The following is a 125,807-nucleotide window of genomic DNA, read 5'->3' as shown; positions in this document are numbered from 1 at the left end:
GCTCTCTGGCTCACCACCGCCCAGGGGTTATCTCCCATCGCCCACACGCTCAAATCACACCACCACACCGGTCAATCAGTGGGTCGCGTGTGGCCACACACACCTCTACCCCCTCCTCTTGGAAGACATCAGTGTGGCCATCGTGGAACAGTAGATCAAAGCACCCTCCGGAGGGGTTTTCTTGAGCTCCGTCTCGTGAAGGCCCTTCCGCCTGTAGTGGCAAGAGATTTAATGTAAGGCTAACGCCAACCTTGAGGGCTAGCCACGGTGGTGAGATGTTAACGACCGGTTTGCAGTAGCCGTGGGTTCAATCCCGAACCCTGACGCTGATTTTTCCCTTCACAATTCAAATCAACGTGCTTTTAGAGCATTTGGCTAACTTAAACTTCCACTTGATAAGCCACTTCGTTGAGCTATCATTTGTGGCCATATCGCTTCTGAAAAAGAGCTATACAGCTCAGTGGGCCTTACCTGGTAAAATACAAAGTTTCGTTTTAGTTGGTTTAGAACCATCTGTATGTTCATTATCCAGCTGGCACAGCGGCAGATATGTTAATTGTAACCATAGCCGGGACCTATCCGGGTGATTTTCCAGCATGGACTGGAAATCCGATAACCGAAACCCATCCACATACCTGCAGCAATGCCCCGAGCACCCAATGCTTTGACAGCGCCCCAATGTAGCGGAAGTAATTGACTCGAGTCGAGTTTGCCTTGGGCTGTTTGCACCCTGCAGAGAGAGAGAGAGACTGCCAAGCGAAATGCCACTTTCTTCAGCCCAAACACGATGTTGTTGCTTCAGGGGATTGTTTTTTTCCCTTCCAAAATCACTGGCCACTGATAAAACAGTAGAGATCCAGTTCCAGCCTTGTATCTGAACTTTGTCCATTAATTATACATTCGAAATAGCCTTCCTGTCAAGGATTTGTTGTCCACAAATCGCCGTGTGTTATCATCAATCAACTGGTCTACCTACGACTTGTACAGACGACTCCTCCGCAGATTTCGAAGTTGTGCTGTTTAACTCTGTGATGTATTTTCGGGTAGTTCTGCATGCTGCCCGACGTTTTGCTCCAGGTCCGAGGAGCTTCAGGAATTGAATAGGTTTAGCTTAATAATGCGTTTTTCCCCTTTTTTCTGGCAACAAAACTGAAACCTTTTTACAAGGAACCATGTCTGCATTAACCACAATACTTGTGGTCATAATGTAAACAAAAACATACTCAGATAATATATGCATTGTCCTTGAAACTGATTGGTCCATACCAGAGACAATGCATATATTATCAGAGTGTGTTTTTTGTTTGCATTCTGACCACAAGTATTGTGGTTAATGCAGACACGATTCCTTGTAAAAAGGTTTCGGTTTTGTTGCCAGAAAAAAGGGGAAAAACCTATTATTATATTTTGGTACTGGCAAAGGAGGTCCCATGATGATTGTTTTAGCTTCTCAAGGAATTATTCAGTCGCCGAACAAGTACCCATCACGTGGAGCGAAACGTCAGACATGCCAAACAATGTGCGGTAGAACCCAAACACACATCGGAAGGGTCTTAATGTGTTTAGACGAGGGTAACCATCCATATTCGATTAATGAAATGACGCACACATACACACACTTTTGGTTGTGAGATGATTTCATCGCATGAGTCTCATCTCTCCTGACCCTCCGTGTGTCGGTCGTGGCGATGGCGACACACGTCCCGTTGAGGTTCGACAGAGTGCCAGGTATTTGCCAGCATATCGGCTGCGATTGTTTCGAATACTTCCGTTAGTGTTGTTACAGATCACTGAAGATTTTTGGTGTTCATAAAAACCCTAAGAATTAAAGGAATATGTTAACATGTCAGCAGTTCAAACGGCTGTCTTGTTCTAATTCTCTAATAAAGGATGTGGACGCCCCTGTTGACTTTTTTTTAACCCAGCGTGTTTATTAACAGGCACAAAGAACAGCTGGACGGGTAAAATTAAACGCGCCACATCAGCACATCCTATGGAAAATCAAACACTTGGCTACATCCTTCACTGCGCACTAATGTGGACAACCCAGTTGTGATCGGGAGAGGGACTCCAGCCCTGAGAGCGGTGGTGGAGCTCTCGATTCGTGCGCCGGCGGTGAAACTGCACCGGGGCACACAGACCAGAGGGGCGCGGGCGCCGGGCTTCGAAGATGGGAAATAATTGATCAGGGGGCCCCATTTATGAACGAAATGATTACAACAATTATTTGTTTTTATTTTACCAGGTAATGCCCACTCAGTTGTGTAGCTCTTTTTCAGAAGCGATCTGACCACAGATGATAGCTCAACAAAGTGGCTTATCTTCTTGGTTCTTTCAGTAAAGTCACGTAGAAGAGAAATAATAAAATAATAAAAATGACACATAAGCCGGACGGCTGCTTGCGTTGTGGCCGAAACGTCGTGAGAATTATTTTATTATGTTTTATTTTTATTATTTTATTATTTCCCTTCTACGTGACTTTCACCGAAAGAACCAAGAAGATGAATCCCTGCAGTCACGAAAGCTTTAAATCGAAAGTGGCGTATGTGGCCATTAATAGCAGCTAAATACTCTGAACGCGTGATGTTGATTCTAAATGTGGAGGGAAAACCCGATTGACCCCGAGAAAAATCCACGCGACCACGGGGAGAGAGAGACGCAAACTCCAAGTATACAGCAGGCGCCAGCCAGGGTCGGGATGAACCCATGACCTCCTGCATGCCAGGCGAGGGAGATAACGTCTCGCCACCGCAGCGAGCGTGCAGGCTGTTGGCACCTGAACCTTATTGAGAAATGTTCTTTAAAATGAATTGTGAAGTGCTTTCAGACGCAAGAAGTCGTGACTTAGAATCGAGTCGTTTGATGTTCTAACAATTAGCGCACGCGACAGGAGGCGACCATTTATCTTTTGTTCGTCAAAATGATAACGCAATTATATTTAAATCCGTTTAATGATTCTCTAATCATCTTCATGTTAAACGTGCTGCTCGATCATTATATTTAAATTCTGAAGACTGCACATCGGGACACTAAAACATAAATCAGGCCACTTCAAACACGTTTTTTCACTGGCTATGAAAACACATTACAGTCTGATGGCTACATCCCAACCATATCTCATACCACAATCAGCGAAGCTGTTTATTTCGGCAAATGTCGCACAACTCAACTTCGTTTAAAAACTCGTATTCCCCCCCCCCCTAACCTTGCAAAACAATTTATTTTAACGGCGTTCTCCGAGCACGGGGGTCGATCCGAGACTGATCTGGGGCCTGCACCTGGGCATGACGTCACGCTCAAGGAGACGCCATCGTTAAAGGCGTCTGCATGGTGCGTGACGTCATCACGTTGGCCGAAAAGGCTTTTCGGTTTAACGCGCCGTGGGCTTTCACGACCAATATTATCCATAATAGAGGTGTTTTTTGGGGTGGGGGTTAGATCACGTAAATGTGTCGTTCAATCCGCCACCACCCGACATAGAAAAATAGTAAGGTTTGTCACGTCATACAAACATACCAATTCGTTACTAGTACACTACACCGGTGTGTTGGAGAGTAAACCCACATCATTTACAATTCGAGTACCGTGTCTTTTCGCCAGTAATTACAACTAGCATCATCAGGCGACAGCAAAATGTGGCTGTCGCCTGATGATGCTAGTTGTAGTTACTGGCGAAACGTCTTACTCAAATTGGAAATGTTGTGGGTATACTCTCTAACACACCGGTGTGCTGTACGAGTGTAACGACTCTGACGACGATGTAATGAGAACGACTTTGTTGGAACACAGCCACAAAATGGGGCCTGAGGCTTCGTTTTGTCTTCAGCTCGTAACTTCCTTCGAACATCCCCACTCCTCGTGCTTTCTCCCCTTTGTACTCCTCGGGGCACCCTTTCTAGAACCTTCTTGATCTTGTTTGGCCTCTTTCTACCAGTCGCAGACCTTTGTTTATTTTTTAATAGCCGTTAGGCTACATATTGGCTTCTGTCATTAAACTAGTAACGAATTGGCGTGTTTTGTTTACATGACCCATTTATATTTACGCGGTTCAGACGCAATGACGTCATCGCGGAGCACGGGCTCCTCCTGTTCTTCATTCGGCGAGCCTTCGACACTTCACGTGGCGGGTATTGGTGTTGGTAGCCAAGAATGAGTAGTCTGCCCCTGGTTCTGATTCACACATTGTGTAAGTTACATAAGGCAGAGGCAGGAACATTCGGTTTGGTTTTTGTCACTAGCCAAAGCAAGCCATGGTAAAGCGTGGCCAAAATGCCTTAATTATCTACATCGTTCGTTACATCTATTTCACTCATGTTCCAATGCTCGAGCAGTGTTAAAGAAGGTTTAGTACATTCAAAATGGACTTTGTCCTTGGATGTTCCCTACCGCCCTATGCCCAACGATCATCCCTTCCGAGCTGCTGTGTGATGTTTTAATTAACGTACGTGAAGTCGTGGTTGTCCGATCACCGTGCGTATTGTGAACTTGGTGCAGGTGGCATTGCCAGCTATTGCACAGGCGGTGCAACTGCACCATGCCCCACGGGCCGGAGGAGCGCAGGTACTGGGTACCGATGATGAGGGGCGAATGGGGGAGGGGGTTGGATCGTACAGGGGGTGGCCCCGTTTCATTCCTCTCACCAGGGCTCAATGACAACCACGTGTGTGTGTTGAACTTCTTTCGAACCGTATGTAGCCAACCGTGCTAATCGGAGGTGCGGGGGAAGGACAAGAAACTAAACACAAAATGTGTTACGCTCCTCGCTCGGTGCGCCTCTTAAATCCCAGCATCCAGTCCTCCGACCTGCCTGCCCCCCTCTCATCTTAGAACTTGCTCTCACTCGCGAGTCGTGTGTGTGTGTGCAGTGGTGTTGTGCAGCACCAGGCAGCAGCAACAGCAGCAGCCGGTGTGACGCACACAAGGGATGAGCGCAAGTCCTCAGGAGGGAGCGGGGAGCCAGCCAAGGGCGTGAGTGTTTGAGTTCAGACCCAGAAGTTCGAGGACGTCGCGATGCATTCATCTGCAGCACGACCAAGAGGCCTTCTCCTCGTCGTTCAGCTGAACATTGTCCTGCTCCAAGCTCTGCGAGGAGTTCTTGGCCACCCATCCCATCATCGCCTCCACCAGACACCTGCCGGCACAGAGACGGTGGATGGGCATTGTAATAACGAGGTAGTACGAAAAAGAATCATGCATACGCGTGCATTGTGTCACGCTTGCAATCATGCATTTGTCTTTAGAGGAGTATTCAATTGGTATAGTATGCAATCCGACAGGTCGCTGTCAGGGAAACATGCCTTTGTATCCATAACAGTTTTTTTGGGTTAGATCGCGTTAATATGTGTCGTTAAACCCACCACCTAACACCGCTAATTAGTAAGGTTTGTCACATAAATAGAACATGCTAATTCGTTACTAGTACAGCACACCGGTGTGTTGGAGAGCAAAGGCACAACATTTACAATCTGAGTACAACGTTTAAAAAAAAAAAGATTTACGAGCCCTCGTTGCTCTAATTTTTTGCCGGCGCTGCTTTGTTGCCATTGGTGCAAAAAGTACAAATAAACCAAAACTCAAGAGATTGTATGGAGGGATGTTCGACTTCTTTCGCACCGTAAGTAGCCAGCCAATCGTTCTAATCGGAGGTTCGGGGGAAGGATGACAAACCAAACAGAATGCATCGGAATTCCACGCAGCTCCATTCACCCGCCTGCAGTGAAGCTTGGTCTCTATGGGGCCAGTATTGCACCTAAACATTTTTAAATCATATGCTATCATGAAGGGCAATTGCCCAAAAGTCGCCTATTATATTCAATACTTTTCCTGCAGACTTCCGCCAACGGTAATCAATATGGCCAGTTTTTAATGGCATTGGCCCCTAACAGCATCACAACTTTATACATTTTTGTTATTTATTTAGCGAATACGATTTGCACGCAACTTCCCACAGTCAAAACACCAGACAGAAGTTAAGTGGCTTTTAACGCTTTCGATCCGAGTTGGAAAGCGTTATGTGACAATAGCGGCGGCAAAGTTGTCGGGCGCCACGGTGGCGAGATGTTCACTACCTCGCCTGGTAGACAAGAGGTCGTGGGTTCGATTCCGACTCTGAGGCCTGCATGTTTGGAGTTTGCATGTTCTCCCCGTGGTCGCGTGGATTTTTCTCCAGATCCTCCGGTTTTTCCCTCCGCATTTAGACACATCCGTTTAGAGTATTTGGCTGCTATGAATTTCCACGTAATCCCACTTCGTTGAGCTATAATTTGTGCTCGCCAGGTCGCTTTTGAAAACGAGCTGCATATCTCAGTGAGCCTTACCCGGTAAAATATTAAATTTGTATCTTAAAGTGAGAGTGAGGTTCGCAGCTAGCATTGTCTGCCTATGACGTTTCCCAGAGGGTCCGGGGGGGTGTGGGAAGGAGTTGGGAAGGAGTTGGGAAGGAGTTGGGAAGGAGTTGGGAAGGAGGTGGGAAGGAGGTGGGAAGGAGGTGGGGGGGGGCACGCGTCCGCACCTCATTGCGTCACCAATGTTCTTGTTCTTCTTCACGGAGATCTCCTTGCACGCGAGGAACTTGTGTTCACGGCTCGCACGCTCCATGTCCGCGGCGCTCACCTCCCGCTCCGACAGGTCACTCTGATCGTCGGACACAAAGGTAACCCCCCCCCCCCCCCCCAACGTGGAACCTTAACAGACTGATGAGGGGAACGCTGTAAGCGAGCACCTATGAAGGCCGAAACGGGACATGAGGGGGGTGCGTGGCCAGAACCACGCCCGGCCGCCTTTGTCTGCCAAGTGGCGATGTTTACCACACACCGCACCAGGTACTCATTTGAGGCTGAATAATAGGGCAACAGTCAATTTGAAACAAGGTGAGGAATTAAATTGCGAGGATTCGAGTCGTCTGGCAATACAAAGAGCTGCATAATGTATGATATACTGCGTGTGCATTGTAAACATTACAAAGCAACTAAGCTTAGGATGAGCAATGCTTGATAACTTCGTGATATATCATGAAAGAATATGTAATATATGAATAAAAGAATTGGGGTTTTGAAAAAATGCGTTTAAAGTGATGTATAATAAATTACAATCGTGGCCTACGAATGACCACATACACACTATCAATCAGATTCTTGAAACTACAAATCAATATCAAATACCGCTATGCCTGGCCTTTGTAGGTTATGAAAAGGCGTTTGATTCATTGGAGGCTGAAAATAAAGTAATTCCCGCCCTTGTGGCCCAAGGGCTTCTTAAAAGATGTATGGAAGTTATCAAACCCATTAATAAAGACGGAACATCAACGCTGAGGTTTTACATCAAGAAGCGTACCAATCGGAAGAGGAATAGGCAAAATGAGATGGACGACTGCAGAAATACAGGCATTAGGTCACAACTGGAGATTACATTCTCCCTCTCAGATTTTCTGAAGGCAAAGGTCTCGTTGGGATGGATTGGTGGAGCGGTGCGTGGAGGATCGCGCTAAACCCGGCAAGTTCAGTTCGATTCCCGGACACGGCTAGCATCGGTGTCCAGTGATATTTGAGCCGGTCCTGGGCCCCTTTCCTTCAGCAACCTGTATCGCGACCGACACGGCTTGGCGAGGCCTTCATCCAGCAGTGGATTGACAAAAGGGCAGGTCAGAGTATTTTCAGAAATCCATAATGCAGGTTTTATGGATTTCTGACTAACCTACTTTCAGAAAGTTCGATTTTATATTAAGAAAAACAATGTAACAATTTGCCTACAAGTAACACTGACAAATAAAATGGAACAAAAGCTGAAATTGCTCACACAAAAATACACAAATCACAGAGAAATGCATGCTGGAAATTACACCGAGAAAAAAAAAAACACGCGGATCACAGCACAAAACGCCGGCCGAGGTGCACACGCGGTTAAATTGCACAACGCCACAAGTTTTCTGTTTGTCCCCCCCCCCATTCCCTCGTGTACGGCCAAACGAAGTGAGCCCACCTATTGGGAGGGATTGGGTTCTGAGCGATGGTAGCCGTTCGTTTCGCGAGCTCCGCGTGCGTCGGCACAGCGGGCTGCCTAGACGTGGTGGCGGCGTGCGCGCCGTTACCTTGTTCGCCAGGAGCAGGCACGGCACGGGGCTGCCGTCGGGCAGGCTGGCGTGCGCGTCGATGCTCTCCTTCCAGAGGAGCGCCCTGTCGAACGAATGCCGCGACGTGAGGTCGTAGATGACCACGCAGCCCGAGGCCCCGCGGTAGAACTGCTTCGTGGCGCTCATGTACCGCTCCTGGCCTGCCGTGCGAAGGGGGGTGGGTGGGCACGGTGTGAGGTGTGGGGACCGGTAGCTGCGTCTCTCTGTCGCTCTCTCGTTCGTGCGGCACGACAGGTCCAGGCGATTGGCGAGCAGGCGGACAATAGCTCATACGACCATCGCTCGCTCGCTCGCTCACTCATCCACTCGAGTGCTCACTCACTCATCCAGCCACTCATTCACCCAGCCTCTACGTTCATCAACTCACTCATTTTCTTGCTTGCCCACTCGCTCGCTCACGCTCTCACATGCCAAGTGTCTCACTTATCCACTCGTCCATTCGGTCACTCGCTTGCTTGCTCACTCACTCACTCACCAATCAGCCATCCACTCAATCACCCAGCCTCTACATCCATCCACTCGCTGCTCGCCCATTCACTCGCTCACACACTAACACGCCAAGTGTCTCACTTATCCACTCATCCATTCGATAATTTCCTTACTCGTCCACTCGCTCACTCATTCACTCATAGACCCACTGTCTCACTCATCGACTCGCTCAAATAGACTCTCACTCATCCACTCGATCACCCGGGCTCACTTCAATAACTTGCTCGCACGCTCGCTCGCTCACTCACTCAGCCATCCACTCGCGCTCCGTCGGGCACTCACTCGCTCGCTCGGCTTCTCACCTGTCTACTCTGACAGCTACCTAACCTCTCATCCACTCAAACACTCACTCGATAGCGTTGCCGTTTGTGTTCCAGCTGGCTTGAAATTCCCAAACACGCCATACCATTCTAATCACAGGCGGAGTTTGACCTCTATATTTGGGGGGGGGGGGGGCAGGGGTTAACTTTGTCCCTCACATTAGAAATCGCGGATGCATATAATTAATTAGTATATTATCTTAATTTTGATTTGAAGTTTTCGTGACTGCAGGAATCCATACTCTTTGGTTATTTCGGTAAAGCGGTGGTGCGATCGAAACGTCGTGATTTGTTTTAGTTTATTTCTAACTACGTGACTTTACCGAAAGAACCAAAGAGTATTATCTTAATTGTAAAACACTGTATAAATAAAATAACAATTATAGTTCGCCCATGATGCTAATCTTAAAATAGCACACGTATGCAATCACAGCTGACAGACGCATTTGGTTGTGCACAACGGTAGCTCGGCATACACACGGAGCGCTACCTGCCACGTCCCAGAGGTGCAGCTTAATCGTCTGCGTGTCTGTCCACTTGAGGACTTTGTAGGCGAAGTCCACTGCGAGGCACACAGACGGACAAGACAGACAGACGCAACCACAAATGATACCCCGTGCAGCCGACACCGGCTCTTGGGGCAATTTCTGTAAGGCGAGCAGAGTGCAGAGTTGTGGGTAGTAGATGTTAAAATTTTTACCAGGTATGGTCTAACTGAGCTATGTAGCTCTTTTTCAGAAGCGAATTGGCCACAAATGATGGCTCAACGAAGTGGCTTTCACGTGGAAACGTATTGCAGCCAAATTATCTAAATGCATGTTTCAAAATGTGGAGGGGAAAACCGGTGGACCCGGAGAAAAATACGTCCACGCGACCACGGGGAGAACACGCAAACTCCAAATATATAATCTAGAGTATGGATCCAAATATACAACAGCAGGCTTGGGATCGAACCCACGGCCTCCTGTATGCCAGGCGAGATCGATAACATCTCACCACCGAGGCTGTTGGGGCAATTGCTGTCAAGCCAGCAGGGTGCACAGGTGAGGGCAGTATTTACAACAACAACCGCCATTCGCCACGAAGTGGCGGTGACGTCACCACGGCGCTTGTGCCAGGCTATGTGCACTTTGAGGCAACGTGAAGTGTTGAAGGTTCGCTGCTGGCAGGAGGGCACGGAATATACCCAGGTGCCATGTGTTGACTGAGATGACTGGCAGATGCAATCGATATACAGACACACAAACATAGACACACATAAGAACATGTACAGCCCTTTTCTGTTAATCCACTGCTGGATGAGGACCTGTTGATACCATTTGGATCAGGAGGGCAAAATGCAAATGTCCCGGGAACAACGGCTTGTGATTGGTTGAGGCGTCCCTGAGATCGCCCCTAGACCACGCCTCTCCCTATGGTTTCTCTGTGGGCGGAGTTAGAAGCGGCCAATGAGAAGCCGACAAAACTTTGCTTAGATTAACGTCCTGCATGAATCGCTGCAAAATTATCGTTTTTCTTTCAATCGAATATATCCGAATTGATACCAAATGCATGATTAACTATTGTTTTAGGTTATTAGAACACACACACACACTTTAATAACTTAAATATGACGTCACAAAGCTCTGCCTCCCCGAAATAAAACATGCTTCAAATCGCTTTAAACTATTGTCATTGTAGTGCGTATTTAATGTGGCGCTGCACTCTGATGTTGTAGGAGAAAACATTTATTAAAACGTCTATTTAATTAAGTAGAACGTGTTGTCTATATTTAATTAAAGTTGCACATTTTGATGTGACGTCACATTTCTCAACCCCCCCTCCCCCATCGTCACACATCGTCACAAATGTCTGACTCCCCCCCCCCCCAGGTGCGTGACGTCATTTATGGACGGCCCCTTAGTAATTTGGTGTCTTTTCCCTCCCGCACCTCCGATTAGCACGGTTGGCCACGTACGATGCGAACGAATCTCAGCATGCGTACACACCATACACACGACGATAGCGGAACGGGGAATTTGCAGGTGCGAGTCATGGCTATTGTGAAATGAGAGGAAGCGAGACGGGGGGAGGGATGCGGGTTTTGGGGTTCAAATGGCCTTGAGAGAGAGAGAGAGGCCACCGCTCTGCTCTATTAAACACGCCATCCCCGCCCGCTCGGCCGGCCGGCCCGGGTGGTGGCCACGTGGGTGGCCGCGTTGGCCTCGTGCGCGCACGTGCGACACGAATGATTGACAGACGGGCAGGCCCACGTGGCTGGCTGGAAACTCGAGACGTCAGACTGCAACATCATCTCGCCTCTCCAGCTAGGGTTGAGTCGTCGTTATTTTTTGTTTGTCTGTTTAAGTTGGAAACTAAACTCTCGTGTACTCTACCAGATAAGGCTCACTGAGATGTAGAGCTATTTTTCAGAAGCGACCTAGACCACGAATGAGATCCCATTGAAGTGGCTTTTCACTTGAGCATTTAAATCAGCAAAATACTTCAAAACGTGGAACAAAAAGGGGAAAACACAAAGATCCCCCATATAGCCTTGTAACAGACTGTTGTGGCAAGTGCTGTTAGCGAGCACCTATGGAGGCCGGCACGGCGCACGAGGGGGTGGATGGCCAGCACCACGCTGGGCCGCATTCGTATCCTTAGTAGCGATGTTGACACATCAGTAGGTACTCATTAGAGGCTGAGCCGACCTAGGGCACGCCCAGGACCAATTCAGATCATCGTCACCGGTGTTGGCCGTGAGCGAGAATCGAACTCGAGTCGCCGGGTTCCTAGCACAGTGGCGCTAACCGCTCCCCACTATAAAATGTAAATAAACCACACACACATACATCACGTATATAGCCAAGAGCGTAGCTAGGATTCATAGACGACGGGTAGGAGATATGCGATGACGCAGCACTGCGAAACGAGGTTATATGCGGTATTCAGTCGTTAAAATGCAATATATAGAGACATGGATGGCTGAAATCTGGGTGGCTCTTTGGCTCGATGCCTCGGTAGCTGAGTGGCTAGGTGACTGGTTCGATGGGTAGCTCAGTGGCGTATTGGCTAGTTGTAAGGGTAGCTGGGTGGCTGGTTAGGTGGGTAGCTCAGTGGCGTATTGACTAGTTGAAAGGGTAGTTGGGTGGCTGGTTAGGTGGGTAGCTCAGTGGCTTATCGACTAGTTGTAAGGGTAGCTGTGCGGCTAGTTAGTTGGGTAGCTCAGTGGCTTATTGGCTAGTTGTAAGGGTAGCTGGGTGGCTGGTTAGGTGGGTAGCTCAGTGGCTTATCGATTAGTCGTAAGGGTAGCTGTGCGGCTAGTTAGTTGGGTAGCTCAGTGGCGTATTGGCAAGTTGGAAGGGTAGCTGTGCGGCTAGTTAGTTGGGTAGCTCAGTGGCGTATTGGCAAGTTGGAAGGGTAGCTGGTTAGCTGGGGGGCTCTTCTGTTCAGTGAACGAATGTACCGTCTAAATTCTAATTGGGTAAAAGCACAAAGCAACATTAAACTTTAACCGTATGTGACTAACACGTTGCACCCTCGCTGTAGCCTTGGGCTACAGCAAGAAGGCGAATACCAAAATACACCGATGATTATCACCAGGTCGGTGAGCTGTCGCTGCGTTTCGGTCTGAATCGAGCAAAGCCACGCACGATCAGTCAGCGCTGTGCTCCACTGACCCTCGCGTGAGGCCATCTGCTCGTCTACACGGAGCCCGAGTGTCTGAGTTTTAATTGAGATGAACAGGGCACAATGAACACCACACAGACGTCACTGTGGATAATGCACGCACCACTAACCCACTGGGCAAATGCGTGCACGTTTTTTTCCCCCATCGCTCCGACGAACCCCGAACTCGTGCCCGGTGCCAATGAAGTTATACAAATCTGGTGGCACACATTCACCTACCGGATGATAAGACGCACACCCCTCCCACTTCCCACTTGGGGAAGGAAATAATCCGATAATCCGTAGAATAGGTAATAGCCCGCAAATATGAATGATGATAATCGTAATATTTTATAGGGCTTCATTTCTCAATGTATATGTTCCGGGTCGTTGGTAGATTGGAGTAAGCAGGTGCCGTGCAGCTAAGTCAACGTGAGAGCAATACTGGACGTGGTGTGCCGGGTGTGTATATATTTTCCGGCTTTATGACCAGAAGTGACATACTCGGCTAAAATTAATAGAAAAGTCTCACAGAGTCTCAAGAAACATAATCAGAAGGGTCCTACAGTAAATAATGATCTATTTACAGGTTAAGTAGCCTTCGTCTGGCAGTGGGAGCGATAAAGGAAGTGCCGTACATGTACTTGTCTGTAACAGTGATGGATTTAGCTAATGCGGGGCCTGTAGAATATGCTATAACGGGTCAATCTTAATTTTAGAACTTTCGTGACTGCAGGATTTATTAATTGGTTCTTTCGGTTAAGTCACGTCTAAAGATAAAATAATAAATTAAATTAAATAATAGAATACGACGTTTCGATTGCAACACAAGCAATCATCATCAGGTATAATGAAATAGCGACATAAAATCTAACCAGAAAACTATAGACAGACATATTAGCAGACAGATATTACCAAGATACATAGCGAGAGTAACACAGGAAACAGAGAGGGGTGATCGTCTCTGTGTGGTGGCCTTAAATAGACAGGGGGGGGAGGCAGAGAGAGGGAGGGGGTAGAGAGTTAATAATAATAATGTTATAAAGGGGCCCCAAATAAAAAAAAAACACATAAATATTAAAACACAACGTTTTAACTTGCACAGTAAAGTAATTCCATTTTTTCACTTGCTATACGGCCAGATTATACTACAAATCGCTAACCTTAAACACCCAGTCATTCATAAAAGTTGAAGGCAGTATAGTACTATAGTAATAGAGCAAGTGCAGAATAACTGAACCGGAATTGATAGCTTGAAAGTATTTAGCGCGGGGCCCTTGAAAGTGCGGGGCCCGTAGCTACGTGTGTAGTAGCTACTACTACATATGTAGTAGCTACTACACATGTAGTAGTAGCGGCTACATGTATGTAGCTACTTTTGCTTCTACAATAATCCGCCACTGGTCTGTAGGACAGAGCGGTGGCGCAGTGGTTCGCGCGTTGCGTTCAGAATCCGCCCAACTCAACTCGATTCCCGACCACGGCGCCGCCAATCAGCAAGGAGCCCTACTGACCAGCGTGGTGAAGTATGGTCAAACAACCTCCATGACCGACGGAGCGTGGGGAGGGGGGGCTTCATCCAGCAGTGAGTGCATTGACAAAGGACTGAATAATAACAATTGTATTGTTATTCCTGGAACGTTCCGCACTCACGTGGGGGTCTGTCATGTGTAATTAATGATACATTCTACTGTAAGCAATGTCTACACGCAATCAGCAAACAGCATACATAATAATTAACAAGACTACTAAAGATAATTAGAAGCTGGTGATGGTGATGATGAGAATAAGAAGAGATGATGAGAAAGAGATGCTGATTGTGATGCAGGACAGGAGCGGATGTCAATACGAACACCGTGATGATGATGATGTCTACGATGGCGATGCTGCTGATGACGATGCTAATGCTGATGATGATGCTGCTGCTGATGATGATGATGTTGCTGCTGATGTGACGGAAAAGGGATGATGATGATGTATACGGTGATGACGATGCTGCTGCTAATGATGTCGATTATGATGTCTACGATGATGACGATATTGCTGCTGATGATGCTGTCGACGATGATGATGTCTACGATGACGATGCTGATGATGATGATGCTCCACTCACCTCCCATGGTCATGCGGTAATTCTCCGTGAAGGCGTTGCGGCTGTACCTCTGCACAAACGAGGTCTTCCCCACCTGTACCTCTCCCACCACCACCACCTTGAAGAGCTCCTCCATGACCACAACGCGGTTGTACTGCACCGCCTATGCTCCCACGTCTCTGTATTGCCCGCCTGCTACCAACGTCACCAACTGGAGCCGACCAGCCGTGATGAAGAATGGTCAAATAATAATAACCCCCAGGACCGCACAGCATGGGCAACTCCTCATCCAGAAATGCCAGTCTTAATTGCTTTAATTGTCTTAATTGGTCGTCGGGAGCAGCTCGCGGTAGCCTACAGCTCTTCAGCCACCCGCACCAAAAAAAAATGTGCGCCTATTATCCCGAGTGAATGAGAATGGGCTGACGTATTCTCCTCCAGTCTATCTCAACGATCAACAATTAACACAGAACAACAGTAATTACAAATGGATGTAAGACGCGCACACACACACAGGCAGTGTGTTCGAGCCTGGTGATGATGATCAGACTCGAGTGCGCATCGCTTGCCAGGTCATTGCCTACAGTGCACTGGGGCTCACCTGCACGCGCCCACCTGGCTATCACGTGTTCAAGTTCACCTCGGTTTATATATTAATACAGAGACAAAGATCCACCCAGTATAGCCTTAGCGGATTGCTGTGGGGCAAGTGCTGTTCATAAGAACCCTGTGAAATCCAGCACGATGCGCAAGAGGGTGGTGTGGCCAGCACCACACCCGGCCGCCTTTGTCTCCCCAGCGCTGATGTTAACAAACCGCACCAGGTATACTCATTTAAGGCGGAGTGGACCTAGCGAAGTTCTCAGGACCGGTTCGGATAATCGTCACTGATGTTGGTAATGAGCGGGAATCGAAGTCGGATCGCAAGGTTCGTAAGTGCAGCGTGCTAACCACTGCACTACCGCTCCCCATACATACACATGCAGTATATACTTACACTCATACACGCACTCATTCAAATTAGCCCCCGCCCTCCCCATGTGAACAAAGGATGAAATGTGATGCGCCTCATTTCGTGTTTCGTATGCCGATAAAGATGATCGAGAAATGATTTGCAAGTCGATTTCCCAGTCTTCCCCCCAACTCGTTTAGTGACCCATTAAACGCGCAATTACTCATTACCGACAACAGATGACTGCAGCAATTCTCGTGCCCTTAAAATGCCACAGTGTCGGTGGAGCTCTTCCGCTCTTGTGAGATCTAGATTCATTTTATAGGCACGTTCTGCTCAAGCTTTGCTTTGTGAGCTGTTGGATGGCTGCATCTGTCATGAAAGAGGGCCTTTGTCCGAAACGTCACCTATGTTTTATTTTATTTTAAGGCCACACACTGTCATTGGGGAGTGTGTGGCATTTCCACCGAGTCGAATACATGTTTTTATAGTCAACGAAGAGCTAGGCGTAGATTAATGGAATTTAATATTCATTAGTTTTTTCCAGAATGTGCTCGTGGAAATGTGATGCTGGGTGGTGGAGACACCTTCATCGAATTCGGCGTTCTCAAAATACTCTAACAAATTTTTGACTTAAAACCTTCGTGACTGCAGGAATTCATATTCTTTGGTTCTTCCGGTAAAGTCACGTAGATATAAAAAAAGTGAATAAAAAAATCATAAAAATAAAATTTATAAAAAACGAAAAGCACAAATGTTTTTTCTTATTTTCATTATTTTTTTTTATTTTATTCACTTTTTTATTGCTATTATTATGTTTCTATCTACGTGACTTTAGCGAAATAACCAAAGAATGCTCTAACATAATATTGCCTATTCTTGGTTCTTTCGGTAATGTCACGTAGAAGGGAAATAATACAGTAATACAAATAAAACAATTAAATTCTCACGACGTTTCGATTGCAACACAAGCAATAATCAGGTGTGAAAACCACAGCAAGAAAATTTGAAAAAAGTGGCGGTTAAAAAAATTAAATATTGCTGTGGTTTTCACACCTGATGACGATTGCTTGTGTTGCAATGGGAACGTCGTGAGAATTTTATTGTTTTATTTTTATTATTGTATTATTTCCCTTCTACGTGACTTTACCGAAAGAACCAAGAATATGAATACCTGCAGTCACGAAATCTTTAAATCGAAATATAATATTGCCTGTTCAGAAAATGAAGGACACGTCGTTATGAGGGTTACATACAGCAAGTCGCAATCACTACAATCATCATCATCATCACAGAACCATGAGCATCACCTTCATCAGCAGCATCATAAACGTCACCACCATAAACAGCATTATTTTTTGAAACACTAGATATTTTAGAAAAATGTTTATTTTGTACATCTGAATCATCAAGCAGCAGCACCATCATCAGAATCATCACCATCATCATCACCGCCATCATCAAAATCATCACCAATCATCACAACCAACAGCAGCACGATCATCATCAGAATCATCATCATCATCACTGGAGCAAGCTTCCCCTGCACATGAAGCTGCGAGCGCCTTCCCTGTAGAGTTTCCGCTTTTCCCTCGGGACCCCCGTCTCTTCTCACTGGCCCATCCCCTTCCCTCCATCCTGAGGCACCCACCGTCATTCCGGTACTCACTAAACCGCCCTCACTATACCCCATCCCTATTCACCGTATCGCTTTTAGTTCCCCTAATTGTACCACTCATAAACCCTTGCAAAGCGCCTTGGATAAAAGCGCTCTATAAATAGAAGATATCATCATCATCACCACCGCCATTATCAGCACCATCATCATCAAAAGCATCACCATCACTACCATCAGCAGCAGCACCATCACTATTATCAGCATCAGCAGCATCAGCAGCAGCAGGCGGACAGACGCGTGCCTTGCCACACGCGTCGTGAAGCGTGCGGCGATGCGATGCCACGTCACGGCAGGCCAGGTGTACTTTGCACATCACCTGCCGTCTACAAGAATCCCCTCCATGCACCGCGATTAGGCATTGAAGGCTGTGACGTGAGCGATTAGCAGGTGCCTGACTGCGATCGATCTTCGGAAGCTAAGCGGGCGTTGAGCCTGGGATTTGTCCTCGGTTGTGTTCCCAGCACGTGTGAGTAGGGGGGGGGGGGTAATGAGCCCATAGGCTGTGTTGGGCATTACGGGGCAGTGCAGCCACATCAGTTGTTGTACTGCACAAACAGGCCCCCCGCCTTCGTCAACCCGCGCTCACCAGGGTGGTGAAGTATGGTCAGTTAACCTCCCACGACCTGCACGGCGCGGGATGGAGGGCCTCATTCCGCAGGTTGTTGCATGGCAAGATTCTGAATTGCCACAGTTTGGAATGTAAGGCAAATTTAAGTGAAGCGATACATGTCATTTGATGTTTGTGTGTATGTGTGGGGAGCGGTAGTGTAGCGGTTAGCGCTCTGCGCTATTGACCCGGCGACTCGAGTTACATTCCTGGTCAAGACCAACACCAGATGCCTCCCCAGGTCGACTCAGCTTCATATGAGTACTTGGCGCGGTGTAAACATCGCCACTGGGGAGACAAAGGCGGCCGGGGGAGGTGCTGTCCACCCACCCCCTCGTGTGCCGTGCCGGCCTTCATACGTGCTCTTGCCCCAGCACTTGCTCCAACAATCTGTCGAGGGTATATTGGTGGGGGGGGTGTCTTTGTCTTCATAGTTGTGTGTGTGTGTGCAGTCACTGGTGACCAGGCTCATGCCATCAACTGGCTCCGCTTGAGAAGCCCGTGCAATCACGAGCGGCCTGAAACCCAGAGTCAGAACCCGAGATCCCATCTGTCCTGCCTCACTGCTCTGACCGCCAGCCACCCCAAATGTGTGATTCATCTTTTAAAATATGTTATCACGTTCAGTGGTCAGAGCTATGGAGCGTACAGGTGGTGAAGCATAATCAAGGTCTTTGGTTTAAATAAAATAATAAAAACCGAAGCATATGAGCAATACGTTATCAACATTTCAGCAGTTCAAACAGCTGTATAATTACAATTATTCAATAAAGGATGATACAATATGGACACCCTGTGGGGTCTTTTTAAACCCAACGTGTTATATTGACAGCCACGAATAACAGCCCGAACGGGTGAAAATAAACGCTGCCACACAGCACATGTTCTGTAAAATTAAACGCTGCCACTACTACAACATCCTTTACACTGCACGCGAGTGAGATGGTTACGATCACGGGACAGGATGTTTAGGACTTGAGTCCTAAAAGCAGCGGAGTAGCGATCGAGGAGTGTGTCTGCTGTAAAACTACAAACGTGTATTTATTTAACCAGGCAACGCCCACTGAGCTGTGTAGCTCTTTTTCAGGAGCGAGCTGGCCACCACAAGTTACAGCTCAACGAAGTGGCTTCGGCACGTGGACATTTATCGCAGCCACATACTCTAAACGCACCTTTCTAAATGTGGAAGGGGAAAAACCGGAAGACCCCGAGACAAATCCACGCGACCACGTGGAGAGAGACATGCAAACTCCAAATATACAAGCGTCAGGGTCGGGATCGACCCCACGGACCTCCTGAATACCAGGCGAGGTAGTTAACATCTCATAGCCACCGTGGCGCGCTGTGAAACTGCACCGCCCATATAAGCTCGGGAGGCCGGGAGGCCAAGAGGCCGGCCTATGAGGAGGGGTGCCCGGAAACTGGACAGAGCCCCCCCCCCATCCCTTGCAACGGGGCCCATGCTGGGCACGCTGCGCCACTGATCCCAACAGCAAGAGTTTGTGAGCGTACTGACCCCGTGAAACCAATGCATTGCCTGCAAAAAATACAATTCGTACATAAGATACATTATTAAGATACAGTAAATTCAGTTGTGACGGTCCCACCTGATGACGAAGACTTGTGTTGCCTCCGAAACGTCGTGATTTATTATTTTATTTATATTATTATTTCTATTATTTGTGTTATTTATTATTTATTTTTACCTACGTGACTTTACCGAAAAAATCATAAGAGTACAGACGAATCCAGTCCACGTTTTTTTCCGCTTGGAAAATATTCGTCCAGAAGGCTGATGGATTAAGGAGTTGTATTTATTTATGTCATATTTGGTGGTGGAACAGGCGAATGCCTATTTATTATGACTTATTCTTTCTTCGGCTGCGGAGAATAGAGATTTACAGCAGCACAGCATCATCCTGCACGCGGGTGGGATGCGAGCCCAGCCCTTGAGCGGAAGCATCGGCCGCACCGTGGGCAAGCGGGATGACTGACCAGGTGACAGACGGGGACACCGAATAGATTCGTACTTGGGTTGAGCTATTTTTCCCCTGCGGGGTCAAATTAAGAACACCGCATTGCGTCGCACACCAAACGCCACAAGCGCACGTGCGATGCGGAAGACCGCGACGTGGAGATAAATCCTCGGCAAGGGGCCCTCGCCCGGTGAAATAAACGGCGACGAAGCGAGCCCACGGCCTGCGATGGAGACTCCGTCACCTTGCTCGCTGTTTACCGTCGCTGGGTTAATCTGACAGGGCCACGCATCTCCACACGACATAATCTGACATCTGCATGAGTGAGCACCTTTTTGCCACAAAGAGCCCCCCCCCCACCCTCTATCACTCACTCTGCATTATTTTTTCTGGAATTACATAAACTGCGACTAACACGCCACTCGGCGCGGCCGTTAGAGTGACAAATCTCGCAGTTTGAGAGGCACAGAGCAATTTCGATTTATCTCGCGTTTAAAATGCGCCCGTGACTCGAGGTGTGTTTGCCGGCGTGCGATAAAGGCGAGACAGCTCGCCGCTTCCACGGGATTTGTATAAAAAAAATTATTTTAACAACAAAAATGTTTCCTCTCTTGCACCAATTGTGTCCCGTGCGTAGCCTGTCCGTGCGATGTCATTCGCCGAACAAACATTCGCGCGAATTTCTAGATTTGAAGCTTTCATGACTGCAAGGATTCATATCCTTGAGTTTTTTCGGTAAAGTCACGTAGGTAAAAAATGTAAATTAATTAAAGTAAAATTTATTTTATTTTTTATTTTACTTTGATTAATTTAAATTTACATTTTTCACCTACGTGACTTTACCGGAAAAAACCTAAGAATATTCGCGCGGAACGCCAGCAGAAGGCGGCGTAACGTCACCCCGTGTCAGAGCAAAAACGGCCTGCGGAAGGTGACAACATTGAACTACTTCCGAGGCTCCCTTCAATTGCCTCTCTGCCAATGAGGTGCTCGTTGCGTAGGAGTCACACTGAAGTGCCTTTCTTTTTGGTGGTCAGAGATGGAATTTTACCCAAATTAAGTGAAAACCATAATTTGCACGCTGGATTTGTTCGCGGTACAATGGTTAACCGGTCTAAGGTCATCGACTCTGCCACACTTGAGAACCAATTTGAAATCAGCGACGAAACATCAGCTCACTTGCAGGGACCTAAGACGCATTTGTTGACATCGCGAGATGGCTCTGCCTGGGGATGGGGGGGGCAGCCTTCGTCCTGCAGCGGATAGATCGCGGCTGACGAAGACGACGCGCTCTGCAGTGACATCCCTTCCCTTGGTTGAACAGCTTGACATTGCCTCTCTGAGCATGCGGTGGCGACATTGCATCACGCAGCTCGGCGGATCGCCGTGGGCTGTGGCGAGTGCTGTGGGTGTTGTAGAACCGAAAGCGGTGAGTGGGTCGTTGCTGTAACTTTGCCTCTCGTGCGGATGTGAATCCCATGCCCACGGTCATAAAAAAACAAACTAAACCCGGTCTAAAATTCCGTGCTACGTCCTTCCGCGTAGGTTTTCGGGGTTTCGGGGGTTGTTTCCGCTTGAAAAACGGGCACGATGTCCGACGTTTTGCGCCTCGTGCTGGAAGCTCTTTCAGTTCCGTCGTGCCGGACAACACGTGGTGCGTCCTGCACAGAGCACGCCGCGGAGTTTCCGCTCCGCGCGGTGGTAACGCCGGGCATATGAACAACCCAAGATGACGCTTAGAGCCAGCCCCAAGTAGCCCAAGCGGTCTCGGACTCTTGAAAAAAGTATTGTGGTGCATCAAATATCAGCTCGAATTAAACCCCCGATAAACATTTAAAAGCGAATTAATAAAAAAGCTACTTAATCTCTCTCTTTCATGCATGTCTTAGACAGTCTGTATTTATTTATCTCTCATCGAACCCAATGTTTGTCTCTTGATTACATCTCTCAACTCACGACAGCCAAACGAACCTGGGTTCGATTCTGGACTCGGGCCCCTTTCTATGTGGAGTGTATATGTTTGTATGTTTGTTTGTATGTTTGTATGTTCTCCTCCTTTTACCTAATGGGTGTCCTCGGGGTTCTCCGGTTTCCTGTCATAGCTAAAAAGCCACACACCACACACACATACACACCACACACACCACACACACATACACACCACACACACCACACACACATACACACCACACACTACACATACACACACAGCATGTGACCGGTGTTGGTGAGGCTTTCCTGAGTAAAATTAACCACACTTTTTTGAGTAATTACACATTTGTCTCATCTGCCTCTCTCTCCCCTCACCTCACTGCATCTCTGTTTCTTCGTGTCGAGATCTCTTCTCTCATCCGACTTTGGAGTTGAAACATAATTCTGGGGTGGGGGGGGCGGGAAAATTATTTTCTGTTAAAGCCCCCCTCCACCCACCCACTCACACCAACAGGCCAATCAGCAGCACTGCAAGCCGCGTGGAAGCTACCTCATCCTGATGAGAAAAATAACAACGTTACCCTTTCTGGCAATAAAACAGGTGCTAAGATGCTCGAACACCAAATAGACACCCATTTGCAATGCATTAAGTCTGCACCAACGGCATGTTCTTTGTAGCAAAACATACAAACATGCTCTGATGATATGGGTCCCGTAGATAAACAGTAAAAGGTCCCAGAGATGTAACTGCTACGTCTCATTCTGCTTGCAGGCAGCACTTCCAGCTTGTGGAATGTCACTTCAATGAATGCTGGCATTCACGGTGGGCTCAAGGCAAATAATACATCGCACTTATGGGAATGGGTACGGGAGCCGGTTGCACCAAAGAGTAATTTTCCCCTTGATGTCACGTGTGGTTGTGGCTGTCACAATGTGTAATTGTAGAATAACGAGCGGAGCGCCGGGTGGCTAAAGCACAGCAAGTTGGCACAGTAGGGGGCACAGGTGGTGCATCAGCCAGTCATCTCGGTTATCTCAGTCAGTCGACCCGTGGCACCTGCTGGGTCTGCCCCGTGACCTCCTGCCAGCGGGCGTTCGACACTTCACGTGGCCTCAAGGTGCACATGGCCTGGCACAAGCGTCGTGGTGACGTCACCGCCACTTAGTGGCGAATGGCGGTTGTTGTTGATTGTAGAATCTCTTCGGTGTGGTGGAGATCTGCGTATTGCGGGACAGGCGTCCGACACAATGTGGCTTTTACGCGCCATATAAATGAGAAGGGTGCCACGGTGGCGAGATGTTAACTACATCGCCTGGTATACAAGAGGTCGTGGGTTCGACCCTGACACTGTGTATTTGGAGTTTGTATGTTCTCCGCGTGGTTGCGTGGATTTTTCTCCGGTCCTCTGGTTTTTCGTACACGTTTAGAAGCGTGCGTTTAGAGTGTTTGACTGATATCAATGTCCACGTGATAAGCCACATCGCTGAGCTTTCATTTGTGGTCAAGCCGCTTCTAAAACGAGCTATATAGCTCAGTGGGCTTTACCTGGTAAAATAAAGTTTGTTTAAATAGTTTTAGTTTTAATGTGACGGCACCTCAACAAGAATACGCTATACACAAACAGTGGGCTATTTTACTTTAATAATAATACAAATGTATAATGTGCATTCCATCCGAGGATCCCAATGGGTAATGCATGGAACGCAGGAAACAAAAACAGAACCAGGGCAACCGACCAAACGAATGAGCGAAGGCCACTTTAAAGATATGTGGTTTCAAAGCAAACTTAAATATATGTGCAGAGGCAGTCAGCTTGAGGTATCCATGTGCGAGTCTATGGTGCCCTGTCCAGGTCTGTAAAACACAAACGTGGATTTATATTGCGTCGGATATGCGCCAGCAAACTCATGACGCTGCGTTGAAACGGCGGGACGTTTTTATTTTTGTAGAGAGACCGAGACGCAGATCTCTATTTGAAATCCACGGCTTCCCCTGTCGGGGGTCTGGGGGGGGGTCTGGGGGACTCACCTCACGTGGCCCGGGTTCACAGCACAGCGCCATGGCCACAGCGACACCGCTTCCCTGTTATCGCAGCGAGAGAGGGGGGGGGGAATCCATGAGATCAGCAATAAGAAGCGGCTGTGGGTTTGAAGATGAGAGAGAGAGAAGAAGAAGCAGCCACTGTCTGCAAACTTCTATCGCTGATGCCATCAACATTCTTGGTGACAGATGAGAAGGACTTTCAGCGTGACCCCGAGATGACCTGCCTCTGAAGCCACGGTTGGAGTGGAGTTGTGGTTTATTTTTTCTTACTATTATTAATCATCACGATTGCTAAACATCGGGTCCAAAGGTCCAAAACGCTAAACGACCAGCAACAAACAGCACTGCTAATGTTGTTCGAGATAAGAGTTATATTATCTTGATATTGGGCGAAGTTATTTCGAGAACTTGGGAGGAAATAGACGATGAGAAGGAATTCTAAAGTGGAGCAGTGCGAGGGAAGATGCCAGGAGAGACGAGTTTTCTCTGCGGTGTGGTGAGTGGGGGAGCGAGTGGGTGAGTCGGTTTTTGTGAGCCGCGGTGTGGTGAGTGGGGGAATGAGTAGGTGGGTGGGTTGTTGTGAGCCGCGGTGTGGTGAGTGGGTGTGTGAGTGGGTGAGTTGTGAGCTAGTGTGTGGTGAGTGGGGGACTGAGTGGGTGAGTTGTGAGCTAGTGTGTGGTGAGTGGGGGAGTGAGTGTGGTTTTGTGAGCTGCAATGTGGTGGGTGAAGACTGTTGGACAATCGAGTCTGTCTGTTCGACCGACTCCTCAACACGATGGGAGAAATCCACGGGCACTGTTCTCGGGAGCGGGTAATAATAATGGCAGTAGCGACGGAAGAGCGACAAGGAGGAGACGCGATGGGTGACCCCACCACGTGGTGGTCTCGGTGCTTCTGCGTGAGAGGCGAACCCTCTGAAAAAAACAACCTGCATGAATTCCAAGCATCCTCCTATGCAGCCCCAAAATTCCACGCTCGGGTGCGCGCGAAGGCGAACAGAGGCTGCGCCTGTTGGGGTGGCCACTCCGCGTGGTCTCGCGACACGCAACCTGCAGCGCACGGCTCGCCACGAGTCAACGTCAACCCACACCGCCGGGCGCAGGGAGGGGGATGGGATCCTCTGCAGGAGCGTGCGGTTTTGTGAGAGAGATGGAGAGTGGGGGGGATTATTTGACCATATTGCACGACAAGGCCGTAATTAAAATAGAAATGGGGGGGGGGGGCATTCCCCCCCCCCAATATTCAAATATGCTAAAAATGCCCCACCAATATATTGCTATAAAAAAATTGCTATGCTATGTAAATAAAAACAACAATTTGCTAAACCTTGGCCACAATATCTGGACTTGTCTTCATATAACAATGCATAGATTTCTGTTTAAATGCTTGTGGTTATGGTTGTACTTTATTAATCCATAATCTCTGCCATTACATACAATGAAACAAGAAATGGTAAAAAAAAGTAAAAGCAGAGCAATGTAATACAATACACTATGAGACATTATTGTAAAAAAAAGGTCCATCCCATGTGTTAGTGAATTTTTTAATATTTTAGGGAGGAAATGAGTTTTCAAATTTAGATATTTTTCTGGGTTGGGACCCCCAGACACCCTGGAAGATTTGGTCCCCCCCGATGTTGACCCCATGGCTACGGCCTTGCTGCACCACGCTGGTCAGTGGGGTTTGATGGAGGTGCCCAGCGATGCATGGGTGGCGCCGGATCATGATGATGTTGATGCTAGACGTTCGAGCATAGTCATCATCGGCGAGATTCCGCGGGATTTGGCGTTCGTGACGCCTCCGACAGAGCCCCCACCGCACACGCGTTTTCACTGCGCTACGCCGCATTCATTAGGCAGCCACCGTGGAGCATCCTCCTCTGCCTGCACAGATGGTCTCAGTAAACCGAGACCAACTGTGTCTCCCGTCCCGAGCGCAGTGTCCGGTTTCAGTCATCTCTACTGCCCCGGCGAGAATCTTGCACGAAAGAAAGAGATTAAAAATAAGATAATCGGGCCGTGTTTTCAGGCTTAGCGCGGTGATTTTCAGCCATCCTGGGATAGCGCATCCTCCAGCCCCGCAGTGAAGACCGCTGTTATACCAGCCACCTGGGTTCGATTCCCGGCTACGGTTAACGTCAGCGACGAGTGGTAACTGAAAGGAGCCTGGAATCCATCTCACTTAATTCCTTTTTTTTCTTGTTTTTTTGGTGACGCGGGTCTTCGCTCTGTGGCACAAACGAGCCTCGTCCTGGGTCTCTGGTGTCCTTCCGAGCTGCAGGTTAAACTGAATAAACGTGACTTCACCAAACCCATGCGGCCTCTCTCGCGAAGCCAAAGCAGCGGTGGCGTTGACAGAACCGGGGGCCCCCTTTCATTTGAACGTGAAGATTATAGCAATGCTGCTGCTGCCGGATGATTGCGAAAAAAGCACCCTGGGACCCCGTGTGAGCCACACGGCGCATTAAAGCCAAATAAAAGCGCGCGTGCTGATGTATGGGATTTAATCATGACCACGTGCGCCCCTAATACGTAATAGCGAGAGAAATGTAATTGCGCAATCCCTGCTCTCCACTGCGTGATATTAGGTGCCGGGTCTCCGTGCTCGTGCCAGGCTAGGTGCTTCTGCCGGCCGTGGCTCTGCATTGCGGCGATGAGAACGTCACGGCACCTCTGTCAATCCACTGCTGGATGGCGGCACGCCGTGTCCTCTCCCGAGTGCTTCGCGGGCGACAAACGTATCGGCTCGGGGTCGCGCACTGTGGCAGGAATACAGCGAACCCCAGTTCGATTGTCGGCCCCGACTAACATCGACAGCAGGCGATACCTATTCCCGGTACTGACACCACCCCGCACCTCACGACCCCCCCTCCTCCTCTTCACCAAGCCGCACTGAGCGGCGTCGGGATGCCTTCATTATATGCAGCGGCGAAGCGGCAAACGACCGAAGGTGATAACGGCAATGACACGAACCACGACGACGTTCCGACAACGTCCCACGCACTTCGCGGGAGGTGGAAGCATCGGCTCCGATTGGCTAATCTCCTGATAGCACACACACACAAAGATTAAGATCTCCCGTATAGCCTTAACAGACTGTAGGGGCAAGTGCTGTTAGCGAGCACCTATGAAGGCCGGAAAGGTACACGAGGGGGTGGGTGGCCAGCACCACGCCCGACCGCCTTTGTCTCCCCAGTGGCGATGTTTACACACCGCACCAGGTACTCATTTAAGGCTGAGTCGACCTAGGGGAGGCCCAGGACCGGTTCAGATAATCGTCACTGGTGTTAGCCGTGAGCGGGAATCGATCCCGGGTCGCCAGGTTCCGCTACACTACCGCTCCCCATACACACACACGCACACACACTCACACGCACGCACACACACACGCACACACACTCACACACACACACGCACACACACTCACACGCACGCACACACACGCACACACACTCACACACACACACGCACACACATTCACACGCACGCACACACACACGCACACGCGTGGGAGATGTTGGTGAGATGTGGAGCCACGCACGGACGCGCGCGCGTCTCTTGAGCGGGTCCCATCGAGCGAGCGAGCGAGTGACAGTCTGAGTCGCCTGTCACGTCGCTCCAAAGTTTCTGCTGTTCTTCCTCGCCTCTGACGCAGGGAGACGCCGCTGCTGCCACGGCTGCTCGTGCGCTGGAGGGCAAATTCGTCCGCCGGCCTCTTCTCGAGACAACAACAACAACACTCGTGGATAAATAACGGATAACGGTAAACGCGGGGGGTCACGCACAACAGTGCAACGTGCGGGGTTTGCCTGCCGGAGCAACACAAAAAGCGACACGCAAATGTTCTCTCCTTTTTGCAAATTGACCTCTGCTTCGTACTCACAATTGCACGCAAACGTACGATCGCTTTGGCCTGAACATTGGCCAAGGTCCCGAGTTTAAACACACAGAGTACTAACCCTGCAGAATTAACCCATGTACCTGTCCATTCCCTACAGCGACGCGAATTATTATATTTATGCTGAACTTGGATCATCTTTATTTACAAGGGCTGTGGTGCTTCTCCCCCCTCACCGCTCCCCCTCCCCCACCTCCCTCCCTCCCCCTATCCCTCCCATCTTCTCCCTCCCCCCACAGACAGATGAACGGAGCGAAATAAATGTGTGTTTTTTCAGCTGTAAAGTGTTAAATAAATGAAGGCACTTTGTTGGCAGAAGTTGCCAGCCAGCCAAGGATTATTTTCAACCGGTTCTGTCGGAGTCACCGACCGAGAAGTTATTCCCGCACCCGGTACACTACATCCAGTATACCCGGTACACTACATCCAGTAGACCCGCCTCGCTACGGCTGCTCACCACGCGCCTGCACTGCAGTCTTACCAGCGATATGGAACACAATATTGAGTGAGAATTGGAAGCCCTGTCGAACACAACATTAGAATAAAATCAATGTTTCTGACCCCTTCCTCTGTTCGATTAAAGGGTCATTGGGTAATTTCCCGGCACGTGACCCAACCATTGTAGATATTTGTCGCGACAGTCAATACAGACCCGGGCTCCACGTTAATGCTCTGCTGGATGAGCGCCTCCCCACGCTCTGTCGATCGTCATAATTGTTTGACCATACTTCACCACTTTGGTCAGTGCGAGTTGGCGATGGCGGGAAGCAGAGACGCGAGAGCGTAGAAGCACAGCACAACGATGGAATGTGCTGCGTTGCCGTCTATTGCCCACTACGTAGCCCCGCAGCCGTCGATGGTAGCCCGTTTGTGTCGGATATATGTGGCTACACGGGCACGACACGGGCTGGAGAAGAGATGGACTGATGCAGTCCAGGAGGATGTGGAGCTGAGTGGACTTGCCGATGACTGGTACCAGCGGTGTCAAGAGCGGCCTCTGCAGAGGAGGTTCGTGAAGGATGCTACTGGGTAATTGGAAGCAGTCGCCCTTCAGCTTTAACGGGGGGCGGAGGAGCGACGCTCACAACATCGAGCGCGGAACGCAAGGCGGTTAAATCGCAGCAAGTTGGCACAGTGGGGAGCGCAGTTGGTGCATCTGCCAGGCATCTCAGTCAGTCAACCCATGGCATTTGGGTCTGTTCCGTGACCTCCTGCACCTAGCCTGGCACAGTGGGGAGCACAGGTCGTGCATTAGCGAAGAGCATGATGATAATATATGCGCTGTTTAATATCTCCTACGGCAAAATATTAAACTACAGTATTTAAAACTATTAACAATGTTTTTATTTAACCAGGTAAAACCCACTAAGCTATACTGTATAGCTCTTTTTCAGAAGCGACCTGGCCACAAATGATGGCTCAACGAAGTGGATTATCACGTGGAAATGTATAGCAGTCAAATACTCTAAATGCTTAATACGTGTTTCTAAATGTGGAGGGAAAACCGGAGGACCCGGAGAAAAACCAACACCACCACCACGGGGAAAGAGACATGCAAACTCCTAAATATACAGGCGTCAGGGTCGGGATCGAACCCACGAACCCCCGTATACCAGGCGAGGCGGTTAACATCTCCTAGCTACCGTGATGATGATGAGAGATGAAAACTCCAAATATACAGCAGACGTCAGCGTGGGGATCGAACCCACAACCCCCTGTATACCAGGCGAGGTAGTTAATATCTCCTAGCCACCGTGATGATGATGATGAGAGATGAAAACTCCAAATATACAGCAGGCGTCAGCGTCGGGATTGAACCCACGACCCCCTGTATACCAGGCGAGGTAGTTAACATCTCATAGCGACCGTGATGATGATAATGAGAGATGAAAACTCCAAATATACAGCAGGCGTCAGCGTCGGGATCGAACCCACGACCCCCTGTATACCATGCGAGGTAGTTAACATCTCCTAGCCACCGTGGCGCCCACACCGCGAGAAGCTCGCATGCGCTTGCAAGGCAAAACGAGATGCAGCACCGCTGCCAGGTCTGTATAGAGTTCATCCGTCTGCACTTCAATCGTAAGATTTACACACTTCACAGTAGCATTAGTAACGCGTCCAGCCATAACCATTCGCGTTTGTCAGCGTTGTGAACACGTGGGGTATTTGTTGTTTGTTATAGAGGGGTTTTACTGTCGTGGGATTTCGTGGTCGTGCTGTGTAACTCGTTCCGGTTTGGTGTTCTGGTTTCACCGCGAGTTTTTCGGCACGTTGTCTGACGGTTTAGCTACAGCGTGCTGGGAGAACCTTCAGGAAATGTATTTGGCATCTCACAGTTCCTGAAGAGGCTCCCCAGGACGTGGTGTGAAACGTCGGACATCGTGGGTGTATTAAGCATGAACATATGCGCCGTCTGTTTCACTCACAGGGGACGTTAAAGTTCCCGTGACGCCAATCGCAAGTGGAGGGCCATTGTGCGCCGGGCGTCACGGTCCAAATTTTGATGAATTTTAAAAAATGTCTATATTCCATCGCATAATTACTCATTTGGAATCCACGTATCAATCATCGGCCCATAGCGAAAAGAAAACGTGGCAGGACTTTCCTGAAACAGAGTCAAGAGGTTCTCGTGAGTCAGGCTTCCCTGGAACACAGGCGGAACAGTAAAGTAAAACATGCACCACTCCACGTGGCACGGCCAGAGAAGTCATCAGAGGGCGATGCTCACTCACACTTGGCGACTGCCCTGCACCACGCGGACACACTGCCCCATACACAGCCTACCCACGATCCTCACGATTTGTCCCAATGGCAGCTACACCTGCAGGACGGTGCGAAAGAAGTTCAACATACATGCATGCAAAGCCGACAAGAGTAAGAGTTCCATTCCCCGGCCACTGCTAACACGAGTTATCAGTAGCAAGAGATGCATGCACCCGTCTTACCACCACCGCCACTTCACCGACCCGCAATGGCACCTGTATGGTGAAGTATGGTCAAACAACCCCCACGGACTGACGGACACACCGTGGGGACCCAGCCATGCATCCGGGCGGTGGTGGTGGTGGCGGCGACGGCTGTTTTTGTAATGCAGAAACTGTGGGGGTAGCAGCGATGGTTGGTGGATTACGGCACAGATGGGCTGTGAAACTCCCTTACAATGGGCGTCGTGGAGGTGCCGTGCCCTGGCTCGTCAGAAGGCAGTGCAGCAAGTGGACTCATCGCCAACTGCTACGGGGAGTGTTCTTGCTCCCCCCCCTCCGCTCAACGCGTGCTGTTTCCCCGGGTGCTCCGGTTTCTTTCCACTTGTTTAACATCAAAAACTCATCATCAATTGGCTGAAAACATATTTGTAAAAATTATATAAAAACCCAAAGCAGCAGCAGCAGTAGCAGCAGGACCCTGCGTAAAAATAACCCTGACGACGACTCGAGTGCGGATTTCCTGGATAAATAACTAAATAATTATTCTTATTATCATTCTTACCCAGCAGCGGCTTGACAAAGGCTGGCTTCTACCACACCCACCACAGACGCAAGGGTTAAGCACCATCACCACGTTTCCCCGCCCTCCTCCTCCCTCTTGCGGTCATGGTACATTCCTTCCCAGAGCCCGTGCCTCCGCCTCCCCGGCGCTACCTACTTAAGGCGACCCACGGGCGTGATGTTGCGCGTCTGTGCGCATCCCCGGCACGCCACGGAGACTCTGCGTGGTAGAGCGGTCGGGGTGCACAGACTCGCACGCTCGCTCCGTGCACACGCAGTGGCTTCAACTCGGGCTGTGCTGAATCGGGGGTGGGGTTTCGGGGGGTGAGGAACGAGTTGGGACCCCTGAACAGCTCAGCAGAGCTGAGAGGAGCCAGGAGCCTAGACCATGGACGCGAGACGCAGGAGCGTGGGAAGAGTGATCTTTGTGACCAGCGTGGGATCCTGTCTGCTCGTCATCTTCTACTTTCAAAGTATGTGTGTGGTGTGTGAGCGCGGTGGTGTGGGTGTGGGGTGCTGTGTGAGTGTGGTGGTGTGTGGTGTGTGAGCGCGGTGGTGTGGGTGTGGGGGTGTTGTGTGAGTGTGGTGGTGTGTGGTGTGTGAGCGCGGTGGTGTGGGTGTGGGGGTGTTGTGGGTGTCGGGGTGCTGTGTGAGTGTGGTGTGTGTGGTGTGCACGGGGACTTTGTGTTCGTGTGTGGCGGGAGACCATGAGTGAGTGTGTGTGTGGGAAGGCGACTATGTGTGTGGTGTGTGTGGAGGTGACTTTGTGTGTGGTGTGCGTGTGTGGAGGAGGCTATGTGTGTGGGGTGTGTGTGATCATCGTGTGTGTGTGTGGTGTCATTACGTGGTGTTGGCCACCCACTACCTCGTGTACCGTTCCGGCCTCTGTAGGTGCTCGCTAACAGCACTTGACCCACCAGTCTGTTGAGGCTACACGGGGTACATTTATCTTTGTCATTACGTGGGGAGCGGTCGTGTTGCGGTTCGAGCACCGCGCGATGAACACGACGACCCAAGTTCGATTCCCGCTCACGGCCACCAACAAACCAGTGACAATGATCTGAACCAGACCCTCCCCTAGGTCGACTCGGCCTCAAACGAGTACCTGGTGCGGTGTATAAACATCGTCGCTGGGGAGACAAAGGCAGCCGGGCGTGCTTCTGTGCACATCACACGCACTCGTGTGCCGTGCCACCTTTCATAGACGCTCGCGAACAGAACTTGCCCCAACAGTCGAGGATATACGGGTTATAGGATGTTGGTATTTGTAGTTATGTGTGTAGCGTGTTGCGGCGTCGTCTCTGTGTGTGTGTGCGTTGTGTTGGGTAGACTGTGTGCATGGTGTGATGTGAGCGTGTGTGGTGGTGTCATCATTGTCTTTGGTGTGTCAAAGTGTCTTTTGGTGTGATCAATGTGTGTGTGGTCATCGTGTGCGCGCGTGTGACTGTGATATATCGCCGCGGACAGCAATCATTCGTGTAGTCATCGTGTGTGTGTGTGGTCAATAGCGTGGATCGCTGAGAGCACTTGCCCCAACAGTCTGTTAAGGCTATAGGGAGATCTTTGTCTTTTGTATCATATGGCGTGATTATAATTGGCGTGTGTGTGTTTAATTTGTATACACGGCTTGGTGTAAGTCCTCTGGCTACTGCTGCGTTACGTCTCGATGGTTAAGCGAGCGTGCATTGATATGGAGGGGGGTACATGAATAAATATGTTTTTAGAGTGGTCACCTTGAGTGTAATGGACGTGAAGTGTTAATGGTTGGTGTGTGTACCGTGTGGTTGCTGTGTGTACGTATCGGGTACGGCGTGACCACGTGTGTTCTGGGTATCCTGTCAATGCGAGTACCAGGTTGCGGTGTGTGGCGATTATCTGAACCGGTCCTGGGCCTCCCCTAGGTCGACTCGGCCTCAAATGAGTACCTGGTGCGGTGTGCAGTAAACATCGCCGCAGGGGTGCTGGCCACCCACCCCCGCGTGTGCCGTGCCGGCCTTCGTAGATGCTCGCTAACAGCACTTGCCCCTACAGTCTGTTAAAGGCTATACGGGGGTTCTTTGTGTTTGTCTTTTGATTTGGTAATTACATGCGTGTGTGTGTATATTACATAGTGCTGTAGGTGCTCGCTAACGGCCCTTGCTCCCAAAGTGAGTTAAGGTTATACGGGGGTGGGGGGAGATCTTTGTCTTTACACAGTTGATCATGGCGAGGCGGGGGGGGGGTTCTTTATAACGCCTGTTGTCACCGCGTGTGCGATAAGTGGGCTGTTGCCGCTGGTATAATCACACAACTCCTACACACGCACACGTGGGAGCGCGTGTTTGTCTACGGCTCCACGCGGACGTATTCGCTAACGCTGCTCGGGCTGGGCTGGCAGGGCTGTGCACAAGCGCGCAAATGACGACAGGAGACACCCAACGGGTGACCTTAGAATGAAAACAACGTATTGGTACATACCAGGCGACGTTTATCAGCACAGAGAGCGAAAGAGGCCAGCGACGCAGAGAGTTGACAGTTGTTTCATCATGGGACCTCCTTTGCCAGTGCCAAGATGTGAGAATAGGTTTTCTCATTTTTTTGGCAACAAAACAGAAAGCCGTCGATGGTGCGGACCAATCAGTTTCAAGGACAATGCATATATTATCAGAGTGTTGTTTTTTGTTTGCATTCTGACAACAAGTATTGTGGTTAATGCAGACATGATTCCTTGTAAAAAGTTTCAGTTTGGTGTTTTAACATCTCAAAACCTGTTTTGTTGCCAGAAAAAAGGGAAAAACCTATTCTCATATTTTGATAGTTGTCGTCTAACCCCTCTGGAATGTCTCTGTGGCGTGGAAGGCCGCGCAGTGGTTATTGTCGAATGTGATGAGCGAGTAGTTTGTTATCTTTAGATCTCTCTATATATAACACACTCATAGGCTGTGGTTCAGTAGTCGCTGTGTGTGTGTTCCGTGTGGTCACATGCAGCACATACACATATCGCGTGATCGATGTGATGGTGATGATGATCGCTGGGTTGTGATCAAGCACGCACGTGCGTGGTCGCGACACCTGTACAGGGGTCTGCTCGTAAGTGGATTTGTTCGTAAGTCGATTTGCTCGTAAGTAGAGTATTCCCTGTACACCGTTTTCTCCCTGTAAATAATGACACGTAACGGATAAACACACACGCAGAAAGTGCATGGACCCTCAACTATTTGAATGTGTTTTTTTTCTCTCATTGTACCGTAAACGATTCGACCTTCAAATGAGTACCTGGTGCGGTGTGTGGTAAACATCGCCCCGGGGAGTCAAAGGCGGCCGGGCGTGGTGCCGGCCACCCACCACCTCGTGTGCCGCGTCGGCCTTCATAGGTGCTCCTCGCTAACAGCACTTGCCCCAACAATCTGTTTCGGCTGTACGGTGGATCTTCGCCTTTTGTCGTTGGAGACGAATTATTTGGGAGTGGTAGTGCAGCGCTTGGATGCACGGCACGCTACGAATCCGGCCTCCCGAGTTCAAAACCCGTGGCACGGGTAACATCAGTGGCGATAATCTGCACTGGTAGTGGGGGGGGGGGCTCCTTCAGGGTGAGCGCGTTGACCGCGTTAAACGCGTACCTTGCGCGGTGTGTAAATATCAATGTCATCATTGGGGAGACAAAGGCGGTCGGGCGTTGTGCTGGCCACCCCGTGCTGCCTTAATAGCTGCTTGCTAACGGCACTTGCCCCAACAGTCTATGTGAAGCTATACGGGGGGTCTTTGTCTCTGTGTCTCTGTGTGTGTGTATGCATGAATACGAATGTGTGACCGCAGATCTATTGTGCGTCTATGTGTACACATGTAAACTTTGTGTAGCTTTGTAAATCCCGGTGGGACAAATGACTATTGTACGGGTGTTTACGTGTGTAGGTCACTTGGCTATTGTATACAAGTTATTGTTTGTCCGTACTGGCACTATAGGTAGGATGTGTGTGTGTATGTGAGAAGAGGGGAGCGGTGGTGTCGCGGTTAGCGCGCTGCGCTATGAACCCGGCGACACGGGTTCGATTCCCGCTCACGGCCAACACCACTGACGATTATCTGAACCGGTCCTGGGCCTCCCCTAGGTCGACTCAGCCTCAAAACGAGTACCTGGTGCGGTGTGTAAACATCGCCACTGGGGAGACAAAGGCGGTCGGGCGTGGCTCTGGCCACCCACCCCCTCGTGTACAGTTCCGGTCTTTATAGGTGCTCGCCAACAGCACTTGCCCCTACAGTCTGTTAAGGCTATATGGGGGATCTTTGCCTTGTTTTGTTTGTGAGAAGAGGCAGTGAAGACACATTGAGAAGGGCTGTGGTGGTGGTGCCAGCCGTGGAGATGCCACGGGAGGGAGTCGAGGGGGAGGCTGATGGGGCACGGGACAAGATTCGGTGCCGCGAGATACGAGGGCAGCGGTGGATGTGACAATAAATGACCACGTGACCATTAGCCACTTCGTCGGGCCATCGTTTGTGATTAGCCAGGTCGCTTCTCAAATCGAGATGTACAGCTAAGTGGCCCTTACCTGCAAAAATAAAGTACTTATTTTAAAGAGACTCTAGACCAGGCGCTGAAGAGAGAAGCTCGTGGAAGGAGCAAATCCGAGCAGCTGACCCTGTGCAACAATCACAAAGCCTTAAGCCGCCGGTGTGGAGAGTTATCAGTCAAAATGTCATCTCTACGTTGCCGTGTATAAATAATGTCTCTGTGAACGTGACAAATCTTGTCGGGTGGTGGAAGGTTAAAGGGCCGTCCATAAATGGCGTCACGCACCTTGGGGGGGGGGGGGGGGTCAGACATTTGTGACGATGTGTGACGAGGGGGGTTGAGAAATGTGACGTCACATCAAAATGCGCAACTTTAAATAAATATAGACAACACGTTCTACTTAATTAAATTGACTTTTTAATAAATGTTTTCTCCTACAACATCAGAGTGCAGCGGCACATTAGTTACGCACTACAATGGCAATAGTTTAAAGCGATTTGAAGCATGTTTTATTTGGGGGGGGGCAGAGCTTCGTGACGTCATAATTGAGGGGGGGCTGACTTTTTGTGACGCCGTGTGACGAGGGGGGGCGGTCAAAAATCGTCCAAAACCGCGTGATGTAATTTATGGACGGCCCCTAATGGCCCAAATGTTTGCATAAAATGACCAAAACGTGGGCGAACCACGCAAAAAGGAATGATGGACCGACATGGGGAGCGAGACGTGTGTGTGCGTACAGTGTGTGCGTACAGTGTGTGTGTGCCCTGTCCATCCAGTCACTCGGAATGCGTCCGGTCTCGTCAACATGCACGTTGGAACAAATCTTGAAGCTGAGAAGGGGTGGAGACATGGGGTCAAGTAGCCATCGTGGGGGGGGGGGGCTTATGTCAAGTAGTGGGTATTGGGTCGGTGGGGGTGGCGGGGCTATGAAGGATGTGAGCCGTGGAACCATAAAAGTCATGGGCGAGTAGTTGCCCTGCTTGGCCCTCTGTTCCCACGCCGATGATTGCCGGGGCTGTTGCAGGCGTCGAGGCACAGGACTTCTTCTTAGACCTCCGCTCGTAAGTTTGCGCTCGGCCAGCCATGTTCGCGGATGCATTAGCGGCGTTTAAGTTCGGCCGTCGGTTCGCATCAGGTTCTCGTGCGAGCTGAAGCGGTCATCTGTTCCAGTTCACGCGACCCCACCACTCGCCTCCCCCCAGTTCTGTTCCTTTCCTCCACTCACGTTCTGGCCTCGAGTTTTTTTGATCAGGCTTCGTACATGTTCACCGTGCTTCCACGATATAAGCATAAAAAAGATCATGGGTTTGAAGCCAGGCAGCAGCTGCCTGTGCGGTGATGGTCTCATGCCAGTTACCGGTGACCTCACAAAAAAAAACACGTGACAATAATTATAGTTTTCGAACTTAATTCGGCCAAATTCCAGCTCTGCTGAGAATGTTAAGTATCTGTCCCGACCGTGATGTGACGACCATTACTCTCTGGGAGAGTGCTGCCCGCTGCTGTGTGGGACCGTTGCTCCGGGATCTCGGACGTAGCTCTGTAATGTCCACCTCTGTGCGAGAGTTCCAAATCAACACTATGTCTCGTGATGCGACTCTGACGGCAACGGTTGAGATAAACTTCTTGAAACATTCCCATTTTTTTAAGTTAAACAAATTGTTCGGTTATAAACCCATTGGCAGTGATGCACAAGCACAAAACAACAACACATTAATCAACAACACTGCCTTAAAATAAATATATATACTAGGTGACATTCCGAGCAACGTCACTATCACACGATTCCAGTGTTGTTGGCGAATCTTTTTTGTTGGATATAAAATACAAATCCCAAAAAAACATTTTATTTACGACGTTTTTAAGAGGGGACATTTGTTCCGAACGAATTGCCGCGCGTAAGCACACGGCTAGCGGTCCGGTTTGGACTGCGTGCATTTGCACAAGGGGCATACGCGACTTGCCGGTCTGTCGCAAACTGCTGAATGTTAACGAGTGCATCACGTCGCTCACGCGAGCCGCTCGGTCTCGCCCAGATCGGTGTCACATCACAAATAGCGGCCGGTGGCTGAACTCGTTTTCGTAAATAGCTGTCGCTGTGCCCCCCTGTGAAAGGGATTGCAGTGGCATTGTCACTTGGCCAATTGGTGAACCACGTTAACCTGTATGCGCCCGTCACTGTTGTCAAATAAACTGGCTGGCCACCGTCATGGGAATGTGGAATTTCCACCACTTTGGCACTTGTACAAGGTTTCCGTTATAGGAGTCTTGAGTAAAAATGCGCGTCTATCATATGTGTATTCCATGTGCAATAATAACTATGATAATGTGCAGCCATTTCGGATGAAGGCCTTCAAATTATCACAATTAGCTACGTACGGTGCGAAAGAAGTTAAACATACAGACATACAACACAGTGTCAGTAATGGGGTTTTTTTTACCGTACTTCGCTATTCTGGTCAGTATGTATTCAGAGAATGCTTTTCCATGTGACTTCCACGCAGTTAGAGCCCCAGATACACAAGGAAGGGGGCTGTGTGGTAGGACTGGTCTCGCTGGGTTCGTAGCGCAACACGCTAGAGCCGCAGCGGTGACCACTCCTCCCTAAAACACGTGTTTACCAAAAAACGAAATCGGAGGAGCCTTGTGAAACCAACTTCTGTTGGATGATCTGCGGTGTGCCGCCGTTGTTGACAGCAATTCGCGCCAAACCCAGGGCACAGACGCGCACTCGATTGGCGCGTTCTCCGGGAACTTTACCTCTTGGGCTGCGGTGATAAGAACGAGCTCACTGTTGTCTGCGCCGTGAGTTGAGGGTCAACGATCAGCTGCAGAGTAATAAATCCGCACGATATACTGCTAGCGCGGGCGCTGTCAGCGAGCGCCTGATAGCGCTGGAGTAGCTCGCGAAGGAGCTGGTCGTGGTCAGAAGCACGTTAAGCCGCAGTGCCCCTACGTTCGCACCGCTGATGTTGACCACGCTCGTTTTAGGCTGAGTGGACCCAGAAGAATCTCAGACCAGGTTCAGATACACCATTGCCATCCTGTGATGTCATGTGTTCTTTAAAACATCGGGCCACCGAACGACCCCCCCCCCCCTCTCCGATCATTTACACACGTGCGCACTCAGTGGACAAATAATAATGAGACACATATATCCGTCAATTTTTTAGCCAGTGAAGCCTCACTGGGCCTCAAGCTTTCTTGCCAGGAGGATCCTACAAATTGGGTGTTAGACGCATTCTGCCAGGAATAATTCGTGGTGGCATTGCCCGCGCACACACACACACACGTTTACCCATCTCATCCGTAATTCACCAATCGATAGAAAGTGATTTGTGCCCCTGTTGCCAGGAAACAACCACCCCCGGCCCTGCCATGGCAATGCCCTCCCTGCTGAAAGGGGCACGAGGCAGTGCGTTGGCACACACACTCAAGATAAGATCCCAGTAGGTGGTTAACTGAGCTCATCGTTATCATTTATTTGGGGTTTTAAGGGCTACGACCAGTGGCTGGTTGATGATTTGGCTGAGCTGCTGTTACTGTGCAGGCCGGGAGAGATCGTTAATCGACGATTGGCATTGGTCAAGATTTCTACCATCTTCCACTCTGATTAGCTGGCTGGCTGCTAGAAGGGTTGAGTTAGTCGCAAGGGTTAGAACGCGTGGCTGCATAGCTAGCCGGTAGGATTGGATTCATCAGTGGGAGGGCTCGTACTAGTGTATGGTCGCATGGTTAACTAGTTTTAAATAAAATGATAACCAAGGGGTTTTACATTCATCTGCAGCTGATGGCCAGGGCTGAGCTACAGAAAATACCACCAGCACGCCTCCCCCGGCTGGGTTTCTGGCAAAATGTTCCATCAGAAGTGTAGCTGCTGGTGCGGTGCTGGCGCTGATTTGGCTAATGTGCTCTCTGCTTCCGCCAAATTGAATGTTGCTCCGATCACTCTCCTAGTTGTTGCCCCCCCCCCGCCCCTCTCTGTGTTTTGACGTTCCCGGCGCTTCTCTCGAGCCGTGGGGGCCGATTGAGGCATGAGATTGCCATCGGTGGAGGCGCGCCGCGATTGCCCCGAGAATTTTAAAATGGGCCAGACGAGGGAATGGATAGCGAGGTGGGGGGGGGCGAGGATGGGGGGGGGCGAGAGCGGGGAGAAGTAAAACAAATTTAAACAGGAGGCGATGGGAGCGATGGAATCTTCCCGGGAGCACGATTTCTGCTCCGCGTCTCTGTTATTCCTCTCTCCGCGTGGCTGCTGCTGCTGCTTCTACCGCATCAGTGGCCGGTCGTAATGTCGCTTATCCAGGAAAAACCGAAATCCTCCAATCGATCTCGATACTTTTTCGTGTGTTTGTTTTTCTTTCTTCCCTTTTTTTGTCCCCCAGGAGTGGTCCTACATTGGTACGTTTGGCCAAAGAAAGAGTGGGGAAATGGTGGTTAGGGCAAGACAGAAAACCGGGTGGAGATCGAGAAAGATGGAGGGTTTAGACTAAACAAAGCAGTGATGCTGGTCGAGAGAGAGAGAGAACCATGGCAGATATGGGTTCTGCCTCATCACCGTTAATGAGCCGATGGAGTGACAGATGATTGATGATGACGATGATGATATGAACCCACTAACATTTAAATATCTTCTCGGAGGGTGGCTGTGGCACGGGATGTTCTGCTTTGTTGTGTGGCTGCCTTACTCTCCGTGGCTCCCTGCCCCCCTCCACAAAGACAAAGATCCCCCGTATAGCCTCAACAGATTGTTGGGGAAATTGCTGTTAGCAAGCACCTGTGAAGGTCGTCACGACACACGAGGAGGTGATGTGGCCAGCACCACGCACCGCTGCTTTTGTCTGCCTCGTGGCGATGTTTACACACCACAGCGCCAGATACTCAATTGAGACTGAGTCGACCTAGGGGAGGCCCATGACCGATTCATATATTCGTCACCGGTGTTGGCCGTGAGCAGGAATCGAAACTCGGGCCGCCGGGTTCGGAGCGCAACGTAGCGCTAACCGCAGCACCACCGCTCCATGCCCCCATCGCCACAGTCCCCCCACGCAGCCCCACGCACCCCACGCACCCCCACGCACCCCCACTTGCTCTCTGCGCTTAATTGCGATACAATCACAATCGGGGGGGGGGTGGGGAATTGGATAATTGATTGTACAGTGCCATGTACACCCGCACCACGTGCATAGCGGCGATTAAACCTCCGAATTACATGAATAGCGCGACAATGCCGCGTGGTTAAACTCACGAGTCACGGGTGCAGGGAGATGAAAATCGTTAATAGAGGAGGATCGGATTTTAAATGGATTTCGAGCAGAGGTTGTCGTTCAATGCGCATCTCGCGACGGCCAGCCAGACAAAGTCTCGTGTCGGGGCCATCGGCACGGCTCGTAACGCATTCGCGTCGCTGACTTTTCATTTCAACATCAGGTTGGCTGTTGCATTACGATATTGCGCCGAGGCAGAACCTAGCAAAGCGCAATAGCTCCACCACAGTTTAAAAACGAGCAATCCAACACTTCGGGCTCCGAGGCTGCTGTCGACAACGGCGGCTACACGTGAGAGTGACGTCACAGGGGGTTCGTTGTCAACCCGTGACGTCCATCACGTGATCGCGCTGCACCACATCGTGGAGTTGGTGTCACGGAAACGAAGATTGACAGGAATGACCCAGTGGACCACGAAAGGTCTCGCCCCTTGGCGTCGGTGAATCGAGATGCCTCCTTGAAGTGAGAATTCAACCACCATTTCCGTGGCTTAGCTTTCTGCCCTTCTGGCTGTCATGATAACACAAGGTAGTTCACTGTTATAATAACACAAGGTAGTGAGTGCACTGTCATAACACAAGGTAGTGAGTGCACTAATAATAACACACTGATAGCACTGAAGGCTTTTAACGCGAGTGTCTTTTGTCTCATTACATGACGCTGAGTGGAATTTGGAAGAAAAAACATTTCCCACTGAAGGAGTTAATAGCCCGAAGATGTCACGCTGCTTTTAGAGACATAATTTGACCTTTTAAAGCAAATTCGCAAATTAGTCACTTAAACATATAAATATATATTGTAAAAGACATGTCCTACTTTTGTGCTTGGTGATGTGTCCCATCGAAGGATTTTGAGAGATGCCAGCTGCTTTGTGGGGGGCAGGGGGGGGGCAGGGGGGCAGGGGGGGCAGGGGTGGGCAGGGGGGGGTGATGGAAGTCGACCGGAGATCCGAGTGAGTGCCAGGTGGCCCAAGTGCCCTCAGGGCCCTCCCTGCGGAGTGCCCTCAGGGCCCTACGACGCTCGCGCAGCCGCCCGCACCGTCGCTCGAGCCGGACTTGCCGCGCGGTCGAATTCTACCGGGGCGAGCGGAGCGCCGACGGCCAAGACCCGTGGCCACTTTGCCTGTGCCGCTCGCCACGCGAACCGCCCCCCTCGGTGCTTCACCCTGGCCTGGCCATCGATCCGCCTGGACCCCCTCCCTCCCCACGAAGAGACGGCAGTGACTGTGTTCTTGTGATGATAATAGCTCGGTGGGCTTTACCCGCAGAGATGCGTAGATATTTTGTAAGTGATTTGTTTGCACTCCAATTGTGTTTTTTTTCTTGTATTGATTGTTGTTATAACGTTTCTGTGCTTGTCCCTACTGGACATCTGTGAAAAAGAGCTTTCATAGCTCATCGGATTCCTCCAGTGTAGATACATATTTCGATTCTCTTTCTGATAACATAGCAGTAATACTAGCAATGTCCTCTTTATCCAGGAACGCCTCGCCGAGTCTCAAGATTCCTCCTCTCGGAGGCTCTTGCATTGCAATGTTTGCTCGTTCCGATGTGCGAAAGAGGCAGTCGGTGTAACCGGAGAAAACCCGCGATGTGCGAGGGAGCAACGCTCATGAATCCGCACGGACCGGGCAGCGCCGCAGCTGTCACGAGCCCTGCCGCCCCCCTGCTGTTGGCAGTCTTGCTCGGCTGCTACATTCCTGCGGCGGCACGGCCGCACAGTGCACAGAAGACGGGGGGGGCGGGGGGGGGTGCGTTACTCCGCGTGCGTGGCTCCCCGGAGGCGATTGGTTCCATTACAGATGGGGCCGCGGTATTCGCTCCCCGCTACTTCAGCGCGGATAAGGGGAGCTCCACTGCACTCTAATGATGCTGAATCTCCGCCACCGCCGGCCGCTACTGACTCGGTGCTGAGCCGACTGCTCCCGATCACTTCAAGGTACCGTCGTCAGCATGACGGGCGTCTCTTGTCACCTCGCCCAAGGGAGAAGAAATACCTGGATGTTCGCCCAAAAATGTTGTGGTTGTCTCTCAACCAAATATAAAAACGTTAGAGGTGGTGTCTGGACCCCCACGACAGCCATGGTGGCTGCATCTCCCCCCCCCCCTACTGAAGCCCCCCTCCACCACTCCCCCACATTGCGGTTTCTGAAACCGGCAATTTCGCGTACCGTTTATTTTTTTGCCATCACGACCGCTCGCGGAGGAAGCACTTTGCTTCCGTGGTACGCACGGCAGGGCCTTCGCCTTCGAATGCGCGGTGTTGAAGTGGGAAGTGGGGAGGTGGTCGTGCCAAATCGCAGCCGAAGCTCTCGCCTCATTATCTCAGCCACCGAACCACTCTGCCACGACCATCATTATCGTCGTCGTCATCATCATCTTCTGCACAGCGTCGCGCCCGCTCCTGCCTCTCGTGAATTGCTCGTCCATAACCGGAGCGGATTCTATTTTATTATCGGCGGCTGAACCTCGCTCGGGCTTTTTACGGCGACGCTGCAGAAATGACGTTGGCGGCGCCGGCGAACCACGTGCTTGTATTTATAAACTCGTTTATTAACGAGGCTGCCACGGTGCCATAGTTAGCACATTGGACTTTCGGGCCAGAGGTCGCCGGCTCTGTATCCGGGCGTGGCAATAGAGTTGGCACTGCTCTGCGAAAAGTTCAGAATGGCCACGGAGAGAACTGGAAGGGGAGAGAAATAAAAATAATCACAAAAATGACATCAATCAAACACTACTCGCCCGTAAGATTCGGCGAGGGTTTTACTGCCAGATGCATCACGCCGCCTGCGCACTCGCCCGTTGCCAATGATAACCTCTGCTGCCCCTAACATTCGATCGTTCCCAACCTTGAAGTCGGCCGGCAAATTCTGACAATTTATTCCAACGAACAAAACCCCAAAAAACAAGTGGGATGTCTCTTTTTTTTTGCGCATCAGTTTAAATAATTTACAAAGGTTAGCTCTCTCTCTCCGACGTTGTGGCGCCACGTCCGACGTTTTGCTCCACGCGCTTATTCAGGAACTGACAAGACTCGGTGCGACCGGAGGGCACGTGCGAGGGGTGCCAGAGGGCAAAGGTGAAAACCGACGCAGCCGCGTTTACGGAGGACGCGTCAAATGTGCGCCCGTTCCAAGAGCAGCAACAACAGAATCAGAATATTTATTTATACTGGAGGAATCCGATGAGCTATAAAGCTCTTTTTCACAGATGTCCATAAGACGACAACCATAAGAGCAGCAGCAGCAGCAAGCCCAACACGATAAATGTCTCCTCCTAAATTGTCGTTGACGTCGCGGTTTAATGAGGTAGGGGGCGCTTTTTTAGAAACAATGTTTCTGATGTTACACAGCCGGGCCTTGGCAAAGGCCTTTCCGTTGGGACGCCCACAACCGCATACAAATGAGGGGATCCGTGGCTGATTTGTGATGCCGGCAATCCACGTTTAAAATGTTTTCCTTTGGTCCCCCCCCCCATCCCCCCTTGTCAATGTATTCTGTTCATGCCATCAGCAATCAATTACGATACGAAGATCAATGAGGACATCTCGCAGGGCAGTGTGCAGTGCATTAGAAGGCACCAGCTGGAGAGGGCATTGTGCACAGGGCTTCTCCCAGACCCAAGCCTTCTGCCGTCCACATCCTTCACGGAGGAGACGCCACACTAAGCCGCCCCTTGTAAACAAACCCTTTATTATGTAGACGCCACACTTTCCTCCACACTCTGCCGCGAGACTGCCACACTGACCGTCAAAAGACGGATGGTCCGCAATAGATGTTTTTGGGTTTAGTTCGCGGAACTACAAATGTGTCGTTAAACCGGCCCGACACAGCTGATTAGTCAGGTTTTATTACGGGAACAAATTGTGCCAATTCATTACTAGTTCAGCACACCGGTGTGTTTGAGAGTAAACCTGCAACAGCTGTAAAAAAAAAGAACCCACTCTATTATTGATAACATTCGTCGCGAAAGCACCCGTGTTAAAACGGATGGCTTTGTATGTTCAAAGCTTGGAATGAATTCATGCCGATGGCGTACAAAACCCATTGTTAATATACAGTGTATTAATATGTATATTAGATACATTGATATGTATATTAGATACATATGAATGTATCTCTCTCACGCTGCGTTTTTTGTGGGTTGCGCCCCGCGTCGTGCGGCACGACGTCTGACATTTCGCTCTGCGGGGTGGGAGCTTCTTCAGGGCCACCTAGCTTCTAGATTTGAAGCTTTCGTGACTGCAAGGATTCATATTCTTAGGTCACGTAGGTAAAAAATTAAAATTAAGAAAAGTAAAATGAAATTAAAATAAAAAATCGCGACGTTTCGGAGGCAACACAAGCTTCCGTCTTCAGCTATCGTGCTGTGACGGTTCCAACTGAAGACGAAACGTCGTGATTTTTTATTTTATTTTACTTTTATTAATTAACATTTTTTACCTACGTGACTTTACCGAAAAAACCTAAGAATATGCCCCCTAGCTTCTTCGGGGCACGAAACAACCGCAGCACATTTGACATCGTCATAATATTGTTTTGGCGCGGTCGGTTGCCGGTTATTGGGCTGAGTCCACTCGGTCGCTGCGCTTAGGAACTCGCCTTCACCAATTGCGGCCGCCGCCTGGATTTTAAACAACCGGAGTCTGAGCGTGTTGCTGGCTCGGTGCTCTGACCCCGTGGGGCCACTCGGCAAACTTCCCCAGAAATCCACGTTTAGAGCGCGATCTCTGTGAAACGCACGCCGCCACGGCCGCCAACGGCTGGATTGCTGGCGGCCTCCTCTGCTACCCTAACTCGCTCATAAATTGCAGGAGATGGCCAGAGAAACAACGCGAACATTTGCATTTGAAACAAAAGCCTCTTTTAATTGAAGGTCCCTTTGAACAAGCCACCCTCGCTTCCCCTCGCAGCCCAACCGCCCGTGTTCCCTTTTCTCTTTTCTCTCTCGCTCTCTCTCTCGAGAGTTACAAACACAAAGCCAAAAAACAACGAGAGCACGGCACGAGAAACGATAAATAATCCGTACGTATCGTCGCAGAATTGCGTCTTCGTGGAACCGTTTCAAAATCAACAGCTGCTGCTGCTGCTTCTTTGTTGGAGCTGTGGTGGGAGTTTTTTTCTTCTGCAAAATATTCCCATTTGCTTTTGAAGTCACATCCAGGATTACTGGGGCTTATTCGGCGTGAAATGTATGCAGGAGCAGAAGGAGCTGCGGTCGCAGCAGCAGCAGCACTGGCGGTGGCGTTTGTTGCCCACGCCTTTTGTGTTGCGTGCGGGAGAAGGAGAGAGAAAGAGAGGAGATAAAAGTGGAGAAGTGGCTTTGTATGGCGAGAAATGGGCCACACACTGTGCCACTACGGCCCCATCACGGGGCCTCCTTTGCCAGTACCAAAATATGAGAATTAGTTTTCACTTTTTTATTACTCGCTTGTATTGAACTCACTTCGTCTGTTGTATCCTCAACAAAGAAATCTTGTAACTCAATGTTAACACACTTCCCAATGTGCTATCGATTGCAAACTTCGTATAGGTATGTCATACTGATGACAACACGATATTCTAGCGTAAAAAAAAAATCCAAAACATATATTTTAAAACTTTTTACACGCTTTTTATTTAACTTACTGTATGTGTTGTCGTATCCAAAAATCTTGTAACTCAATTTCAACCGTACTCCCAATGTCGTATCGACTGGCATGTGGAAGGAGGGGAGGGGCGATGGAGGAAGGGGGCAGGGGGAGGGGCAGCTCGGACAGTACATTTTATTAAAGCGTGTTTAAAAAAAAAAGTATTTTTAAATATTTTATTTCTTTCTGGCAATAAAACAGGTTTTTTAGATGTTAAAACACCATACTAAAACCTTTTACAAGGAATCTTGTCTGCATTAACCACAATACTTTTGGTCTGATAATATATGCATTGTCTTTGAAACTGATTGGTCCACACCAGAGACAGCTTTCTCTTGAGCTTAGTCTCAAAACGGTGTTAGACCTTTTGGCGTCCTCTGGTCTTACGTTCTTTTTTAGCATTTTGACCACAAGTCTTGTGGTTAATGCAGACATAATTCCTTGCAAAAGGTTTCAGTTTGGTGTTTTAACATCTTAAAACCTGTTTTGTTGCCAAAAAAAGGGGGAAACGTCTTCTCACTCCGGCCCCACTCGCTCGCTCTTCCTGGCTCAGAGGGATTCGCTCCTCCAGTCACCTCGCTCGCCTGGTCCGTCGTCTACTCATTACTCGTATATCGCTACTAGCGGTGGATAAAAATTTTCAGTCGATTTGGAACACTGTTTCTGAGAAAAAAAACGTTGGCACGTCACATTGATCTCTTATTGTTTTGTGGCATGTTTTTGTGGAGTTTCAATGGAGAATAGTTTCCAATAATATTGGATCATTATGGAAAGGCGTTTGTCTTGTACTCTCGTGGTAGTGCCTTGCGCCAAAAAATCCCTACCTCAAGCTCTGATGGAAACTGTTCCAACGGCCTTCACTCAGCGGTTCCTACACTAGTTCAGCGCTAGTTCAGCGCTAGTTAAGCACTAGGCCTAACGGCGTGGCTGATTCGTCTCGTCGACACTGTGTTGCTCCACCACGCGGCACATCACAAGCCCCTCCCGCGCTGCTGCTGTCACCGCTCTGCCCCCGCCACTCAGAATTCACTTCCACCGACTCCTGCTCCCCCAAACGGTATATACTTTCTAGAACCTGCTCAATTCAAGAAAAGCGTTAACCCTTTTACCTAATGACACACATTCAATCAAGACTTGGCGCATTCGCCAATAAAACCGTGTGTGGCCCTTCTTCACACCAATGACACCGCTTTTCCGGGGCCTGTGGTCCCCGCGCTCAGCAACCGTTATAACAAAGCGTACTTTACGCAGCATCGAGGTTTTTTTTCCGTTGGGCTCGTGGGGTTTTTTTTATCTTCCCCGCCCATCACCTCCCACGCCTCTCCCCCCCTTGTCATCTCCACTTTTGTTTCCCCTCTGCTGGATGCCCGGCGGATGGCCCCGGCGAGCGGCAGCAGCTGCTGGGACTTCAAAGGGGACTGGGTCCCTCAAACACCACCAGACACTGTACGATATAAGTGGACCTCCAATTCGCTCTCTCCATACGTAAATACGGCTGCGTTTCAATCCATTCTTGCCAATAGACTTTTCCCCAGACCAAATATATACTTTAAAAAAATATATCAAACAGCATTCGTTTGAGTAGGGAAAATAGTTCCGGTCCGGTTTCGATTTTCCGTTTGCTCATCGGCGTTTAGACGAAATGCGGCTGGGATCGCCGGATTTGTTATTGGCGAGGACGCTCCGTCACAACGGCGGGGCCATGTCCATCCGCCAAAAGCTTGAGTAATTTTGGGCGCAGAATTCACAGCAGCAGTAAAATAAGAAAGCTAAACCCTTGAGTTGAATTCGTTGTGTTGGTTGCCAACACTGCCCCGTATTTGTCTTTGGGCTCGGCCACGCACAGTCATTTGGAAGGTCTGAATAATAATAATAATTCAAATTTATAAAGAGTCCTTAAACAGTTTCTTGAAATCCTCACCGCATAGAATGTTGATGTCATTGGATGATTGAACCAAAAAAAAACGTTACTTACAAAATAAATTCATTATTTCAAGTCCATTGCAGTACAAAGCATCGTCATCATCATCAAAGAAAGCTAAATCTCAAGACGGTGCATATAAAAAACTAAAAAATTGGGGCTGCCATCACGGCTAAGAAAGGATTGTAACCCATCCACAAACTCATTTTAAGAACCGTCCCTACAACAGTCTTGAGATTCCACGAGTTTTCTATTTATTCGGATAAACGAAGGACTTTTCCATTACTCCTTGGGCAATAGCTTATCATTTACGTGCGACACCCGCCCCTGAAATTGAGCCTTGAAACTCAGAGGCTTTCTTGGCATATTATTCTTCTTCTTATCTCTTATCACTGCCCTTATTAATTCATCACAGCCTCCAAGTCTCGCGGGTGCCAAGTACTTTGCACAAACAGCAGCAGCTTTGGATTAGGCCATTTTTAAGAACTCCTTAAACGGGAAATCAATGGACTTAACATCTGCAGTGGACTTTACATCTTCAGCGCTCAGCAGTGTTCCCCTGTCCATGCAAATAACCACAATGTCCCACGACTGGGAAATCCGGCTCACTCGCCCCCCCCCCAACCGTACCGAGCCACGGCCAGCCAGAGTGTTGTGCAAACGCCACCTTGAGTTGGGCTACAGCCTGGTGCCTCAGCAGTCGAGCGACGTTATGAGTTCAAATCTTGGTTTGGGAGGTTGACATCCAAGCGTCGTCCCTCCTAGAGTCGAAAACGTGAGCACCTCTCTGTGGCGAAGTCAACAGTGGTTGCCCTATGAATATACTTGCCCCCTGCCATAGGAACGTGACATTTCCACCGCTGGCTCAGGGCTGTAAATGGCGAATCGCTTTTTTGAGTTTTCACTTTCACTCGGGTGGTTCGAGCCATGAATGTGGATTTTGATTCACGGATTTCGATTCGCATCGGCAGACCTGAAAAGGCACAGCAGTCGTTGGAGATAATTTGTCAAAGGCTTTGTGTTCGAAATTGCATGAAAAGCATTCGCCAAATTATACTCTGGGCATCTTCTCAACTTCTCGGGTCACCTGCCCCGTGCCAGTGTCTTTGGCTCGAGCTGCGTCCGTCACCTGTGATCTTCAATTGTCGTCTTCGCCTCGCCACAAGGGCCACTGGCTTTGGAGTCGTCGTCGGCCAGAATTGATGTTTTTTTTCTGCTTCCTGGCCTCTTTCCCAACTTCCCAAACCCATTTTCAAAGCTCCCTTCATCCAGTTGCCACCCCTGTGAATGTGCTCGATCCACGGATTTATTTTTTTACCTTTGCCTGATTGTTCAAAGGGACTTCTCATCTCGGTACAGATCAAAGCACTAACTTTTAGATCTCCATGCAACTGCAGACTTTTAATTCGCGTGCCAGAATGACCGTTATACGCATTACACCAGCACCCATCAATTATCTATCTTAACAACGGTGACGATGCTTAGTTTCATATCTCGTTCGTCGCCCCTCGTGAACATTGTTTCTCACAATCGCTGAGGAACCGCAGAGACGAGATGGAAGCCAGCGGCTAGGCGGTGAGCCAGTGCCAGCAATTTCCCAAGTTCTGGAGTCCTCTACATATGTAGATGTTTTAAGCCAAGTAATGAGCGTGAAGAAACTTTGGCCGCGGGGTGACTGAATTCCCCAACCCTCTTCTGGTTAAGAAACCTTTATCGATGGGTTTGACAGCGGCGACTTCAAAACGAGACCAATACCCGCGGTTGTATTTGTGCCCTTCCGCTCTTGATCGTGCCGAAACTCGCAAACTCGCTACCCTCTGGGAAAATCTCCCTGTAATTACAGCCGGCTGCTTGGATTGGAACCCAGCTTCTCAGCGGTGCTGGGTCAGCGTTACGGTTGAGGTGTCGGCGGACTCGCTCACTGAGCCACCCAACGTGCAGACGCGCGCACACACAAGACAAAGATCCCCCATATAGCCGTAACACACCTCTTTGGGCAAGTGCTGTTAGTGAGTGGCACCTATGAAGGCCGGCACGGCACACGAGGGGGTGAGTGGCCAGGACCACGCCCTTTGTCTCTCTCGTGGCGATGTTTACACATCACATCAGGTACTCATTTGAGGCCCAGTCGAACTAGGGGAGGCCCACAACCGTTTCGGATAATCCTCACTGGTGTTGGTAGTCGTGAGCAGGCATCGCACTCAAGTTGCTGGGTTTGGAGCGCAACCGGTCCGCATGCACACACACAGGGCGCTGCGCTCCGAGTCTCCATCACTGCCGGCGGCTTCGTTGCGGAATTGCCCCTTGACATTTCAACACGTGGCGAGCGATTCCAGCTGAGCCACCGCGGATTCCATTCGCGAATAATAATAACAAGTAAATAAAATAAAAAATATACAAACGCCCGGCTGATTATCCCGGACCGTGTTGGCGGTGTGGCCAGACATGAGTCGGCCGTGGCGAGTCGGTTGGTTCAATCTACCACCGGAATTGTTCACCCAAGCCGTGGGCGGCGGCGGTGTCGTCGTCGGTCCCCGAGCCGCGTGTCGACCGTGGCCGGGTGCGGTGCCACGGCCAAAACGCCGCGCTGGCGTGACTCACGGCAACCTCAAGCGCCTAATCCGTGCCGTAAGCTTCTCTCTTCGCTCGCTCGTGTTTTTTCCCCCGCCGCCGTCTCCCCATTCATTTTATCTTTCTTTCTTCTTGGGTTGCATCGCTCTCTCTCTCTCTCTCAGCCGGTTTCAATGAGCGCAGCTTGCTTGCACGCCGTGACCCATCGTGACAATGGATACCAAAACCACAATCCTCATGTGGGGCAGGTAGGTAGGTAGTGGGGGAGGGGGTGCGGCGGTATTAAGTCAAGCGGCCTCTCTCTCTCTCTCTGTGTTGGTGGAGAGAGCGCGAGAGGGCCAGGGAGCCGTGCCACCTCGGTCACCTGCAGACGTTGCGCGTATCGAGTGGGTAATTGAACGTAATGTTAATTGAAACGTGCCGGTTACGCGCGGTCGTTGGCACAGCGCGTGCCGATCGATGCCCCCCCCCCCCCGCCGGGCCGCGTGTGCTCCACCGAGCAAACGCGGCTGCTCCCGATCGGTGCCCGAAGATTTTGTGCGGGAACGGCGGCGTTGGATCTCACCGAGGCCGGCACCCCCAAACGAGAGCGTCCACAAACAATCTGAACAAGCGTCGTCATCGTCAGCAGCCATGGTCAATCTGCTGCTGCTGGATGGAGGCCTCCCCAAGCCGTCGCCGCCACCTCCTCCTCAGATCCACCCCAGAACCTTGAGCACGAGCCGATTCCGTCGCTCCGTCTCCCCCGGGGGCGGGGCTCCTCCTCCTCTCGGGCCGCCATTCCGTCTCTTCCACTCTTGACCAGTGGCCATCATCCCTTCTGGCCCAGGCCCACCTCTCAGAGTCGTTTCAATTTCATTCCTTGGACTTGCATCAGTTCTCGAATCGGTGTTGTTATTGTTGTTGTTGTTGTTTTTCCTCCTCTCTGCCCCTCGCCGCAGTTGCGAAGCGCGCACCTCTACCCACGCTTCCGTGTGCACCGTGGGTCCTCGTCTCTGCTTCAACACCCCCGTGCCTCCTCACACGCGTGTCAAGTTTATAATTGGAATGCGGGACTAGGAGGAGGGGACACAGATACACACACAGGTGCAACAATCCACCAGCGCTGGGCAGCTCAGCTGTTGCCAGACCGGTTCTGTTCCGTGACCGCGTGAATCTTTATCAAGGTTGGGGCCACGGCACCGGCACACAATGGGCCTGCTCTTGCAGAACGACATCAGCGGGATCTGTAGCGTCGAGTGAAGACGACCCACACCGCGGGATTGATCGGGGGCGGCCGCTGGATCCGCACCGTGAAACCTTGCCCGGGGCGGTGAACGCGCTGCCGCAGGAGCCGCAGGAGCCGCTGTCAGAGGCTGGAAGAGGGCTCATTAAAGCTGCGGCTGCTGCTTCCCAATTATTGATTTTAACCATTCGTCATCATCGTTTGTGTGTGTGTGTGTGTTTATGGGGAGACAAAGGCGGCCGGGCGTGGTGCTGGCCACCCACCCCCTCGTGTGTCGTGCCGGCCTTTATAGGCGCTACTCGCTAACAGCACTTGCCCCAACAGTCTGTTACGGCTATATGGGGAGATATTTGTACCTTGTGTCTGTGTGCTCCGTACATGCGTGTGTGTATGTATGTTTATGTATGGGGAGCGGTAGTGTAGCGGTTAGCGCTACGAACCGGGCGACCCGAGTTCGATTCCCGCTCACGGTCAACACCAGTAGCGAGTATCTGCACCGGTCCTGGGCCTCCCCTAGGTCGACTCAGCCTCAAATGAGTACCTGGTGCGGTTTGTAAACATCGCCACTAGGGAGACAAAGGCGGTCGGGCGTGGTTCTGGCCACCCACCCCCTCGTGTACGGTTCCGGCCTTCATAGGTGCTCGCTAACAGCACTTGCCCCCACAGTCTGTTAAGGCTATACGGGAGATCTTTGTATTTGTATATATATGTGAGCCTTAATTATGCAATTTGTCATCGTCGCACGTGCACCGCCGTATCGAGACACAGGCGTGACACGGCGTGTGCGAGCGCACACACAGAGCGCGGCGCTGTGTTTAGCGGTGCTGCAGGTAGCGAGTAAGTGGCTGCAATCACCTCATTAATGGGGGTGAGGAGTCGGTTGTGAGTGTCCCCCCGATTAGGGCCGCTGATGAGCCATTCGGAGCTGGCTGTGCCCCCCCCCCAGCCCGTTCCCCTGGGTCGTCGTTAATAAGCACCAGATCTTGCCATGCCTAAATTTCCCAAATCTATTTGGTGTTGCGAGCGGTTTGCACGCACGCTACTCATCACCTGCGCCAACCCTAGCCGGAGTGTGTTTTTGTTTTTGAAGTTGCCATCTTCCTGCGCCGTCAAACGCGACGCCCCGAGCGGTGGGTGCGGGCGTCAAAGCGCGTGCCGCTTGCCCCTTTCGTTTGGCGCCAGAGCCGGTCGTCGTGAACGGCGAACTGGCACGTGGGCCGGACGTTGCTGTGACACCGCCGCTGCTGCGTTGGCAGCGGTGCACGAGCCCCAACAAAGAACAACAAAGAACAACAAAGAACAACAAAGAACAACAAAGAACAACAAAGAACAACAACGAAGACTGAACACGCTCGTCCAGAACGCGGCGGCACCGAGCGGAACAAATCGGGTGGCGTTCTGGACACCACCACCACCACGACTCCGGCTCCTGTGCTCGGTTCGACCTTCGGGGTTGCCGCTCTTCAGGAAGTCTCGGCCATAGGCACCCTCCAACAACGTGGGGCCTTGGGACTTCTTCTTCTGCTGCTGCAGTAGCAGCTCTACCCGTAGCGTTGCTCCAGTCGACGTTTTGCGTACCAAGTCTTCTTGTATCTTCCTCTCAATCTTTTTCTTTTGGGCCGCTCGACCGAACGGAGTTTTGTGATTTCGAGATGAGGCTGCGGATCCTCAAGACGCGACCAGGCATCCTTGACAGTGTCCTCTTGTTCACGCTGCTCCAGAGACACTCTTGCTCGCCAGCTACAGACTTACTGCTGCACGCGACCATTGGATTTCCTTTTGCAGACAACCAGTTACATACGATGCATGATGTCGAGATGTTAACTACCTCGCCTGGCATACAGGAGGTCGTGGGCTCGATTCCGACCCTGACACCTGCATATTTGGAGTTCCCGTGTCTTTCTCTCCCCGTGGTCGCGTGGATTTTTTTCCAGGGTCCTCCGTTTTTTCCCTCCACATTTAGAAACATGCGTTTAGAGTATTTGACTGCTATAAATTTCCACATGATAAACCATTTAATCGAGTTATCATTTGTGGCCAGGTCACTTCTTAAAAATACCTATATAGCTCATTGAGTCTTACCTGGCAAAATAATAAATAGTTTAATAGTTTTAATATGAGAAGAGTCAGTGAAGACACAGTGAGAAGGGCTACGGGAGGGAGTCGAGAGGGAGGCTGATGGGGCATGGGACAAGATTCGGTGCAGCGAGATACGAGGACAGTGGCTGCGACGATAAGTGTCCACGTGGCGATAAGCCACTTCGTTGGGCTGTCGTTTGGGATCGCCAGTTCACTTCTGCCACAAAGGCAATATAGCTCAGCCGTCGTTTACCTGGTGAAGTAAAAGTTTAGTTTAGTTTACATTTCGTGTGCACATTATTACGTTGATCCCACCCCCCTCCCCCCTCCCGCGGTGGTTATGGAGCTCCCTTCCTTTGGAGGCCAAGTCTCTAGGACAGTGCTGATATGATTTAGTGCCGACTAAAACCACACCACATCTTTCTCTGATCGACAGCTGTGTTCCTCTCTGGCGCGTACTTTTGCCAACCAGTTCCTGCTTTAAGTCATCTGTCATTTTCGTCCACTTCGTCTTGAGACATCGTGACAGAAGGCGTGCAATGCGTGCAAATTATTATAAACTTCGCTATCATTATGCACGTTTCTCCTTCAGGGCCGCGTGATTGACGGCTGAGTCTGGCTCTTGCTGTACAGTGACAACTGGGTTTTTGCGTCTCCACAATCCGTCGTCCAATTCGCTTGTCCACACCAATGTTGGCGAGCCAGTGGAGTTCGTTTCAGCGAGCACGCGAACTCTGGGCACCGGTTTTGACCGAGTCGGCCCCGCATCCGCAGAATCGAGGCTGGGTTACCAGAGCACTCCATCATACAGGCTACGGGGCCCGGCTCAACTCAAGCAAAACTAAAATAATTGCGTACAAACTCATCGTGCGATGTTGCGAAACACAATGGATGATTGGCATGTTACGGGCAGAACGCCGTTCAGCGTTAACAAACGTTGAGTTATTTTCTTTTTACCCGTAGGCTCCGATTGGCTTGCCACAGCGGTGTTATCAGTCCCAGTCCCAGTCCACTCGCGACATTCCCAGTCTGTGCATGGAGAGAGTGAGCCCCTGGCCGTCAGCGTTGTCGGCTGTAATAGCGCTGCCAATCACGGGCGCGGTAATAGCGCCGATTTTTGAAGCCTCTTTGTGCCGTATCTGTGACTCCTCTCTCCGCGCCGCTCTCATCCACGATGGCTCTCAGAAGTGGGATCATCCCCGCCGCCCGAAATGTAAAGCTGCTCCTTTCATATTTTTTCTCCTCTTTAAATAAAAAAGGGAGAGAGGGGAGGGCGAGGTGGGTGGGTGGGTGGGGGGAGGTCCCCTTAGTATGGAAAGTGACTGCTGCCAGTGGGAATGTGCGGCAATCTTTTGCCCTTGGAGCGAGTTTTTGCATAAAGAGAATTTGCCCGGCGTCGCGAAAGGCTGCGTGTGTGTGTGTACGTGTGTGTGTGTGCGTGTATGCGTGTGTGCGTGTGTGTGTGCGTGTGTGCGTGCGTGTGTGTGGGGAGCGGTAGTGTAGTGGTTAGCGCACTGCGCTATGAACCTAGCGACCCGGGTTCGAATCCCGCTCACGGCCAACACCAGTGACGATTATCTGAACCGGTCCTGGGCCTCCCCTAGGTCGACTCAGCCTGAAATTAGTACCTGGTGCGCTGTAAAAACATCGCCACTGGGGAGACAAAGGCGGTCGGGCGAGGTCCTGGCCACCCACTTTTTCGTGCGCTGCGCCAGCCGTCGTAGGTGCTCGCTAACAGCACTTGCCCCTACAGTCTGTTAAGGCTATACGGGGGATCTTTGGATCTGTGTGCGTGTGTGTGGGGAGCGGCAGTGTGGGTGGGTGTTGGCCATCCACCCCCTCGTGTGCCGTGCCGGCCTTCATAGGTGCTCTCTATCAGCACTTGCCCTAACAGTCTGTTAAGGCTACACTGGGTATCATTGTCTTTGTTGTGTGGGGAGCGGTGGTGTAGTGGTTAGCGCTGTGCTGTGCTGCGCTACGAAACCCGGCGTCCCGAGTTCGATTCCTGCTCACGGCCCACACCAGTGACGATTATCTGAACCGGTCATGGGCCTCCCCTAGGTCGACTCAGCCTCAAATGGGTACCTGGTACGGTGTGATAAATCACCGCCACTGGGGAGACAAAGGCGGCCGGGCGTGGTGCTGGCCACCCACTTTTTCGTGCGCTGCGCCGGCCTTCATAGGTGCTCGCTAACAGCACTTGCCCCAACAGTCTGTTAAGGCTATATGGGGCATCTTTACGTGTGCGTGTGTGTGTGCTGCCACGCTCGCTTGTGCATTAGTGTATCTGTCGCCCCAAAAAAATTGGCGCGAGCCATTCCTCCGTTGCGACAGCAGATTACAGAGCACAGTATCTCTTCTGGCAGGCCTCGGATTCATCGCACAGCGCTTCATTCCGATTTTAAAACAGATGTCTGGTCTCCCGGACAAAATGACTGTCAAATTTGGCAGATTAATATCGCTCACGCTGAGCAGCGGTTTTGTCGATTCGGAGGCGCGGAACGCCTCTCTCGTTTTTTCTTTCTTCCCCAGAGAATATTCGTGCCGCAAAGAGGGGGGGGGGGAGAAAAAAAAACCCCCGCATCTCGTCGTTTCCGCACAACTGCACCGAATAATGTGAACGAAGAGGGCTCAATGGATGTGTTGCCCGAGCAATTCTTGCGGCGAGTTTCCACGCTCCAGCCGGTTAGCTTGTGTCCGCGTGCTTAACCCTAACACCCCCATCTCTCCCACCCCCCCTCCCCCCCCGAGCTCAACCATAAATACATAATTAGGTGGCTGGGTAGCCAAGCGCTCGGCGTGTCGATAGTTCAGCGTCTTAAAAAAAACCCCGTCGCATTCTTTCTCTCCCAATTATATTCCAGTTGTGCTAAAGGCCCTGAACTCTCTGCACTCGAGATGCCGGGTTTAATCGCGGTTGCTCGCTAAGCCGGACTCGAAGACAGGGCATCGCCAGTGCCAACTTAGCATCCTGGCCCCCTCCTCAGCCACCGTGCCAAAACGCAGCCCGATGCTCACGACCCCAGGGTTGTTGTTTTTTCAGCGTGACGACAATAATGATGACGGTAGTGCAGCTTGGTGTTGGCGTGGGCCCTGGTGCAAGGAATTCAATGGGCCCCCACCCCCGCACCCGCCTCACCAAACGTCTCCCCTTCTGCGGTAGCGCGCCACTTGGGTCTGCTCTAACCCCGTGGGGCCCTGCGAGGTTACACACCCAGCGCACGCTCGATGACCACGCCGCTGCATGGCGAGCGGCGTCGTGTGTATTTGGTGATTTGGTGCGGATGCGTCGCTGACACTTTTTCGTCGCGATGTAAAAAAAAACCACGAGCGCGGAGTCACATTGCACAGCGATGCGCTGTTAGGACGCGGGCGGCTCGCCTTGCTGCCCCCGCTCGCTCGGCAACATTTCCACGAGCCCGCACCGGTGACGGGGGTGTCGGGCGGTGGCGGTGGAGGAGGGCGTGGGCGAGACGCGACGGTGACGTCTCCCCGAGCTTCTATGTTCACGGTCCGTCAGGAAAGAAGAATGATACGCAGACCCCCCCACCACCACCCCCCACCACCCCCACCACCACCCGCCACCACCACCCGTCTGTAAATGTAAAAAAAAAGGATTCCGTGATGATTATTTCTCGTTAGATACTAATTCGTCAGCGCTCTTGCGAGTGAATGAGAATGGCAACGATGGTTATTGAGAGAATATTTGGACGCATCTGTGGGACCCTTTTGGCAGGATCAATATACTGAATAAAAAAAAATGATTTATCAATTCTGGCTTAAATACACGACTTTAGGTGCTCAAACACCAAATTGACACCGATGACAAGGCATCAGGTCTGCATCAACCACATATAATTTTGATGAAAAATGCAAAGAAATGCTTCGATAATGTATGTAACGACCTTGAAACGAATTGGCCTGCACCAGAGACCGCCTCTATCATGGCTCCGTCTCACCAGTGCTGGAGACCAAAAGCTTCCCACAGGCGAGCAGCACAAGCACAAAGCATGCACCAAAGTATGAACGTACGCGTGCGTGTTGAACTTCTTTCACACCGTACGCAGCCAACCGTGCTATGGAGGTGCGAATTAGCTCGGCGTACGCAGTTCTACCGTTGAATACTTGGGGAACGATCTTTGAATGAACATCGCACCGATGTTGTGGCCTGGCATCATCGGTGGCGCCGTCACGACCGTGACGGCGGTGAAATGAACCACGAGGACTCCCCTCGTGGCTTGCGCATCGGTGAAGGTAAAGACAAAATGAAACCACGCGTGAGGTCGGAAACCCCGGCGCGGATGAACACCGGTTCCCCTGGTTATTGATTCGAACAGGAAAAACGAAGCCGGCGATTTATTTGATCCTACTGGGGAATGAATATTGGTTTACACCAGTGAATATCCCCCCCCCCCCGGCCCCTCTCCCCTGACTTATTTGTACCTCTGGGTAAAGGGGTTAGGGGGTTAAAGGTTAAATTGGTCAGGACGCAGTGACCCGGCATGAACATTCAAATTATACTGAAAGCAACTAAGTGCGGAAAGTGGTCTTGACTTAAAAAATGTAAGTTCTTCTTTAAGATTCCGTGGCTGTAGACTCCGCCGATTTTTTTTTGGGTGCACAACAATAAAGATAACAAATATTCTGGGAGCAGCGGCGTAGCGATTAAGTGTGCAGGCCGTGCAACTGCACCAAGGTGTGGGGGGGGGGGTGGGGGTCCACGGGCGAGAGGGGCCACAGGCTCCGGGCTGCGAAGAGGTGGGGGGAAGAGAGGCAGATTTTAGATCGGGGGGGGCCCATTTCGTCCCTCGCACCAGGGCCCCCTGCCAGGCAGCCACGCCACCGCAACGAATATCCGCTCACGGGGGGGGGGCGGGGGACGCGTGCGCTACTTTCTCTGATAACCGCGACGACCGTGACTGTGTTCTCAATGTCGCAAGATAAGTATTCACCATATAGCATCAACAGACTGCTGGGGCAAGTGTTGTTAGCGAGCACCTGTGAAGGCCGCCACGGCACACGATAACGTGATGTGGACAGCACCACGCCCGGCCGCCTTTGTCTCCCCCAGTGGCGATGTTTGCACACCGCACCAGATACTCATTTGAGGCTGAGTCGACCAAGGGGAAGGTGTTGGTGGCCGTGAGCGGGTATCGAACTCTGGTCACCGGGTTCGTTTCGCAGCGCGCTCTGCACACACTCCGCACACGCGCACGCTGACGCAGGCACATACACACCCAGTCACTCTGCGGTGACGGTTCATCAGCCGTGCGGCCGTGTGCTCGTGACAGCTCTCCTGTCCCGACGTGCTTCTCTTCCAGCTCCCAAAGCACCACCGCTATGATGTCTGGTCCTGTTGTGCGTGATCACTCAGCCTTGTCTCGCCGCGTTCCATCAAGTGCAGTATTTAATGTGGAAACGTGGTTTGAGTTACTGGCCTGTGTGTGTTTATTTGCGCACAATCCTCTTCTTCTTTGCTTGCACGGCGCGTTGCAGGAATAAGCAAGTCAGTTTTGGTACAGTAGCAACATTTATATGAATTCATGTTTATCTCTCGAGCCATCATTTGATGGCATTGATTGTAAGCCAATGAGGGGCTGTGGGGCAACCATACAGAATAATATAGACTCACAGAGACCCACAGACTCACACAGAGACCCATAGACTCACACAGAGTCCCATAGACTCGCACAGAGACCCATAGACTCGCACAGAGACCCATAGACTCACACAGAGACCCATAGACTCGCACAGAGACCCACAGACTCACACAGAGACCCATAGACTCGCACAGAGACCCACAGACTCACACAGAGACCCATAGACTCGCACAGAGACCCACAGACTCACACAGAGACCCATAGACTCGCACAGAGACCCATAGACTCACACAGAGACCCATAGACTCGCACAGAGACCCACAGACTCACACAGAGACCCATAGACTCGCACAGAGACCCATAGACTCACACAGAGACCCATAGACTCGCACAGAGACCCACAGACTCACACAGAGACCCATAGACTCGCACAGAGACCCACAGACTCACACAGAGACCCATAGACTCGCACAGAGACCCACAGACTCACACAGAGACCCATAGACTCGCACAGAGACCCATAGACTCACACAGAAACCCATAGACTCGCACAGAGACCCATAGACTCGCACAGAGACTCACACAGAGACTCATCATCCTTCATTCACAGCGTGTTGCTGAAGTGGGCAACTGATTTTGGAACAGCAACAAACGTTCTAAATTGGCGTCTGGGTTCTTTAGCCACTCGTCGGCGCTGGCTGTCAGCTGATGGACTGGGGGCTCTCCGTCGAGCGGTCCGGGGGGGGGCAGGCTGCGGGTGACCGTGCGTTCCAACTCTTCGTTCCGCTGTTCAGTCACAGTGCGAGTAATCATCATCGTTATATCGTCATCGTTATATCATCATCGTCATCAGCCGTGATTTGTACGCTTTCACACGGGAATTGAATTTTCTTACTTCATGCGTCACGTGCACGCCGCTGCAGGATGGGTCCTTGGGTTGTTTTCGGAAACACGTCCGTGCAGCCGGTGGTTGATTTTGCCTGTTGTCTGTTGTGGCATTGCCACACAATGGCTGGCCTCCGTAGAGAGTTCTGGGAGAGAGGGGGGGGTGGAATCATGCGCGGCGAAGGCATCATTGGTGCCTTACAATGGGGGTGTCGATTTGGTGTTTGAACCTCTTAAACACCTGCCGTGTTGTTGCCGGCAAGGGTAAAGCCGATTCTTTTTTTTCCTTCATCATCATTTTGAATGGGTCCCATAGAGATTCTCCGTGGCGAGTGTGCGGGGTGGATCTGCAGCGGGGTGGGCGCAATACTGCCGTATTAGCATCGTCCCCATCAGCCGTGATCAATCCACTGCTGGACGAAGGGTTCCTAGGGGCATCGCCGTCTCTCTCACTGTCCTGCGATTGCAACAATCCACCCCCGGCATCTGCACACCAGACTGGCACAAATCCGCGGAGCTTTTGAGCGCCGTTATTGATAATATCTTCCGACGAAAACGACTGCAAGCGTTATCAATATTAAGTAACGGTAATTCACCGCGGCCAAAATGCAACATTGGCGACCTTTAAAACGCACGACGCGGCACAATTTTGTTATTTAGCATCGCGACTCCGTTCCCGGCGTTGCAACGTCACCAACTGGATGCTCCCTCGAATGCAAAACGGAGTCGCTAATGACGTGACGTGTGTGTGTGTGCGGATGAGAGATGTGGTATTAGGGATGAGTTTCAGATGTAAAAATTGTGATTTGAAGATTTTAAAAAAATAGTTTTGTTGGATTGGATTTTCAAGGACAATTTCGAATTTAGTTTTTATTTGCAGGGAGGGTAGGAGGGATTCAATTGGGGGGGGGGGAGGGGAGGGAAAAGATTTCGAAAGAATCTGATTTCATAACGTCTCCGGAATGAGCTCGGCGGTCGCTCACAATGTGCTGCACTCTTGACACGCGACGAACTCGCTCACCGCCGTCAACCGCGGCGGCGGCGAGCGAGGTGCGGCCCCGTCTGTAACCCGGGGTGTGGATTCCCACGTTGAGCGAGGTGATGACAACGTTTCTCGTTTGGCCTACCCCACCGAGGCGGTGCGCTTAGCTCTGAGAATCGGAACCGCGGTAGAACCAAAAAGGAAATTGGGCGAAGGTTGGAATTGGGCACCAGGCTTCCGAGATTTGTCGCCGCCTGGAAAGAACGCAGCTGCAGGTTCTTGAGCGACGTTCGTGAGAGGTCGCTAAACGGCTCGTTCATTCTTCTTTTTTACACGTAAACATCTCGAAGCCGCGATGACAGCGTCGCAGCAATACCAGCAGCACACTCTCAAGCTGATACAATAAATGTTTAAACTATATTGGAGTTGTTTATACCCGTCACTCGCAGATGGTGCCCTTGCGGGTATTTAGTTTTCTCTCCTCGTGCGTTAAGATTTTAATTGAGGAACTAGTCAAACATCGTTATCAAAGACGCTCATCAAAAGGTGCTGAGACTCGTCGCGACGATTCTGAAAAAGCCACTGCTATTAACCACCACCATCATCGTCGTCGTCGTCAGCCTTGCACAGCTGCTGGTCTGCATACGCTGAAAACTCCTTTCTGGAGAACTGATTTTTGTGTTTAGTTTGTTGTCCTTCCCCAGCACCTCCGATTAGCATGGTTGGTTACGTGCGGTGCGAAGTAAGTTCGACAACAACAACCGCTGATGGTAACACTGGTGGACGTGAGCTATGCCACGGGGGGGGAGGCCAAATTCAAAATTGGCCCTTCCCCTCATGGTGCTTATAGCCACCACAGCGGCCAAATGGGGACTCTGGATGGGTGCGAGGGGCTGGTAACCTCTCTACCTTCAATTCAATTACCACACAAAACAGGTAAGTCCAACATACACACATCCGTCCATTCCCTAGTGTCTGTCCACCGCCGCCTTGGTGTCCCCTGGGATCTCCAGGCAGCCACGCGTCCTCCTCTTGTGGTGTATTTCGTAGACAACCCCCAACGTGAGTCGGATGGACGAGGCCCGATTGACCTCCACGAGTCCGGCTCCCAGGGGTCAACATCAAAGGCCAGATGGTGGTGGGATGGGACTGTCGAAGCAGATCCTGGAGGTCCGTACGTGTCTACTGCGCAGCAGCTGCAGGATTTGGCGGAGGGCATGGTTATTTTACGTTTTCATGCCTTCTATTATGCTCTGTCTCTGTCTTTCTCTCAAAGCAATACAAGGGTTCCTTTCTGACCACAACATCCGTCTGGCTGTGCCGGCAGTCCTGCAGCGCACGTGTGGCGGAAGGCCGTACGTTAATAAAATAAACTCCCAGGGCCGAGTCTCCCCCCCCGCACCCCCCCCCCCCCCCCAAGATCTTGCCAGACATCAGGAGAAAAAGTGGGGTTCGTAACTGGATCGGAGTCCGCCTGGGAATGCCAGCCTTTCGCGAGCCTGCGGTGTGAGGTGGCCTGGTGATGGTGGTGTGCGTGGCGAGGTTTCTCCCAGTGATTCCACAATCCTCCGCGATGCACCGTACCACGAAGGGACGCTCCAATGCAGGGTCTTTAATAAAGCGTCGTGAGGCTTAGTGGGGGGCCCTGGTGCATCTTCTTCACGTCGAAAAGTCTCGTCGTTGCGTGGGGAGGGGGGGGGGCGCTCGCGTTTGCTCTCCCCTTCTGCGAGCTCCTTTTTCGGCTCCTCTTCTCGCATCACATCCACCGTCCTGGTATCTGACGCCACCACATCCTCCCACCAGCCCCTCCCATCTCCCTCTGCTGCTTCCTTCTGCCATGCACCCGTGGCATTTCCATAGCCCTGGCTAAAGGACATCATCATTATTAATGATTATCATCAGTGAAAGTAAATAGAAGCCCCTCCCTTTTGCATCTTCACACGGGGTATAAGTAATATATATAATTTTAGTCCGTCAGCCGATATGCAGGGTGCTTCAAAAAAATGTGAACACTTCCGAGAATTTGCAACAATACCACAAGAAATGCGCCTCCGGGCTCTGGAGACCACTGGGAGAAGATTCCAGGCACGCGTTGACAATGATGGCGAACAAGTGGAGACTTTTTGAAGCAATTAAGATACATTTGTTATCATGTTACAGTGTATTATCCGTTCTATTCCATTAAAAACACTAGTCCCATATAAGTGTTTTACATTTTTTGAAACACCCTGCATTTAGGCAACATTTGTTTCAGCCAGTAACCTCTGGACCGGTTTTGACTTGCCTAGACCTCATCAGCAGAAGCAGGCTTGTTAAACAAACGCCATATGTTATTGGCCATACAACCCCTTACATGATACGGGGCCTAGTTCATCGCAACGTTATTATTATTTTGATTATAAACACGAGATCTGCCAAAGCACTTGTACCAGTTGCTCGTGCCATCTGCCGTGGCATTTTTCATAAAAATTCCCGACTGCAGGTGCGGGTCTGGAATCTGGGCGTGAATCACTGCAGGAGAAAATCAATATAAAAAAAGTAAAATTACCCAATTAGCCCTATCAGCCCCAGATAATTCCGGGATTACTGATTAAAACGCAGCAGGTGGCTTGTGACATTTGCCCCCCCCCCAACATCCTCTCCAACCCCCCACCCCCCAAAATGTCCCCCAGGCCTCTCACATCAACAGCTCTTCTCACATCAACAGCTCTTCTCACATCAACAGCTCTTCTCACATCAACAGCTCCTCTCACATCAACAGCTCTTCTCACATCAACAGCTCTTCTCACATCAACAGCTCTTCTCACATCAACAGCTCTTCTCACATCAACAGCTCCTCTCACATCAACAGCTCTTCTCACATCAACAGCTCTTCTCACATCAACAGCTCTTCTCACATCAACAGCTCTTCTCACATCAACAGCTCCTCTCGAAGTCCATTCCTGTGCTTCTCATTCATACCCCCTCCCCATCCCCACCACTCCAATCACCCAATCCCCCACCACCATCCACCACCACCCTGGTCCACCTTTCCCTCTATTCCAATAGGCTCCATTTAAATGTAAATTAGGTAATGATGCACTGCAGACTTTTGTTGGCTGGCAGAAATGGAAATTTGAGGTGTGCGGGGACACAGAGGGGCAAGGGAGGGAGACATGACAGTAATAATAATCATACTATAATTCATCATCATCATCATCCAGGCCAAGTGGCGTGGAGACAGCGCGCCCGGCTCTCCGTTGGAATATTGAGTTCAAATCCTGGTCGGTGGTTGACTTGGCTCATCATCCTGTCAGGGTTGATAAAATGAGTGCTGTTATTGTGCGGTGGTGGGGAGGCGCGTGTCACAGTGCAGCAGCTGCGGGCTCTCGACTATTTATTTTTATTTTACCAGAGAAGGCCCACTGAGCCATGTTGTTTTTTTTTTCAGAAGTGACCTGCCCACAAATGATAGCTCAACGAAGTGGCGTGTCACGTGTGGAAATGTATAGCAGCCAAATACTCTAAATGCGTGTTTCTAAATGTGGAAGGGAAAAACTGGAAGACCTGGAGAAAAATCTACGCGACCACGGGGGAGAGAGACACGCAAACTCCAAATATACAGCAAGGCGTCAAGGGTCGGGATGGGACCGACGACCTCCTGCATACCAGGCGAGGTAGTTAACATCTCACCACCGCGACGCGGTACATAAATCGAAAAGACATCCGATAGTCGGAAGATGAAAAGCGGTTGCATTATGCAGCTGCTAATACAGATCTCGAAGGTTAAACGTGAGCAGCGTCGGCACAAAACACGCACGCGCGCTCGCACATGTCCCGTCCCGCCTGATCTTCCGAGTCTCAATCATCGTGAGTTAGCCTCGCGCTTTTCGACAAAAAAAGAGGAAAAAGTGGCGTTCGAGACAAATGGACAGATCGTTAAAGTAAATAACGCAGCGAAGGCGGCAAATGATCCCATCAGTGCAGTTGACCCAGTCGTGGCGGCGGTGGCGGCTGCCTGAATGTTGGATAAGTGCGCGTTGTAGTGCAGCGGTTAGCGCCGCGCCGCGCCACGAACCCGGCGACCCGAGTTCCATTCTCGCTCAGGACCATTAACGCCGGTGACGATTATCTGAACAGGTCCTGGGCCTCCCCCTAGGTCGACTCGGCCTCAAATAAGTGCCGAGTGCGGTGTGTCAGCATCGCCACTATGGAGACAAAGGCGGTCGGGCGTGGTGCTGGCCAGCCATCCCCCTGGTGTGCCGTGCCGGCCTTCATAGGTGCTACTCGCAAACAACACTTGCCCCGACAGTCTGTTAGGGCTATACGGGGGATCTTTGTCTTTGTTGTGACCCCAATGTCCGGGCGATCTTCTGTGCCGTCCGCCGCCTACGGGAGGATGCGGGGGGGGACTCGGTTAATCCAACGATCGTTGGGAGGTCTCAGACATTTCGTTTCCTTTGTAAATATCGCCACGAATGGCTTCCATATCCGTGAAGAGAGAGGAGGAGGGAGATGAGAGGAGGAGAGAGAGAGAGAGAAGAGAGAGACACATCCCTCGGTACAGCGTTGTTTAGTTAATTACTCGGAAATGTTTACGGAGGTGCTTACGTTTAAACCCACTGCGGGAGGGGGGGGGCTTCCTTTGTTACAGGATACACAAAAAGTGCGCTCTGTTTATCCCCGGGAATTTGAAGGGGGGGGGGGGCGTGGGGGACCCACACCCTGGAAAACCGTCGATGTGGGACTTGCGTTTCCTGCAATCAGCGACTGATGTTGTATTTGTCAAAATAATAATCGGAGCGTTTGTATTCTGCATGGGGGAAAACGCTCTGCATCTCCATCATCGTCATAATCGCCGAAGCGCTGCCAACAGGCAATGCCGTAGAACGTGCGCGATAAGGTGAATGCGATAACCCATAATGTGCCGGGGCGAAAGCGTTTTCTCCAGAGCGGTCAGATAAAGAGATCAGACGTCTAAAAGTCGTAGCTTATTATATATATTTTATTTATGAGATGTCACTCGTTAAATAATGACAGCGGTGGTGCCTATACACCCCCCCACCCAATGCAGCAGCTGAACCACTGCAATTGATCATCGTCAACGTTGTGATTGTTATCCTAGTGAGCCATGATCTACCCACTGCTGGATGAAGGCCTGCGCACGCTGTCGCCGTCCCTGCAGCTCCCGCGATCCATCTCGCTCCTCCGCACGCAGTTGATCCCATCGCTCCACCTCCCCATCGCTCCACCTCCCCATCGCTCCACCTCCCCATCGCTCCACCTCCCCATCGCTCCACCTCCCCATCGCTCCATCTCCCCATCGCTCCATCTCCCCATCGCTCCATCTCCCCATCTCCCCATCGCTCCATCTCCACATCGCTCCACCTCCCCATCGCTCCACCTCCACATCGCTCCATCTCCCCATCGCTCCATCTCCCCATCGCTCCATCTCCCCATCGCTCCATCTCCACATCGCTCCATCTCCCCATCGCTCCATCTCCCCATCTCCCCATCGCTCCATCTCCACATCGCTCCACCTCCCCATCGCTCCATCTCCCCATCGCTCCATCTCCCCATCTCCCCATCGCTCCATCTCCACATCGCTCCATCTCCCCATCGCTCCACCTCCCCATCGCTCCATCTCCCCATCGTCCCACCTCCCCGTCTGGCTCCATCTCCGCGACAGTCGCCCTCCACGGGCACATCCCCCCCCCCCCCCGCCGTCTGATGTACGAGTGTTTACATTTTAGTTCGCGGCAGGCGGTTTTCTTTACAAATAGCCGCTCCGTACACAACCAGCCCGCCGGAATAATAAAACCTTTGCACTGTAATCCTACTCTGCACAAGGAGACGCGATGAACGAATGAATGAATGACCGCGCGGTTTCTCGAGGACGGTGGTGCGTTCCGCGACGCTGCGTCCGCCACGGACTCTGGGAGAGTGGCGTCACCGCCGGCTAATTCGGACGGAACATTTAATTTCCCGTCATGAGCGGCAGACTCAGCGGTGGCGAGCGTTGATAAGACGCGAGGAATAAGGGTCCTTGGTACACGGCGATGAATTCGTTAGCATACACTTAGCGGTGACGGTGGTGGCGCGGGTGCGGGGGCAACCGCGGTCGTCTTGAATATTAAACAGTCGATTTGTAATCGGAGGGGTTCGCTTTGTCGGACCCCTGCGTGGTGGCTACATCCCCTGACGTCGCGAGTCAGCCACTGCAGGTTCACATCATCATCACCGTCGTCGTCGTCATCATCATCATCATGGTCCACGATCCATCATCCACCGCGGGGACGCATGCCAGACCTCCCGCGACCGCTGCTGCAAGCGCAAGTTGCTCGTGAGAGAGCGGCCGGTACGAGATCGGCCCCGATAGCAGATTGCCAGTGGGCGGCACTTGTTGGGTTTGCGTGGTTGCGTCGTTTTGTTGGTGTCGCGCCAGCGGTCGGCAGAGAGGGGTTCGTAGCAGCTCTGCACGAGCGCCGCCGCACTCGAGCGAAGACTCCCGTCGAATCGTCAGCAGCATCATGAGCCAGGATCTATCCGCTGATGGATGTCGCGCCTACGATTAGCACGGTTGGCGACGTGCACGGTGCGAAATACGCTCCAGAGTACGCACACACTAACAGCAGGTCGAAGGTCTTCCCAGGCCCGCACCGTCCTACGAATTCTTGGGATAGAACGTTCCATCTGACGCCCCCACACGAGATGGTTTCGTCGCTCCATCTCATCAGTGGGCGTCCCTCCGATGTTTGCGAGGGAGGGTGGCAGGGTGTAAATTTAAATCGTGAGGTTATCCTCCAGGGGCGGTGGATAGGTGCTCGTTAGGGAATACAGGTGATGCACCTGCCAGTCGACCCATGGCACCTGGGTCTGTCCCGTGACCTCCTGCCAGCAGCGAGCCTTCCACGCACCTTTACGTGGCCTCGAAGTGCACCTAGCCTGGCACAAGTGCCGTGGTGACGTCACCGCCACTTAGTGGCGAACGGCGGTTGTTGTTGTTGTTGCTAGGGGCGTTGTGGCGCTATCCCAGGTTGCCTTGCACAGAGACTCGAGGGTCGCGTTGAGGGCTTGTGCCCGCTGCTCGCTGCGAGATGAAAGGGAACCGGTCAAATGACCACCGCTCTGCCTCTCGTGCAGCGCTCTTCACTGCAAGGCCCGGGGGCCACTGGCGGCCCCTGGTGGCCTTTAGCGCGGCCCCCCGACAATACACAACACGTGACAACACCCCCATCATCATCATCGTGCTGCTGTCAAACTCCCAATGGTTTCAAATGGTGTGGCGGCCCTCACACACTGGCGATGTCTTATCGGTGAAAGTGTCCCCCCCCCCTCTCTCTGAACACTAGTGAAGAACACTGCTCTAGAGCTAGACCTTTAGCCAAGCCCTGTAGCACGACCTCCTTCAAAGGGCGTCTGGGGGGCAGAGCACGGCACGACACGGCCAATGCGGAACTCGAAACAAATGTGAAAGGCTGAACGGGACGGCGAACGGTGAGATCTAATTTTGTCTGCTGGGCTCGTCTCACCCCACGCTGCGTGTGACGAGGAAGGGGCTGCCACGGCCGTCGCTTGCATTTGCACCCAACATTTAGTCTTCGTGCCCAGCCCCCTTCCTCGAACCTCTGCAGAGAGATCGCGTTAAATATTATACTGACATTTTTTTTTATACTTGGCCACAGGAATTTAGAAGGGGGGGAGGCAGCTGAACCTTGAGCAGGATTGGGGGGCGGTGGGGGGGGACTCATTCCCGACCACCTCTCTGATGCCACGGGGCTGCCAGGAGCTGACCTTTGGCCTTAGTGCTTTGGCCACCGGGAGTCAAGGGGGAGCTCTGGCTTGAGTGATTGGCTCAGCGGTTGTTTCCAAGGCGTTGACGATGAGAAAGCTCGCGAGCTCGGGCCCGGGCCTGTGCGTAGCGGTGAGTGAGCACGTGGCGTGGTCGTCCCAGGGGTCACTCACCAGGGGTCACTCTCAAGGGTCACTTGCACACTTAACTGTGCGGCTTGTAACGTCCGTCAGGCAGCAATCGGATTAAATCGCAAGAAAATTGTCATTTTTGTGATTTTACTGTACGTGTGTGGGTCCTCCCGCACACTTCCTTCCAAGACGTCTGGTTCAGCGTGTGGAAGAGTCGGCCAAAGTCGCCCTCTTAGTGGGGCTGCCTGGAGCCGGTGGAGTTGTCCTACCGCCGGCAGTGGCGCGGGGCGGGCAATTGCAGGGCTGCGCCTTTACAACATATTTTAATCTGCAGCCAAAGGAAAAGGGCTGTCACCGCTTGCTTAGAAACAGCGCGGTTACAATTAGCGCGGGGGTCTGTCCAGCGCGGCACGGCATTGCTGAGCGGTTTACTCTACCGGGAGCGTTGGTTGGTAGGGAGGGGGGGATAAATAAACATACCGACATGAACGAGTTCCTGTGTGCGCATGTTGTGCGCGTCTCGCGTGCGCGTGTGTGGAGACACGCACACACACGCGCGCGTCCGTGAGAGAGTCGGCATATTCCACGTGGGGGAATAGAAGCCCGCACTGTTACCGCAGACTGCCCCCGCTCGCTCGCTCGCCCAGCATTAGCGTCGTGGGGTTTTTTTTACACTTTGGCTCGGAGCGTTTTAGAAATAATAATAATAAAAGACAACCCCAACCAATACGTTTCGTTTTTTGTACAAGCAGCGGCAAAGCTGGGGCAATTCCTCGCAAATACTTCATGTCTCGACGACGCGAGTCGTGTTTACTCCGCGAGTCAAACACTCAAAGATGTTGTACGGCGCGAGAGGGGGGGGAGGTAAATCAAACTTGGGTTGATTGATCCCCCGAGAATCCTCCATGGTGTCAGCGCTGCCATAGGAACGCAGCATGCCACGACAACCACCATCAACCACCACCACCACCACCAACCACGCTACTTTAATGGCGTGAATTGAGTTCGAGTGGGGGGCACGGAGCTTTTATTCGCAATCCCGGCAGACGCCTTTGTCCACGCGGGGTGTATAAATGAGCACACCACCGTTCATTGAGCGGCAGGCCGCGTGTGGTGGGGTAAAGCGTGGGTTCTCCCCACCTCTTACAAGACGTCTCACCAGCGTGGAAGAGTAGGCCAAGCTGCCCTCGAGCGGGGAGGCCCTTTCCGCCAGCAGTAGCGCGGGTGAGCAATTGCGGCACTGCGCCTGTACCGCGTACTGGTTCACGACCACCGCCCGTGCCCGATGATGACGAGCACGCCATGGATGGTCACCGCGGTTTTCATTTCAGTTCCCATTTTTAACCCGTGAAGCGCAAATGGTAACGCCGAAATCAGAAAAGTTAAAACGAACAAAGAGCACACGCGAGCGTACTTCGATGCCGGCCGATAAACCCGCCAGCGATGCACGCAACAGCGGCGCTCCAGGATTGATCGCGGCGCTAAAACGATTGCATGGCAACCACTAACAAAGCGGTCTGTATAACATGCAGGGGTGAGCTCACCCACACACACCAACATTCGAGGCGCCGGGCTGCAGCCCCCCCTAAAGCCCCCCCCCCCACTCCACCGAGTTAATCCGGCCCTGGCTGATGAAGAGATGTGATTGGTTGTCTCGTGTTGAGCAGGGGTGGTGTGGGGGGGGGGTGAGCGGTGAAGGGGTGGCTGGGGTCATGCATTCCCTGGACATTATCTGCCCCCCCCCGTCCCCCCGCCACGAGAGAGGGTGGTGACGCGGGGAGCGAGCGAGCGGTGCTTGATTGCATTGTCGTTAATTAGCATTCGTTTTGTAAGCTTGTACCGTATGTTGGTCTTCTTTCGCACCGTACGTAAGGCAACCGTGCTAATCGGAGATGCAGGGTGTGTGGGGGGGAACAACAACAAACTAAACACAAAAATCAGTTCTAAAGAAATGAGTTATCCAATCGAGATTACATTTTTATAATAATTTGGGTTGGAGTGGTGGTGCGGTGGTAAGCGCACCGCACCTTGAACCCGTTGACCTGAATTTAGTTTTCAGCCATACCAGGGCCGGTCCTCAGCACTCACCCTCCCTATCACCAAACGGCACTGACCAGCGTGGTGAAGTATGGTCAAGCAACCCCCATGACTGGCACACAGGTTGTATGTAATAAAAAGAACAGATGTTTAGCGTGGATCGTGCCAAGAAAGTAAAACGCTAAATAAAAAAAATCGTTGCGACCACATTAAAGTAAAATCCAATTTCGTACAAAATTAGTAACGGCCTTTACTTACGGCACAAATAAACGGTATACATTGTAATGCACTTTTACTAAGCGTTTCCAGATGAGTGAGAAGTGCATTTTATTTCCAGGAGGTCGGATTGTGTTGAATTAGAGAGATCTGACCCAGCCTGCCACGACAGATGCGTTGAATGCGAGCCAACAACGGTCCCGAGAAATGAGTCAGAAGTTAAAACCGCCCGCCCGCCCGCCCGCCCGCACCACCACCTCGCGATGACAGAGGGCAGCGTCATTCACAAGGGGCGTCCAAGCCGGCCGTGTCTCCGGCATTCCCTCGTTATTCGCGACGAGGCAAACGTTCCGGAGATGCTTGTGAATAGTACATTTCGCGGTTAATGATATTGGCCCGCGAACACCTATCTTTTTTTTTCGTGAATTACCTGAAATGAATACGTAAATAAGTGATTTAGATACGTTGAAATTATCTCATCACTTTCTCTCTCTCGGTACAGGCGTGTGGAGTCACGGATGCGATTCGCGGATAGCCAGAATCACGGAAAGAAAATTCGTGAATAACGAGGGAATACTGTACTGTACTGGGTAAAGGGCGGAAGTGTGTTCGCTAGGGGGGTAACACTTGAGCTTCGTGGCAAGAAGGTTCTCGGTTCGATTCCTGACTCGTGTGCCTTTCTGCAAAGGGTCTATTCGTTCTCCTCCTGCTCTGCAGGCTGAGAGTGACTGGAGTTTGTACGCTCCCCCCCTATCCTGTAGAGTCTGAGTGAGTGGAGATGAAGCAATGATTGGAGCCCGTGTGCCGGTGCCAGACGGATTCCTCCATCACAGGAGCGCGAGGGCTGGTGACGGCTTGGGGGAAGCCTTCATCCAGCAGTGAATTGGTCGTGGCTGGTGACAGTGATGGTTGGGACTGCCCGCCCAGAGTCCGACACGCTTGCAATGGGAGTTATCCATTGTGTGCCAAGTCACAGACACATTAACCACCAGCTGCTAACGAACTGTTTCCAAAAACAAACCCGGACCCAATTCCCGCGTAGACCACAGCACCATTTACGTTGCTGACAAAGTTGTGGGATTTTTAAGAGAGAAAACTTTGTTGAATATTTGAAAAAGGGAAAGTTTCTGAGCACCCCTCCTCACCTTCCCCCTGCCCCTCTCGCCCCGCCCCCGCCTCTTTCCACCCAGCAGCACTGTCTACAAACGTGTGTGGTGGGGTGAGGTGTGGGTACTGCCAACCATCACGTGAACTCCGGTCATCCTCGCGGCAGCTTTTGCCTAGCCATGGAATAAAGACGGTCACTGCATCATACGCTTTTAGACAGGGGTTTGCGGCCGTCTGGAATGCTCTTCCTTCCGATACTCGGAAGCCACTGGGGCACTTTCATCTAGATTGACAAACCAATTTATTTAGAACAGTTTTTTGTGTTTAGTTTGTTGTCCTTCCTCCGCACCTCTGATTAGCACGGTTGGCTATGTATGGCGCGAAAGAAGTTCAATGTACGTATGTACAACCTCTTGGCAAGACGTCTGACCAGCGTGGAAGAGTAGGCCAACGTACCCTTTATAGAGCGGCTCTCTCTAGGGGGCCGTTCTGGCGGAAGGTTGTTCCGCCAGCAGTGACGTGAGCCAGCAGTTGAGCTCCTTCACCGTTAGAAGCTCTGCCACATCGCAGACGGAGCCTGGCTCGGCCAGACAGGGAGGCTGTGTGTGTGTGAGGCTGCCACGTAAGAAAAATAAACAGGAAACAGAGAAAGGGCACTCCAGAACAATCCCCGTGCTGCCAAGAGGCGTGACTCCTTCACTAGATGCCGCTGTGGCGAGATGTTAACTCCCTCGCCTGGTATACGGGAGGTCGTGGGATCGATCCCCACCCTGACACCTGCTGTATATTCGGAGTTTACGTGTCTCGCTCTCCCCGTGGTAGTGTGGATTTTTCTCCGGGTCCTCCAGTTTTTCCCTCCACATTCATAATCAACACGCGCTTCGAGTATTTGGCCGCTATAAATTTCCACGCGATAAGCCACTTTGTTGAGCTATCATTTGTGGCCAGGCCGCTTCTGAAACAAAAGCTACGTAGCGCTCAGTAGGCCTTACCCGGTCAAATAAAAAGAGTAGTGGTAGTCGTACAACCCTCCCGCAACGCCGCCTTTCATGGCGCTGCGCGTAAAACATAGAAGGTAAAAAAAAAGTGCAGCCCTGTAATTGCTTGCTCATGGCAGACGAAATCCAGTGAGAGCCTCCCCCTCTCGAGGGTATTTGGCCAACTCTCTTCTACGCTAGCCAGGCCGCGACGAAGACGGTCGCAGCATCGTGCCCTTTCAGGTGCGCTTCTGCGGCCGTCTGGAACGCTCTTCCTTCCCGATCTTAGGAAGCAACTGGAGCGGTGCACTTTTAAATGACCTCGATTGAAAACTCATTTCTTGAGAACTGATTTTTGTTTAGTTTGTTGTCCGATTTATCACGGTTGGCTGCGTACAGTGCGAAAGAAGTTCAATGTTCGTACATGAGACTTGGGTACATGAGACTTGGGTGCAACCCATTGACACTGCTGGTCGAGCGGAGGCGGCAGAGTGGGGGGGGGGATTGAATCCACTTGCCCCGTTGTTTCAACTGCAACTCCAGGAAGTCAGAGCCAACCGGCGACCTCTGGCTCGTGCGTCCGGTGCGCTGACCGGTGCGCTGTTTACGAAGCATCAGCGTTGGGGAGACAAAGGCGGCCCGGCGTCGGTGCTGGCCACCCACCCCCTCGTGCGCCGTGTTGTCTGCAGCAGGAGCTCGCAAACGGCACTTGCAGCGTGTGCAGGCTGCGCGCGGATGGATCTGTGTCGTTGCGTGCGTCCGTGTGTGTCTTCTCGTCACGCCACTCTGACCCCCAGTAGGTGCTCGCCAGCAGTCTACAGTGCTAACCGCGAGCTCCTCCCTCCCTGCCCCCCCCCCACCCCCGTGCGTCTGCAGTGGTGCACAAGGGGCCCGGCATCGGGGAATACTGGAGCCGGAAGGGAGATCATCGGGGCTCGGGAGCAAACTCCTTCAGCCAGGTGAGTGAGGTCTTCACGGCACAACCAGCCTCAACTTTAAACGGGGGCGGAGTGGGAGGCGGTGGGGGCTGTGGGGGCTGTGGGGGGGGAGGGAGTTGTGCCATCATTGTTTTTAGCCAGCCGAGACCGACAACTCACAACGCTCTGGGACCCGGCCTCATCGTTCGCGACGATGGGGCACGATCCCAATTTCCTCCACGGTGCTCATCCTCTAGCGAGTCTCACCCCTTCGCTCTCCTGGATCTCATACCCCCCCCCCCCGCCTGAATCCATCGGCCAGGTTTTCTTTCTCCCCCCCCGCCCCTTACTTACTCCCAGTGCACGTTTGTGAAACGCGACGTGGATTCGCACGGCGTTCCAATTGTGTGGCCGCATCTCAAGACGCCGCGCGGAGGCTCGTAACGAAGTGCTGCACAGGCTGCAGCAGTCACAGTGCTCGCGATATCATCATCATCATAATCATCATCATAATCATCATCATAATCATCATCATAATCATCATCATCGTTATATTGTTATTGTTATACGTGGCCGGGTGGAGGGGGGGCAATGGGAATGTTAAAGGGACCCCTGATGAAGGAGCGAATTTGAGTTGAAAAACTCGCGACCCAACGGTCCATTCAATTGCTGATTTCATTGCGTGCGAGCCGATGAGCGATCAGGCTTCAAACGGATGAAAGCAGATTTGCTGCGGCTGTTGCAGGAGGAGCGTAATAACTCTACTCGAGATTGCTGCTTGGCGGCTAACATTCGTCGATTTATTACATTTTGTGGTGGGAAAGTTCCACACAGAGGACATTAAATAAATGTAAACGGTGTTTGGCTCAATTTCCAATTTAACCTCACTTCTTTTTTTATTGCGGGCTGCGTTTTTATTCTCTTTTTTTGGCCGGGGCTGGCTGCGATCCGCGGCACACCGAGATTAACCCGACCGCGCGCCGGCGGGCGGAGGCAAGTGGAAACACGCACGGCACTCCCGCAGGCTTCCTTGACTTTTGGAACAGTTGTTTTTGCTGCTGTTAGCGAGCGCCTATTAAGGCCGGCAAAGCTAATGGCACGTTGGGGGGGGGGGGGTGTGGGGGATGATAGAAATGGTGCCGAGCCCACCCCCGGCTGCCTTTTGTCTTCACAGTGCTGGGTGGTGCCCGTTTGGCGACGCATCGCTTCGAAGGTTCAAATCGATTCTTACGAACGCGACGTGGGTGTTGTAATTGGCGCGTGAGAATCGATTTACTCGATATACCATTCATGGTATGGTGATGTCAGATTGAATCATACTTATGGGGCGAACACACACAAACACAATAAAACAAGGCAAAATTAAATAACAAGACGCAAACACACGAGCTTAGTAAACATTTTTTTTATTAAATCGTGATCTTAACGGGTGAAGCGTTGCACATCTAGTGAACCCCCCACCAAAGTTACCGTCGAGTAATTTTAGGCCGAGGTTGACCGAGAGGATGTTGCAGGCGAAGGTCAAATCTGAGCAACGTTGTGAATGGGCGAGGAGTTGAAGCTTGGTCGGGGAAGGTCGTAGCTCTCTAAGCCCCTTTGCTGCATCGTGGTTTACAAATTGCCACAGCAGAGCCGGACAAGCCGAGGCTGGGTGCAGATCGGAGAGACGTGTGGCTCTAGAAGGCCATGGAAAGGGTGCTGCTAAGCCACGCATATATATGTACATTAAAAAATTAGTAGTCATTTTTTTCCCTTTAAACGCAGCGAGAGCCGTGCAAGTCTCCGCGCCTGGAAGCGGAGCTGAATTAACGGACGCCCGTGCGGCACGATGATTAAAGCACAGTCTTGGGCAATAATTTTCGCGATGTATTTTCGGAAACGCCCGCGGGGGACAATGCGGGCGGCTTGCAGTGCGAATCGCGACGCGAGCGCCGTAATGCGATTAACCTCTGCCGGTGACCCACCCCGCCCCCACCCCCCGTCTCTGTAGCTTCCGTAATTTTTTTTCTTACCGCCGGTGAAAAGCTTAAACCAACGCAATTAACGGGAGGTCTCCGCGGAGGTTGCTCTTCTCTTCACGCCCGCTGCCCCACAGCCGACGCAGTCGCGAGCCGAGATCTGCCGCTCGTTGATCACGGCGGCGGCAGCGGCGGCCTGGCGGGGCTGACGAGACAACGGGGCGGTCCCCTCGCAGCGCGGCGGTGAGAGCGGCGAGGAGAGCCTTGGCCAGGCCATGGGGAGGCGGGGGGGAGGGTCGGTGTCACCGGAGGATTTGACGACCCGCGCGTGGCCGTGCGCGTCACGCACGGCCGCCTGCCGCGGGATGAGGGCCTCCCGCGCGCCGTGCGGGTCACGGTGGCCATTCGAGCGAACCTCACGCGTTGGTGAAGGCGGGGAACGTAGACCGCGCCGGAGCATGGGAGTTCGGCATGACGAAATATATATATAGATAGATATTTTTTTCTCCACGAACTGCCCTGCGCTGGCCACCGCGAGGCTCCGCGGCAGCCTGCAGCAACCAGTTTCGTGCGTGGTGCTCGCCCAGCCGAGCACGATCCGGCCTCGGGTCTGCTCGCCTGCCGGGATCTGACGAGAGTGGGCGCAGACCGGGTGATTCGGTCACGGGCGTGTGTATACATGACGGTAATGCGGTGGCATTGCAAGAGATCACATGGGGTGGGGGGCTTTGTCCAGCAGTGGATAGATCATGCCGGTGACCGTGGCCGTGGCATTATCGTGGCGGTGGCGTGTGCGGCCACACGGGGACGCGAGCGGGGGGGGGGGGCTGCTAACCTCCCCTCACCCCCCGCACCCCCCCCCCCCGCACCCCCCACGTGCTCCCGATCAATTTCCTGTGAAGACCCCTCTAATGGTGTCCCCCTCCTCTTGCATCCCCACCGCGCAAGAGATAACACGGAGACTTCGCGAGCGCGGAAATCAATGTCGGCTAAATGCATTGTCGGGGTGGGGGGATGTGGTGGTGCTGATGGTGGGGGCTGCCGTGGAAGCCTTCGACGCTGAGCAAGGAGCCGCAGGACCGCATGGCAGAAACCCGGCCGCCCCGGTTGAAACCTGGCCCGTCCACCGGCCCCGCCGCCTCGCGTATCTGAGTCCGCCGCGGCCGTCCTCCGGCGGCAGTAAACGAGATCCAGATGCGAGCGTCGTCGCCACCCGAAAATTTCCACGACACGGCGCCAGATTTGAATTCGGAGAGCGTGTGGCGTTCGGCTGCCTTAAACCTTGGCCTGCCAAGCACCACCCCGTGAAGTGGGACGGCCGACTTTCCGCACCGCGCGTGCGCTACAGACACGCCGTCATCGTCGTCATCATCAGCCTTGATCAATTCACTGCTGCAAGCTGCCATCCCTGAGCCGTCGCCGTGTCTCACGTTTTTTTCGTTTCCCGAGGCAACAATCCACGAGCCGATTTCATCATTTCCATCTCTGGGATTGACATCTCCTGGGGTTGTGATGTCGAGGTGACCGGTTGGCCCTGCGGTCAGGGACACTGAGCCGGCAACGTCGGAGAACCTTGGTTCAAAATCTGAGATTCAAGCCACTCGCGATTCACCCGGGTTCTGCGGTGGCGCGGGATGACCGTCTCAGCCCGATCACCGACGACTGCCCAAACTCCTCCCTTCCCCCCATGACATGCAGCTGAGCTTGACGAACGTTCCTACGGCAGGCAATGTGGCGACGCACGGGGGGAGCCCCTGGTGTGGATTAGAGATCGCCTTTGCAGAGACCACTGGGCACAGTTTGTTTACTCCATAACTCAGCCGAACGAGACAACTGACAGACGCTCAGGGCCGTTGTGGGCAAGGACACAGGCACGTTGGCGTGGTGGCGTGGTAGCCTGCTGGCGTGGTGGCGTGATGGCGTGGTGGCGTGGTGGCGTGGTGGCGTGGTGGCGTGGTGGCGTGGTGGCGTGGTGGCGTGGTGGCGTGGTGGCGAGGTGGCGTGGTGGCGAGGTGGCGTGGTGGCGTGGTGGCGTGGTGGCGTGGTGGCGAGGTGGCGTGGTGGCGTGGTGGCGAGGTGGCGTGGTGGCGTGGTGGCGTGGTGGCGTGGTGGCGAGGTGGCGTGGTGGCGTGGTGGCGTGGTGGCGTGGTGGCGTGGTGGCGTGGTGGCCTGCTGGCGTGGTGGTGTGGTGGCGTGCATGGTAATACCGACCCCGGCGCCGCGAGCTGCTGCCAACACGCTCGCTCACACGTTCACCGCTCCTCTGCCCCCCCCTCTATACTCTATGCCCACCCCATCACTCTCTGCCCCCCCCCCCCGCAATCGCCACATTCTCTCCCCGCTGTGGCCTCGGCTTCAGACATCACAAATCAATCTGACTGTGCCCACGCCTCCGTCAGAACGCGACGTACTGCTGCTGCTGCGGATTTATTTCCAATAAAATCGGCTTGGAGACGTTACGCGAATAAACCGCGCACCCACTTGGACTCCTCCGCTTCTGCCACCGTTTTGCCAAAGCGAGGCTGACCACTTCTGGACGCTTTGCAGCTTCGGGTCGAAGGCGCCCTTGCATCGCACCGTGCGTCCCTCCGTCTCCTCGGTGGGTCGGTCCGTCTCGCCATCTGCGTCGGGGGGAGGGGGGGGCCAGCATGGCTGTCGGTAGAGGTGATTCAACGTGCACCGAGCTTTGGCTTAAAGGTTGCGCGGCTCCTGGAGGACAGTCTGACTCATCGGTCGGAGGGTCACTGCCCCAAAAAACGTGGGGACGCAAACCGGAACAAAAACGGGAGCCCTTTGTCAATACGCATTTAGCCCTATCGGCTGTCCATTGTCTTCTGTACTGTTCATTAAACACGCGCATACACTCACGCTGGCGGATCGTTACACACAGATCCATACGGGTGCGTGATTTTTTTTTGCGAACATGGAATTTTCGTCGCAATTTTTTTTATTAACTTTCTTTTTTAATCTATCAAACTATGCTACCAGCCTTCGTGACGAAAGTTTTTTTAAAATTTACGATTAAATGAAACCGCCGCACAGCAGACCGCAGAATGAACCCGCAAGGCAAGTCGCGGATGCCCCCCCCCATCCACCGTGGCTGTGGTGTGTCTCTGCCAGACAAAGATCCCCCGTGTAGCCTTAGCAGACCGTTGGGGCAAGTGCTGTTAGCGAGTAGCACCTAATGAAGGCTGCCATGGCACACGAAGGGGCTGGGTGGCCAGCACCACGCCCGGCCGCCTTTGCCTCCCACGTGGTGATGTTTACACACCACGTGGTGATGTAGACCGAGGAGAAGCCCAGGACCGGATCGGATATTTGTCACCGGTGTTGGCCGTGAGCGGGAATCGAACTCTGGGTCGCAGTGCACTAACCACTACACTACCGCTCCCCCCCCCCCCTGACTGCCCCCCCTCCACCCCACCCTTACCCCCTTCCCCAACCTAATCTCGGGGTCTGGTGGCATGAATCACCCTCGACGTGAAACAAGAGCCGAGTTGCTTATTCACTTGACAACACGAATACTAAGCAGGATATAATAATGACTGTTGCATTCACTGCACTCCTCCACCGTCTCTTCCCATGCACTGCTCAGAGTCACTCAGCATTGCCCATCATCTTCCTTGTAGTCGTAGATTTACCTGACGACAGCGTGTCGATAAAATTAGCACCAATTTTACAGGGGGGAGTCAACAGCTGTCGTCCTGTGGATGGACCCGCCTCCCACCCCCCGGCCATAGCAATGTGGAATTTCCACCGCTGGCTCTGACAGGGCTGTAAATGGGAGATGAGCACCGATTTCCTCAATGCTCATTTGAGCAAAAAAAAAAAACCACTCTGACTTTTGTCGTTGGATATAATTTCGCCATTCTCTCCGCGGTGTACGGACACACATTCTTGTCCTTGTGTACTTCTACGGTTGCCCACACTGACCAGCGTGGCGGCTCGCACAACCGCCACGAGCCTCATTGCCGAGGGGGGGGCGAGGGGGGGGGCGAGGGGGGGGGGCGAGGGGGAGGGGGGCCCTCTTATTCAGCAGTGGACACACGCATGGAGCCGTGCGCGTAGTCGCTTCGAAGTGGTTTCCGTGGCATTGGCCCAGACACCCAGCGGCTTCGCGGCGCCTACGTATCGGCCTGAATTACTCCGGCGAGCCTACCGGGCGCACGGAGATCGCTGTGAGTCAAGTACAGGCGGCAAGTTTAAGGCACGGAGGAACGAAAGAAAAAAAAGTGGATCCCGGCAAATTGTTGCGTTAAGCTAAGCGCGTGTCCCCGTCGCACAATAAGATGCTGTCCTTTGCCTGAATAGGACAGCATCTCAAGGCGCTGTACATAAACCCTGGGCCGATTATTATGTACAGAGATGGCAATCTACGCGACTGCTTGGGTCTCCCTGCGAGTCTGTGGGCCTCTTTGTGAGTCTACGGGGCCCAAAGCGAGTCTGCGTGTCTCTCGAGTCTATGCAGCACAACGTGGATTTATGAAGCAACTCAGCCGTGACCGCACAGAAGACAGCGCTATTCTATTGCAAGAGAGTCGTTCGCAAGGGGCCACAACAGCGCGGTCTCGATTGTGGACTTGGAGCAGGGAAGCAGCGGCGGGGACGGCCGGGGTAGGTGAGTCCCGGCAGACGCAAAACGAGCGGTCTGAAAAAAGCCACGTGTGTTTCCAACCCTTTTGTTTCGCATCGGAATTTCAAATGTTGATCACCGCGCTCTCAAAACGGGGGGGGGGGAGGTCGGGGCAGGGGGCCCCCAGCAGAAAACGTGGCTTGTGAATTTGAGAATGGCATGGGCACGGAGAGAAACCGAAATGCTGAGTATGGCAGAATAATAACCAACTCAGATCCCTTTCAGGCACACAGTGAGAATGAGAAGGGGGAGGGGGAAGGGGGCTTCTTATCTTCTTTACGAGAATGGCAGAAGAGAATAAAAACAAACAGACAGAGGAGGGAGTGTAATAATGGCCTGGAGAGCTGGGCCAGCAGAAGTTTCACGCAACTCGACACTTTGACGCAGCAGGCGGATAAATCACTTGAGAAAGATGGAGAGAGAGAGAGACGTATTATTTGTATCATATTTGCTCCCTCCGAAAAGCCAACACACTTTGTGCGCAGGGTTCGTGTAGATAGGAGTGGGTTCGGCCCGTGGCCTTGATTAACATGTGACCTTGTTGACCTCGGGGGCATTCTCTGGTTCCAGTGCGCGAGGTGGTGGCTTCAGGTGCGAGCGCCTTGCGCTTTCTAGTTGCGCCTCGCCAACAAAAAGCGACGGTCGTCATTGCGGGGGTGGGGGGGGTGAGTTGAGTTTTTTTTGCATCTGAAGGGCCAGACGAGTATCGTCCGCGTGCGGTTCGTCACAAGCTGTTGTCCTTCATCTCTGCATCTCCGATTAGCGCGGTTGGCTACGATGGATGGTCCTCCCCCTACCATAGGAACGAGGAATTTCCACCGATGTCTCGAGGCTGTAAACGGGAGATGCGCCGCCGCCTTTGAATGCTCTCTCCCATGTCACACGGTGACTGGCCTCTTATAAACACAGTAAATCTTACGACCGTAAAATGGCTTCATTTCTCTCTGGCTGCATTCGATCTTTTTTTTATTTCTCACATATATATATAACATGAAATGAACACGACCGCCGCGTTATTTTAAACGACCGCCTGGTCGGACAAACACATAACAAAAAAATAATGTCGACTTGTGCGTCTTCGGAAATGAATAAGTGATCATTAAATTCCTGCTCGGGCGTAAAGTACGGATGCGAAAAGAAAGTAAGGACATCGTTTACGTACCAGGGGATTTGCTGCGTGTTGACTGCATCGAGCATTTATCAAATGATACCAGCGCCTACTATGGCATACGGATCACAAACACGGACACTGAAAAAGAGGATTGCAAAGACGGCCACTGCATCGCACGCTTTCAGATGCGCTTCTGCGGCCGTCTGGAACGTACTTCCTTCTGATATTAGGAAGCCACTGGAGCTATGTGCTTTTAAATAATCTCGATTGAAAACTCATTTCTTTGACGAAGGCGATACAACCAGCTTCTGTGTGGTCCCTAGCCGTTGCATTGCGAGTCTGCGTGACGTGGCGACAACTTGGGGGACGCCTTCATCCGGCAGTGGCTGACGACGACGATGACGACGGTGGCGACGGTGGCGATGTGTCATGACCACCATCCTGGGTGGCTGCATTGAAGCCCCTTCATGGATTGTTGGGCAGGGTCGTCCCCGACTCGAGTGCAAGCTCGGGGGAGCTGTAAGCGGCACGGCTCACGCGCGCCCTCGGCAGGGGCGCGATTCAAGCTCGGCCGAGGCGACGTTCTGCAGCGCAAGCTGTGGACGACGGCGGCCATGACGGGTGTGGCGGCGCCGCTACTCGCGCGCCGAACCAAGGAACGCTCCAACAGAGGGTCCGTCGGTTCTCTGTGAGAAACGGAGATCTGAGTTGTTTGGTGTGTTGGGCAGGATTTGAACTCGCGACCTCGCCACTGCAAGCCGTATTGCGCGCTCTTACCATGCGGCAAAGATAGACGCCGCAATTCTTTATAAATTGAGGTTCAAGTCTCATCGGCCCGTTGGGCCTTGATAAACCACTCTCTTTCCGCAGCGTTCATTCGGGCAGGAAAACTCCAGCGTGGTTTTGATTTGTCCGAGTCTCATCAGCAGAACGTGGCCGGTTAAACGAACGTCGCTGCTTTGCCAGGTGTGAAGAGGCAAGGGCGGAATTCGGTACGCCACAGGAATTCCGTACAAAATGAGGGCGCGCTCCTGCGTGTTGGACCGTGGGTAGGGACATTAATGTAGAACCAGACAGGGGGGATGGGGGGTCCATTTCGTCACGGAATACAAACAAAAACAATAACGCTTTCGCCCATCAGCCTTCGTGGCCTTCTGGACCAAACGTTCCCGGCTTCTCGCGGCGCACACTTAAGCAGCGGCAACACCCTGCAGGGCCTGATTTCGAAGTTGGCTTTTGAGCGAGCGTGACCCCGTGCCAACACGGCGATTGCCCGCCGCCCGCTCTCAATGCAGCTCTTGTTCCTCTTCCAGGAGTCAAGGGGGAGATTTTTGAGCGGCCAAATTTTTTTCTTCTTCTTTTGCCGCGCAGCTGCGACCGGCGGCGCAAACCGCGGGGGGGGGGGGACAATGGCGTCATTTTTGTCGGGAGTTGCCACCTTTGAGTTGCCAATAAACCAGAGGCCAATGTCATTTCGTTGTTTCTAAGTCATATGGTAATAGCAAGGATGTCTCGCGCGATACCGCAAGAGGGGAGAACTTGCCTGCAGACGCATCGTTTTGAGTGATGAGCTATTGTCCAACGGACAAAACCCGGCAATATGATTGTCCCGATGAGACTTGCAGAAGATGTCTCGGGATGGATGTCAGCTACCTCTACAAGAGACTGATCCTGGGGGGAACAAAGAGGGCAGGTGGCAACCCGAGGTGAAAGCCTTTCTCAGCTTGCCACTCGTTTAAAGAAGAGAGGGAGAACGATGGAGAGATGGTGTGTGAGAGGGCGGGAGAGGGGAGAGAGATGGCGAGAGGGTAGCAGGCGAGAAGAAAAGCAGAGAGAGAGGTAGAGAGAGAGAGGGGTAGAGAGAGAGGGGAGATCTGGAGAGGAGGGGTCGAAGAAAGAGAAAGGGAGGGAGGGAGTGGGATAGACAGGGACAGATTAAGTTGGAGATAGAGGGAGAGATGCTGTGGGAGAGAAAGGAGAGATCGGGTGGGAGAGAGCGGAAGAGATGGAGATGGTGTGAGAGAGAGATGGTGAGTGGGAGAGAGAGAGATGGAGATGGTGTGAGAGAGAGATGGTGAGTGGGAGAGAGAGATGGAGATGGTGTGAGAGAGAGATGGTGAGTGGGAGAGAGAGATGGTGAGTGGGAGAGAGAGATGGTGAGTGGGAGAGAGATGGTTTGGGTGAGAAAGCGATGGAGTGGGAGAGAGATGGGGGGGGGTAGAGGAAACGTGGCGGTGGATGGGACGGGATCCAGGCGAGCGTCGTTAATGAACAGACACTGCGCCTTACTTCACTGCAGCTCCCCCGGGAACTTCGAGACAGGCTGCCGGCTTCTGGCACGGCTGTGGAAAAATAACTAAAAATTCGTCTGAGCCCGATGCTCGGGCTGAGTCATGTTGTGGGATTCGTCCACGGTTGTGGTTTTTTGTGTGTGTGTGGATATTCTCAGTGAAACTCGGCATCGCCCGGTCTCATTCGCAAAAGCGACTTGTTGTTGTCCCAATTGGCTGTCACCTGGATGATTAACAGCGACGATCGTTGTGGTTTTTTTTTCCTTTTTACGGCCAGCTACGTTGAGTTACTCGAGCCGCCGCTATTCCCCGTCGAATGATAATAATGGGTCGGTCCGCCGGGAGTGTCGCCACCGCGCGCGTGTGTGTGTACGCGCGTGTGTGTGTACGTGTGTGTGTGTGTACGTGTGTGTACGTGTGTGTGTACGCGTGTGTGTGTGTGTACGTGTGTGTGTGTACACGCGTGTGTGTACGTGTGTGTGTGTACGTGTGTGTGTACGCGTGTGTGTGTGTGTACGTGTGTGTGTGTACACGCGTGTGTGTACGTGTGTGTGTACGCGTGTGTGTGTACGCGTGTGTGTGTACACGCATGTGTGCACGTGTATGTACGTGTGTGTGTACGCGTGTGTGTGTACGTGTGTGTGTGTGTACGTGTGTGTGTGTACGCGTGTGTGTACGCGTGTGTGTGTACGCGTGTGTGTGTGTGTACGTGTGTGTGTGTACGCGTGTGTATGTGTGTGTACGCGTGTGTGTGTACACGCGTGTGTGTGTGTACGCGTGTGTGTGTGTACGTGTCAGGAGCGGTGGTGTAACGTTCAACGCTACGCTGCGCTACGAACCTGGCAACCCGGGTTCGATTCCCGCTCACGGCCAACCAGTGACGATCATCTGAACCGGTCCTGGGCCTCCCCTAGGTCGACTCAGCCTCAAATGAGTACCTGGTGCTGTGTGTAAACATCGCCACTGGGGAGACAAAGGTTGCCGGGCGTGGTGCTGGCCACCCACCCGCCCGTGTGCCGTGCCGGCCTTCATAGGTGCTCGCTAACAGCACTTGCCCCAATAGTCTGTTAAGGCTACACGGGGGATCTTTGTCTTTGGAGCCGGCAACTGTCTGGCGGCCACCCGGTCTGGAACGAACCATTCCTGCCCGGGGGGTGATTTCGCCGCAGTAAGCAAACCCCGCTGTAATTCCACTACGACTCTTGAATTGCTTTTAAAATAGATTCATGTGTATATTAAACAAAAAATCACATTCCTTCAGCTCGTAACAGTATCGTTGTATTTTTTTTTAGGCCGTCATGAAAAGTCAACGTTTTCATGAATCATTTTGCGCCAGTTTAACACATCATCACCGCAACGCAGCGAGCGGAGCTGTATATTTTATTTATGTGCGGATTTATTTATTTGTTTATTCATTTCCCTCGGTGGCATTTCCATGCGAGGCACTTCACTCCGAAATGGGAACAAACAGCTCCAGTGAAAATGATGTTGCCGGCAGAGCAACGTGCTCATTATTCAAGTCTCTGTCGCACATTTCTTAACAAAACAACCGTTCCTCATCGTCTCAGACTAAAACAAAAAAAACAATACCTCTCATCACACGTGTGATTAAGTTTGCATTAAGCTGGTTCCATATCCAGTACAAGAATCGCGTCAATCTCACCTACGGTCAGAGCCTGTATTTATACTGGAGGAATCCGATGAGCTACGAAGGTTTTTTCCCCCACAGATGTCCATTCTCAATCCTCCATGCGCTATCCCCCTCCCATCTCTCCCCATGCATCTTACTCTGCTCCCATCCACGGACTTTCCTACCTCTACACACGCTCTGCTACCTCTCCCCTCTCATCTCTACTCCCCTCCACGCACTCTGCTACCTCTCCCCTCTCATCTCTACTCCCCTCCACGCACTCTCCTACCTCTCCCCTCTCATCTCTACTCCCCTCCACGCACTCTGCTACCTCTCCCCTCTCATCTCTACTCCCCTCCACGCACTCTGCTACCTCTCCCCTCTCATCTCTACTCCCCTCCACGCACTCTCCTACCTCTCCCCTCTCATCTCTACTCCCCTCCACGCACTCTGCTACCTCTCCCCTCTCATCTCTACTCCCCTCCACGCACTCTCCTACCTCTCCCCTCTCATCTCTACTCCCCTCCACGCACTCTCCTACCTCTCCCCTCTCATCTCTCCTTCTCTCTCACTGCAGCAGTAACCAAAGTGTTACGTTGAAGCGCCTGGACAGTGTTTACTCTGCAGGATGTCGGTTCCCATTTGATGTCCTCGTGGTGTGGAACTCCCTCGTCCCTGCCTGTGTTCCAGTCTCATCATCTTCCACGTCCATCACTCTCTGTGCCATCTCTCACAAAATGCGTGTATATATTTAGATACGGCTTCGGGTGAGTTTCGGACTAAACCATCTCGGATCTTCAAACTTTTTAGAGACTACTTCAGAGTTACTTGGGGTTGACGTTGGCATCGTTCACGCTACGCAGTGTAGCGCGTCTCCGTGCCCACACAAGTGACATCGCCCTGTGCGCGCGCAACGTGACGCCGCCTTCGGCAGCAAAAAGCTCGCACGCGGCGTGACGCGCGACGTCGTGCTCACGCATCGACCCCCAAAGGCACCATAGAGTGACCGTGATTTGGATGCTGACGCTCGCAAGCCCACGTGCAGCCGTGCATCGACGGCAAAGGGTGGTGGTGGTTTTGATCGCCGGCCACGTGCTGCATTCCCCGGAACTAGCACTCAGCCGCGCAGTCGCACGCGGCGATCCGGCGCGGTGAGAAACGTCACTTCGCTCGGTCAAAATCGTCGAGTGTCCCCCACCACTCTTCCACCCCCCTCCCCGCCCTATTTATCGACAGAGGGATAACACAGCCGCTTCATGCTTGGGAAACGTCCCCGCCTGGCGCTCACAAACGTGACCTCATCCACCTCGATCGGCCGCGGCCGTTTTATGTTCAAAGGCTCTCGCGGCGGGCGGGCAAAAGGCAACTCCGTGTGCTTTTGTCTCGGAGTGACGAAGACGCGAGCTGGCCAAGAGAGGCGGAGTCCAGATGCACGAGCGCGGTGAACCGCAAGGCTGGAGAAAACTAGAAGTCAAATCCGGCTCCGGATTTTTAGTTTTATTCTTCCGTAAAAAAAGAACGTTTTAACGTCGATGCTGTCAAACAAACGCGCGGGGTAATGTTCATGATATTCGGCCAGCCAGATGCATCTGGTGCGAGGCTAACGAGGTGGAATGTCCCTTCCAAGGTTCTTTTTACAAGTGAGGCCTGGTATTGACGGTATTTGTGTCACAACGTTTCTGATTGCGGGCAGTTCGGTGAATGAGGCAACCTTCGATTCAACATTAAAAACAAAAACAAAAAGAACCGTCCGATTATTGTAACACACGTGAGATTTCAATGATGAGGGTAATCATCGGTGTTGAACGTATGGCTTACTTATGGAATGAGTAAATGTCAACGAAGGCACATCAACGCCACCGGCACAGCGTGGATGCAAATCGCCGGTTGGTCTGAGTGCGTCCGACACCGCGCGGCATTTCACGAGCATTTCTCACTTGTCAAGAAAGGTCGATGAATTATTCCCCCCACACTCCTCCATTTTACAGCCCTTGTTTGTGTCTGATTCGCAGTCGTGATTGGTTGACAGAGTGTGCCCCAGTAAAAAGCCACTTGTCATTATGGCGCTGAATCTCCCACGTGCACAGTAGACAGTATGAAATGTTCCCTGGCGTTATGTAAACCCGCAGACTGCTGGGCCAAAGAATTTAATTAACCCAAACGCACAAAGCGATGATTTTATTTTGGAAACAAAATCCTCGCTCGCCCGAGGTCTTGGATCTTCGTAGCGGAACAGAATCGTGTGGGTGAGCAGCTCCCCAATGAGTGAATCAAAATTAGAATATGTATTTATACTGGAGGAATCCGATGAGCTATTGAGCTCTTTTTCACAGATGTCAGTCGAGGTACGGGGTCAGGACGAGTCTTGTCCGGCACGAGGTCTAACTTTTCGCTCCACGCGCTTGGAGCTTCTTTAAAAATTCCTGAAGGAGCCCCCCCCAGTCACGTGGAGCGAAACGTCGGACGTCGCGCCGAACAACGGCTATACGGCACAGTGCGAAATTCCATCGGGGGGAGCTGCACGGTGGCGGAACGAGGGCGGCAAAATTTCGATGTAAAGCTTTCGTGACTGCAGCGATTCATCTTCTTGGTTCTTTCGGGAAAGTCACGTAGAAGGGAAATAATAAAATAATAAAAATAAAACATAATAAAATACAATTCTCACGACGTTTCGGCCACAACGCAAGCAGCCGTCCTCAGGTGAAGAACAGGTCTGTCGGAAAGACAGCGTCTGAATGAACAGACCTGTTCTTCACCTGAGGACGGCTGCTTGCGTTGTGGCCGAAACGTCGTGAGAATTGTATTTTATTACGTTGTATTTTTTTTAATTTTATTATTTCCCTTCTACGTGACTTTACCGAAAGAACCAAGAAGAGGGCGGCAAAGCCGCGTGGCGGCACGCGTGCAACGTGCGGTAAACGCTCGGTGGCACCCCAGCCTGCTTGGCTTGAAGAACAATCAAATCCCACGCGCACAAAACACACGCAGCGCGTGGATTCTGTCAGCGGAAACAAATCGAATCCACGCTCGCTCGGGGTCTCGGCACGCCGCGGCGAAGCCAGAAACCCCACGAACGCGTGGCCCGCAATCACGCGACCGACCGCCCTTTGACGAAAACGCAATTTTATCTGAAGCGGCGGCACAGTTGGCCGCGTCCGGGGCGTTTGGCTCGGGGTGACCGCGAAGCCCCCGGGCTCTGCAGCGGCGGCGGCGGCGGCGTTGAAACCGCGCGTCCGTTCTTCTCGTGGCAGCAGATTGCTCCGCGTGTTGCACGCTCGCACACGTTTGCTCGCGCACGCGCGGCGCGCCTAATGACTCGATGCGCGCTGGGCAAATTGTTTCGGGGGGGAGACAAATGAACTTGAACCGATCGACGTGAACAACATCCGAATTGGAATGTTTCTTTACGCCGGAGCAATCCGATGAGCTATGAAGCTCTTTTTCACAGATGTCCACTCACGTGGGCGCTAACTTTCTTTTTTTATCCTCCGGATCGCGCGGCCGAGCGCAGAGAAACGGTTCGGCGTTGTTGTGTCGAGTCACTCTGTTGTCTTTTGTTGTTTATTTGCGTGAGTTTGTAGGTGCAAAGGGAGTGTGGCACTGACGAACGCCGAATGTTGATAATGTACTCCCTGGCTGTCTGCGGCGAATGTGCGTGTTTGTGTGTGTCTATGTGGTAGGTGGGGAGTGGTGGCGCAATGGTTAGCGCACTCTGTGATGAAACCCGGCGAACCGAGTTCGATTCCCGATCACGACCAACAACAGTGGCGAATATTCGAACTGGTTCTGCCCCCCCCCCCATAGGTCGACTCAGCCTAAAATCTTGGAAGACAAATGCGGCCTGATGTGATGCTGGCCACCCACGTCCTCGTGTGCCGTACCGGCCCTCCAAGGTGCTCGCTAGCAGCACCTGCCCCAACAGTCTTTCGAAGACTGTAGTTTGGATCATTACCAGTGCACGAGGTGTGGCGTGCGTACGTGTGGATGTTTGCACGAGTGTCTGTGCTCGTTTGCCTTATTAGGTGTCTGTTGGCAGTACTTGCTTCAGCAGTCTGCTGTCAGGGCTCATATGGGGGATTCTTGTAATTGTGCGGATGAGCAAGATGCGTGCGGGCGTTTGCGCCGATGTGTTTGTGTATGTGCATGTATGTGTGGATGTATGTGTGCATGTATGTGTGCATGTATGTGTGCATGTGTGTGTGCATGTATGTGTGCATGTATGTATGCATGTATGTGTTTGTGTGTGTGCATGTATGTGTGCATGTATGTGTGCATGTGTGTGTGCATGTATGTGTGCATGTATGTGTGCATGTATGTGTGCATGTATGTGTGCATGTATGTATGCATGTATGTGTTTGTGTGTGTGCATGTATGTGTGCATGTATGTGTGCATGTGTGTGTGCATGTATGTGTGCATGTATGTGTGCATGTGTGTGTGCATGTATGTGTGCATGTATGTATGCATGTATGTGTTTGTGTGTGTGCATGTATGTGTGCATGTATGTGTGCATGTGTGTGTGCATGTATGTGTGCATGTATGTGTGCATGTATGTGTGCATGTATGTGTACATGGCGGTTGTTGCTGTGCACGTGGTCGACGCACCTTTAAGTGAGTACCTGGTGCGATGTGGGAGACAAAGGCGGCCAGGCGTGGTGTTGGCCACCCACCCCCTCGTGTGTCCTGCCAGCCTTCATAGGTGCTCGCTAACAGCACTTGCCCCAACAGTCTGTTAAGGCTATACGGGGGATCTTTATGTGCGTGTGTGACCCGATTAGCAATGATTTCATTGACACCAGGCATGAGAATGGAACACGTCTTCCTTTCCCGAGATAATGTGACAATAGACTCATTACAATTAATATTATTCTAATAAGTATTATATTTTTTTGTCCGGGACCCCCCTTGCGCTACTTGGGCGATAGAGCCTCGGCCCGCTCAGTGCGCTCGAACCTTCGGGTTCGCCGCCGGGGGCCGAGCGAGACGCTCGGTCCCCGCTCCGAGCACGTCCGCCGCGCCGTTTTTTTTTTTAACAATTCCCGGCGTTTGCCGTGCGACCGCAGAGGACTCGCCGTGACGCGCGCTTGCAAATTGAGCGGTGACGGGATTTCATTCGCGCTGGTGGAGGCGTGCGATGGGGGGGGTGGTGTATGGGGGGGGGGGTGTTGGAGGGGGGGGGGGGCCTCTAGGGCGCACGCCGCATATTGGATTTCGCGCATTTCTCCACGAGAAGCAGATGGCACCCTCGGAGGGGGAAGCGTCGCTCTCGCTTCTCCTCCATCACGGAACGTTGGGTCTGCTCGCGAGTTCGTTTCGGTCTCTTCTCCCCCCAAGCGGGAATTCTCGCACGCGAGGATAAATTCATTTGTTCTTCCGCGTGCACACGCGCTCCCCTCCGACGCCTGCGCAGCCATCGCGCAATCGTCCACCCACGGACCACCCCCACCACGTGCCTCCAGTTTCGCTGCCCCCCCCAACCCAGGCCCACAGGAGGAGGTCAGTTTTCACCTCGGTGCGCCTCCTGTTTGCTAGTCACTGCGGTGAGCAGTCTTGGTTTTGTGCGGTCCAAATTGTGTTTACGTGGCCCATGGTTACCTGCAACTCGCGTGAGCCGCGCTGCCTGCAGCACGTGTACTTACAGCACGTGTACCTGCAGCACGTGTACCTGCAGCACGTGTACCTGCAGCACGTGTACCTGTAGCAACGTGTACCTGCAGCATGTGTACTTGCAGCACGTGTACCTGTAGCAACGTGTACCTGCAGCAACGTATACTTGCAGCACGTGTACCTGCAGCAACGTGTACCTGTAGAAACGTGTACCTGCAGCACGTGTACTTGCAGCAACGTGTACCTGCAGCAACGTGTACTTGCAGCAACGTGTACCTGCAGCACGTGTACCTGCAGCACGTGTACCTGCAGCAACGTGTACCTGCAGCGCGTGTACTTGCAGCAACGTGTACCTGCAGCAACGTGTACCTGCAGCACGTGTACTTGCAGCAACGTGTACCTGCAGCACGTGTACCTGCAGCACGTGTACCTGCAGCAACGTGTACTTGCAGCAACGTGTACCTGCAGCACGTGTACTTGCAGCAACGTGTACTTGCAGCAACGTGTACCTGCAGCAACGTATACTTGCAGCAACGTGTACCTGCAGCACGTGTATCTGCAGCACGTGTACCTGCAGCAACGTGTACCTGCAGCAACGTGTACTTGTAGCACGTGTACCTGCAGCAACGTGTACCTGCAGCACGTGTACCTGCAGCAACGTGTACTTGCAGCAACGTGTACCTGCAGCAACGTATACTTGCAGCACGTGTACCTGCAGCAACGTGTACTTGCAGCAACGTGTACCTGCAGCACGTGTATCTGCAGCACGTGTACCTGCAGCAACGTGTACCTGCAGCACGTGTACCTGCAGCAACGTGTAACTGCCGCACGTATACCTGCAGCAACGTGTAACTGCAGCAACGTATACCTGCAGCAACGTGTACCTGCAGCACGTGTACCTGCAGCAACGTGTACCTGCAGCACGTGTACCTGCAGCAACGTATACCTGCAGCAACGTGTACCTGCAGCAACGTGTACCTGCAGCAACGTGTACTTGCAGCAACGTGTACCTGCAGCAACGCGTGGCCCACTAGAAGCTGTTTGACACGGACATGCGGCTGTGTGAGTGAGTGAGCGGCAAATGATGTTGAGGTGTTCTCCGCAACATTTGCCGGGATCATCGTCACCATCGTCGTTGTCACCACGCACGCCACTGCGTTGCGACAAACTATCGACAGCGTGCCACGCGAGCTGATTTCATCGCTCCATCTCCGTGATGGACGCTCCCTCGGTGTTGTTCATTGCATTTTCTGCCACTTCATGATAAGTCTCGACCACCGGCCATCGTGATCCCTTCTGGCGACACGTGTTAAAAAGTTTGGCGATCGTAAACCGAGGTAAGTGATGAGATCATTATATGCCCCACATGTTTTTGACTACAACCTCTGTGTGGAAATGGCTGTAACATTCCATGAGTAATCCCCACCCTTGCTTTTATTCAGCTTACAGTGACGATTTGACGGGTTCAGGTGGGGAGAAGTCTAATTGGAACAATTCAGGGGAAGGAAAAACATCTGGATTGAGCACAATTTTTTCCGGAGATGGCTTCGTTGAAGGCAGCCCTAGAAGGAAGGATGAGACAAAGTCACCTCCGATTAGCACGGGTTGGCTACGTACGGTGCGAAAGAAGTTCAAGATACGTACATAATTGTGGCGCAAAATCCCAAATACGTCTCGTACAGCCTCTGTCACCTGACACGGCCAAATAAAAATGAATACTTGGATGAAATAAATCAAGGTGTCGTGAGACGCACACACACTCACCACGCAAATTCGATTGTGAATAACAACGTTTTTGCTCGCGAGAAGCCGACATTGTTACATTTGCGGATGGCTAAAAGATCCCGGCTTGGCAATATTTGTGAGCGGGTGAGTCCCGCTGTGGGAAGGTAGCACTGGGGGGGGGGGGGGGGGGAGGGGGGGCAACTGGTGCCACGTGAAGCCCCCTGCTCTGAGGCAGAGAACTCAGGGAGAAGGAACAACGGCGAGATGTTAAACTCCCTCGCCTGGTATGCAGGAGGTCGGGGGTTCGATCCTCACCCTGACGCCTGCTGCTGTATATTCGGAGTTTGCGTGTCTCTCTCCACGGGGTCGCGTGGATTTTTCTCCGGGTCCTCCGATTTGTTCCCCTCTGCATTTAGAATCAACATCACGCGTTTAGGATTTCAAGCTGATACAAATTTCCACGCGATAAGCTAATTCGTTGAGCTGTCATTTGTGGCCTGGTCTCTTCTAAAAAATAGCTATACAGCTCAATGGGTCTTACCTGGTAAGTAGTTTTTATTTATTTACAGTAGTTGCTTTATTGATAGTACTGTATTTGCTTTATGAAGCCGGGGGGGGAGGCTGGAAATCCCGGAAGCCCCCCGCTGTGCGACGATCCTGTTCCTGGCGCGCACCGCCCCCCCCCCACCCCCCCCATGGGCCTCCAGCGCCCATGGGGCGGGGGGCCTCATAAGGTCCTCCAGCGCCCTCGCCTCACGCGTTGCCTGCCCACTTGCACACGCCACACGTGCGATAACCGCGCGAGTCGGGACCAGGGCAGCTGCACAATTTGGGTGACCATCATCGAAAAAATTCCGACTCATCCTGAGTACGGGGTAGATGTAGTTTTAAAGGATTTTTTTACGTATAATAGAATCGGCAAATGGGTTGAAACGTACATGAGAACGAGGAACACCACCATCCCAGCACGGATGAAAAAGGCAGTTCATCTGAGTAAATCTGGCACCTGGGTATTCTATGAGTGTGTCTTTTCTCCCTGGCCATCACCACCCTGGCCATCGCCCATCCTTCGCAGCTCTGCCATGGAATTGTACGCACTGCAATTATCTCAGCGAACTTACCTCCGTTGTCTCTTTACCATCGCTGTGTCATCGTCCCTTAATGAACTTGCTTCTGTGGACGGATTGCGTACCTTCGTCCCCCACCCACGCGTAGTATCTTTACACGCGGGCGCCACGTTGGCAGGGCACCGCCGCCGTTCGCGGGGTAACCGACGCAAATAAACATCGGCGGTCCTGCCACCGGTCCTGCCGCTAGCGCCAAAAACTGTCGCGCCGGGCGGTGGCTGCGGCGGCGGTGGTGGTGGTGGCTGCGGCGGCGGTGGTGGTGGTGGTGGTGGCGGTGGTGGTGGTGGTGGTGGCACGCGGCACCACGGGGATTTCACGAGCTGCTTCTGCTCGGCGTGGAACACAAGCCGCAGCGCGTACAGTGTTTAAAAAAAACAGTTCGGGTAGCCCTGGGGGTACACACGGCTGCCTTGTTATTGCTTCCCGTTAGTCAAGAGCACTTTTTAAAGCCCGTTTAGCACTCGTGGCAAGTCGGTGCCGCACGAGAGGGCAAAGGGCTCGGCGCTTTTGGACGCCGGGCCCGAGTCTCCGAGGTCACGGGGGTCAAACCCTCCCCGTCTTTTCGCCGAGATGACGGAAATTCCTCTGGCAATTTTCCGACCGTAGCCGTGGCGCGGAACTGATGTTTGCGCCGACATTTCCGGCACGTTTGTTTAGGAGGGTTTTCTATTACCGTTTGTTTCATTTCAATCGGATCGAATCGAGTGAGTGTTTGGGTCTGCCGTGTGTGTGCGTGCGTGCGTGTGTACCCGTCTGGGGAGCGGTCGTGCTCCACTTATCACGCTGCGCTACGAATCCGGCGACCCAAGTTAGAATCTCGCTCACGGCCAACATCAGTGGCGATTATTTGAACTGGTGCTGTGCCTCCCCTAGGTCGACTCAGCCTCAAATGAGTACTTGGTGCGGTGTGTAAACATCGCCACTCGGGAGACAAAGGCGGCCGGGCGTGGTGCTGGCCACCCACCTCCTCGTGTGCCGTGCCAACCTTAATAGGTGCTCGCTAACAACACTTGCCCAAACAGTCTGTTAAGGCTAATTGGGGATCTTTGTCTTTACGTGTACACGTGTACTTGACTTGAATTGAGCATTTGAGCGGAGGTTGAGTGGTTTTCCCATTGCGCTACGAACCCAGCGACCCGAGTTCAATTCCCGCTCTCGGCCAACACTGGTGACGAATATCTGAACTGATCCTCAGCCTTAAACGAGCATCTGTTGCGGTGTTTCAACATCAGCCATTGGGGAGAGAAAGGCGCTGTGGCGTGGTGCCTGCCACACACACCCTAATGTGCCGCTAACAACATTTTGTCCATGTATACGTATGGGGGGTGGGGGGGGGGGGCTTATTCAATTTCTCCCTCTTTGGAATCTGTCAGCAAGGCCCCTCCAGCAACCACCAAGGGGCCCTAACGCAGTTGCAGTGCCTGTGCACTCAATAGCCCCGGCACGCCACTGCCTGCACATGCAGTCGGTAACCACAGGCAGGTCCCTCGGGAGAAAAAGCGCGGCCTGGGTACACAACAGTAATTATTATGCTGGCCGGGTGCTCCAATCACTTCCCATTCCCAGTCACGGCTGCCAAGGGGAAGGACTTTGTCAAGACATAGATTGTGCCCACTGTTATCATATTTACCCGGCGCACGACTTTGCACAATTGTATTTTTGCAACCCAGACTGGATAAGCCAAATAAAAATATTTATTTTTTATGGAACTTTCAGTGTTTTTGTTTCGAGGGGGGGCGGGGGGCGCGGGGAGGGGCGTGGGGGGGGGGGCGGGGGGAGGGCGCAGGGGGGAGCACGGGGGGACGGGGGGGCGGGGGGGGGGATAACCTTGAGCAGCTTTGGACACCACCAAGGTGGTACCACCGCCACATTTTTCCCCCCCGCTCTCTGATCACACCCGTTTAGTCATCGTCGCCGCCCCCCCTACTGCCCCCCCCCTTTCCCCCGAGACGAAGTGCGCTGTACAGGCCGCGTGCGCGTCAAGTGGCGTGGCACAATGGGCGCAGTTGTGGGGGGCGGCCGCTCGGACGGCGGGGTCGTGTTCTCGCAGCGCGTAGTGTCATCGGAGCGATCGCGCGTCTGCTGGCGGGCTGGGTTGAGGATGTACGTGTGTACCGTACGTTGAACTCCTTTCGAACCGTAACGTAGCCAGCCGTGCTAATCGGAGGCGCGGGGGAAGGAGAACGAGTTGCAGTGAGGGAGGAGGGGCGAGTGGTGGCGTTAGGCTGGGGCCGTTGTCCGCGTGATGGCAGTGGGGCTTGTGGCGGGCGGTGGAGTCCGCGGCTCCTCTGCCACTCGCGCTTGCCCTGCTCGCTCAGCCCGGTGGCCGAAGGGAAGCCGATTGGATTTAAAAGGAAAAGAAAACCGGGGCTACCCTGGGCATCAAAAAGCCCATTGATCTGCGAGCCGCGAGTCGCCCACTCGGATGTCAGCCCTGTGGAATCTGCGTTTAAAGCCGGGGGGGGGAAGGGGTTGGTTAAGCGTAACAGCGGCTGTCATTCAGCTGGAAAAGTTGCGAACCAGAAATATCCCCCTATCCACAGCGGGGTTGCTGTATGTACCTGTGTCGGGTTCTCTACGCCCGTGCGCTGGCGTGCGTGCGTGAATGACGCCGCACTCTCTCCGGAGAGCTGCGCAGCGCACGGGGTAGCCGAGTCCCCGGCGACTCCGCGCCCACTCTCGACGCAGCCCCGCAGACGCAAATGGTCACCCCGCCGGTGGAAATGCACAGGGCGCTCATGGGACGCGCTTACGAAACAAGCCACGGTCGGAGGTGGGGGGTGGGAGAGGCGCGCCGTGAAGCGAGTGCCGAAGTTCGCTCGCTCTGTCAGGGATGGACGCCCCTCCCCCTCGCCGGCGCGCATCTGCCCATCCGTCACGGCACGCCGCGCCGGGCGGTGCGCCGCCACTCACGCGCCCACGGTCAATAGCCCGGCTCGAGGCCTGTTTCACGCCCGATTAGGGGCATTTGCAATTCTGCGGAGGTTTCGCTCCGAATGCGCTGCACGCGGACGCGCGCCCGCTGCGCGAGTCGGTCCGGCGCCTCGCGAAGGTGATCGTCGCAAAGTGAGCAATAAAATAACAAGGGGAATGGTTGTACTCTTCCGCAATTTTCTTGCCGTCTTGTCAGGAGACGAAGGATCCGTTCTGATCTCTCGGGGAGCAAAAGTGCCTCTCTCGGCGTGAGTGAACGATCTGCAGAGGGGGAGCGGTCACGACAGCCGCTTCTGAATTTCTTTTGAAGGTGCCTCTCATCCACGGCCGAGGGGGGTGGCGGTTTCCCACCGCCACTAATGCGGAGATAAATGTTTGTTGCGTGCGCGTTCGAAGGCGATATTATACATATCGAGGAACTGTAATTTGTCCAAATTAAGCGCAGTGCCAAATGTAACACCAGGTGGCTCTTTTGAGCAATCGTTGGTTACCCAGCTGCGGGGCGTCAGCTCGCTGCTCGCGAGGGGCCCACTTGTAGTTATGGGCGGCCGCTCAGATTCCCACGCAGAATCTCAGCGGCATCAACTCTCTGACCTCGAGATGTTTACTACCTCGCCTGATATACAGGAGGTCGTGGGTTCTCCGGGTTTCCCTCCACATTTAGAAACACGTATTAAGCATTTAGAGTATTTGGCTGCTATAAATTTCCACGTGAAAAGCCACTTTGTTGAGCTTTCATTTGTAGCTAGGTCGCTTCTGAAAAAAGCTGCAAAGCTCAGTGGGCCTCACCGGGAATAATTAAAATTGTTAAAGTTGATAGTTTTTATTTCTAAACCGACTGACCACTTTCCGCGATCGTCGTTTTCAAATAAATTCCAGCCTGCCCAGGAACACATCACTCCCGCGTAGATATTCGACAGCCAAATGTCGCCGACGCGACCGCGAAAGCGACAGCAGACGTCGTGCGCGTCGGAGCGACGAGAAACCCGAGGACCCGTAGACCGGAGCTCGCCGGCGGCCCTGGCCGACAGTCGCTTGCTGCGCGAGAGCGACACGTGGATTCATTTCGGCACGGCGTGAGTTGGCGATACGGCGCGACCTCCCGCGCGGTACGGCTCCCCCCGCACCTCCAATACTCTCAGCCGCAGGAGTTAATTAACGTCGAGCAAATAGGTCATTGTTAAACACTTGTGATTTTTTTTTTCCATTGGACCCCAAACTGTAATGAATTTTTCTGCCTCTGTAATGAGCTCCTCCACCTCCCCTCCCCTCTCACGCATCCACCCACCACCCACCCATCCACCCACCTAGCCACCAACCTCACGGTTCTATGAATTCCCACGAAATGTAGTTGCGATTAGGTTCAAGAGTTTACTTTTTTTTGCACATTGCAGCGATCGTAGCCACCTCCAGTGGCGGCAGCAGTCACGTGGACCGACAGCAAATATAACGTAAAACTCTACGCGTTCATCAACAATGCTATCTGACGTTGCAGGCAAGGACCCTATATGCAGAGCTCGTGAAATGTGAAGAAACGTTGCCTGAAACATCACCCATTGCGTCATTTTAATTCCTTTTAACGGCACGGAGTCATCGGCGAATGCGCGGAGTTATGTGGTTCGTTGTGCTCGCACACCAACGGCACCCCAGTGCCACCCGCCAATCTTTCGCGTGACGTGCACCGACAGGACATAGTGCGGTCAATCCTTCCACGCGCGGTTTTGGTGATCGTGTCGCGAATGTCGGAATCGGCAATCAGAATCTTTATTGAGACTGCCGCAACTCTGACGAGGGCTGTGAAGTTCTTCTTCACAGATCCCCCGGCAGGAGTGTGAGAATCGACGACAAGTCGATGCACAGAGAAAAGTCGATCGCATTGCGGCACCGCCGTTTCACTTTTAGACGGCTTAATTCCTGCGGAATCCTCGGGTTACGATCGAACGTGCTTTGTTTACCTTTCTTGTACTTGGCACTACTGTCGTGGTTTTTGTTGCTCCTTGTTGTAACGATCTTACCCCGTGCCCTTACTGGACATCTGTGAAGAACGAGCTTCATAGCTCATCGGATTTCTGGAATAAATAAATATTTTGATTCTGAAGTTCGGGGAAAAAAGGTATGTTTCATGTCCATAAATATCCGCGAGCCTGATACAATTACAAACGCCTCCGCGATCAGAAATATCGCTCGCCTGGCGAAATTAATGTCGGAATATACGCAAATTAATTTCGGTAAGAGCTTGCCAACGCTCGAAGAGGACAGTTTACGAGGGGGGGAGGGGGGGGACGCCCCGACTCGGTGTTATTAAAATCCAATGTCTGCTGCGAACACGCATCAGCACAATGAGCTACGCTGCGGATGAGAGCCAACATCGCTTAGCGCAATATTTCAGACAATGGTGACTCCATGCCGCATTGGGCACGTTTCCAGAATCCCAAACCCCCAGCCCCCCCCCCTCCCCCCAATCGATAAATCAATTCTTCCCTTTATTTAGAGGCACGGAGGCAGGCCCTCCCGAGGTAAGAATGTCGCATTGTGTTCGCGAGCGAGAGCCGGGGAGTCGAGCGCGTGACTGACAGCTGCCGGTGAAAATGTAGAAATAAGAATTTTTTTTTTAAACGCCCAGAAATTTATGAATGAATGTCGGACCCCACGGCAAACACGGGAGCTTTTTATTCAACGCGCCGCCCCGTTGTCAATCAATCCATTTGTTGGACGAAGGCTTTTCCACAGTGCGTCGACCGTACTTCGCCGCGCTGGTCAGCGGCGGGTTTGTGAAGTGGATCGAGGCGCAATGCCGGATCCGCTGGCGGTAGTCGTTGGCAGGGAGTCGAGCTCGGCTCACCGGCTTCGCAACATTTTGACCGAGACGCGGTTTGTCTGAGCGCGGCTGATGCCGGCCAGTGTTTAGGAGGCACAGACTAACAGAAGCGACGTCACGTGACCGGACAGCTGTGTTCAAAATGACAAATATGATTGCAATAATTACAATAATAACGTTGACGATAATGACAGTCGTGGCGATAAGAGGGCCTTTCGGCGCTCGCCGTTAATATTAAGAAGTCCTTTGCCGCAGTTTTCAAGGGCAGACACAGTCACAGCCTCTCACTCTCTCTCGCGCTCCGCCTCCCCCCCCCCGAGCGTAAACTCTCGCACAAAGAGCTGGAGGCCCCTAAAACATTAAAATACCGCATCCTCGCCCTCCACCGCCGTGGCCCCGGCAGCGTTGTTGCCCCCCCCCCCTTCCCTCCCCCCACGAGATGCGCGTGAAGAGCGAGGAACGATGGGACCCCCCCCCCCTCATCCTTCTCGTCGTCAAGCGGCGGACGCGCCGCCTTGCTCTCCTGCCTCGAAGGGGAAATGCCCGCGGGTTCTATTTCTAGGCGTCTCCTTCTCGCCCTCTCTAGTTCGGCGCGTCTCCCGACGGCTGACGATGGATGATCGACTTGGACGCTGCCGCCGCAGTTTGCGAAGGCTGGGGGGGCTGGGGGGGCGGGCGGGGGGGGGGGGGCGGGGGGGCTGTTGCCAGGGCTTCATCTCCAACGAGCCAGACAACAACTCTTTCCGCGCCCGGCACGCCACGTGCAGGTTACTCACCCTCTCGCTGCGGCTGCTGCCGCCGCTGCTCGTGGCGTGCCGCCGCTGCTCGTGGCGTGACGCCGCTGCTCGTGGCGTGTCGCCGCTGCTCGTGGCGTGCCGCCTCCTCCAGTCCGGCCACAACATCTCGAGTGAGAAATTAGGCCCCGGATAGATCTGCAGGCGGGCGCGACTTTGAGGCATCGCCAATTACGCCGAAGCAGTTGTCGCCTCCGGCGGAAAGGACTTTTGTTTGAGTTTCCGGCCAATTTGAAATTGACGGGCCTCAGGACCTGGGTTCATCGTGAAAAGTAAAAGCTAAAACGCAACTAAAATAAACTTCCCCGCAACCGCTTGTGGGGGAGTGGGGGGTGTGACGAACGCCACGGCAATGCTCCCTGAGAGTCGGAGCGGCGTTTTAGACCCCAGCGGCCACCGCTCCTCAGCGCGGCGGAGGGGCGACGGTGCGAGATCGAGAGAGAGAGCGCGGTTCACAGATAGCTGGCGGCGCGATGGGCATCGCCCTGCCAGTTGCGTCGGCGCGGGCGGTTTGAGAAACGATTCGGCGGATTTCCCCGGCGACGTTCCCACCGAGGGCGGGACCCTTCCCCCTCGTCTCGTCGTCAGGTGCGTCGTGAACGCTCGGAAGTCTAAAACCGTGAATTCATCTATTATGCATCGCCGTACAAACATCGCTAAACGCCTCCTCTGCTCGCGAAACGCGGTGTCGTCGCGCTATGGGGGTTGCCACCTGTCCTGGTTTTCCCAGGATCATTCCTCTTGTTTTGACGGCAGCAGCTGCTGCTGCGACGGGGGAGTCTGTTTCGTCTCCTGTAAAGGTCCCAGGTTTCTGCTGTTGTCAGTTGTTGTGGGACTGTACACGTACACCCAGGGCTTCATCTCTCATAGAATGTTTTCTGCGGCCCTCCAATCCCCCCAACCTCTTCATCCAGCGGTGGATCGATCACGGCTGACGACCATTGGTCATGACGATGATGATGACGATGGTGCTGATGACGATGGTGATGATGACGATGGTGATGATGACGATGGTTTTTGATGGTGATAAGAGAAGTGAGGAGAGGTTGGGGGGGGGCTTCTGGTTTGGACGCGGTGCCGCTAATGTAATCCGTGAGCGGTGAATCACCGGCGAGACAACCCCGGCGCAGGTGTTACTCCTGTGAGTTATGGACCCACACCTCCGGCTGGCAATAAGCCATTTATATTCTGCCTCCTAATTAAATGGGCGCGCTTTTTTGATTTAACGCCGACCCTTCCCCGCTTTTGTGTTTGTGTGCAGAATCGCACGTAAAGGAAATTCATATATAAGCGAGTCATCGTGTGTGGCACCAAGGGAACCCGCTGACTCAAAATAACCCTTGACCTTCTTCTCTATTAAATTCAGACCACGCCGCCACCGCCGCCTCATTTATTCTACGAGAATACGTACAAGAAGGGCTAAAGGCGCGGCCCTGAAACTGCTCGCTCGCGCCGCACAGCTGACAGAACCTCCGCCCGGAGGGAGCTCGATAGGAGAGTCCCTGTAGAAGGTTTTCGTTTGGTCCACTCTTCTTCCAAGCCGGCCCAGCCGTGTTGGAAGAGGAGGTGGTAGTACCCACACTTTACCCCACCGCTCGCTGCGGCGTTCCCCTTTTGAAACGCCGCTGGGCGGGCCGAGCTGCGGGGGAGGATTGAAGAAGCTCGGATCGTTTCGACCGCCGCGCCGAGAGATCAATCCGGCGACCTGTGGATTGCAAGTCTTGCGTGCTAAGCTTTATATCACGACAGCTTCCCTCTACAAATATAACGACGTATCGTGTGTATATATATACGTACACACGAGGCGCTTCTGATTTTGGCCCGCGGTCAATTCTTCCTTCAGTTATTGAAACAAACGTCAAAATGCATCGCCCTTTCAGATGGATACGGGTTTTTTTCGTACGCAAACAAGGGCCGTGCCCGAAACGTCGGCCCTGCAGCGGATGCAGGCTTCCCGTTGCGATGAAGCGGTTAACGGCGGACGCGGCGAGAGTTTGCTGAAAGCCGCTAAATTGAATTCACGGTCGTTTGTCAACTTTCCCCTGCTATCGTTCATCGACCTGTCTCCGTCATCGCGGCTTCATGCCGGAGACTTCTAGGGGGAAGCAACGATTGTTGTAACACACAATAACCACCTGTAATTATCAAGTCAATTACTCGTTAATTATGCCAAGTTATTACGACCAGCCGAGGAGTGGTGACGCGCCCTTGAGAGAGGACGTCAACCGAAGAGATGGGAGCGATGGAATCCGTTCGAGTGCAGGTGCTGGGTGGATGATTAAACATCGCAGGCTCGTGAGAGGTGGTTTGTTGTTTGAGATAGCCATCATCCAGCGGTGGATTGACCATGACTCGATGCGTGTATGTATGTTTAACTTCTTCCGCACCCGATGTAGCCAACCGTGCTAATCGGAGGTGCGGGGGCAGATGATTCCCAAAGCACACAAAGTTTTCACCAAATGTTAAAAAAATTCACTTTTTTTCGTGCAGTCTCCGCAGAGACGCTAACGGCGGAGTCGCTGACGGCTGCGCGTTACAGGAATCAACCTGCGGCCCGTGCAGGTTAACCCTTTCCCATTCCGATGACGTACGTGCACGCACGCATACGTACACGTGTGTACACGCGTATACGTGTACACACGTGTATACACGTGTATATGCGTGTACACGTACGTCATTGGAATGGAACCGGAAGTAAGAGGCCGTGCGGGAGGGGAGCGTGGCACAGTTTGGCACCGGCTATCGTAGAGTGCGGTCGTGTCGCTACGGTTCTCTGCGGTGAGTACAACGTCTTTACAAACAGCGACGCTGAGCCGCTCGCGCGTTCCGGGATTCAGCGGTCGGATGGGACCCCCCCTCCCCCCTCCCCCCCCTGCAACCTGCAGTCGTCTCTACCTGGGAACGGGTTAATTAGATCAACGAGGCCACGCCGGGAACGCGCCGCGGGCGGTCGCTCGCTCGCTCGCCCATCGCTCGCCCGTGGCTCGCGACGGGCTTCCCCGCGCCCCCTCGATTCATTCATTCACCCCACGCATTCCAACATTTATTGGGCCGCTTGTTTATTCATTACGCTCGTGAATTATGGATCCGCTTCCACGGGGAGCGGAGACTCGGCCGGGGAGAGGAGAACGGGAGACGTCCACAGGAGCACCGAGCACAGGGATGGGAGGGGGGAGGGGGTGGGGGGGGAGGTGGGGGAGGTGGGGGGGGAGGAGGTGGGGGGGATGTGGGGGGGGGGCTTCCTCGAGGCTGCCACCTAGTTGAAGAGGCAGTACAGCGAGCGGACCAATCGCCATCTGTTACGGGGATAGAGCGTTACCCCCTTGCACGCATCGGTTGTTTCAGGTGCTCTGGTTTCCTCCAACATCTTAAAATGAAAACCCCTCAGTGTGGCTTTACTGGATACGTAAGTCAATTATTTTAATATTTGCCTTGTACACTCAGCCCACTCCGCCAACTCACTGCAGAGAGATCGTGATGTGACAAGGTCCACGTGATTTCCGGCTCAAATAGATATTGAGGCAAGGCGGTACTCATCGCCCGTTTACTACTCTGAGTCAGAAGTGGAAATTCCACATTCCTATGGCAATGGGAGAAAGCTACCCATCGGGCAACTGCTGTTGACTTCATCACAAAGTGTTACTGATTGTATCGACTCTGGAGGGACAATGGAGCTACGTCAACTACCAACCAGGATTTGAACTCGCGACTTTTACGATTGCGAGCCGCTCGCTCGCTCTCCGAGTCAGAATCGGAATCTTTATTTAGGCTGCAGCAGAAGTCGCAAACGGGTTTTGATTCCTTACCCGTACCCGGCAGCACCAGGGTCGCAAACGGGTACCCGTACCTGATACCCGGCCGGGTACGGGTAGCCGGGTATCGGTTAGGGAACGGGTATCGGGTACCCGATTGCGACCTCTGGGCTGCAGGAGGTATGTCCAGTATGGGCGAGTCGGCAAATTGTTCTGCGTCCAATATTGGTGTTCAATATTGGTGTTCAATATGTTCCCAACTTTTTTTGACATTTTGTGAAGCGTAGAAGTGGGGGGCTGAACGTTTAACAAGGGGGCGTGGGTTGGGTTTGGGTGGGTTGGGGTGGGGAGCTTATCCCGTCTCCAGCCTCCTCCCCCCTTTCCCCCCTCCTCCCCCCCTCCCCGCCCTGCAGGGCACACGGAATTAAATCTCTAGTTAACGCGCAGCACAAACATTAACGCCTTCGCTGAACCGAATGACCGCCATCGGCCGAAATAATCAAATCTTCCGCCGCCTGATATCCATACATATTGAGCACATGCGTTCATTCACACCTCCTTGTAAACACACACACACACATACCCACACACACACACATACCCACATATTCTACGTGCACGCAATCTGCCGTAATGTATTCGGCACGCCGCCGGGCGGCCGGGGAGGCGACAGCAATTCCTTACGACTAAAAGCCCTCCTGCATTATGTTTTATTACAACGAAACCCTCGCGTAATGGCTCGGCGCTTATGAGCTGGAAGCTAATACGGGCGGGCGACAATTCAGGCTGAATTTTAAGCGACAAGGGTTTTTGACTTTTATGGCCTAGAAGCTCCGTGCGGGGCTCTCTTCTCTTCCCCCCCCCCCCGCCTGCTGAATGACTCCGTGAGAGGTCGGAAAAATATATTCCCGCCATAACTCAAAAGCTGAATAATCTTCATCTACCCCAGAGTCCACTGCCTCTATCCGAGAGAGCGCACGCTTGCTCAATGCGCGGCGACAAACGCATGTAGCGAGGGGTGAAAGAAATTCCAAGTCTTGATGAATTTTATTTCATTTTAAAATCATCACGGCACAGGCCCCAAAAGCCCGAAGGTGCCAAGCGATTGGTGACACGCAAAAAGCATCGCGGTTGAAGACATTAACTTAAAAAAAAACACTTTAAATAAAAAGTTACTTGAATTTGCTTTAATTGAGCGAAGCCACGTAATGTATGTATGCTGAACTTCCTTCACGCCATACGGAGCCAACCACGCTAATCGGTGAGGGGGAGCGAGTGGCTACAGGGAGCCGTCGCGTGCCGCATCATCCATCAACCCGACCGCTCCGCGTTGGCTTCAGACACCGGGAGTGCGTCTCAGATGTCGGCGCTGGCCGGGACGTCGGCCGTTGATTCGCGCGCAGAGCGGCGTTGAAGGTCGACTCCCCCGCCGTCTGGCCCCCAGAGTTCCACACGGACCGTGATCTCGAGACAGCAGGGGTTGCGATTGTGATCCAAAGGAGCGTGCCACGTGACGTCGCCATGCTGCGGTGTATGACGCCGCACGGCCTCGTTCGTCAGACCAACAAGGCACGATTATGGCTGTGTACATTGTGTACGGCACACAACCATGTACCGGTATTCTGGCGAGTCTCCCCCCCCCCGCTGCCCCCACAATCGTGGGTCGGAAATCACTGGTTGACGAAGCGTGCCAACGGGCGCACGAGCGTCGACTCACGCCCGAGGTGTCGCGGCAACGCACCAACCGTCTGACCATTCGCCAACGACGTTTGCGGCCAAATCGCGCCGGAGCCTCCCTCCCTAAACTCCCCCACCACCACCACCCCCCCCCCTCCCCCCCCCAGCCGTCACTTTAATTGCGAGTGAAACGTGAAGGACGCGCGACGGTTTGTAATCTCGCGGCGTGATGCGGATGTTTATGGCGGCGCTCTGTCAGCTTCATCGTCGTCTCAATGGCACCTGGTTATATATCGCGGCGGAATTCCCCCCCTCTTGATATTTTGTCGTGTATTTCTGCTCGCGGAGTGATGATATATAAATATATATATATTTATATATACACGGCGACCGGGGTGGTGGGGGGGTCTCACGTAATGGATGGGGGTGAGGTATGGAGACAAATCGACTTCCATTTGCACCGGCGCTGCTCGCGCACTCGCCTGGCTTAAACCGGCAACAATTTAACTTCTGAACGAGTAAAAAAAGAAACACAAATGGAAAAAAACATCTCGCCAATCCCAGTAAACATTCAGTGGATGCGAATCGCTGCATCGTCATCATCGTCGTCTTCGTCGTCTTCGCCGTCAGCCATTGTCTACCCACTGCTGGATGAGGGCCTCCAAACTTGCCGTGGCCAGCGCTGACGGTCCAGCGCTCGCTCTTGGACGTGGAACTGATTTTGCCGCTCCATCTCCACGGTGGACGTAGCCCCTCTCGGATGCGTTACCGTCCTTTTGGCCGAAGTGACGGTGCGGATAAAGTGTGTTGGTGTCCCCAGATTAGTTAATGATCATTTACAGCCGCTCTTTCAATCCGCTCCTGGATGAAGGCCTCCCCCACACCGTGTCGGTCGTGGGGGTAGTTTGACCATACTTCACCTCCTACACATGTGTGCAATGTACCGAGAGGTGATTTGGAGCGGGGTTTATATCCACTCCTTGCCGACTTTGCCGGGCTCCGAACAGCCGAGCCACCGACACGGAACCCCCGGTTCTCCGACACTGAAGCTTGGCAAACGCCCTCTGAGCTCCCCAGCGACAATGAGACCACTTCCTAAATCACAGGGAGAGTGCTTCCACGACGACGTCGCAGGGTGGCTGCCGGCCAGTGCGTTTTTGCTCGAGGGCTTTTGGCGCAATCACGGCAATTTACACCGATTTTAGAGAGCGTCGTTTATTTCTGAGAGCTCCGTACGCGCGTCTGCGCCTGGGGCCGAGACCGTCGGGCGCGCTGGATTGTGCGAGACTGCCGCTGCCGTCCACTCGCTCCAATGCCCGAGCTACGTGCGCGAGGCTCACGCCGTCGATGACTTGAATGTCCGTCCTGTCCTGTGTTAACCTATGCCACCCTCTTGCCTTCTTATGCCACTCCATGTCACCTGATCCTATGCCATCCCGTGCCATCCCACGGCATCCCGTGCCTCCCAAGCCATCTTATGAATGTGAACCTCTCAACCAATGTCGTGCAGCCGTGTGCCACCCTGTGCCACCCCCACACAACCGAGCACTTTCCCGCGCCTGCCCACTTTCTCGCGGCACGAGAATGATGGTGTAGGCGCTGCGGTGGGTTCGGACTGCCAGAACAATGGCCCCTGCTGGGATTTTCTCTTCTTTATTTTATTCGTCCACGAAATATTAGTTTCTGCATGGAGGGACCGGCTTGAAATTGTGCTTCTGAGCATCGCTTGCTCCCACATGATATCCGTCAGTGGCCACGCGACTCATTGACAAAGGCACTGGCGGGAAACTCCGCCCGGGCGGATGATCCCGTGGCCACACGGGTCACGTGACTCGCTTTTCATCTCGCTTCAGCACGGCGGGGTCATGCGCCACGAGGCTTTGTCATCTCCTCGGGGGGGAGAATAATGTGATTTTTTTTTTTGCCATGGGAATCGTTGCGAGGTTGCTCCACCGTCCCTTCCCATGAGTCTTAAGTGGGGCGGAATCGTCCAGGTGTCTTGCGCTGACGATAACCCCCGCAGCGACCAAGCTTAGATCAACAAACGTCAATTTGAATGTCGGAAGCCGGCGATGCAGTCTCTAAGCGGCAAGCGCGCTCGGAGCTCTGCGCGGGAGACCGGTAACGTGGCGTCGTTGGCAAGGGCCCGCGGGCGTTAGGATGGAAATGGGACCAGCTATCCCCCGTCCCATTTTTTGCCCTCCTCTTCGCAGCGCCGGCGTCTGAGTGCCTCCGGAAACCACGGCTCCCAGTGGGCATTGCATCCAACCACCCGCACGCTCGATATGTACGTGCGTACGAGTGTACGCTGAACCTCTTTCGCACACCTTAAGTAGCCAACCGCGCTAATCGGAGGTGCGGTGGGAGGGCAGCGAACTAAACACAAAAAATAAGTTGCGAAGAAAATTAGTTTTCAATGTGATCATTGCTTCAGAAGTCTCGGGGCAGCCGTTAGTCGGCCTCGCAGACGGGACCGGCAAGACGAGGTTAATCGAGGGTCGGCAAAGAAGGCGAAGATGAAAAAGAAAAAAAAAAGTGGCCTAATTAAGATGTGATGCGTTTTGCAGAGCGGCGAGATGGGGCCCCGTATGGCGAACGACTGGGGAGCAATTTCGATCAAGCGAAAAGAGCACGCCCGTGGCACTGGGCAATCAGAGCATGCGTTGGAACGGGGAGCCAAAAGTCAGGACTCTGGCATAACCGCTGTTTAATTAAGGTTTGCCCTTTAAAGATAGAATATATATATTATCAAAACCCCACGCAACACAACCTCCTAGAAAAAAAAAGAAATCCTGCTGATTGAAGCTCATTATTGGCTTCTGCTCGTTCTAAGCCGGCGCTCGCACACATCGACTTAGCACAGCGAGCCACGGAGTCCCCCCCCACCGTGTGCGGCTCTCACCGCCCACGGCGGCACACATTCCCACGTCCGCCAATCTTCCCGCTCCCAATGCAAACGAAGTGATTTGCGCGCTGCACGAGCCCGATGTTTGTTAAACGTACCCCGTGTGCCGTAAGGGAGCGCCATGCTCGAGTGCGATTGCGATAGATCGCAACAGACTGAATGTGTTTCTGTGGCGGGATGCTAGCTCTCTCGCCTGGTATGCAGGAGGTCGTGGGTTCGATCCTGCTGCTGTATATTTGGAGTTTGCGTGTCTCTTTCCTCTTGGTCGTGTGGATTTTTCTCTCTGGGTCATACTGCGCTCGTTTGCTGCCGCCACCGCTGCTGTTGCTATCGTTGGTTGCAGTGTGTTTGGTCGCGGTATGGTTGGTCGCGGTGTGGTTGGTCACTGTGTGGTTGGTCATGCTGTCGATGCCGTCGTGTTTCAGGAGGAGTTCGAGAGCATGCTCGCGATCCACGAGCGACGGCGCGTGGCTCTCCAGCGCGCCTGCGAGGCCACCGACGGCTCCTCCTCCTCCGCCTCCTCCCCGGGCGTCGCCGCGTACGACGCCGACGACCCCGGCGACCCCGACGCGGCGGAGACGCCGCCGCTGAGCCCCGAGAGCCTGCGCCACCTCCTCGTGGACGACGAGCACCGGCTGCTCTACTGCTACGTGCCCAAGGTGGCGTGCACCAACTGGAAGCGCGTGCTGCTCGTGCTGACGGGGCAGAGCGGCGGCACGCGCGACCCGCTGGGTATCCCCGCAGCGCGGGCGCACGTGCAGGGCACGCTGCGCTCGCTCGCCGAGTTCCCGCCGCGGGAGGCGCGCCGGCGCCTCGCCTCCTACGTCAAGTTCATGTTCTCGCGGGAGCCCTTCGAGCGCCTCGTGAGCGCCTACCGCAACAAGTTCACGCAGGCCTACAACACGGCCTTCCACCGGCGCTACGGCACGCGCATCGTGCGCCGGTACCGCGCCAACGCCACGGCCGAGGCGCTGGAGGGCGGCGACGACGTGAGCTTCGGCGAGTTCGTGCGCTACCTGCTCGACCCGCGCACCGAGCCGTTCAACGAGCACTGGGAGCTGGCGAGCTCGCTGTGCAGCCCGTGCCGCGTGCGCTACGACGTCATCGGGCGCTACGAGACGCTGGAGAGGGACGCGGCGTTCGTGCTGCGCAGCGCCGGCGCCGACCGTCTCGTGGGGTTCCCGGCGTTCCCCAAGCAGACGAGGACGACCAACGAGATGACGGCCAAGTTCTTCGAGAACATCACGGCCGAGGACCAGGTGCGGCTCTACGAGCTCTACCGCCTCGACTTCCTCCTCTTCAACTACTCCGTGCCCGGCTACCTGAGGACGCAGTGAACGGGACGCGAGAAGGAGGATGAAGTTCGGGGGGGGGGGGTGAAGGGGGTGCGGGCGCAACCGTTATTTATTTGTTCTGTGCAAAGATACAAAGAAAGCAAAGCAAGCGGCGTCTCATGACACCGACTATTTAGCAGCTCGGTGCGATTCAGCGCGGTAATTGACGGCGCCATCTGGTTGGGGGCACTCGTTTACCAAGCGGGGCGCAATCAACGCCGCCATCCCCGGCCTGACCCGAGCGCGGTAATTGCCCATCGGTCGCGCGGCTTAGAGGACTCTTTTAATTTTTGTTTTCTTTCCAAAAGTGTTAACTGAAATTCTGACAGGGGGAGTATTTGCACTGTTGTGAAACGTTTTGACTTGTCGGGTTCAGCCCCCTTTTTTTCCCTCCCTCCCTCCCGCGCGTTGAAAAGTGATTTAGTTTTTTGTCTGCGTGAGTAATTAGTCGAGTGTTATTTCATTTTTTCTTACTGACGCTTTCTCACGGGTCAGGGCCGAACGCGTTACACCTCTGAGTCAGGGGATGGGGACCTTTTAGCCACCGCCACTGCCGCCGCCATCTCAAACGGCCTGGCGTTCGGACCCTGGTGCTAGAAGCCGCGTGGTGTTTATCGCCGTCCGCAGTGATTGCACAAGTTGTTGGGACAGCTGCTGGAGGCATTCCCGGCTCTCTCTGTCTCTCCGTGAGCCGCGCGGCATTCCAGCCCGCCGTGGTCTCCGTTTACAGAGCGGACAGTTTGGTTTGAACACGACGGTTGGAAGCCAAAACTGGCCTTTTGATATAAATCTGCATCTCCTTCACCTCGCCTGGACGCAGCCTTATAAGCGATGTCTCAAGACCGGTCCGCAGCTGCACGAGGAGCAGAGGAGGTGGAGGAGGAGCAAGAGAGAGAGAGGAGGTGAGGGGTGCAGTTGGAATTCCTAAATTGCTGATGGCCTTTGCTCTTTGGCCCGTGGGCCCTCGTGAAAGACTCCAGAAGCGGCCTTTGAGAGGCCTTCTAAAGCAGCGCAGCCCACGGAATGTTTTTTTGGCTGGCAAGTTATTTTTTTTCCTCCTCCTCCTCACCGTGCGATTGCGGTTGACCTCGCATACGGAATATAAACGAGGCGGCGGTACAACCGCTCACAGACCACAGTGCGCCCGGCACGCACCCACCATGCATCACGTTCACTTTGCACTAGCCCATCCGTTGTCACGGCCCTCATGGTGACTGACGCTCCCTTTAATTACCCCGCCACTCTGGACAGAACTGTCCCGTTTTAAACTGGCCACCAGAAAAAAAATGCATCTCATTCTATCACCCGCTCATTGCATTGCGACAATTTCACACGCTGCTAATGCGGTCGCTGGGCAAGAGAAATACACCCAGAGTGTCCCGCTGCGGAGACGGAGCGATGAGATTGGATCATGCGCAGGAAGGAGATTAGCCGGTGTTTTCATCCAGCAGTGGGTAGACCACGGCTGAAGTTGATGCTAAATATTTGATGGTGCTAATTGACTGCCGCATTGCAAGTCCGCCAGAAATGACCAAAAATCTCGAGCGCATCCATCAACCACGCTGCCCTCTCAGCGATAGAGCGGGGCCATTGCCCGACACTTCACCCTTTTTGTATTTTACTTTCAGACTATGGGTTAATGGACAGGTGGGTTTTGTTATTTGTGCTCGCACGCCACTGCCGGCGCAGCGTCACAATAAAAAATGTTCCATCCGAAATCGGCCACCCACGGCACATTTCAGAGTCCAAGCGGAGACGTCGCACAACGGGCAGCGGTTGGCATAACATTTGATATTTTTCGTGGGCGTGCTATCGAGCAGCTCGTGTAGGTGGAAGGTTTACACCGTGTTACCAACAGTGTTACATATGTACGTCGAACTCCTTTCGCAACCGTACGTAGCAAACCGCGCTAATCGGAGGCGCGGGAGAGAGGACGACAAACGGTACGCAACAGCAAGAAGCGGTTCTCAAGAAGTGAGTTTTCAATCGGCGACGATTTCAACGATTTACGGATTCCGCCACCGCTCGGTGTCGTGGTGGTGGTGGTGGGGATCGATCGCCGATGCCCGCCGCTGGTAGGCACCAGTGGCCAGGGGCAAGGGGCAGGCTCTGCCATGCCTCTGCGAAAACGTCCCCGCTGGCAAGTCGGACAGCTATCTGGGACGAAAGCTTCGTGGGAGGCGTTTTAACATTCGGAGACCTTCCGGAGATTGGGGGGTGGAGGTAGCGGATATTTTTAGTTTCCGTCGTTGGTGTTCGCGAACGTGGAGTGGAACCAAACGGCGAAGAGAATGGATGTTTCAATAGGAGTCAGGCCATGACAAAAACAAGATCACGAGACTGTGTTATATTTTTATAACAAATTAGCCATTTTTTTGTTATTTTTGTATGATTTATTTTTTTACATTGTGGGGATGTTTTTTTTTGCTGTTAAACAATCATGGGGTTCTCTCTCCTCTTAAATGATTGTTTTAAACTCGGTGGTGATGGCCTACAATATTTTTTTTTATGTTCACGATGTGCTGCGGTGATGGTTATTCATTGCTCAGTTAGGTCCACAAACAGCATCGAGTCCAGGGCTTCATTTCAGCTGGAGGATGATCTGTCTGGAGCTGAGCTCCAGAAAATATATCCATTAATCAGTTTTTTTTTATTTTACCAGGTAAGGCCCAATGAGCTCTGTAGCTCTTTTTCAGAAGCGACCTGGTCACAAATGACAGCTCAACGAAGTGGCTTATCATCACGTGGAAATGTATACCAGCCAAATACTCCCAAACGCATGATGTTGATTCTAAATGTGAAGGGAAAAACCGGAGGACCCGAAGGAAAAGCCACGTGACCACGGGGAGGACATGCAAACTCCAAGTATACAGCAGGCATCGTCAGGGTCGGGATCGAATCCACGACCTCCTGTATACCAGGCGAGGTCGTTAGCATCTCCTAGCCACCGTGGCGCCAACGAGAAAGAAAGCCCTGATCATGTGACTCATGAAGGGGGCTTGTTTTCTCATTACATTTTCCTCGGCTCCAGATAAGTGTAAAGAGGGTTGTAAACGTTTTTATTGTGATGGACTTCACAGAGCAATAAAGGGAATGTACGCAGTTTCGGTTTTATTTTCGTTTGGAAAGATGCAAACGTGGGCGGCCAGAGCATGGAATCTCATCGCATGCCTCGTGATAAGCGCTCGGCGCCGTGGTAATCTTCGTGGCATAAAATGAAACTCCCTCGGTGCTCGTTCACCCTGTCAGCGATAACGTCACCGTCACATCCATCAACGCCCCGGCCCAGACGTAATTACTCTTGAGAGCGAACTATATTACAAAACATCGGCCGCTCTATAAAAGACTTCTTTCAGAAGACTATTTTTTGGAACGGGGCACCGCTGCAAGGAAAAAAATTAAATAAAACTGGGACGCTGAAATAATTAAGTGCGACTCTCTTGCAAAAAAAAAAAATTCCATCAGCGAGCATTTCGGGAGCTTGGCCGTACGTGCCCTCGGCCGCGAAAAGCAACGCCGCAGTTGTTGTCGTCTTTTTTTTCTCCGAGGCCGGCCAAGCGTGCGCGCGTTTTGTGTAAATGTTTAATCTGCTGCGTCGGCGCTGATTTCTACCGTTGGGTGAGAAAGAGCTCTCCCCGGGGCAAACGGGGCGCAGTGCGAGCGTGTGCCCCCCCCCAACTCCCTGCCGGCGTGCGGTGACGGCGGTTGTGTAGATAGACTCCCTCCTCTTCTCTCCTGGGATGGGGGCGATTTCGCGTGTGTGTTTTTTTCTTCCGATTGTCACTCACCATTGAGATAGCGGGTTCGTTGAGCAGAGATCCTGGCGTTTGAATCTAGCTGGCCGCCTGGGACGAGTGAGTGGATGGTCTTGTCCCGGTTAGCACGCAACGAAAAGCCGCCGTGGTAAATATTGGTGGCCATTGAAATTGTCTACATTGCAGCTCGGGGAATCGCAAATACTGGTTGCTCTGATGGCAGAGCAGGTGGGGAAAAGTGCTGCCCTCTACTGTGTGAACCAGAGGTCACTCGAATGAATGGATCTCAGATGTCGCTCTGTGACATTCACTTCCACGGGATGACCTCAGATACAAAAGCCGAATGGATACTTTGGTTCGTTAAAAGGAGCGTGCAATCACTGTAAAAGATCGGGGAAATTATCAAGGAATAATCAGCCGCTGTTCATGTTCAGTGTGTATAATTGTGAAGGAGCCAAAACCATTATGTAGACGAACAGAAAGTGTAATTTCGTGAAAGAGTTGAATTTTAGTCTACGTTTAATTTCCCAGAAATGTAATGCCCTGAGCTTTTGTGATTTATAAAATGTTAAGGGTACAAATTATTTATACGGCTGTCTGGCCACATTAAGCAGCCCTGGTCTCGCATTGCGCTGCACTGGAGGCAAATTAAATTTAGTAAGCCGGTTAGAAAATCGTGCATTTAAGATCGTTCCTGCCACCAATTTTTATTCCCCCCCCCCCCAATTAATATGTATAAATTGTACGCAGCACTGCCGTAATATTTTATTAGCTTGGCACAGCGACGTTGATTAGTTTCATGATTAATACTACAAGGTGCAGTCGCAGCGTGGAAATTCCATGCCTCGTGGCACTGCTGGTAGCAGGGCCTACACTAGACGCAAGGGCCTAGGGAGATACAATCCTGAAGGGCGTCTTAGCCTCCTCTTGATCCAGCCGTAACGTGAGCAAGCAATTACAGGGCTGCTCCTTCACCCCCGTACACTGAAATGCGTTCGGCACGATTACGATGGGATGCCGGCCACGGAAGAGGAGACCGCAGAGGAGGGGAATAAAAATCAATTAAGGGGCGTCTGCGAAACACCTGGAAATCTGTTGATGAAGAGCTTCATGGCTCGTCGGATTTCTCCGGGGAAAAATACATATTCTCATTCTGATTCTGAACACACTTCTTGAAATAAGACAAAATAACGTTTTTTTTTAAACACCAAGAAGCTAAACCAAGAGGAAATAATTTGAATCGATTCTTGAATCAAATCGTGACCTTCGCGAGTGAATCGTTCCACATCTGGTGACCCCCCCCCCCCGCCAAAGGACTAATGTTTAGGCCGAGTTGACCGAGGGGATGTTCAGGCCTCGTTACTTCTGACGGAGAAGCAAAGCTGACAGACGTTTCCACTCTAGCTGCTTCCGTACAACCGGACTCCGCGCGTGGTGCGCAGCAGCCGGAGCCGGCCACGGCGCCCGCCTGGCCCGGCCACTTCGTTAAACCGCGCCGAGGTTCGGAGGCCAAAGGTCCCCCCCCCACTCCCTCCTCCACACCACGCGGGGTCACGGGCGCCGGTCACGCGTCGACCCCGCGGAGCCCAAAGATCGGCGCGACGTGGGAAGGTTGGAAGTGTTTACGATGCGCCGAGACTCACAAACCGCCGAGTGTTATCGGTGCGGATGTTTGTTCAGCCAGCGCCATACGGTTATTGCTCTTCTTGTGGTTATTGTTATTATTTAATGAACAGAAAGGCCTTCGAACGGGTCGAGAAGGCGATTTGCTTTTCTTCCCTCTGAAGTTGTTCGGCGTTGACGGACGTACGGCCGAGGAAACGTGAGTGCGCCTCTGTGATGCGGTGCTCAATTCCAGGTGCGTCACGAGATTTACTGTGAACCCCGAAAGTGAACAAATCCATCTTTCCACCTGGCCAGGGAACAGGGAGAAGCAAACGAAGGCTGGGTTGCGCACAAGCAGGGGTTAGGGTTAGAGATATGGACGGTGCTATGGCGAGACTCTGGATGGTTAGCGGGGAGTAGTGTTCCGGCTGGGTTTAGGGTCAGGGTCTGGTATGCTGAGCTGATCAAGATTAAGGTCTAGCTATGAACTGTTTGCCTCACTGTGGAGCGTGGTTAAGGTTAGCGCCAGGGTATGGTGATAGCATGGTTAGGGTTTTGCGGTTCGTTTGGCTAGTAAAGTCAAAGATTAGTGCTCGGGTTACTGTGCAGTTGGCGACTGCGGTTGTGGTCATTGCCGTGGCTAGGATCTGATAGGCTCGGGTAGATGGAGTAAAGTACCTGGTTAGGGTCTGGTTGGCTATGCCTACGGTGTAGTTCTGTTTATTGCTGTGGTTGGGGTCTGGCCGGCTATTGCCGTACAGCCCCGAACCCCCAGCCCCCCACCAATCTCACGCACGGCGCGATGCCCAGGCGAGACCGGTGTCCGTTGAATTCGCGTTACTACCGGCAGTGCGCGTTACTGCGATCTGCTAGGAGTTCAATTAGACAACTGCTATTTTGGATGCCATTTCTTTATTGTGGTATCACGTGTGAAAAGAAAACGGCGGGCGCGGGGGGGGGGGCAGCCGTCAATTGCGAATCGTCGAATCGTTTTCCGAGAGCAGTCGCGTGTTTTTATTGCGGCTTTTAATTCGTCTGTATCGGTTTCATTTTGCTTAAATGGTGAATTTAAGCAGGCGAGGAGCGGTCCGTCAAACATTCAATTACTCACACCGTTTTCGAGAGAACGACGATTGTTAATGAGCCTCCTTCATGAATAGATCGTCCATCTCCTGCCTTTTAAATTGCGCGATTATAATTCCCCCCCCCCGCTCCCCCCCCCCCCCGTAATTTATTAACGCAATATATAAAAGTGTTGCATTTTGAGCGCGGTTTCAGATAAATGTTTTGCGTTCAAGTCAGTGTTAACATTATTCATCAAAATTAAGTTTACACGTTCTGCCTTTATTTTTAACATCACTCTCCTTGAGCTGGGCTTGTCACTGCTGCTGCCACCGCCGCCGCCGCTGCTGCACAGCCTAAGTGATGTATATATGTCAATATTAAACGCTTAATTTATACGGCTGCATTAAGCAGCCAAGCTTGCCTTAATAACGATGAATGACGTGCCATTTCTCATCGCGTCAATTGTGAAAGAGAGTTCTTTTGCGAATCATTCCGCCGACATCTGGGTGATTAACGAGCCGGGCACGGGGGGGGTGTTCGCAATCCGTGGCTTTGTCGATTTTCACCGACGATAAATTTCCGGCAGAAACGTTTTAATTAATTCACGGCGGAGCGGGCGGCCCCTGCAATTACCGAACAGCAACAACAACGCCAGCATCTAGTTTATTCACATTAAAACGAGAATTGCTCTCTCCCATCTCACTGCGGTGATGACCTCCCAGGTTCCGCTGGCTTGCGACGGGAATCATCCGGTTGTCTTGAGTTCCCACTCGATCACAAACACACCCCAACCTGAACTCATTTGTGATTGTTCCATTGGCAGAGAGAGACAGAAAGGTGACAGGCAGAGTGACCCGCCACTCTGCACCAACTCCCCACGCCGACTCTCCCATGTTGTCGGGGTTTCGGGTCATCGCCGCCTGTTGTTGTTGTTGTTGTTGTTCGGCACGCCCCAGGTAACCCCGGGGTTGCTCCTTCAGAATTTGGTTCCCGACAAAGGTCGACCGGCGCATGCAGCGAAACGTCGGACGTCGCAACACGAAATGACATGGCCGCGGAAAAAAAAAACACCGACATTGCCCCCCCCCCCTCCCCAACTCTCGCCACGGCCTCTTGGTGCCAAGGGATGGCCATGGGAAGGAGGGGGGGGGGGGTCTGAGGGTGGGGGGCGCGGATGTCGGCCAGCCGTGGGCCATGCACAGTCGCGTTAAGACGGGAAAGTGGTGCGCGTGTCCGCGCTCGCCTGTGCGGGAGCGCTTGAACTCCGTGAGTTACACGTCGTGTCAAAGAATAAAGGCCTTGAGTTGTCATGTGTGACCGAGTGTGACTTTTCTTGTAGTTATCCCACGGGACCTTGTTTATGGCAGCGTGAATGTGTGAAAATTAAGACTAAGTGTTGTAGCCTGTCTGGTAATTAAACAGGAGTTGTGTGTAGATGTACAAACACCAAATAGAAACCTTCAGCAATTCATCAAGTGACTGCATAACGCACGCACAGTCCTTGTGGTGAACATTTTGGCATTCTCTGGTCTGACACTGGCGAGACGAGGCCATGAAGAAGGCTGCTGCTGTGTCTGGTGTAGGCCAATCAGGTTCATCGATAATGCCCATCGATTATAATCATAGAGCGTGTTGTGTTTGCATGTTCACCACAGTATTGGATTCCTTGCAATAAAAGGTTTCTATTTTGTGTTTAAACATCTTAAAACCTCCTGGTCTATTGCCAGAAAGAGTAAACACCTATTATTATTATGTTGTTGTTGTTGTTGTTGTTTTAAACATTGATTTTCAATCTAGTGAAGCCTCCAGCACGTGCATCATTCCGCTTTACATGCCAGGGCAGCGACAGCAGCAGCAGCAGCAGCACCAACGACAAACGCATTGCCAGGCGTGTTTACTTCTGGGGCAATTTACTCTCTCTCTCGAGTGTGGGAAAGCGTTACACACAAGCGTGGCTATGGATTCGTAATCATCCTGAGAATTGTCAAGCGATTAATAACAAAGTCGATGCTTCTCACCTAACGTGTGGTGCATTTTGTGTATACAACAACAACAACCCTCATTCGCCACTGCGGCGCTTGTGCCAGGCCATGTGCACGTTAAGGCCACGTGAAGTGTCGAACGCCCGCTAGTAGGTCACGGGACAGACCCAGGTGTCATGGGTCGACTGAGATGACTGGCCAATGCATCACCTGTGCCCCCTACTGTGCCAACTTTTCTGTATTTTAGACACCTGGCGCTCTGCTCGTTGTTGTGAGCGTCGCTCCGTTGTTGCTGGAGGGTGACTTCCTCTAACCGCCCAGTAGCGTCCTTCACGAGCCTCCTCCTCCACAGGGGCCGATCTTGACACCGCTGGTACCAGTCATCGGCAAATCCACTCAGCTCCACATCCTCCTGTACCACATCACTCCATCTCTTCTCTAGCCCGTTTAGCCCTCTCTTTCCGGACGAAGAAAAGCTGTTTAGGCATGCTGTGTGGCTGGGCGTGCGGGCTACACGACCCGGCCAACGCAGCCTTGCCTCCAGCCAGGGGGTCACGTTAAGTCGGCACGTTTGTATTGCAGCCTCGGTCTGGTGTCAGGTCGATGCCGGACCACGTGTCGGTTTTCTAGTCAAGTTTCTTTGTCAAATTCAATGGAGAGCAATCGTTTGTTCTTGGAGTCGTCGAACCAAGCCGATCCCTTCGCTCCATCTCCACGGTGCACGTCCTCTCTCTCTCTCCCTCTCTCTCGTGCGCGTTCCCTCCTTTAGCTGCCACTCTGTCGTCAGCTCGACCACCAGGCCACCATCATCTCGCTGCAGGCGGAGCGTCCTGGCCTTTTTGTGTTTCCTTTGTTGTCCCCCCCACCCCTCTCCGCAGCTCCGATTAGTGCGGTTGGCCACGTACGGTGTCAAAGGGCGCCACGGTGGCTAGGAGATGTTAACTACCTCGCCTGGTATGCAGGAGGTCGTGGGTTAGATTCCGACCCTGACGCCTGCTGCTGTAGATTTGGAGTTTGCGGTGTCTCTCTATCATCATCATAGTGGCTAGGAGATGTTAACTACCTCGCCTGGTATGCAGGAGGTCGTGGGTTAGATTCCGACCCTGACGCCTGCTGCTGTAGATTTGGAGTTTGCGGTGTCTCTCTCTCTCCAGGCGGTCGCGTGGGATTTTCTCCGGGTCCTCCCGGTTTCCCCCCTCTACATTTAGAGTATTTGGCTGCTATACATTTGCACATAAGCGACTTCATTGAGCTATCACTTGTGCTAGGTAGGTCGCATAGCTCAGTGGAGCCTGACCTGGTAAAATAAAAAAAGAACATAGTTTAGTTGAACCGGTGCAGGTGGCGCCGTGAGGCGTGGGCACACCGAGAAGAAGCCGTTCAGGGCACCCAAACGACTCGAGTCTGGCCCGCGTTCACCGCCACCAATCCAGACGTCCGCCACTGTTGAGTAAGGCCCGCATCAATTCTCTCGTTACGAGCCACGGCCTTTCTCCAAGACGTCGGCGAACCACGCATGGCCCTTTTCCCCCATTTTATCTCTGTCCGTGATGTTCCTTGGATTATAAATCAGATCAACATTCAAACGCTAATAAACGTATCAAGCCGATTAACATTTCAACAACAAATTCAATTCTCAACTCGATCTTGCCTGCATCTCTTTTCCCTCATCTCACCGCGACTTTATTTGCGTCTCCTATCTCATTACACACCATGCGTCCATCTCACTACACACCATGTGTGTATCTCACTCCACACCATGTGTCTATCTCACTCCACACCATGTGTCTATCTCACTCCACACCATGTGTCTATCTCACTACACACCATGTGTCTATCTCACTCCACACCATGTGTCTATCTCACTACACACCATGTGTGTATCTCACTACACACCATGTGTGTATCTCACTCCACACCATGTGTCTATCTCACTCCACACCATGTGTCTATCTCACTACACACCATGTGTCTATCTCACTCCACACCATGTGTCTATCTCACTACACACCATGTGTGTATCTCACTACACACCATGTGTCTATCTCACTCCACACCATGTGTCTATCTCACTACACACCATGTGTCTATCTCACTACACACCATGTGTCTATCTCACTACACACCATGTGTGTATCTCATCGAAATCTCTTCTGTCATCTCCCTAGGATTCTGTAAACTGAAAGGGGGGGGGGGTCATTCATTTATATTCTGCTTAGCCCCCCCCCCCCCCCCATTGGGCCAGCACCACCACTGACACAATATATATTACAAACTTCCACGTGTCCACGGATCATAGCAATCACACCAATACTCTTTATCTGTCCAGAAGGGCCACGCGGCGTTTCAGGATTACATTTTCCTGTAAGGTTCCTCGCCTGCATTTGAGATGTTTGACCGGTCCCACGTGAATGTGTTTGGCGTCGGGTTTTCATTACCTAAATGCATCAATTACACGTGTACAATTGTACACTTATTTAGCTAAGTGGCCGCGCATTGACACGCAAATCGCTTTTGCAATGCGACCCGGGGAGAGAGCGCAATTTTTTAAGATGTGCAAGGGAAAAGCGCAGGGAATAACATCACTCCTTCATGTCTCCCCGAAAGGAGGGGGGGGGGGAACGGTGGCGCAGCGCTTAGCGCACTGCGGCTGTTGACCCGGCTCACCCGAGTTCGAGTCAAGGTCGCAGCGAACGCCAGTGGCCTGAGACATCTGAACTGGTTGCGAGTCCTCCCTTCATCAACACACACTGGACCAGCGCAGTGAAGGATGCCGACAGAACCTCCACACTATGATTAATTTCAAAAAATGTCTCACGGAGTCTCAGGGCTGCTTTTAGCAGGGTCATGAATTGGGATGTTTGACCATCATCGCCCATGAGAGGAAACCACAGAACCCATGAAAGCCCACTCGGGCTGGCAGTGTCGCATACTCGATGGCTCCATCTCTGCATGAGACACCAACCCTGCCCGTCAAAGCTCAGGAGTGCGAGCGTACAACATCACCACTATCACCACCACCATCAACACTCCCACCACCACCACCACCACCACTCTCACCACCACCACCACCATAAACACTCCCACCACCACCACGACCATTCCCACCACCACTCCCACCACCACCACCACCACTCCCACCACCACTCCCACCACCACCACCACCACTCCCACCACCACTCCCACCACCACTCCCACCACCACTCCCACCACCACCATTACCACCACCACCACCATCACCACCATCATCACTCCCACCACCACCATCATCACCACTATCAACACTCCCACCACCACCACCACTCCCATCACCACCACCACCACTCCCATCACCAACACCACCACTCCCACCACCACCACCACCACTCCCACCACCACCATCATCACTCCCACCACCACCACCATCAACACTCCCACCACCACCACGACCACCACCACCATCATTCTCATCACCACCATTACGCGCCACTGCCACCACCAGCACGAGATTTCTCGCTATCGAGAGCAACAGCAGCAGCAGCAGCAGCTCAGAGGCGCGTTCCATCATCCCCTTTCATCGTTCCGTCAACGCGCGCTCCTAACGAGGCGCTCCCGTGACAAGCGCAGCGCGTCCCGCGAGGCGACCGCTCCGTTCCGCGCCGCGGTTCCTAACGGCCACCGGAGGTCATCGATCCGCGCGAATCGGGTCCCCGTCAAGAGCGGCCTCGCTCGATCGCCTCGCCGAACGGAACAGCGGCTATCGGACTGAGCATTCATTATATATGTGTATGACGTGGCGAAATAACAATCGAACCGTGCCACCGCCGCGCTCGTGAGGGCTGAACGCGACGACGGCTGCTGCCACATGCTCGGATCTCATGGGAGCCCGCTCGAGCGATGAGCCCGCAACGAAAGAGTGCGGGTGGCAAAAAGAGCACTCGGCTCTTGACAGCCAGGGGCGAAGCAACAACATATCTTGTACAGCCACGTAAAGCTATATATGTAAAGGTGTACATGTAAAGCTAAATATGTAAAGGTGTACATGTACACGGTTAGCACATTTCATTATCCGCAAGGACTTCAGCAGCCATTGGATCACAACGCAAGCAAAGCTTTGGGCCGATTTCAACATCGAACCGATGCTGGTGAAACTGTGAGATGTTTAGAGGTGAAAGACGCGCACCTCTTGCTGGACATGCACCCCCGGTGGCTCCGATGCGGGCCCACCGTCTTGCCATCCCCCATCAGTGAGCGGCGCACCCCGCAATGTAAGCGGCACGCCGGTTGCTGCCGTGCCACGTGGTTTTTGTTGTTGCTGCTGCTGTTGTTGTTGTGGTGGTGGTGGTCCGTAATCCGCGTGCCGCTCCGCATCACCGACACGGACGTTTCCGCTCCGCGCGCTGGTGCCAACTTTTATTTTGCAGGAAATTGAGCGCACCACGGGGGGATGTGGAGCGAAACGTCGGAGGACGCGTCGTGCCGAACGTCGCACGGCAATGACCCCCCGCCCCACCCCCCCCCCAAAAACAACAACAGCAAAACAACAACAACGCGTCGGGCAGCTCTGCGCGGGGGTGGAAGAACCGACGACAAAGCCACGCCGCGCGCGCCAGTGTTGTTCTGTTTTAGAGCAGTGGGTGTTAATCTGGGGTGCGAGACATGGGCAGATTTATTTAGGAGGCAAGACGTTGCCCGCGGCTCGAAAAAATAAATTATGCACGGGCACGGTAAGTACAACTACTTTTGATCAAACCTTTGTATGTATGAGATGCACGAATCGGCCCCGCCTGTGACACACACACACAGGTGATCAATACGTACTGCAGCTGGGCTTTCGCGACCCAATATTATCCGTAGTAACATTATTTTAAAAAATTGGGGTGGGGGGGGTTAGATGGCGATTCTGGCAAATTGCCTAAAGCTGGCTGTTGTTTCTAGATTTGAAGTTTTCGTGACTGCGAGGATCCATACTCTTGGATTCTTTCGGTAAAGTCACGTCGGTGATTACATTTTTTTTTTTCACCTGGTTGTTGTTGATGTAATCACCAGCGTGACTTCACAGTGCTCAAATTGTAAACGTCGTTGTGGGTTTACTCACGTAGCGACTCATCGGCACGTTTTGTTTTACGTGACAAACCTCACCGATCGGCTGTGTCGGGGTGGTGTGTGGGTTAACGACACATGCATCTTTACGCGATCTAACAAACAAAAAACCTTTATTAGAGACATGATGAATATTAGAGAGAGATAGATATGATGAATATTCGAGACATTCATTGGCGTGAGGGCCCAGCGGCGTTCGTCTGCGTCCGTCCCGCGACGTTGGCCTCGGCCCTCAAGGTCAGCGGCGTCCCCCGCACGCTCCTCACATGTCACGTGGGATGGGGTGGGGGGGCATCGCTCATCTCGTCCTGCAGCTGCGAGTCCGTGGTGGGGATATCGACATCACGACGGCGGGTGCCACTCTCAGCGAGAAGTCGCTCCGTGCGTGTGGCTTGGATGTTAACGACCCCAGCCAGTGTCTCGGGCCCGCGTGTCAGAGAGGCAATGTCGCTTCCACCGTCTCGATGGATTCACTTAATCGCCGGGTTGAAAGCGGGATAAAGACCGACTTGACCTTACATCATCAACAACAAGTCGCCACTCGCCACTAAGTGGCGGTAACTTCACCACGGCGCCCGTGCCAGGCCACAAAAAGCGCGGAAGGCTCCCTGCTGGCAAGGCAGCGTCCTTCACGAGCCTCCTCCACAGATGTCGATCTTGACACCACCGGTATCATCTAGCAGTGGATATTTTTTAAGCGCCGTGTACTATTATAGAAGCGTTAATAGGCCGAGCTGGCACCTTGACTGAGAACGGAACTCGCAAACCTTCTGATGGCGAGTTGAACACTTTGCTCGTGAGTTAGGCCCACAAGCTGTCACGATGACGTCGGGCCATTGTGACGTCATTCCGGCGACGCGCTCACAAAAACACTGCACGCGTGGCACGAGGAAGGCCACGTGGTGGTGCCATCGACGTCTCGAGACGACGACGACCCCCCCCCGCTCGTCCGCCCGCCGCAAATTCGTGG

At 52.6% G+C, this 125,807-nt stretch overlaps 2 protein-coding genes across 2 annotated transcripts; one reads left to right on the top strand and one right to left on the bottom strand.

Annotated features, from left to right (window-relative positions):
• Positions 1-5,016: 5,016 nt before the first annotated feature.
• LOC144934703 (ras-related protein Rab-7L1-like) lies at positions 5,017-14,813 on the bottom strand. The gene is made up of 5 exons (XM_078860750.1): positions 14,699-14,813; positions 9,428-9,499; positions 8,087-8,268; positions 6,512-6,633; positions 5,017-5,131 (listed from the first exon to the last, which is right to left on the bottom strand). Exons 1-5 carry the CDS (start codon positions 14,811-14,813, stop codon positions 5,017-5,019), a joined length of 606 nt encoding a protein of 201 aa, XP_078716876.1.
• Positions 14,814-31,440: 16,627 nt separating this feature from the next.
• Positions 31,441-111,384, top strand: CHST11 (carbohydrate sulfotransferase 11). Its single transcript, XM_078861052.1, has 3 exons — positions 31,441-31,724; positions 75,014-75,096; positions 110,440-111,384. The coding sequence occupies exons 1-3, from the start codon at positions 31,640-31,642 to the stop codon at positions 111,349-111,351; spliced, it is 1,080 nt and encodes a 359-aa protein (XP_078717178.1). The 5' UTR covers positions 31,441-31,639; the 3' UTR covers positions 111,352-111,384.
• Positions 111,385-125,807: the final 14,423 nt, after the last annotated feature.

The sequence above is a fragment of the Lampetra fluviatilis genome, chromosome 11 (assembly GCF_964198595.1).
Source record: "Lampetra fluviatilis chromosome 11, kcLamFluv1.1, whole genome shotgun sequence".
Classification (NCBI taxonomy): domain Eukaryota; kingdom Metazoa; phylum Chordata; class Hyperoartia; order Petromyzontiformes; family Petromyzontidae; genus Lampetra; species Lampetra fluviatilis.
This window is presented reverse-complemented; position numbering and strand designations above follow the sequence as displayed.

Coding starts and splice junctions, on each gene's coding strand:
- LOC144934703 (XM_078860750.1), bottom strand. CDS start 14,813: ATGGAGGAGCTCTTCAAGGTGGTGGTGGTGGGAGAGGTACAGGTGGGG. Junction 8,269..9,427: donor GCACCTCTGGGACGTGGCAG/GTAGCGCTCCGT, acceptor TTCGCACGGCAG/GCCAGGAGCGGTACATGAGC. Junction 6,634..8,086: donor GCCTGCTCCTGGCGAACAAG/GTAACGGCGCGC, acceptor TCCGACGATCAG/AGTGACCTGTCGGAGCGGGA.
- CHST11 (XM_078861052.1), top strand. CDS start 31,640: ATGGACGCGAGACGCAGGAGCGTGGGAAGAGTGATCTTTGTGACCAGC. Junction 31,725..75,013: donor CGTCATCTTCTACTTTCAAA/GTATGTGTGTGG, acceptor GTGCGTCTGCAG/TGGTGCACAAGGGGCCCGGC. Junction 75,097..110,439: donor GAGCAAACTCCTTCAGCCAG/GTGAGTGAGGTC, acceptor GTCGTGTTTCAG/GAGGAGTTCGAGAGCATGCT.